Below are 144,179 nucleotides of genomic sequence, written 5' to 3' on the forward strand. Positions count from 1 at the left end.
TTGTTCTCTTCCACTTTGTATTCTAAATAGATGAGATCATATTATGAAACATATTATGAATACATTTTTCCCAAGTGAATTTCAAAGAACTATGAAAGCTGGTTTCCATCAGATCCCATACCTTTGTGGCAAAACTCTTTCACTTTTCAGGGTGAAGAGTAATGTCCGGGTCTCACACTTAGCAGATGTTTTTCTTGAACTGAGGCTGAACTGTTTGACATCTAAGGGTAAAATTGTCCCATTAGGCATGTTTTCCAGCAGAGACGCTTGGATGTACTCATTGTCCTTAGTCACTGCTCTTTCACCAAATCATGCTCTATTCTCTATTCAGTCATGACTAAAGACTAGGGATTAACCCTGAAAAAGTTGGGGAGGAGAGACAGTGATGGCTGTCCCCCATTAGTAATGACTCCTTGATGTCACATATGACACTCTGGAATTTGTAGGACCTTCAAATTATCAGAGTGCCCAAACCAGCTCACAGCAATAGTTGGATGTGAAGGCTGGGAATTTGATAAAAGGATTTAGTACTCTTATCCAGAACTCAGATCCTGAAGTCATGTTCTGCCTAGCCTATTGCATGGTTATGGCAATTGCAAGCTGTAAAATCTGATATCAGCTCTGATTCTCCGATGCTGTAAAATCTTGTTATGAGTTTCTTAGCATTCTGTAGTTTCTACCCACTTTTGAATCTGAAAATTGCTGCTAAAAGGACACTTACTATTGGACATCATTCCCAAGTAATATATTTTTTACTTTCCTGGACAAAAATACTTAATATGTTTTTGCACTTTTCTTGTTTTCACTGACAAGTGGACCAGGTGATGTTGCTTAAATGAGAAACAGTTTATGAGCTACAACGAAAGTATATTGGTTCTCTTTGTCTTGCTTGTCTTTCTCCTCCTGCCAAGAGATTATGCTTGGCCAACAAACTGCATGGTAACAACAACAAAAATTCTGCACATTAAATGTGAAAAATATGATGTGTGTTATTCCTCTGCTGGGAGGAACATGTGCCAGTGAATGTGTGGTACTCCCCCACTGACAGAATGGGTTTGAGGAAATTAGGTGTCAATTTTGGAGAACACAAACTTGCAGAAAGTGAACATGTGTTTCTTCCTAGCACTACTGAAAAAGAATGAAATGAGAACTCTCTTCCACAATTACATTAAATGATAGTATCTACGCTCCAATTAATTAATTATCTAATGATAAACAGAAATTATAAAGATCTGTGATCTTGTTATTTTCTCAGTTATGACACCATGACTGAATTGCTCTCCATAGCATTATCATTCTCCACTGCTACAACTAAGAAAGAAGAGGCCCTCACTCTTCTTTTACTAAAGATCAGACTAGTATTTAGTGATCCTCTAACTCCTCCTCAATGTTGAATACCATCCCCATTTGGCTTCAAAACACTCACAGATCTGGCAATGAATAGCTGAAAGTTTCTGGACTTGGACAGCAACAATATAGCTGTTCACTGACTGTATATCACACAAAAGTACATTCTTGAAGTGAAACTTGTAGGAATACATAGAATTAAAATCTCAGGAAGTTGCTACAGCTGTACACGCACAGTACAATTCAACTTTCCTTTTTTTTGCAGTCATGATGCTCTTCTAAGGAAACAGAAGCAAGAAAATGGCCAGACACCTCTCAGCCCCAGGATTCAGATTTTAACTTAGTCCTTTCTAGAAGGAGGACTTGGTTGCAGCATTGCTTCTATTTCTGGACCTAGTAATGTTTGAATCCTGGATTCAAATCTTACTGCTTCTAAAAGCAGACATAATGTTTTGTTTCTTTGTGACATATGTATCCACATGCACAAGTGAGCAGTAATATCAACATACCCAAGCACCTGTACCCATGTCTAATATTCACAGGAATTAAAAGTCAGCTTGTCCATCCTTTCTGTCAAGCTACCCACAGTAGTTTCATCTTTACAGTCTGGGCAGAACTATGCAGGGGTTAGCATCTAGTGCCAATAATGAGGAAAAATAGGGGTGAATGTTTAAAAAAAAGCAATCTGTGAGCCGAAATTATTTATTCCTTTGATTGCTAGGCTCCATTTTTAAGATGTAAAATGATTTCAAACATCTCTTTCTAAACAGGTGAGGATCTGTGCCATCTATTGGAGAAAGGGTGTGAAATAGCACAACATGGATAGCAACTCATTTTCCCTCTAAGGAAAAAGAGAGCTGTGCATTCTGGAAAGGCCATAGCCATAAACATATTGCTATGGAAAAAGGAAAGCAAAACACTTCTCTGCATTCTTTTTTGCTCCAATGGATTTATACTTCTTCCTTTTTATGTTTTTTTTTTTTTTTGGGGGGGGGTGCATTAAATTACTTTCAAAAGCCCAGAGTGCTTAGCTGGAAAAATAGCACTGAAAGGAATTGGCCATATACTGAAGTACAAGCTCTGTTCAGGCACCTTCAGTGACTCCTGTAGAACTGCGCTTGTAAATTGTTTCCATTGAAAACCTACGTCCATGGCATGATTACAAGAAAAAAAATGTGTACTTGATTAGGACTTGGGATTGTGTGTAGGCTGCATCCTGCCATTTTTAAGGGCAAGTACTGGAATTGGCTTGTTTGCAGGAAAGGCATCCTTGGGGAGTGGGAGTGGTGAGGGTCAGGCAGGCTTTGCTCAGCTGTGCAATCCCTGCAACCTCACAGCTCTATATCGTGTCAAGGAGCTTCCCGCATGGCCACTCGCTTTTTGTGCCACCTCCTTGGTGCAGAGGGAACAAGCTATGGGAGATATGTTTGTTCCCTGTGAAACGGGACACCAGGTTCGGATGGAAAGACACCACTGAGGTTGGCAGGCAGAAGAGCCTCACTGGGGGTAGCCGCAGCGAAGGTGTGTGGCAGTGTCTTGGCGTGCCACGAGCGACCCGTGCCCAGCACACGAGTGAGGGCACTGAGCAGGACGAGAACTTCCCTCCCTACGCGGCAAGAATAGCCCGTGCGAACCCCGAGCTCGTCGGGGCGGGGCGGGGCGGGGCGGTGCTGCGGGGCGAGGCAGCGGCGGGCGGTGCAGGTGGGGCCGCGGGGCGGGCCCGGGCGGGGGGGCTGCGGCCACAGGCGGGGTGGTGGCGGCGACTCCCCCTTCCCGGGGCGGCGGCGGCGGCAGGTGTGGCCTGTGCGCCCTGCCCGCACCTCTCCGGCAGGGGGCAGCACCGCCCCGCGGGCCTGGGGCGAGAGGGGCCTGCGGTGCCGCCGGCCCGGAGGGGCATCGCGGCGCTGGGAAGGGCTGAACGGGCGCGGCCCTTCGGGACGCTGCTGCCGCCTCGGCGCGGCGGGGCAGGTGCCGCGGCTCCCGGCGGGGAGGCGGGGGCGCCCCTCGGCCGGGCGCGCTGCGGGACTCCTTCCCGGCTGAGCGCCGTGCCGCTCGCAGGAGACGCGGCGTGTCAGGTGGCAGCCAGACCCCACGAGCGGGTGTGTGTGTGTGTGTGTGTGTGACTGTGGCATTCGCGGCTCCCGGCTGGCTCCCGCAGTCCCGGCGGGCCGAGCCTGCCCCGGGGAGGCGGTGGCGGCCGCGGCGAGCGGGGCAGGTCGCGGTCGGCAGCGCCCGGCCCGGCCCTCCCCCTATGAGGGGCTCGGCGCCCCCCCGCGCTGCCAAGGAGCTGTTGGGGGGGATTTATAGGAGTAACAACGGCTCGTGATGTCAGCCCGTGCCTAAAATAGAGAGGGATTGACTGCAAATCCACGGCTCGAGGGCTAAAACCTTCCAATCCAGCCTCAGCCAGCGCCGCGCCGATGTGAAGTCGCCCCCCAGCTCTCGCTCGCAGCCGCGCACACGCACACGCTCCCCGCGGCGAAGGGAGGGCGCCGGCGGTCGCAGCCCAGGTGCCAGCGCCTCCTCGCCCCGCCGGCCACTGCCGGGCGGCCGCGGGGCACCGACAGCCTGCTCTGGGACGGCGGGGTGGGGGACAGCCGCGGAGCTGAGCTGCCGCATCCTCGCCCTGCGGAGCCCCCGGGATTACAAGGATTCGCGTGCTCTTTCCCAGACGTGCGCGAGGGTTATACCAAAGAGCTAACCTCCTTCGCGCCCTGCTGTTCAAATTAATCTCTTGGACTCTTGAGAAGACAAGGGGTTATTCGGATCCATGGCATCGACAGAAGGGTGAGGGGGACCGTCTGTTGGGTGGGAGGAACGGGAGGATGGGGGAGATGCCCGGCATTGTTCTTTTGGTAACAGTTTCCTGTCATCTGCTTCATTGTTAATCCTTGCCCCTCGCCATTCCCTAACAGAATAATTAGGGAGCGAAAGGAAACGAGAAGCAGACGAGCCACGTATAGAAGAGGGAGAGGGGTAAAAGAATTTCAAATATGAACCACTGAAAAGGTTTTGGTTTTCCTCCCATCACTTCTTTATTTAACCCCTCGAGGGCAGATCAAGCTTAAACCACCTGCCTGAAAGAAGAGTCCAAGTGAATGTGTTAACTCAAGAGGGAGGGGGAAGCTGCTTTCTAAATATAATAGTAATAATAGTAGTAGTAGTAATAATTACTACTACTAACAATAATTTCAAAGAGAATCGAGGAGCTGTTCCCCCCAGTCACCCCTTAAAAAGGCAACAAACAAATCCAACTTCTCAACTTGAGGAGTTGTGCAATTTTGTAGTTCTGTGCCAAATGCGTTACAGTGCTAGCAAGAGAAATGCTGGGAAGGGCAAAGGGTTCTACAAGAGGCTTAAAAGAGAAGCAAACACAGTTCAGCTCTGGTAGTGTTTCTTGGAAGGAAACTGTTCTCCCTGCCCTTGATTGCAAGAATCAGTGACTTCATTACTCTCTGATGGGGCTGGGGGCTTCTTTAGTTTATTGAGTAACTAGTAGTAGGAAAGAAAAGAAAAGGTTTCTTTGATCTCTGCTTGCCCTCTTATAACACTAGCTAGTATTAGACTGCGTTTAGTGTGAGCCTCCCCTTTATCCCTGGATGTTGTCATGTTGTATCAGCATGATCTGCTCTGGATAGGACTCTTTGAGGACAGAGTGCAAAAGGGAGCTCAGTTTATATTGCCTTTGTGTCTCTCAGGTTGAAAGACTTGCTGAGCTGATTTAAATAACCCAACACATGTCTGGGCGGGTGTGCATACAAGTGTCCCGTTACCTGGTCAGAGGAAGGAACTGACTCTCTGTGCAGTGGCACCCAAGCAGTTAGCTTGGGAGGAGTGGAAGATTAGAAAGTATTAGTTTTGTTTGCTTTAGAAAAAGGAAAATGTCCCAGTCTGACAGAGGGCAAATCTGTAAGGCTCTACTGGTTTTTCACTGTACTGGGACAGAAGTAACTACCTTTTCATTTGCTATTGCATTGCGTTTGCAGGGAATGTCTGTGCTGAATTTGTACGTTTTTGTTTTGGTGTCAGCCCAGCTGTTTAATCTACCCTATATAGCATTTCCTCTGACAACAAAATCACTTAACTAGATACTGTCAACAAATGATCAGAGCCATGAGGAAGACACTCAGAGATGGAAGAACCAGCCTACATCCATAGGGTTGCAGCTCTGTCCTTTCTCTATCTTTGGACTACCCCAGCTATCGCTCTTCTCTGGGTGCTGTGGTCACCTGCTGTATGTATTTCTACATATGGTGGCTGTAGAGGTCTGTGCTTCTTTTGGACCAGTGGGGGAATCTGTTGTGCAGGAGTTTAATAAAAGAAGACATGATGAGAGGTGGCTCAAAGAGGTTTAAATGTGCATAGAAAGAGAGGTACTTTTAAAAGAATTGGCTGAAGAAGTGGGCAAAAAAAATCAGAGTGCTGGAAACAGAAAGATTTCAGCATGCTTTCCTTACGGAACAGAGCTAAATTGTAGCGTGAGAAAACAAAACGTTTGGGCCTCCCTTTCCAACCTTTTAGGAAACTTACCTATACTAAGGCAGACTGAAACTGTTATTTGAGATGATTCAACTAGTTGTTGGTGATAGCTGAAGGAGGTGTGAAAAACAAGTTAAGTGGGAAGCATTTCACTTGTCAGTCTCTTTACCAGAGAGAACCTCTTCCAAAAGTGAATTGTCATCTTTCTCCCCCCTCAAGTAAAAAGCTGAGGATAGAGATTAGTTTTCACTGTAGCCTAAAGGTCAGTACACTGAGGCATCATAAGGATGGTCAAGGAAAGTGATTATTGATGGTCCTTGTTCAAGAAAGGCTTTCCGCCAGCACTGGCACAATGTGAGAGTGGTAGCAGAGTGTGCCCATTGCCACAAGCTGAGCAGTGTATCTCAGGCACACAGAGGTACATTGGATCTACTGGAGTTGGGGACAAAGGTATTATGTCTGGTGGCTCTTGTCCTGTTCAGCTATATGTTAGTCGAGATCAGAAATACATACATGCTTTATTTTGTGGTGATAAAACTACTCCAAGCACATTCATTTTTGCAGTGAGTTATTTCTCCTCTAACAGGAGGGCTTACATAAAATCTCCAAAGTGGGGATGTCAGGGATGTGGCAGGATACTTGATGGGCAACAAGAGACCCTGATACTTACATAGGGGAAGGTAATTCTGTATTCCACTGTTATAAAGTAGTGGTCACTTAAAGCCAGGATTGCTAGGAAAGTTTCCTTGTCTGCACCTTTCCAGTAGTTATTTCTTTTCCTTTCAATGTCTTATTTGGTTAAGCTTGTCCATACTTGTTAAATATGGAAATCTGCTGCATAAATCTTTCTGTTACAAGAGGATGTTGCCCAGTGGGAAATTTCAATTGGTAGAAAGGGAAAAAGGGAACTGGAAGGGTTCATCAACATGGCAAAATCAGACCCCCATGTGTCCTCTGGGTGTGGGTTACTGTAGTTTCAGCTAGTGGGGTTTTGGCTTACTGTTGAATACACTGTTTCTATCTTGATGGTTAAGTCTTCACAAAATCCCCTGATGCAGATCTCATTACTAAGATGGATTTTTTGTGTTTGAAAATGGAAAATAGCTAGTTCAAGCAGGAAGGGTTAGTACCAAGTGTTGATACTCTTTAGGATTTCTTGGTTTTATCTTCTCTGTTTAAATGTCCTCTGCTGGCCATGACTGCAGGCAGGGTGCTGCTGAGAGATGTGGCCTTATCTGTGCTGACACTGCCTTTCATGAGTGCTTAGTGTGGTTCAGAGATCTCATGACATTAGTTCATACTCACAAATTGTGGCAACTGACAGGGTGCACTATGTGGTAGGTTGTTCTACGGATATTTACCATCACAGAGGATTTCAGCATTTCCATTGCTTTTACAGGGTCTTAATAGGACCTTAAGGTGAAATGAGTCTAACTGATCCGGTTGATGCCCAGTCTTGCCTTCAGACCTTTGAGCAAAGTTCTGCACACCTTGTTTCACCTGGTTTTATTATGGCTATCATCTCTCTCTTTGGTGTTACTATTCAAAAGGGGAAGAATGCAGTACCTTGTTACTGTTCTGTTTTGTTGGGTTTTGTTGTTTTTGTTTTTTTTTAAAAACCCACACATTTGTGTAACCTAGAGATAGGGTTTAGATGTTAAATCAGCTTTTTAACTCAGATATTAAACCTTGATCATTTATGTTACTTATTTTACTTATTTGAGTGATGTTGATTTAAATACCTTAAAAATCTAGAGACGTTTGTATTTTGTAGGTCTCTAAAGAGTTTCAGGTATGAAATTTGGATTTGGGTCTGTTCCTTCAAAAATATAGCCACTAGGAGACACTATCATTGCATCTGTAGTAGCAAATTAAACAGAGGCAGAGCAGGTGTCTGAACTGGAAGCTCAACCCTCTGTGGTCAAGTCAGCCTCAGAGCACCACCATGGCTCTGGCCAGAAAGCCCTCTCCCAGTCCACAAGCATGATTAGGAAGTCCGCATGGGCCAGTGGCCATTCCCAGTGACAGTTTGGGTGTGATCACCATATTCTGGAGAGTTTAATAATAACAATGTGGGCTCTTCCATTCCCGTTGGTCTCAGTTCTAGAGAACGGTCCCAGGGAAGCTCTGTGGAAAGCATAGAGATGTGACCTGTATAGATAGGTGGTACACAGTTAACAGGCAGGTCTGTGTGTGCGTGTGTTGCACTGTTCTGCAAAATAAATCTAGTGAAGTGGAATAGTGTGAAGCACTATTTCGTTTGAATAGTCAGAAGTCTGGGTAATTGCTTAGCATTGTGGTTGGACTAGTTAAATAGTTTTAAGTGCTTCTCAGTTTTATGTACACTTAATATAAATAGTGTTTATAGAACATGAAATGGTACAAATGCAGTGCTCCCATTATGTTCAGAATAGTAGATAAGCCGCATGGAAGCTACAGAGATCCCTTCCATTTGACTTTATCAAAATCTCACTTAAAAAGAGAAAAACCAAAATAAAAAGCCCTCATCTGTGCTCTGTTCCTCTTCTCCAAACTTGGTTGTTCCTACAGTCTTCTTCTCTAGATACTCATCTTCATCCCAAGTTGCAATGTCTCTGAAGCTACAGTTCCAGGGTCATAAGCACTGTTTATCTGTGCTACAGGATCACCAAACAATAAAAGTTTGGTCCAGATTAGGGAGCATATAATTTGATTTCTCTAAAACTAGCCACAGCATATAGTATGGTACTTACATAGATTTTATATTAGTTGTAGAAAATTAGTCAATTAAGCATAAGTTAAGACAGGAGGCACAAATAATAAATACCTTACCTGGCATCAAGCCTTACTACACAGGATTATTTTTGTAGTCATGCAGCTGCGGTGGTTTTAGATCTTGGAGTAGGAATCATAAGGCATTTGTTGCATTGTCAAGACAAAGCCTGAAAGGGGGATTGCCAGCATGTATTATGCACCCATCCTGGAGACAACAGGACACGCCTAGGTGAGTCAGAAAAACTAACTTTGCACATCATTGTAGGATTCAGGCGCCTACATAGGAGAGTGGAGTTTCAGAATCTGACACAATACATACAACAAGTACGCCCACAGATTTCTTACCATCTGAGTTCTTATTTTGTAATTTACAAAAAAAAATTCCTCCACATGGAAACTAGATGAATTTTTCTGGCACAAATATTTAGATATTTCAAAGGATGAAATCCTCTAAGTGCTCTCACTGTTATTTTTATGCAGGATTTGACCAGCACCAACATGGATGGAGATGTTTTACTCTATGCTCTTAGACATTTTGTGGGACAGATGGAGTGGATGTAGCCTGTTAATTAGACATATCAGCTGTGGCTCTGACCTCATTTCACTGTGATCAATTGCAAATCTCTCATCAATTTCAATAAAAGAGAATTAGGCTTTTCAGAACATAATTCATATTCCTTAAAACCAACCTAATGACATGATAGTTCTCATGGCCCAAACCTTCAGTGTAGCCTTGAGATATGCTTTCAAAAAGAAGTCACCCAGACATTAGCTCCATTTTTATGAATATTTGGATCCTTTTATAGACACACAAACATTAATATATTTCTTTAAAAGTCTACAGGGACTTATTTATTCTGAACATTTTGGAAAAAGCACGTTATAGTATTGGATTAGATATACCAAGCCCAAAGAAGGATTGTGCTTCCTTAAAAAATTGCTAAAAAATTACTGAAAAATTACTTAAGTTTTCAAAAACCTTGTCATACCATAGGTTTCTGAGAGATAAACACATATGTACACTCTTCTCCAAAAACATGAATGCAGATACCTATGTTCAAGTGCCCCAAGAACTCAGCATAAAATGCAGTACTGTATTTCTATACTAGCAAATTATTGCTTTTGATTTTCTCCTCTTCATTTTCCTGTTGATCTTCATTTTCCCTTGATCTACAGGCTGTTCAGCCAAGATCCCTAATAACTGCAAAATTGTGAGCAGTGTTTAAAGGTTCACAGTTCTTCAGTTAAGGAAGGCTGTCATTAAAGCTCTCTTCTCTCACCTGCATGCCATTGTGATTGGCCTATGGGTTCATTCTTGGTGTAGATGACAGTGGGAATGCTGGCACCCTGCGTGCAGGAGGGTGTGGAGCCCACACTATCACTGGCCTGTGGTTTAGGCTATCTCTGCAGAGTTTGCTTCATACAGAAGCAATCTGTGTGCTTGGGAGGGGTGTGGAGTGAAAGCACAAATGGGCCTTCATCTGCAGTACCTTCTCATATAATACTCTTTCATCTTCTGTGTGATTTACATCCCTTCCCCAGCAGAATATGTTGCAATACCTGCTATTTAGAACAATTAATTGTATTAGTTCTTGAAAACATTGGCTGGTTCTGTCAAATCCATCATCTCTGTTATTGTCCATCTGCTGATGAGACTTCTCTCTCGCCAACTCAGTACAGTAATTCACACAATTTTAGCCTCCAGCTCACTAGTTTCAAATGCTGTTTCCAGAGGCAACAAGCAGTAAAAGTAAGTGTGCTTTTATATATTAATTTAAAGACTGTCAGTGTTCTAAAAGTTTTAAGACAATTAACTACAGTAAATGTTTTGGTCCTTGCGAAAGAACACAGACTAGGTTTGAAGATCATCATAATTTCTAACTTTAATCTTCAACATATTTGGTCCTGCATAAGCAATTCCAAATTGGGAATTCTTACAAAGAAGAACAAAAGAGAACCAAGGCATAAAAGAATTAAGGAATACTCTTCTTGATTACAAGCATCTTTAGGAGAATAGTGCAGAATTAAAACAAATGCAGTATTTCAGGTTCACTGATGTGATGTGAGAAATCAAATTCATTGAAGCATTTTAAATAAAAAAGGTAGAATGAGATTTTTTAAATTAAAGACATTTAATTTTTACTTTCCAAAAACAAATGCTTAGTTTCAGCTTCAGTTTAGAAAGCTAAAATGGTGGGGCCTCCAATACAGAGGAAGAGATTTTTCTGTGTGTTAAGGAAATGTTTTGAGTAGACTAAAACAATATTTGTCTTTTTTTTTGTGTTTTGCTTTTTTTTAGATTTTTTATTTTGCTGACAAACTCAAAACATATTTTTCTAGTGTGACTGCAACTGATCAATTTCCTGACTTTTTGAAAATATAAACACCAAGTTAAAAACCAGTAATTTTTCCAGGCTGCTCTCAGCTCACTGTTTTTTTTACTATTTATTAACATGAATTAAACTCTGTGCTGTTCCTGTAGGCATGCAAATTTTTAGAGAATTATAAAATCAAATACGATTTTACTTTGGAAGGAATCTTTAAAGTTTATCCAGTCCAAGCCTATCACACAAGCCCCCTGCCATGTGCAGGGACATCTTCAACTAGACCAGGTTCCTCAGAGCTGAGTCCAACTTGACTTGGAATGTTTCCAGGAAAGTGGCATCCACCATATCCCTGGACAACCTGTTCCTGTATCTTACCACCGTCATTGTAAAAAACTTTTTCTTATATCTAATCTAAATCTATCCTCTTTCAGGTTAAATCCATTGTCTCTTGTCCTATCACAACAGGCCCTGATAAAAAGTCTGTCCCCATCTTTCTTAGAAGCCCACTTTAAGTACTAAAAGGCTGCAATAAGCTCTCCCTGGAAACTTATTTTCTGTGCTCTGAACAAACCCATCTCTCTCAGCCTTCCCTCACAAGAAAGGTGTTCCAGCTCTCATAAATTTTGTGGCCCTCCTCTGGACCTACTCTAACATGTCCTTGCTTTTCCTGTGCTTAGGTCTCCATAGCTGGACAGATGGGCATTCTCAGGAGACCAGAGTTGATGGGGAGAATCACCTCTCTCGACCTGCTGGCCACATGTCTTTTGGTGCAGCTCAGGATGACTTTCTGGGCTGCGAGTGCACAGTGTTGCCCCATGTCCAGCTTTTTATCCACCAGAATTCCCAAGTTCTTCCTGGTACAGCTGCTCTCAGGAATGTTCCTCTCCCAGTCTGTACTCATGCTTGGGATTGCCCTGACCCAGGTGCAGCACTTTGCACTTGGACTTTTTGAATCTCATGATCACCTTCAAGACATAAACCTACCACTGCCAAGTCCACCACTAGACCACATCTGTAAGTGCCACATCTGCACATCTCTTAAGTACTCCAGGGATGGTGACTCAGCCTCTTCCCTGGGCAGCCCATTCCAATGCTTGACAACTCTTTCCATGAAGAAATTTTTCCCAATATCCATTCTAAACCTCCCTGGGTGCAACCTGAGGCCATTTCCTCTTGTCCCATTGCTTGCTGCTTAGGAGAAGTGACTGACCCACACCCATCAAGAGCCTCCTTTCAGGGAGTTGTAGAGAGCAATAACGTCCCCCATGAGCCTTCTTTTCTCAAGGTTAAACAGTCCCATTTCCCTCTGCTGCTCCTCACAAGACTTAACTAGCTCCATTGCCCTTCTTTGGACACACTCCATTGCCTCACTGTCCTTTTTGCAGTGAGGGGCCCAAAAGTCAGTACAGTACTCAAGGTGTCATCTCTGTCATCCATCTTTTATTTTTAGTCCTTCATGACTTCTGTTTTGCCTTTTTTAATAATAATTCTCTTTCCTGGTGACTTGGCACTGGTGATTCATCTAGGGTTTGTGTGAAAACAGCAAGTTGAGATGAGGTTAAGCCAAGTCTGTGCTTCAGTAGAGTTCTGTTTAGTTTGGAGTAAAATGTTTCTTCTTCTCTGGCTGCATACAAAGGCATTTCTGATTCTGTCTTCAGCTGGTTCATGGTGTTGCTTCCAAAATTTCCAAGAAGTTTTGAGCCTTTTTTTCTGTCAGTCTTACAACCTGTTAGTATATTTTGTGGTGTTGATTTTCACAACTGCAATTTTGCAGTCTTTGCTTTTAATATTGGTGACCATATCTAGACATAGGGGCTGCCTGCCTGACTCTGACGAGCAGCATGCAACTGCCACTACCACAGTCAAGGCCTTGGAGGTCCATCCATGAATTGACCTTTTTCTTATTCTGTAATAGCTCATTATAGACTGCTTCCCTAATAAGAAGATAATAGAACCTCTGAAGCAGGTATTTTGGGGCAAGTTTAAATTTAATCAATCATCTCTTTGGCATCTCGAGAATAATCAGTGGTATATCCAAATGCAAAATCTGTGTGAGTGAGAAGATGGTCAGTTCAGTAATAGAACACTTAGGAAGATGAAAAATAAAACCTGCATTCAGACTGATACTTGTAAAAAGTGTAAATTTAGTCCTTTACTTTTATCCCAGGGAAGACAGGTAAATAGGTCTAACGGGAGTTACATCACCTGCTAGTTAACATTTCTGTGTGAATCATGTTAGTCTCACTTAGCTCTACTGCCAAATTTGTGCTTCACATCTGGGAGTGGCTGCACTTCTGGTTTACTTGTGGTCTCCTCAAGCCATACCATGTGCTTTCCAGATGGTGGACCTACCTCCCTTAAGGCAGGAACTCCTGGTGTTTGCCTTTCCAACTGTTCATTGTACTTACTGTACTGTCATTTGCCCAGAAGACAATTAAGTTTGGATCTTGGAGATTTGCTCTCTTGAAAGGACAATGGCAGAGATCACTGGTAAAAAAGTCACATGCACTTGTAAACTTCTGTCACACTGCACATCATTCACAAAGACTGCCTGGCAGATGCTGTGAGCAAACCTGCTTGTTCCTATTCATTTGTACAAGTGTGTCTGATGCAACACCCTCTTAGAGGGATTGACGGACACTTCTGGTACATGTTTCCAATCTGGAAGAGCAACAAGATCAGGGACCAGTTCAGATCCTGAAGGTGGTGTAACTGTATTAGCCCAGCATTGTATCCAAGCTAATGAGTGCCTCTGTCCAGCTAATTATCTTGATTGCAGGAAAGCACTAGTATGGATGTGCTAGGCTAGCACAGAGGCAGACACAGATACCCTTTTTATACCAAATTCAACCCATAGAGTCTGAAAGCCTGTTTCTCAGTAAAGGAAAAAAATATCAATGTTATTTCTGAGTATGAAAATTAGGGCCAGTGTTTGTGGGTTTTACAAACCTTCAACTGTCTAGGACCGTGCCTTCCTTCATTAAAAAATGCCAACACATATGTGTGTTCATGTAACTGGGGATATGAGAGTGGACTAGAGGCTCTTCATAGTTCTTTTCGAACTTTAACTGTTCTGAGATTCTGTGCACTACAAATACATGGTATACAGCCATTTTCATGCAGGATTTTCATATCCTAGTTCTTGGCTATGGCTGTGATGCCATGTACTGCTGGTGCACCATTCTGTAGTGTACTCATCCGTGTTACTGCTTTTCATGATATTGGATTCAGGCTATGTATACATGTGTAATAGTCCAGCCCAACAGAAATAGTTGGTCCTGATAAGTCCACACTCTGCTGGCTACTATGTAAGAGTCTTAGGTGTGCACCTAGAGTACTTTTCCTGGTGTAGCTTAATCCAAAAGTAATGTAGTGCATCTGCCCCAGTACAGCTCTGCAATGTGAAGCAGAGCACAGCAGGTGGGCATCCTCAGGAAGGTCACTCCAGAAGCTCACTTGAGACTAAATTGCTAATGTAAGTTTAGCCTCAGTTGGTACTGCTATGCCTCAGGTAAGTGCTCCCTGCTGGGCAGGTTCCTGGCAGGCTCATGTCATCTTTTGGCTATTCATGGTTGTGCCAGCAGCATGGCTCCTTCTGTGGCTACAAGCTGAGGTGCTGCCATGGCCTGTTGAGTCACTTGTCTGTGTAAGTTGCTAGTGAACAGTTCTTGGCCTACTCATGACAATGAGCACAGACTGGGGCAAAGCATGGCTGGAGTTAAACCATGGTCTTCAATTACACTGAATGTGGAGGCTTCTGTTGCAAATTCATGCCAAGCATGCAGGGGGTTCTTGGTCTCATACAGAGGCAGAAGTAACATCCCAAGTGTGTATGGTTTAGTACACTTCCTTTGAGGCAGAAAGATATCTCATTAATTAAGCATCTGGTCCTTATCTGTGTAAGACCTACATTTGCTATAGTAACTGAGAAAAGACTTATCCCTAAGAGTGCACATCTATATAAACACGTCATCCACATACACACAGGCATATGGGAATTAACACCTGGCTGCTATTTATATCACAGCAATTTAGGTCAGGAAGTGAAAAACAGATCAGAATCCTTCACCCGACATTTTAGGAGGACCGAACAGGCAGATTACAATGTCCCATAGTGGAAAGTGCCAGGAAGTGCTATTCCTATTGACATAAAAGTGCCAGAGGAACCTTCACAGCTATATAGGGCAAAAGCATACAAAACCTGTCTCACTGTAGCACCAAACACTTAGTAGAAGGCTGCCTGCTTCCAGGATTAGCTGTTGCCGTTCTTCTTGCTTTCTTTCCTGTCCCATTTGCAGGTGTATGTTCCCTGGTGGTCTGCTGAAGGAGGTTCCCAACAACCCTTTCCAAGGGGAACCTGGGGAGGATCTTCTGAAAGATATGGCAATGGGCTCAAAGTTAAGGGCAGAAGGGCCTCATAGCAGTCACTGTCTCTTCAAGTGAGTTGCTGCAGTGCCTTGAGGAGGACATTCCTGTCTCCCTTTTTCTGGAAGCAGTTTTGTGTCACACGGTGGCACCCTTGCAAACCAAATAAAGCTTGAAGTCCCACTGCAGCCTCTCTCAGGGAGGTCTACGGGGTTGTCACTCTCACTAACTGAGGCTTCAGTGTCTTTTGAATGGTGACATCTGATTCTCTCTGACTTGAAATCAGTGAATAGGTGGACAGACTGACTGGGCAGCAGGAAACAGATAAAACCCACAAGGACAGTGTGATTGTGTAAGCCCCATTATTTTTAGGTAGCCTGCCAGTAGACAGAAAAATCATAGTGCAAAGGGTAAAATCCCAGTATGTTGGTTAGTATTTATCATGATTATGTTTCCCAAGACACTTCTTTTTTTCCTCAATATTTAACAATAAGGTGTTAGTAGTAGGTAAGGATTTTGTGAAAATTAAAGCAAGAATATGTGTAGCTGGATTCACACTGAAGGAATCCTGTTTTGGCCACCTGGATTCTTGACAGCTTACTGGCTTAAACAGTGGTATTGTGTTACCAAGTGCTCTTAAACAGCTATGTTATTTTGCCTGTCTGCAAATGAGTTACAATGCTTGGTTTAGGTCCTTCATTTTTGTAGACCTCTGCCTCTTAGGAGATCAATCCACTTGAAATCTTGGTTTTGTCACTGTGATGTCCAAAAACCCAGGCTGGGGATCAGAGCCCAACTGTGCATTAACTCTTACATACATTTACAGTAAAAAGACAGGTAGTTACCTGCTTTGGTCAACTTACACTCTCTTAAAGAGCTTCAGCAAGCTGCTGCAGTGAAGGTGTGTCATTGTTTATTACCAGAACCTCTTTGTGTGCTGCATTTTTCTAGGTAAAAAAAGTCAGCATCAGTTGTTATGGGGCTTTGATGTAGGGGCTTGGTGATGGTAGGAGTAAGGTGGAGTCTGAAACCAACTCAGTTTGTAGGTGTTATTTATTAATTTACCTACAGATAATTCAAAATGTCAAAATGGTTAGTTAATATGTATTATCCAAATCAGGAGAAAAGAATGCATCTTTCTGTCTTGAGGGAGTAGTAAAAGGCTTGAATGCCTGTGTCTTTATTCCTGTCCATTTTACACTTGCTCCCAAAGTATCCTGTGTAGCCAGCATATGTAGCCCACAACAATGAAAACATGAAGATTAATAGTATTTCATTTGAGAAATTTTCCCATGTGTCTGGATCACTCAATGTAGGTTTGCCATTTGTTTTGATAAGTGATTTTCTGCTGTATGTCATGCTATTCAACCTGCATATGAAACTTTCTCAGTGCTTAGACTCCTTGACAAATTGATTGAATGACAGTGCAGTTGATACAATGAACCTGAAAAATGTTAAGTGACAGTTTAATTCCACTGGGTGGTAACAGTTCATAATATTTTCTATTCAGGCTCTGCATTGAAGGTACAAAATCATTGTGATACCTGAATGAGTGTAACAGCCATCATATCCATCCTCCTTGTGCAAGTACAGGAGGATTTAAGCAGTCAGGCATCTGAGATTGCTAGGCTGCTCCTGACAGCCATTGTCTGCTGAGTTCTGGAGATGATGGGAAGAGAGGGCTACTGGTCTCACAGTAAAGACACTGACTTTATTTCTGCAGAGAGAGCACTGAACGTTGTTGTTTGGAAGCTGGTCAGTGCTGACTAAAGGAACCTGCCAGAATGGGCCATGGGTTGGATGGGGACATCAAACTGCAGAAACAGCAGTTGGTGCCTGGAGGTCAGACTTGGCCTTAAGGCTGAAAACTGAAGAGGGGGGCACATATTAATTACCATCTTGTAGCTGTGTGTAATGCCTGGTAATTACCCTGGGTTATGCAGTGACCATACATCATCCTCCAAGTGAAGTATTTCCGTAATTTTGGACACCATAAGGACATCACAGGGGCTGCCATATACTGTTTATTTATATTACCAAGGAGGAGAGAACGTAAAGAGAAGGAGGATTTTGTCTTCCAGCCCATTACCCTCTATTTATACTTTTTCTGTCATCAAGAAAGACAATAGTTTTGTCAGCCTCTCTTCTCATCCATGATATATCAAGAGTGGCTGCATCAAGGTGTCATTTTTCCAATCTAGTTATTAGTAATGCTGTGATACCAGTATGCCTAACATGTGCTTCTTTGGGACTAAAATGATATATACAGAAAGACTAATGTCTCCCAATTTATCTTCTTGTGTAAATAAAGAAATCAGAGACAGTTTAGGAGAAGTAATGTACTCTCATCTTTATAGATGGAGAGTTAAGGTATGGTTTGCTCCCTGTCACAGAGGAATCTCAGCTACGGATAGGAAAAGCATTCTGTCACCAGTCAGATAATGCAAAATTATCTGTTCCCGTATTTTTCATCCCAGGCAATGTTGGTTACACTTTTGCTGCTTGACTAGAGCAGAGAGTGGCGAGGTGAGTGGCTCAGCTTGCTCCTTTGTATGGACCTGCAGTGACTTTCCTCCTCTTATGAAAATACTATGTTGTCTTCAGATTTGTTGAATTGTTTGGGAAAGCTTAGATTCTTTTCCTTTCTCTCTCTCTCTCTTTTTTTTTTTTTTTGGGGTGGGGGTCTGAAGCTTAAAATATACAAAAACCTGACAAATGCAATTTATTTTTAGAGGCAGACTGCCTTTCTCAGAACTGCTGTTTCTAAGCACTGTTGTGAACTGATGTGTTTATTCACAGTGGCTAATTTGTAAACCTAGGCTTTTATACATCAAAAGTACATACCCGAAGGCTGGAGAGGACATTTTCCAGTGATTGGAAATACAGTAATGCCAAATGTACATCAAAATCTGGAATGGAAAGATCTTTATTGGCAGATGACCAGCTTATTGCGTTTCTCAAATCTTCTATCACTATTTGTTTTGCTGACTATTATAAAAAAAGTACTTGGAAACAGGAAATTCAAAACCTATCTGAATCTGGTTGAGTCTTTAACAGTTTCCTGGAATATTGTGTCATATTTCAACAGGTAGTTTCTTCCTCATAGCTTGTGCTCGTAACATAACTTCAGACTTTGCTTAGCAGGACAGAGTAGCAGGAAACAGAAATGTTACTATTTCAGTTGATTAAGCAAGATTACGCCCTAGAAAAATATTTACTACATGTAAAAGAACAGAATAGTGTGTTTTCTGGAAAATGACCATAAGCAATTATTGTGAATGGTTTTCCTTGTTTAAAGAAGATACACATCTACTGAGACGTGGAAGATGAAACACATTGAACTATGCAGTCACTATTATGTCCCAAATGGTAATGTGCCACTAAATTGTCAGGGGTCTGTAGGACGTAACTGACAAACACGGCATAGTCCCATTTGATATAGTGCAGAATTTGCATTAAAGTGACAAGGCATAGCTGTCATTTGGTGTGTGTGTCCAGATATCACTGACCTCAAAACATTTCTTAATTTCTTAAAGTTTTGTTGAGAAATTCTGTTCACCATGTCCCAAGTTCAGTGTAAAAGAAGTATTTGGGCTCTGTGGAAGTGATCTTCACAGTCCCCTCCCAGTATAAATTCTAGCACATGCTTTAATGTTCAAACCTTTGAGATAATTGAGACTGGTGAGTGGGTGTACTAGACACCTCTATTGTGTATTTCCTCCTCAACATTTCTTTTTTCCAGAGCCTCTGGAGAGGGTGGTATAGGAGTTTGCTAACCTGTATCTGTATCTTTCAGTATGTTCTCAGATGAGTATCCTTCTGTCCAAGAATTACACTCTCAGTTCCTTTTCAAATACTCAAATTATGTATGTGAAACAGAAAAGACTTCAGATTTTAGCCTTAAGTCTAGTCCTCTTCTAAAATCCTTTAGCGTAGCTAACAGTCATCCCTGACAAGTTGTTCCACTGTTAGTGTTTTCAAACCATGAGCATGAACTTGATGTAGTGATTCATGTTTGATTTTTTCAAGGCCTATGATATACAGCTAGAAAAATTACAGTAAATACCCACTGTGAAAGAAAATCTGTTGAGTTAACATATCTGTTTTGTGGACTATACTGAATCTGATTTCATCTAAAAAATCCCACTCACAACTCAGCCAGGTATAACAATCAGTGACTCCCCCAGCAGGCAGAGATGCCACCTTTATCATACTGTTCAACATTGGTAGCAACAGTTAATAGTCTTTGACTTTGTCTATGGTTTCCATATCAGTGACACCACTCAAACACTTTTCAGTAGGTTTCAAATTGATGCACAAGTGTATATTCTACATGAAGATCTCAGATTTTGTAAGTTTTGTTGAAAATGCGTCCTTCCAGGGCAGTGGGATTATTCATTATGAGTCTTCCTGTGCAAAAATGAAAAAGGATAAATTAAATTTCACCATCTTGTTATTATTTGTCCATAACACCTGTTATGTTTTGTTTTTGTTTTTTTTTTAAATATTCACTCAATCCACATACAAAGTGGAAGTTTCCTGCAGCTTTAGTGCCTGTGTGGGTAGAGCTTGTATCAAAGACCCAACATGCACTGCACTCCTTGATGGTTGTTGGCAGACTCAGTAAACACTCTCTTGTGTCAGTGTGTATTGTCAGGGACTGAGAGTGCAAATATCCATGCTCACACAGACATCAGTGTTCACATGCAGGGTCCCAAAAGTTTGCCCAGACATTCTAGCATGTCTTAGACCTGAAAAGTTTTTGCTCTCAATTGTTTGAATAGATCAAGTAGTGACCCCTGACAAAAACTATAACAGGTTTTAACAGATCTGGCTACCTAGTCTCTTCTGTTTACACTATAAGCCTCTATGTAATATTTTTTCTTCAAACTATTGGCAATAGCTTGTCACCTGAACTAGAATCAGACTTGATAATTGCTAGAACTAATTCATGATACAAATGTCAGTAAGGAAAAAAGTGCATTCTAGGATTTTCACAGTGCTAAACAAAAACTTAATAAGTGAAAGGGACATATTCTGCCTGTTTGTTACATTTTAAATCTTTACTCATTGCAAGAACAAATAAAGGTTAATTACAAATGAATTTAATTGCGTCTCTCTTGGCCAGCTTTGCATCGTTTGAGTTTGCTAGTACAGATTATTTGCCCAGGCTCTGAAAATCACTTCTCATCTGTTTTAATAGTGAAAAATTTCATTTTAGGCTTGCTCTTCCTTCAGTGAGACTATTGCCAGTGTGGCTGGCACAAAGAAAGCAGTGTCAGTGGAACATGCTGGTCTTTTTGCTCAAGCCCAGACTTTCACAGAATATGTGATACGTGTCACATGTAAATTCGAATGCTTTCCTGAACTACCTGTTACGTGACAGCCTTTCTTTAAAAGTCCTTCACAGCTGCTCACAAACATGCTGGCGCTCTGTCTGGGAATGTATGGGCTTGCCTACTGTGCAGCAAGCGATTTGGCTGCTGGGCTGTGCACTAGCCACCCTGCACTAATTCCTCACACAGATATGAGTACCACAGGAAAGGGAAAGTAACTGACTATACCTTCAAAGTGTAGGAGAGCCACCATGGTACCTTTGCCTGCAGCTCAGTGGATTGCTTAGTACAGGCAAGCCTTCAGGATTGTAAAGGCTTTTCTTCCCCCCCAGAAAATCACATCTTTCAATTCACTGTGAGTTTCAGCAGGTTTGTTTTCTTTGGCTGTGTTCTGAACAAGACTGCCCAGATGAGGCCAGGAGATGGGGTTAAAGAATTGATTCTTACTCTGCTCATTTCTGACTGCCAGCTAGCAGAACATGAGATGCTCTGCAAGTTTCAGCCTGGCAGATAATAAAACCACTGTATGTTATGAGCAAAATTTTGACTCACACTTTTCATAAAAATACCATGCCAGAGCCACAGGCCTTCACATGTTGCACACTTTGCCTAGTTCCCTCTGTGGGGCAGTTCCCTTGTGCTGTGGGTGTAAAAGGAGCAGAACACTTGTGAAAACAATTAGTGGACAATTGCTTTGTCACACTTGTAGAGGAAAAAAAGCCCAAACGAGCAGAGCTTTGTAACATTTATGTGATAGAAATGGGGTTAAAAAGCTAACTCTCGTAGTTCTCCTTTCACAGAGCATTTTGTTAACAGTAAATGCTGCCTTACAGTAATATATAACCACAAGGACACAGCAAGGCTATATGAGAGTGTGTCACTGACACTAAAAAAAGATGACTTAAGAAAACCATAACAAGCCAAGTAAATGAGTCTGCAAGGAAAGTGCTCACATCTGGTAAGTGGACTTTTTAAAAAATTAAATACCATAAATAGGCTAATGAAACTCCAATTACGAATACACTGACAATATGACTTCCAAGTTGCAGTTGTGGAGTGACATTTTTTCCTGCCTTAGAAGAATACAAACCTGGAATTCCATTCTACCAACAGATGGAGAGCAAAAATTCCTCATATAGAAAAAAATAATAGATTCATAATACTCAGATCTGCTTTATAATGCAAAAAAAAAATATGTATTTTGAAATTTCTATCTGTGATTTTTTTCATTTGCTCCCCAAAGCAGAATGGAAAGGGTGTTGTTCCCATCATCAAACCCAGCTAATCACATGTTTTTGGAGAAGAGAGAAAGACCAATCTCTGCTTCTCCCTATTTGCTTATTGCTGCTTTATCAGCATTTAGGGCAACATGCTGGTAAAACCCAGCCTGGAATGTGCAGGTGGCTTGAAATACAGAAAGAGCTAGGCTTGGTCAGAGATGGATTTAAAGAGCTGAAACTTTGCTATTGCCTCTTCATACAGTGAACCTCAAGATGCAGATCTTTAAAACCCTTGCTGTGCGAAGATTGCTCTGCCTGTGCTCTGGGCTGGAGGGATGTAGGGCAGTGCCAGTCGAGGAGAGTTGTGCTGCTGCATTAGTCCAGTGCTGCCCCTACTGTACCTTGTCTGTCAAATTAGCCTGTGTCTGGTATCATGGTAACCCTTCTGGTCAGCCTGAACAGAGGGAATCTGTTTCTGCCTCTCTTATGCTGCTTGAGCCCTGGGAGTCAGGGTTGTGGTGTAGTAGCCCTTCCGCAGGCTGACCCCAGAGCACCTTGCCTGGTGGAACAGGAAGGACATGGTTGTTGCAGAGCTGAGATCTGTTCTCTGTCAAGTCTTCAGACAAGAACATGAACCCAAGGCCAACCTGCCAAACTAAAATCCTGTCTAGACAATTAGTTACCATTCTTAGTGCATTTAATGCAATGATTTTAATGTGCATAGTCATATTGAAGTGAAACATAAGAGATTATGAATTAACTTTCTCTTACCTGTTACTCTCTTCTTCCTACTACCGTATTTACAGCTCACCCCAAATACGTGCAAGCTGAGCCTCTCTTTGATCTTCATTTGCCTTTTAGATCTTAGTCATATGCAGTTTCTCTGAGTTTTGTTTCTCTCCTAGCCTTAGATTTTAATCTGAATCATAGTTACCTGATGGCTTTACTTTGTATTAGCATGGTTTCTGTGACCTCTAGGTCGGAGAGAATTCAATGCTTCCTAATGATGCTAAATGAGCAACTGAGAAGTACAGATTTGAGTTGGTACCTGTCCATGGGTAGGACAGTCTCAATGCTGCTTCAGTACAGTCTTTCAGAGAGGCCTCCAAATGTACAAACATCTGACTTGTGTATGTTTGAAAAATCTCATCTTGCCTTTTGAAGAAAGTGAATCCAGTCCCAACAGACAGTTTATCCTTTGGCTTCTCCCTGCTATGTCTAACACAAGTAATGTTTTTGTGGTTTGTGGGACTGCTCCCTAGGAACTGAAATCAGTCTTTTTGCATATAGTACAAAACTGCCATTACTGGTTGCGTGTTTTGGTCATGGCTGATCCAGGCTGGACCAGGTCCAAGGATGATTCCAACTCCCCTCCCTTAGGCATCCAGTTCCACTCAGTTGCAACACCAACACCCTCCATTATGCAAAATTAACTCTGCCTCTCTCAAAATAAAAGACCCTGTGATATTACACTGTGCTGTTTCTCTGTCCATCACAGAGGAGTGGTCCTGTTAGAAAAGCACGGCTGACTACATGTGCGTGACTTGTGCAGTAGTGAATTATGTGTTGTTAATGATTATGTCAAGCTGGTAAAAATGGCCTAAGCTACAAGACCCCCCCTTCTGAAATCATGGTCAGCACCACAAAGCAAACTGTGTATCTGTCACCATTCTTCCTGACTTGCTTTCATACTCCAGGGAACTGAAGGAGCTGTGCAAAATGTGACACAGTCTTTTCTGGCCAAAGGCCACAGGCTGAAGCTGTTCTTACTCCACATTGTGGGTGGTTGTGTGAGTGCATGTATGCTCATATGCAACTGATGCTCCTCTAGGAGAAATAGATCCTATTATAATGTGAACATGAAACCATGCAACTCTTTTTCAGGAAGTGCAGTGAGACAGAAAACAGAAACAGACGGTATTTATTGTTACTTTCTCTTAGCCAGGCGACTTTGCAGACAGTGAGATGTATTTTCTGCCTGTGCTCACTGGTCATCACTCTACTGACTTCGGTGCAGTTCTGTCAGTTTATGTCAGCAGAGATGTGACCTTCTGCTTGCCTGAAATTTATACAGACAATCCATCATTCAGGCAGTTGCAGGCTGTGTGTTTTATGAGATCACCTCAGTGTATACACATCTATCTACCTTTTGTCAAGACATACACTGCTCGCGTTCAAAGCCGCCCAAATATGTTTTTATGAATAGAGATCCCAGACATCACTATGGCAACCTAATACTGTCAGTCAGGAATAAATTATTAATGGTTTTCAGCAGTAGAAAATGCAAAATCCTATTCCTGATCACTGTGCACTGTGGTGTCATGTGTATTAATGAGAAAATAGTGCAAGATTTTTGTAGTACTGGAATTTCACAGTGTATTATATTAGCTATATTTTTCTTCATGTATTTTTCCTGGATCTTTGTCTTCTATTCTCAAGTTTTTTAAGCAGCTCTAGCAGCTTATCTAATCATTAACAGACAGAATGTTTTTTTTTTTAAAAGGGAATTTCTTCCTCTGAGCTTCAGAATTCCAATGCAAAACTCACATGTTTTAAATTTAGTATAGAAGGTGCCTCCTGGCGTTGAAAAAGTGCCTAATTTAAATTAGTATCTAGGTGGCTTTTTGACCAATACATACGTGGGGAAAGACTGTGGTGGTCTAATTTTCTGTGAAAATTGAAGCCAAATTGATGAGCTCTGAAATTCTGGTTTTGAACTATTTATTAAGAATTTTCATAATGGATTTTACTTGCTCAGATCTGCCTTCCCCCTAACATACTTCAAACATTTTCTTTTATAAAATTTCCTGGAAATTCCTTTTAGGGTTTAGCATGTCAATCATCATGAAGATAAGAAGACAATTCACTTGGAAATGAAATATGCCAGTGGCTTGATTTGAGGGCAGAATATTTTCCATCTTTAAGATTAAGGTTTGCTTCTGGTATTGGCAGAGACAGCAGCTCCTCCCTGAAGGGTCACAACTACTTTAGGCTTACAAAACTTGCTGACACAATGGTTACTTTTTCAAAAGGCTCTTAACTTCTGTTGTAGAACTTTACTGCTTTAGGACTACTTGTAGATGTGATCTAGCTTATGAATTTTTCTCATGTGTGTACTATCAGGTTTTTTTAGTTATTTAGATTTATTTTTATTCTTAGTATTTACTCACTCAGGGATTTGATTGGTGACTCACAGATAAGAACTAAATTTATGGTAGTGTTGAATATTTATTACAAAAATGGCAGAAAGTCTTTAAAATATGATTTAAGGAACACATAGGTGAATATGCTCTAGGAAAATACAGATGTTTAACAGATATGCCAAGGAGGAAATTCACTAGATGTAGTTAAGCTTAAAAATACTGGAAGTGTGATCCTAAATTTGTTTGTTGAAACAAGTAGGTAATTGAGTAAATGTCAATCACATAATACATTTTTTCCACCTAGGACTAAGAGGCTTCCCAAACGGTCTGTGCCATACATGTGAATTTCATGTTAGATCTGAAGGAGTTGTGTGTTGGTCTGTCTCTAGGCTGCTGCTTCTGGCTGGAGAAAGACCTTTCTTTCCCACATGGGAGCTGAGGTAGGGTGCTGTGCCTTGTGAACAGGGACTTGTGTCTTTGGGTTGTTTCAGAGCTTGCTGTACAGCTATGCAGCTTAATCAAAGTCTTCTCCTTCCAACCCCAACTTTTCCCCTTGTAGTGTCTGGTATACACATACATTATACATCACCGTAGGCTGATAATTATTGTTGTGATCTTTATTAGTGCAGATTTTTCCACAGCTTTTCTTGTCCTCTCTTGACACTCCAGCTAGGCTTTGATATGCAGCAATGACACCAAAGACAGGTTTTACATGCAGGATTTGAAATCCAAAGCTGATGGTCTAGGACAGATACTATAAGCTCATCAGCCAAACAGACGGAAGCTGTACCTGCTTGGCTGTCCATCCTAAGCCCTTAAAGAGTCCTTTGGAAAAAAGATAAAACCAAGAAATCAGTGGTGTAGAATGCTTCACTTTGCTGAGACACCTGGCAGGTGGCATTGATCATTTCTAGGAAAAGCAGAAGAGCAGGCAGCTTTCTTGCCAACTGTTCAAGCCAGATCATGCTTCACAGCAACTTCATAGAGGTAAATGTGTCATTTCATTTCAGAGGGAATGGGAGAGCTCAGCTGTTCAGCAAAGCTGGGAGCAGATCAGGCCAACCAGCTGACCTCAAATGAGTGGCAGCACAGCCGGCTTCTTGGAAAAACTTGTATTTCAAAGCACGGATTCCTGCTCTTGTCAGGTTTTTGTTAGAAGGAAGTTGTCTATACTAGGCTGACAAAATTAGAGGGAGAAGCACCTTTACTGTTACTGCCGTGGGAAGGAGAAGTAGTGATTTTAATGTTTAAAGTAAGTTCCCTGTGCTTATCTGAGGACATTCTGCTGGGCTCTGAGCTGAGATGTAGTGCTGCAGGTTGAGACATGTATTTGTATCATCAGGAAAGGAAGGAAATTCGTTTGGTCCTTGTGTGATATAATTAGGAATATTCAGATGGAGGGAAAAACAAGGGGAAAATGAGTTTGAATTTACTTTAAAAATCCAAATGTATGCATGCATTTATGTAGCAAAAGATTCATTAGACAGTTCTGGAGACTCTCAGGGGAAGCTGTGGGAGATAAATTCCTTAAAATTTTAATGAACAGACTGGACAAGTGATTCTAACATACCACGTGGTATTGAATTGCCCAGGAAGTGCCTAGATGACCCACTAGATATCTGATTTGGAGTTTTACTTGAAAGGAGAAAGGTCAAAATGCCCTATTGGAAATTTTAAAATATCCTGCTTTTTTTTCTGTGGTGGAATCCTGTTGTCCCCTGAGGTTTTGAGACCTTCTGTCATACTCTTTCTGGACATACTCAGCATGCACAATAGGAAGGAGAGCACTTGCTTATCTTCACCATCTGCACCACTGTTCAAAAGCTATCTTTTAGTAGAAAAAAAAATATTCCTTCCCATGTAGGGTGCAGTGTGTGGTAAGGAATGATCTATTTACTAAGGCCAAGGAGTGGTCCTGAAATGTAATCCACTGAAAACCGGACAGTGAGGAGGAAGAGCTGGCCTGTTGGGAATGTGTGGGGCTATAACATTAGGAGTGGAATTGTCCTTAGCAGATACTTTAGCTATTCAGTAAACCCAGATAAAATCATGATTTAGGAATATTCAAGACAACTCCCTCTTGCTTGTGACTAAACTAGGAAACATTATAAATCAGTTTGCAAAAGGCAAAGAAGAAAAAAAAAGGAAAGAAAAAGATAAACTAGAAGAAAAATTAAAAACAAAAGTAAATGTAAACCTTCATGAAAATCCACAGGACTTGGGGTCAGTATGTGATTTTGCCTGTTTTCAGCATTCAGCCTGTGGGGGCTGGCTGTAATAGACACACACTTGTTTGGACATAGTCATTGCATCATGACTGAGTCAAAAATAGGAAATTGCGAGAAACCCCAGAAGTTTGGATTGTAACAAGAGCAATGCTGCTTTTTGCTATTCTCCACCAAGCCCTGACACTTATGTATTTCCCTCCATCCTGCAGCCAGTTTAGCCATCCTTTGCAGACAGCGGATGGCCACCAGGCTCTCTCAAGGGTAATGTGTGTTAAGCCCTACCCCACTCATCTGATTTCCCAGTAGAATTGTTAGGGGGATGTCCAGAGGATTTAAGAGCTGAAACTCATGCCTCCAGAAAGGCAAAATGCTGCAGATAGAGTCTCATTTATAAGATTTAGTCAAATATTTGTAGACATGTTTACTTGCCTTTTCAAGGCATTTCACTGCTCAGAGTTCAATAAACTTCTGAAACTGGTACATCTAGGTGTCATTTCTCAAAATAAATGTGACTTATCCAGTGTTTTTTTGTACTTGTGTCTTCTTAGTTCCCTCTGTGAAATGGAAAGGAAATTACTTAAGTGTGGGGCAGAAGAGTTCAAGCCTAGTTTTGCAATGCCTCCTCATATACGCAGTCCCTGTGAGATTACTTGGAAGAATAAAGGCTGCATTCTTCCTGTCTGCAGAGCACATCAGGATGCTGAAGCCAAGGGTTTTTCTCTTACTGGAAAAAATCAGACTATGGTCTGTGCCTTGAGATGTGGTGAAATGGGAAGCTGCCTGCCAGAGCTCTCCTGTTTTCCACCTGACCTCCAGCACCGATTAGGAAAACACTGGTTTTCTACCTCTACCCAATTGGGAGTTGTGTGTGAAATAGTTTTTCTTGTTCCCATAAATACATGCATACATGTGCTGTGCACATGGCTGTGTATTTCTGCCTCTGGGACCTCCCTTACACTGGAGAAATCCCTCCTAATTTTTATTGCATGATGGCCGAGTGACCCTTACCTTTATGCCACCTGCAGTAATCATACCATGGTGTTTCCCAGTGCAAGGGAAGGGGACACTCAGAATTAGCAGCTACATGGCTCTGAACACAGAAGAGGTCTCTGTATGCCTCTCTGTGTGGCTGTGGAATTACCAACCACAAACTACAGGAGAAAAATTTCAAAGATTGTTTGTGACTTTGGCACTATTTTTGTTATAGAATAAAATGTAACAATAATATGTATCTAAAAATGCACCATTCTGTAATTTGAAACTTGTTTCTCCCTAAGCCCTCAGCTAACAAAATCATTCATTGTAGAGCGGCTGAAAAGATCGTGGTAAAAAACAGAAGACAATTAAGTGCATGTGGCTCCCCCACCTTTTGCAGGCTGCACTGAAGTCCCAGGGAAGTGTTACATGTCATGTGGTTCTTTCTGTACCTCCCATACCCTCTTCTAAAGGTAGATATAAAAGAGGATTAATTGGAAAAGCACTTGGTGTCTTGCTCACCAACAATGTAAGCTAAGATTTGTCAAGAGATCAGCCTAGTCTGTGATGCAGCAAAGATTAATCAGGCTTTAAAATAAAACTCTTTGGAAAAAAAAGTTCACTAAAAATAAACTGTCGTGCTTTTATCCATGAATAGGCACAAGGACTACAAATAGACACCAGTGCTTAAACCAATATGGAATCACAATCATAGAATGAAGAAATACCCATCTTGTTTTGAGATGTGTTAAATATGAATTTTAATACCCCTGCACTGGATTGGCTGGCATATCCTGGGTTTTTGAAGAAACAAGAAATTCTGCATTATTTTAAATGATTAAATGACATAATTTTATTAAAGAAGCATGCATACAGACCCATCAGTTGAAATCTTCCCATTACTGAATATCACTGAAATTTTTAGTGCTTAAAAATACCTTGTTATTAGAAAAGACAGGGTACTTTACCTCCCAAAAAACCTTGACTCCACTGTTAGGGACTTATCACATCAAACCTGGTTCACAGAGAGCACCATGACTTGTCTTCCCAAAGCAAACTGTAGAACACATTCACTATCTGAGGCAGACTGATAATTAGTAAGAGATGAAATGCAATCAAGCAGCCAAGGCCCTTTGATCACAAAATCATAGAATGGTTTGTGTTGGAAGGGACCTTAAATATCATCTAGTTCCTGCCCTTCTGTCATGGACAGGGAAGCCATTCACTAGACCAGGTTGCTCAGGACCCCATCCAAATAGGCCTTGAACACTTCCAGGGATGCTGCATGCACAACTTCTCCGGGAAACCTGTTCCAGTGCCTTGGCATCCTCACAGTAAGGAGTGTCCTATCACGATCTACCTGTGTATAAAGTCACTCTCCATCTCAGACTGCTTTTGGTTTAGAGTTTGTTGTTAAGTAAAGGACATCCCCAGCCTCTGCAGGTTACTTCTGCTGAGTAGAAGAGTTTTCATGACACCTAACCTTAGCCTCCTCACTTAACATTAAGTTCCTTCTATCTACTGCATCCACAGATAGAAAACAGTTTCTGTCCCATAAAGCAGCATAATAGAATGTTTTTTTAACACCCTCTTGGTATTACATCTTAATTTAAATACTTAATTTTTTAATGGAAAAGTTATATTTGTTATATTAAAACTTACAAGAGATGCAGTTCAGGACTTGGTTCCCACTGTGCAATGACAGAATAAGATTCTGTTTTTGTTCTAATCATAATAAATCTATCAGTCACTTGGGTTTATAATACGGTATTTTCATGATGGTTTGCTATATTCAGCATAACCTGTTTCCATTTCACCAGCAGGGAAGATTCGGGGCCTCTCTTGGGAACCTTTCAGAAAGAACACTTTGTTAAGTCTGTGGTAAAGCGTGAGGCAAATATGTTTGGATGGTTATCCACTGGCAGCTAAGTAATCTAACTGAGCAAACAGCAAAATTCTACATTGTTGGTCACTTAATTTTACGCTGCTGCAATTCTCTTAAGCCAAGTGGTATTAAAAAAAAATCAAAAAGAAGGAATAAAATTAGCAAAACCAGACTTCTTTAAGACTGGTGTTATAAACCTGAGGGTCAGGTAATTATATACTTTTTCTAAGCACAATATTTTTAAATGTCACTGCATGAGTGAAATTTAGATGTCTGTTCTATGCAAAATGCTTATATGTTGTTATCATTGTAACATAGTTCCTGTGAATTGTTTCTCATTTTTATTGGAGTGTCTGGGATGACACAGCTTGAAACAGGAAATATCAAATGGATTGTTATGAAATAAAGTTACTAAGAAGTTCATCAAGGTTTGCATTAGGTTCTCAGTATTGTGTCTAGGACTCCACTGTGGAAGAGAGAACTTAAGATTCTTAAGGAATGTGAGTCCTAATATTACTTTGTAAAATTGTTACCTAGAACTGTTGTGAGTGTCAAATCCAGGGGAGTAGGTTAAGGCAGAAGGAGGTCAAAATGGGGAAAATTGTTCTTAAGAAACATTAGAAATTCTGAACAGCATATAATGATGCCTTAACATTTTCTGTACAGGTCTTTAATATCTGTTTTCCCTCTCAAGGCAAAAGTTGGATAGTGTAAAAAGAATTTGGACACTAATTCGCAGAGATCAAATATGTGCTGTTCCAAGGCAGTTATTTGTGTCATTTGCAGACTCAGGAGACTGTCTATGGGAAGAAAGTGACAGAAGCCTTGAGGTTCTGTCATAAGTCTCGGAGTGTTCAGTGGAGTATTAGTCAGTTTGAGTCATTGAATGGATGGGGCTGTGGCACTGTTCCCCAGCATGTGTGCTGCTGGCCTCTGCCAGGGAACTGCTTCTCCTGTGCCCCTTCAGTTGGATTTCTATTTCTATTGAAGCTAAAATAACACACCAATGAAACCACTGTATTTCTGTAGTGGCCTTCAAACATGTTTCAGCATCTTAATAACACTGCTGTGAGCAGCATTCCATTCATTTACTGTGCTGGCAGGTGAACGGAGATACAGGGAAGTTTGGCAAATCACCAAAGTAACAGTGAACCCATGACAGAGTCAAGGACAAGTCTAAAGAGGTTATAACTCTTAAAAATGCTAGTGAACGAATTAATCATTAACTAGCTTATCTCCACTATTGCCAATAAAGTTGAGATAGCTTATACCATTGTAAGTTTTCCCTTAGAACTACCAAATTGTCCTAGTAGTTGCCAGTAGCATTTTTATCCTGATTTAAATTCATAGTAGAAGAAAAACACTGATAAAAGAACTGAGTGTATATCTTTATCTATTAGCAGCTGTCTTGCCTCCTGTAAAGCAGTTCGTGATGCCTACAATCAGCTTCAGTTAGGCCTTTGAAAGAGTTGCCAGGTATCATAAAATTCCTGTGTGCATTTCTTGTCCAAGATCAGCCTTTCTATCAAGTCTGCCGCACAATCTCTTTCTGGATAGTTGACGGTTTTTCACAGCATTCATCAGTTGTGACCTTTTGTTTGTTTGTTTTTTTTTTTTTCTTTTGGCTAGATTTAAAAAGGCTAAGCTGATGGGCAAAGCTGCCACTAACCTCCCAGGAAAATAAATATGATCAGCAATGCAACTCCTCTGCGTTTTTTCCTATAGCCATTGTAATTGTACCTTTAAAGCATGTCTGTCTGGAACATGGAACTTAGCTTTTTCTTGGATGGATTGTTTTCGTTTCTTTCAAACTGACACTTGTATATCATGTTAATAGTAAGCTTTTCCAGGTTCTCATGAACTTTTTATTTTTTAATGAAAAATAACTTTAAAACATGCAAAAATCTTGTTTGTTTTTCAAACCCAGACTGGTAAGTCTAGAAAGAAAGAGCATACCAGCAAAAAACTATGATGAAAAACATTTCCAAAGGCAAATGTTTTGAATAACCTGCACACTGCATGTGTAAAACTAAATATGATCTTTTCAGAGTACATGGCCTCCTCTTTCTCTGGTCAAAATAAGGGGACTATTCTTCTGAGTTCATTTCAGTTCATCCTAATATTTCGTGTTTTAAAAATAAATCTGTTCTTTCATTTGGAGTTAAGTTATACATTTGCAACATGTCAGAGGGTATTCTGCTTAAGGAAATACTTAGTTATTTGTTTGACAGTATTGTATGGAACCTTCTCCCCCCAAGACACTGCACATCTATTTCCAGTATCCTCAAAAGGAATCTGCATAGCAAATTATTTCTATGCTCTAGTGACAAAAGTTTGGGGATGGGAATATTCTTTGACGGCATTGCAGACCCTAATTTCTGAAAAAAAGAGGTTTGAAGCTCCTCTGTACAGGTATATCAATACAAAATAATTATTTTTTTATTACGCGAAAACTTTGTAACTGAGAAAAACTGAGCTAAGTCTTTAAAAGAGGTGTCAGAGGGAAAAAGTGGATTAGTATCTGTGACATTGTAGGGAATAATTTCCATAGTAGACAGAAACAGAATTGCTGTTCTTAACAATTTTGCTAGTCTGCCTTTTTGTACAGAGCTGTGTGTAATGAAACCAAAAACATGTGAAGGGGATGAAGAAATTGGAGTTTTTTACACATTCTCATTCTTTGTTGTGTGTAAGAGAGTGCTAGGGCACAGATACACAATAAATGCAATCATTACACAATATTTAAGACGAGTGCAAGAAATGAGGTGGAGGCTTCTCTGTTCTGTGTACCCTCAGCTTTCAGTGCTGTGGTTTTCATTACAAATGTTGGATATTATGGTTTCTGTCTTATGTCACTTACTGAGAAAGAACTCAATTGCTGAGTGTGACAAAATGTACTGTGGAGCACAGCCAAAACCTTGAGCAGTCCTCTCCCCATCACTGTCAGAGACAATGGCATGCTCTCCAGATGTGCTTGCATCTGTTTTGTTGTTTTTTCCTACAAGATATGAACCAAAATCTATTGCCAGCTGCATTGTTCTGCTTGAACAACTGAGGAGAGATTGTGTATAAAACCAGAAATGAGTGAATAAGATTTATATCTACTAAAGCAAAAATAGGAGAGATTGTGCATAAAACCAGCAATAAGTGAATGAAAATTATATCTACAAAATCAGCAATGGGATAATTTCTTTTTCCTGCTCAGGTAAATCTCTTTCCTGGCATGCAGCTCAATATTTTCAGAGCAAGAAGCCACATCTTCCTGTCAGGCAGCCCTGAGCTTTGAGTAATTTCTCTGAAAATCACAAAGAGAAATAGAAATCCCCCATTAAGTTTAGTATAGTTTGGTTCAGATTCAAAAGCATGGGGCCTTAAAAGAGCAGAGGAGATCTGGGTTCTGTCTCAACTGTCTAACATTTAGCAAGGCCCTCATGTTACACTTCTGAAGAAGTGTATCCAAGGGAAATGTGCTCTGCTCACACCAGTAGGAGGATGCATGGTGTGCTGCCTTCTGCATTTGGTTATCTCAGCTGGTTGGCATAGAATAATGGGAGGCTTTCATTCAAGTCCCTTTTTGCTTCCTTTGAAGAAGCTACTTCTTGGAAAGAAGACACCTTGTGTAACTATATCTTTACATTTTTTGTTAAAAGATAATATGATCATTGTCATGCAAGTGGTTCAGAAGGCAAATCAACCACTGTCTGGGTCATGCAGCACCATGGTGTGCCTGGGAAGGTAGGACCATGACACTAGCCCTGGATGGCATAATCTGAATCTATTACACTCTTGAAACTGTGAGACGAGCATGAGCAGAAGTGTATACAGTAAAGATGAAAAGCATCCTTGTAAAAAACATCTGTTTTGTCATCTCTTCATCCTTTGAATGAACCCACACGAGTCAGTAAGAGCAAAGTATGACAGTCCTAGTGCTCAGCAGCTCTGGACTAGGGCAAACTCAGACTTGAGATAGTTTGCATCAACTCAGAGGTTTAAGAGGCTCTAGTAAATTATTTTGAAACAGCAGTTGTTTTTCTCCTCATGTTTGTTTTCTCTGTTGCTAGTTTTGAAGTGTGAGTCCACGTTGTACCTATTTCTCCATCAGTAACTAATCAGGAGAAGAATCTGCAAAAAACAGCAGCAAAGCGCAGGGAGTGACCACGGTGAGGGCACGTTGTTTACTGTCTGCTAACCTTTATCCTGAGTGCCAGTCATAGATGTACCTTCTGAAACACTATTTAAACAGGAGCTAAACCAAAGCTGCTCCATCATAAAGAACATTTTATTCACTCCAGCACTTTCAATTGCACAATAGTGCATGTTTTCTGCCCCTCAAAGATTTGAGCTTTGAGTGCACCCGTGGCAAGTTTGCTTTTTGGGGAGGTTTTTTTTCCCCTTGTATATTAAAGTTAAATAAGAGAAAGTGTCTTTCTTCATGAGGTCCTGTCCTTATCTTTAGAAGTTAATAGTTCCCATTAAAATTTCCCTCTTTTCCTTATGTGTGCTCCTTTTATGTCAGACTGTGAAGTTATGAAACTGAAGTTAGGACATTCACATGCATTTACAAAGAACAAAGGTGGTATTCATTCAAGTTAAATTGTGTTGTTTACTTTCTTAGTTTTTTATTCCTTTGTTAGTAATCACTCAAGTTTGTATTTCATGTTTCATACTCTTGACTTTTGTTACAGGTTGCTTGGCATAGGTACAGCAGATTCAACTGTTAAAAACCAAGTAATTCACCACCTTTTTATGACTGGTTGCAGGTAAAATAAGAATGTTAATTCAGACTGTATAGACATTAGTGTGGAAAATCTCAAGCAAGGAGCAGGAAGAATTAAATACGTGAGCACTGTCAGACTTCCAGGCAGCGCAGGACGAAACCATACTCCCATCTTACTTCAGACCGATGCAGATGCTGAAGCCCTTACTAGCCAGATATGTGACTTTTGCTGCCTGAAACACCGCCAAATACTCTAAAACTACTCAGGTTAATGTGTCTCATTTGTCATTAGGTATAGTTTTGGGATCATGCCTCAAGAAAAAGGTTAATTTTAAAAGCCCCATTGTGCCCACTTCTAGGTGAATGGAAAGGGAAGAGGAGGCACAGGTGGGCTGCTGCTGCTGCTGCTGCTGCTGCTGCTGCTGCTGCTGCTGCTGCTGCTGCTGCTGCTGCTGCTGCTGCTGTCCTCTTGTGTAGCAGAACAGGTGTCTCACAGCCCAAGCTGAAGAGACAAAAGGGGAAAAAGTGCAGAGGAATAGACTTTGTATGACTCTGGAGCATTATAGTTGCACTGCTTCTGTAAGATCTTTCTCATCACTGCTGTGCCCTACATTCTCTTCTAGCAGAGGATTTTAGGAATAAGCTCTCCTGCCCCAATAGCGCCTCACATGGGCTGATGTGAAAAGGCTGCATATTTGCTTGTTGAAAATGGCAACAAACAAGAAACGTCTGGTTATTAATTCTCCTTCCTTCACATACCTGTTTTCTTTAAACCACTGGGTGGGAGCCATGCTGAAGTCTTGGCCAACTGGCAAATGAGATATGGGGGCAGGCGATGTTCTGGCCAAATTCCACTTTAAGCTTTATGCTACAGTTAATTCTCACAGCACCAATCACACTGTGTTGAGAAGTGCAGATGTTTCTATTGTCAAGATTCCTGTTGAGAAGTCTTTTCCCATTCTACACTGAAGGCAAGTAAGAGAAGCATTTCATGTTTAAAAAAACCAAACTCACAGTCTGTAGGTTGAGCTGCTGGACTTACAGAGGCGAAAAAAAGCAAATAGTGAATAGAAACATCGAACACTGGTTTTTTTAAGCTCTGACTGTTTGCATTCAACACAATCTTGTTTATGAATTTCAAGTTTCTGGACTTCCATGAGATAAAATACGGGAAATTTATTAATACATATTTAATTTTTGAATCCTAATTGCTGTTGGCATTTTTGACTTGTTTCTAAGTTCAGAACTCGTATCGTCCTGGCTCGACTTCGCGAGCTATCCCCACGTGGGTGTGCCCTTCGAGCCTGTGCAGTGGATTTTTTAGGTGAGGCACAGAGTGCACAGAACTGGCCCCACCCTTTAACTCCTAAGATTCATCTGCCACGGCCGAGTGAGCTTGGACGGTGACAGTGAAGTCCTTGGGACTAGAACCTACAGCCCCTGGTATTCCCAGGAGGTCTCCCATCCAAGTACTAACCGGGGCTGACCCTGCTGAGCTTCTAAGATCTGATGGGATTGGGTGTCAGGGTGACCTTTAACTGTCTTAAATTCATAACTAGTCTATGGGTTAAACCTACTAAACACAGAATGGATGCAGCATTTCAATACAAGAAAACATGTAATCCAGCATAGTGACCATGAAATAGAAGAGGTAACTGAGGTTATTCTGTTACCAATCTGGCAACTAATGCTGGGACAGGAGAAACCAAAGCTTTGGTGTTTGTTGTATCCCATTTGCTCTTTCTCCACAGTTGTTGCAAGGAGAAAGACTTGAAGGAGCCAGGTTACCATTACATAACTCAGTAGAGTGTTTTCAGTGTCCTTTTCTTTCAGTTATATATGGATTATTTATTTTGCTGCACCTTTCTGTAAGAGATATGTGTGAAAGAACTGGCTACAAAAAGACAGACTCAAGTACAAATTACAAGAGAGGTGAGGAATCTTGGACATAAGATTGCAAATTCATGTTGTCTAATTTTCTTGCAAATGAGTTTTCAACTTGCTTGTCCTCTGTCAAATACTACTTACATGCAGTATTACATGCTGCTCTTTAGCTCATGCTTCTGTGAAAAATTTCCTAGGCACCTTACTCTGCATATGCAGTTTCAAAAGCATTTCTACATTAAAGAATCTTTTCTAATATATATGACTAATATTTCTCCACAATGAAATATTTGGCTGGGGAAAAAAAAGGTGAAAGATTTGGATATGTGACATTGTTTATTGTATTACTTATGTTTTGAGTTCTTCAGTTTGTTTGTTACAGATGATGAACATTCTTAGTGGTATACTTTTGACAAATTAATGTTCATTTTTTTGTCTCTTCCTGTGTTAATCTGGTTTCACAACTTCTAAGACGGTATTTTTTCCATACCAGTTACTGTGTTTAGGTGTGCTAATGTTAATCCTGACCAACAATGGCAGGAAGTCTTAAGGCTGCTAAAACTTTTCCACTATTACTTTGTTTTTGTTTCCTTATAGATTTTGCCTTTGATGGGCAAAATTTCATATATTTTATGTGCAATCATATATATGGTTGATAATAATATATATCTGTTATAAATATATTTATATATATATAAATTTAGCAAAACCAAGCAAAGTCAGCAGCTGTAATATTTAATATTTTTTCTTTAGTATCAAGATCCACATTTCACTTGTGTAATAATTCACGTGACTTCTAGTTAGGAATCTGAGGAGTAAAAACTGTAAATTATTTCTAGTTTAACTTCTCTCTGAGGAGTGCAGAATGTATCCTGGCAGGTAGTGATGACATGTTTGTTTTGGTTTTGCTTGTTTGCATTTGGTAGATCTCCTGGGATTTTTCTTGCTTGTATTTTATTCAAAGAACACCTGAAGGGCACATATATATTGCTTTATTTGTGTTGAACAACTGATGGGGTTATTATTCAAAGAGAAAAGCATGAAAATGTCACAAAATAAAACATAGAATGTCCAGTATTGTATGATGTTTCATTTATTTGTCATAAAGATATGGCCCAGGGATGAAGGAAGTTTGAGAAAATCAGGGTAATTTTGTGAATCTGATTTTATAGCAGATATTTAAACTGCTTGGAGAATCTGTGTGAGAAATGAATCTGTAGACAGAGATCTTGGGGCATGCTTTCTTTTCCTTCTATGGAAATCAATCACTTCAAACTAAACTCAGATCAGAACTACCCTGCCTGAATTATCAAACTGTTGAAATGTGTTATGCTGGTGTCTTGCTGTAGTAGTTGTAATTTGGGTACCCAGATGGTTTCCCATTCTTCTTAATAAGCTGAGCTAAGAGTCATGTTATGTCTTGTGATGGGAGGAATGAATCACATTAATGTCCCTTACGCAGATGAAAATATCTGTGGGCCTGAGGTAGCCAGAGACTTTTATGTTAGTGTATCTGAAATAAGAATATGTTCCAAACTTTCACTAAATTTTTCTCAAGCCCTGAATTTTGACTATACCCTGAATTAGGAGTAGATCAGCATGCGGGTGAGAGGAAAAAAGCTCAAGACAATTCATTGGTGAGCTGAGGCCTTAAAAGTGGTATAAATATTTATCTGTCAGTTTATGAGAGGTAGCAGCTCAGAAAATAAATTAAAGATAAGGAGATTAAAGGGGCAGGCAAGTGAGAGACAAAAAAAGAGATGCACTGACCTTGCTTAACGTGGAAAAGCTAATTAATAAAGAGGAAAAACATGGTTCAGGATTCAGCATGAAGGTGAGCTTTCTTTTAGGGTATGCTTATTAACAATCTGGGGCATTACTCTATAGAATAATAGTCTGAAGTGCTATTATTTCTAGTGGAAGTGAGTCTAAACTGTAACATGCTAGTCTAGTGACTGTGTAGAATGATTTTCTTCTTAAACTCTCTTTTAAGCAAAAAATTGAAAAGTGTAGAGCACTAACCTTTTATATTCCGAGGTTAGAGCAAAGGGAGTTGGAATGTGATTGTTGGCACACAAATCAATGAAGTACAGGACATCTCTGTTTAATTAGACAATGTCCATCTTGTGCAGTTATAATGACAATAACATTTCTTTCATATAAAGCTGGAAACAAGAAGAGATACCAAACAAGTAGATGTTACCAAAGATACTGAAATGAGTGGCAGAGGACTGATTTATACAGTAATGGATAACAAATGTGTTGTTTTACCCTTAAAAACTGTAGTAGCATTGTGTTATATTTTCCCAACCCTCTATTTTATGCTACATGCAAATAAACCCTATTTGAATGTAAAACCAATAGTGGATTTAATGTGTTTGAACACGGTATGTCCATGCTATAAAAGTACTGTGTTAAAAAACAAACCAACTTTCCATTTAATGAGTTTAAATGCAGATTGGCTGCTACTGCAGGTGTTCATTTCATCTTACCCAACAATCTGTAACACACTTCCTGCAAGCACAGTAACAAGCCAAGTTGTTTTAACCCAAGGGGATGTGTAAGAGAGGGGACATCAATCAGAATAATGTTTTTTCTTCATACAGACAATATAGGATACTGTGTAACAGGTTCTGGCATCCTGTGGCCTTTGCCTTTTTCATTATTAGTGCTCAGCAATTCTAGTATAGTGAATAGTCAACCTCCATGCTTCTAGACACAAAAAGCTAAAAGAAGGAGAAGCGGAGAAGATTTTTATTTGGTAAAAATATACTGTCAAAAATATACTGGTCCTATATTTTCATTCAAAGATGGAATTTCATACATGAATATAATAGGTTAAGACCCTGTTTGTGGCTTTGCTCTGTTGTATGCTTTCACATGTATTGTCTATAGCATGTATATTGACCCTTATTGTTCATGTTTCATGTTTAAGTATAGATGAAGAATATATTTTTTCATCTAACACCTATGCATCCTGTTGTAAATAATCCCTTGCAAAACACATGCGAGTCATTGTTTGTGCTGCTAATAAATTAGCAAGCAAAGCAGTATTGAAATACACAGAAAATGTTAAGGGTATAAAAATCTGTTGCATCAGTCTTTGCCATGAAAGTGATCAAACTACTAAAACTGAAAGTTAGAGGCAAAAATACAGAGGACATTAATTGCCATTCTCATTAGCTGCCTGGTTTGTCAAGGCAAGGTCTATTAGGTGACTTGGACCCATGGTACCAGTAAATGTGGTGGTGTGAGGTGTTGTTTGGTGCCACTCTGCCCGAGCCTCTGCTGTCTTTTGCAAGTCTGCGCCAGCTCTCAAACCACTGTGGGCAATCAGTGGTGGTGGTGTGTCAAGAAAGTTGTATGGACTGTACCTCCACCATAAATCATGTTTTCTAGCTCCTGTCACATTGAAGGTGGACATGTCAAATAATCTGGGTCATTTCAGATCAGTCTCTTTCCCCTAAAATGGAGCCCTTGTGCCATTCAGGTTACTAGAAAGAACCACCAGCCTCCTGCACCAGTTGAAGATGAGGTTCTTTTCATTAAGTGTTTTAAGCTTCAGTTGCTGAAGAGTTTAAAGCAGAACAATGAAGAAGGAAGAAGAATAGGAATAAATACGAGGTTAAAGTAAAGCGAATGGTATTATAAAATTATTTCATTGTCACCTGACAATTAAAGCCCAGAAGTGAAAAACAATAGAGGAAGTCGTGAGTGTCCCCAAATTATTTATATTAGTCTGGGCCAAAATTTGAGCTCCATTAAGTTCTTAGGAAAATGGATTTTGCTTTAGCCAGATTTGCTTTCCAACACTATATATCAATACTTTTTTTTAGAAGAAACACATAATTTTTTACCAGCAAAAGGTATGCCCATTCATCTCCCTAAGCTTCTGTTGTGTAGCAAGAGGTGGGAGAGATCTTTCTCTTTGTAAGTGGTGCCAGGATGTCCAGGCAAAACCCTTCTGAAGTCTTTTGGAAGTAAGACTTCATACCGTGCTAGAAAAGTGAAGGGAGTATTGTTTCCAATGGACTTCATCCTTACTGCAGCTGGTAGGAGATTTCACTGCAGGCAATTGAAACAAACTATACTTTTGCCCCTTGAAAGTTCAAGTGAACCTGTCAAGAAATATAATAAATGTAGTAATTGTGGTAAGAGGAGTGATGCATTGGTTCTAGTTTAACATTTCTCAAATGTCATTCTCATACACTTCTAGAAAGTGACTTTACCTGAGTTCTGGGCAGGCTGCCTGTGTGTGCAGCACAGCACAGCTGGAGTTTCTCTGCAGGCAGGTGGTGGGGATAACAAGGAGTGGGGAATGGCCAGCTGCTACTGCAGAGGGGAGGAGTGGGGTCACATGAAGGAGACAAGACACAAAGAGATATTGGTTAGAGAGAATGCTGAGGGCTCCTCTTCAAGAAGTTAATACTTTGGTATTTTCTGTGGGGGAAATGCTGAAGGAGCTTTCTCATCATTCTTGGGAATGGCTACAGTGCTTGTGTAAATGTCCTCAAGGACACTTGTGTATTTTGAAACATTCTCTGACCAGTGACCTACGAAGGGTGCTGTGTTTGAAAGGTCACAGGAGACATTTGCTTGAGTAATGACCTTTGGCCACTCAGACAGCAATGGTGTGATATTTGGACTGCACCAACAGCTTAAAGCAGCATTAACAGCAGAAAAAACTGAGTTAAGTATTCCTAGATTTCCAAGACTGACTTGTTTAATTGTGTTACAGTAAATATAACCATGAAAACTTATGGTTTTGAGTAATTAGAAAGTAGCAAGGTTGGTGTATAAGACTTGAGTAGGGCAGAAAGAGAGGAGGGAAAAGAACTGAACAAAAATATGAGGTAAGTTCAAGTCGGTTACTCCATGATGCCTGAGGAAAGACACACAAATGCATGATCACAGGTTTTTCATTCCTAGACCCTTTCAAATATTTCAGTGGTACAAACTGTATGCTTTGATTGGTGTCACCTGTTAATTAATCTGGCAGAAAAGTACCAGAGATTAAACAGACTTGTTACTGCAGGATAGGTGGAAAGGGCAGCAGTTTTTTTAAAGAGCATTTGTAGAGAATGCTTCTTCAATTAGGTATGTTGTGCACAACAAAGTTTCAAATTTTCCCACTTGAATCTATATACTAAACACTTAGATGAAGACATGCAATTAAACTAGCACATTCTGTGTTGTTTGCAGGGATGCAATGCTAAGTCATGTACTCTGTGGATTTTTAGTATCGATTTTTTCACTAATCTGAAGGCAACATACATTTGCTTAAGGTGCTATAGACCTTTGCAGCATAACTTCAACACATTATCTGGTTGATTTATGCGTGTTTATAAATTTAGCCTAACCTGAGCATTTTCACGCTCTAGACTGTGGGCACAACCATATTTTTAGTATGTTTGTTGTGGCTGCTTCCTCACTTTCTTGTTTTTGATACATATGATACAGTAATAATTTGAACATTATTTAAGCATCCATTGTTTTCAGTATAGAACTCTACTGGAAGTTGGGTTTTGTGTTCCTGTGGTTCATTGAATAGGGACCAGTTCAGTCAACCAGATAAAAATGTACTTAACTTTAAGGACATGTGTAAGAGCTGCTGAGTTAGCACAGAGCTGTGTACCAGGAGATCTCTATTCATTAGATTAAAAGACCAGAAGATTGTGTTTGGGTGTGACGTGCTGTAAAGTGAGCCTCCAGTTGTGTGCATTTCCTGTAACATTAGCCCAGGGACAGGCCAGTCAACAACTGAGGAGTGTCATGCTCCAAAGAGTTTTACTATCACATTTCAAACTCACATAATATCCATTGCTTAGACGTTTAGTGGCAAGGGCTTTTTTATTACTTGGAAATTATTTCCTCCAAAAGTGAATGAGACTTTCCATAGCTCCAACTTTAGGTAAACATTCAAACATTGACTTTAGTAGAAATGCCAGTAAAAATTCAGTAACAACCTTAGGATTTATCTCATGGGAGTTCATTATTGGGCTTAGACTTTTCATTCCTTGAACTGAAGCACCCTGTCATACATCACCATTTTCTGGACATGATGTTCACATAACGTGCTTTGGAATTCACCATGGAAAACATAGACATAGTAAATATGGTGTGGGTCAAGATCATTCTGCAATTTATGATTGGAGATGTAACTGATTATAATTTAAGCTAGAACTCTGTAAGCCTGCTACTTGTGTAGCATGTTCTGCAAAAGTTCTCAATGCCATCTCAGGCTTAGTCACTCTTTAAGCACTCTGGATTATAAATCTCACAAGAAAGAACAGGACTAATTGTGATGTCTCCTCCTACTTCTTTTTTCTAACTTTCTATGGAAAGAGTCTAACAGTTTATGTCTGGATAATGCTGAAAATTCACAACCTACAGACTAGTGAATATCACAGCAGTACTTTGGGGAAATACTGTACTACATGCTTGTCTTGCAGTCATGTCCTGAGTATCTAGAACTGATCGCTGTCAGAGATTTCAGATTGGGTTAAACGAGCCCTCTGGTTTGACCTGCTTTACTTTTTATATTAAAAAACCATTAGAGAGAGAAGCATGGAGTAATTTGGAAAATTAACCTTTTTAGATTTCCAATAACTTTGAAAAAGACAAGTTTCCATAGCTGAATTTGTCCAGGGTTAGAAAATCCATCCTGGTTTTCAGAAGCTGTTGTGTCCTTATCCAGTGACAGTAGTTGTATCAGGTGGAAAACAAACTGCTGCAGCTCACAGTAGTGCATCCTGCTGTTGAGCCTGCCAACTTTTGGATGTAAAGATTTGTCTTCAACACTTACATATTAACCATGCTGCTCCCTGTTGAAGTGAAGCAGTTCTCTAAGAAGATACCACCAGGCTGAACTGTAGTAGTTCAGCCAAGACTACCCAAAGTGGTACTACAGTCCAGTGGACAGTACTAAATAAGCAGGAAAAAGAAAATGGCTTGTTAGGATAGACAGATGGAATGCAAAAATAGTCTTATTCCTGCTATCCATTAAATTCTCTCGACTCTTTTGCTTACAGAAAATGAGTGTAAGCACACCTGGGGGAGATAGGCAGATCCCTTGAGAGCATGGTGCATGCCCTGATGGTATCACATGTGTAATATATAAGGTAGAAAGCAACCCAATCATCCATCTTCAGCTCCATAGTCCTAAATATACCCTTCTTTGTGAAGGTTACTTTGTATTTATGAGCTCCCACCTAAATACTGTTGGTTTTCTGGGTTTAGTATCTTAACAGACATCTCTGATCTGTTGATAAGGAGGGAACAATATAAGCAGATCACCTGAGCTATCCATTTATCTGAATGTCCATTCCGTTTCATACAGCTATGAGAATAAAATTTTAGTCCATGTGAATAGGAAACTTTTCTTTCCTTTCACAAGACTGTGATCACATTGTTTTTACTGCTGGTTTTCATTTGTTTTAAAGGTACACCATGAAAAAAATGTTCCAAACACTAATTATACAGACACATGAAATGGGGAAAAAGATGCTTTACACTGGGTGAAAATTACTGCTGCTTTTTAGGATTTCCTCTGTAAGAAGTCTCTTTGATTCCAGCAGATGGCATGCACTCTTCAAAGCTTGCTGTGTATGATCATAAATACTGCTCCAAGGAGCATATTGAGCTCTACAGCTAAACTGTATCACAAGTGATTCTGTTATGCCACAGTTTATTTCTGTAATATCTTTGATATATTACAGGAAGCTAGTATGTGCTCAAAGCAAAGTTTCTTTGCTGTTTTGGGGCCAAGATGGAATAATGGAACATGAGCAGAATTTGTTGGAGCACTAGTTGTGATTAAAGCGATCTGAATATCTGTCTATAAGAAAAGCATATTGGCATAAAAAGAGAAGCAGGCAATCTAGGTGAAAAAAAGAAAACCACAGCAAAACAAGAGACAAGAATGACTAGAAGTTTCTTGAACAGGATGCATTTTAAGCTAAATATGCCATATGGTGAGAGAAAAACCTTCAAATGTCTTTTTTTTTTCCTTTTCGGCTTGTGAGACAACATTGTACTGGTGAACAAATACAGTCTGTTGATAATGTTATGCTCTGAGACCTCTGCACTTTCATAGAGGTTTCTGGCACTCAGAAATTGCAGTGGTAAATTTTCAGTTTTATAGTTGCTTAAATTTTCCTTGTAAGTCAGATTTCGGAGAACAACTGAGAAACACCATTATCAATAGTGCAGAATTATTATCTGTTAGGGTAGGTAGGGGCAAATTGGGACTGTGAGTTTGCATACACGAATACAAATTCTGACATTTCCACACAGAAGTTCAGCTCTTTCTTGCAGTCTCCTTAGTAGTTGCTCTTTGTGCAAACAGTTTCTTACTCTATCCCCAACAGTTTCTGGAAGAGAGATTTTCCCCACAGGAAGCAATGAGGAATGTTTTCAAACAGAATTAGTGCTGGATACAATGTTATGTGCTGGCTCATTGACAAACATCTCGTGGGAATGAATCCATTTTCTTAGTGAATTTTTGGTTGCTTTTTCTTAAGGTTATCTAAAGCCTTATCAAATTTGGACCTGTTTGTGCCCTTTGCAGGGTTTAAGAGGAAAATACTGAAAATGTGAAGGGTCAGCTATTTCAAACCTCAGCCAGTGGAAGTCAGAGAATAGCTCTGTTGTTTTGGATTTTTTTAATTTTGATTTTTCTAGTTTTTCTGATTGAATGTGCATAGCAAACCTAGCATTATTCAGTCACATCTAAGAAAGCAATTACAAAGTAAAGGGCTTTTAGTACTTTGAGAAGGAACTAGTTAGGATATATATTTTCTAAAGCGTACTGGAAAAGAAAGATGAAATTTTGGTATGAGAGGGAAGTTTTGCTTGCAGGTTAAAGCAGTAACATCTGTGGTCGCAGTTTTTAGTTGAAAGATGGTTTGGAACTGTATTGAAATCACCTGAAATTTTACAGCACTTCATTACAGCACAGTATTAACAAGACTCCTAATGCATTATGGGAGTACTTTCATGCTGCTATCAAACCTATAGGGAACTTTCAAAGTAGGTACCAAAAAGAACAGTCATGGTTGCATGGGCAAGGAGAGTTTTCCTCATTTTTTGTATTTTTTTCTGCTCATTTACACATATCATACTTTTTAAAATAAATGGCTAATATTCAGATTTGGTGAGAAAATAAATTAAGCAATTGAGATTGGATCTTTTTATCCCTAATGATGTCTAGATGCATGCTGCAGTCTGTCTAAAGAGATTATTGAAAGCCATATATGTGGACATACATAGGATGCGTGACTGTGAATAGAAAAGAACTCCTTCCTGCCTAGCAGATCCATCATCTTTACTTCTCTTTCTTATTGTCCAGATGTATTGCTGCAGCCCAGTTAATACATAAGTCAATCCATTAGTCAATCAGACACGAGGAAACCCTGGGAGGAAAAAATGTGTCTCTTTCATGGTGATATTTATTCATGGAAAGACCTAGATAGATATGTAAAATAGGATCATATGCTTATGAAAAATTTGTCTCATGTTTTACGTTATTTTCCTTGACTCCTGCTTTCAAATGGTCTTTAGACTACCCTCTCTCCACTGGACAATTAAGCTTCCTGAGTCAGATCTAAAAGATGGAGAAACTGTTAAAAGATGAGCTGAAATGTCCTGATAATTCTAATAGGATTTTAAAAATGCAAATAGATGTAGTGTATGTTCAAAGATTGCAAAATCAGGAAGGTCATAAAGAGTTGTTTTTCCAGATGATCTTATGGAGCAATGCTCCTAAAAAATCAGAAGAAAGAGATAGATGTAACTGGTAACTAGTTCAGAGTAGACCACTCTTTCTTCCAGGTTCAGTAAGCCTGCTGCTGATGCTATTTAAATACACAATCATAGCACCATAGAATTATTTAGGTTGGAAAAGGCCTTTAAGATCATCAAGTCCAACTATTATACCTGCACTGCCAAATCCTTCACTAAATCATGTGCTTATGTGCCACATCTTCATGTTAAATATCTCCAGGGGTGATGACTCAAACTACTTCCCTAGGCAGCCAGTTTCAATGCCTTTTGGTGAAGAAATGTTTCCTAGTATCAAGTCTAAACCTGCCCTAGTGCAACTTGACGCCATTTCCTCTTGTTCTATCACTTATTGTCAGTGAGAAGAGATCAACCCCCACCTGGCTACAACCTCCTTTCAGAGGGGAGCTGTAGAGACCGATAAGGTGCCCCCTGAGCCTCCTTTTCCCCAGGCTAAACAACCCAGCTCCCTAATAGGCCTTGTGCTCCAGACCCTTCACCAGCTTTGTTGCCTTTCTCTGGATGCTCTCCAACACCTCAAAGTCCTTCTTTTAGTGAGGGACCCAAAACTGAACACAGCATTTGAGGTGCAGCCTCACCAGTGCAGATGATGAAGTACAGGGGGGCAATCACTGCCCTGGCCCTACTGGCCACATTGTTTCTGAACCAAACCAGGGTGCCATTGTCCATCTTGGCCCCCTGGGCACACTGTTGGCTCATGTTCAGCAGCTGTTGACCTGCACCCCCAGGGCCTTTTGTGCTGGGCAGTTTTCCAGCCACTCCATTCCAAGACTGTGGTGTTGCATTGAATTGTTGTGGCTGAAGTGCAGGACCTGGCCCTTTGCCTTGCTGAACCTCATAAAATTGGCCTTGACCCATCTATCCAGCCTGTCCAGATCTCTCTACAGAGCCTCCAGCAGATCAACACTCCCACCCAACTTAGTGTCATCCACACTCTGACTGAGGGAGCACTTGATCCCCTTGTCCAGATCATCGATAAAGATATTAAACAGGACTGGCCCCATCACAGAGCCCTGGTAAACACCATCTGTGCCTGGATGCCAGATGGATGTAACTCCATTCACCACCACTGTCTGGGCCCGCCCATCCAGCCAGTTTCTTGTCCAGCCAACAGTGCACCTGCCCAGGCCATGAGTAGCCAGTTTCTCCAGGAGAGTGCTGTGGCAAATGGTGTCAAAGGCTATACTAAAGTGCACATAGACAACATCCACAGCCTTTCCTTCATCCCCTAAGCAGGTTACCTTGTCATAGAAGGAGATCAGGTTGGTCAAGTAGGACCGACCTTTCATAAACCCATGCTGGCTAGGCCTGATCCCCCAGTTGTTCTGGTATGATTGTGATTAAACTCACTCATATGATTGTGGTAAACTCAGAGAATGTACACTAAACACTAAGTCAGAGGAAACAACGTGGTTGTAAATTGTTCCAGGGAGAAAAGGTCTTTTTCACACTGCAAAAAGGCAAGTCATGCTTCAGGGTATTACTTGTAATACTAGTCCTTAGGACAAATCAGACGCCATAGCAAATTACTAAATCTCCACTCAGAATTCATTAATGTATCACAAATAAGAAGTAAAAACCTACATAATGCCGTTAAAATTGAATAGAAGGGCTTAGTGGCAGCAAGCGGCTTAAAGCCCTTGTTAATGCAGACTGAGGCTTATGTTTCTCTCGCAGACTGAAGTTTATGTTACTTGTTTGTAGTAGTTTTATGTGTTTGCTTTTGCCTTTTTTTTTTTTGCTTTTGTGCAGAGTCAGAAATCTCACCAGAATATTTTACTGAATTAAAATGCCACATTTAACAACTGAACATTACATAGCATGAGTGATGCCAAAGCTAATGCATGCTTTGCACAATAAAAATATTTTAGCTCTTTTCCCTGCATGGCCTGTCATATTGTGACTGTATAAGATGAGCTTTACCAGCTCTACTGTGGTTTTAAAAGTATATTTAATCTAAGAAAGTAAACCCCCCCACTATAGCAGATGCCATGGCACACTGGAACAGTATAGTCTCAGACTGTCTCCCAAAAGAAGCTCAACAGCTGGTGTCATGATATGTTTAATTTAAGCAGCAGACCACTTTCAACTCAAACTAGAAGTTTCTTGCTAAGCTTGTGCTTGAGCCCTGATTTCACTAGAGTTGTGGCAGACAGTTTGAACTCCTTACATCCAGCTAATGGAATCCCTCTTATCCTGGTATTTTCTATGTTTTCTTAGTCACTCGTCTTTTATGCATCAAACAGAGTAGATCCTATCGCACAAATGAGGTAGGAGTAAGCTGATCATGTTGGGTGGAGCAGATCCCTCTACTATCATTAACACAGCATGTAATCCCCAGTAATCAGTGTTACACTGTCTCTCCAGGGAAAGGGGGAAAAATACAACCCTGATCCAAGCCTTGCTTCCAACAAATACCCTGCAGGGCGTATTAAGCTCTCCTTTGGTCCAATGCAATCCCACTGATTGCTAGGAGGAGCTCTGTCAGTGAGGAATCATCAAGATTACTGTGCACCGAGCTTCATCATACCATTTTTGTCATGGCTTTTCAGCTCTGGCTACTTTTGAACCACCTGTCTGAGTACTATGGAATTGACAAGAGCAGATTTGCAGCACATTTGCTTTTTATTCTGAGATCAAAAAAGCTACATCAACTTTCTACCGCACCTCTTTCTTTTTATTCCTTAAGAAGGCCAGTCCTTCTAAGAACAACTGGATTTGTATAGCTGCTCTTTACTCATTGCTTCAGAAGAGAGCAGTATTCCATTTGACAGCAAAAACGCAGCTCAAGAGATGTTCTTAGACCCTGAGATTTAGCCTGTCTGTCCAAGCCTGTTTTCTTAAGAACAGTTCTTCCTACCTAGATGGAACTAATTGCTAGAAAACAAAGCAGACTTTTATACTGCTTGACTGTCACAACTGAAATGCCTTGAACAGATTAAATAGGATCTCTACTAATTTACCTTGTCCCCAGCATCTGTTTTCAATAGTCCTGTTATGGTCTTTGCCTACCTTTTTACTTAAGGAAAAGATTTTTTTCCCCTCTAGTCTGTAATCTAGGTTTATGCCAAGGTGGGTAAGTATTGGGAGATGTAGAGTTCTTTAACTAACTGGCTGAAAATAAAAGGGTGTTGTTATTCAAGCACTGAGTAAATTGTTAACCCTTAACTTTAGTGAGGAAAAGAGTTATATTTAGCAGCCAAGGAAAAGTGTTTTTTCCAACCTTTTAGTCCCAGAAACTTCATTGGGAATCCAGGAAAGAAAGTAGCAGTAAGAAGATACAGACAGCAGACTTTCTCAGAGGGAGCTAGGAGAAGACCCCCAAAAAAATCCTTGGGGGAAATAGGTACAGAAAATACATGGGACCTTGGTGCTTTAATAAATTATTTTCCTTCATTTTAACACATTACGTGTAGCAGCCTGCAAGAGAAACAGACTGCAGCTTAAAAAGTGCAGATAAATAGATAGCACGGTATATCTCACAAGCAAAACTAACTGTAAATATTTACATAATGAAAAATCAAATGCTTATGGACAGATTTTTTTCTTGTACTCTGTGGATTTTGTGGGGATGAGGGACAGTAGAAAAACAAATAGATAACTCTTGATTATTCAGGCAAGAGATTCTTTGCTTAAAAGGAAGTGTAGTTGAAGTTTAATTCTAATACTAATTTCTATTAATGTGCTTATGTGCATGTCAGTGTAGAGCATATTTGAAACCAATGCAAATATAGACTGTGTTCACTTTGGGTCATTTCTCTTCTCTACTAAGGTTTATAAAAATCAAATCTCCTGGGCTCAAAGGAGGTCTTCTCTTTTCTAGGGAAAAGTGTTGCCTCAAAAGGGAGCAGGGTAGGTGACACTGGACTAGGAAGAACATCATACTAAATTATTCAAAAACTGCCACATATGTCTAGCCTTTGGTAGGGGCTGTTTCATATGATCTGCTGTTTCATGTGACTACACATGTTCCAATATTTGATTCATTTTCTTTATAAGTCCGGCCAATGTTTTCAGGCACCTGCAGTTAGCAGAAATTATTATTATCTTTGAAGGGCCCAGTACTTAAGTTTTCTATTGACATGTTTTGGAGCTTAGCTCTTTGGCTGCTTGTCGCAATGACATATGAAAATAATGAGCAGAATTAATTTATGTCATTATGTTCTGGCTTCAGTGGAGTTAGACTCAAAGATGTTTTGGTTGAATAGGTTTCTGATAAGCATTCAGAATGGTTCCTTTTGTTTGAAAAGCTATAGAGGCTCAGCTCAGTGAAACAATGTTTTATTTAAATAAGGTAATAATTTGCGTGTTTGAGAGATCACAGCTGCTAAAATGCATTCTCCACTGTTTTGTGATACTTACCTATGTACAGAGGTACCATTAACATAGAGGTTATATGGGTGGTTTTCAGTTGTGAAGGAGGGGCTCTGGTTGTTGGTACACTTTTGTCTCCCCAGCACTACCCATGAGCAGGGGTGCAGTCAAGCTCCACTCAGTCATGCATTAAATTTTAACTTCAGCATGAACATCTGAAGCAGAAGGAAGCCTTATACATATTTAAGTCCCTTCCCTGCATGCTTTAGAGTGGCACTGTGGACTTCGCAGTACAAAGAAAGCTGTTCATGTGAGCTTGCACTCTCAGTGGCAGACAGCAGAGGAGCATGAAAGATCCAGGGCGATCTGGTTGATGAGAGCGCTCTCATTTTGCATTAACTTACATCTGTTCATCTTCCATTGGCTTAAATTGGCACTTCTGGCAGTTATGTCATTATGTGACTGCACGTTACAGGTTCAAAAAAGTTCTGCATTCTTCTGAAGCTAAATATCATTTACAAGATGCAAACAGAGACACAAGCCAGCACAAGGAGGATGATGGAGGCCATAAGACAAAAGTTCATTTTCATGACTGAAGTTAAATGGATTTTCATTTTCTAGTAATTGGATAGAAAATTCCTGGTGCAAAATTCTGATTTCGCCATGTTCTACACCAGAAGCTTCTCTTATCCTTCACAGAAGGTTTATATTTCACTATTGTTTCCCCTCCTCTCCTCCCACAACATACTTGAAAGCCTTGAGCAATACTTCATCTCTGGTCTGTTGATAAATATCTCATTGCTGAGAGCAGTGCTCACTCCTTTGTGGTACTGTTTTTCATGTTCTGATATCCATGCCATCACTTTTCATAATGCAGCTGCATGGTTAGTGTATTTTCCTATTGGGTCTTTTTCTTTAAAAAACCCATACTCATTGGAATTTCAGTCCCTACTGAAGGTTGACTTAAAACCTTGAAGAGCTGCAGAGTGTAAACCCCATATTTTGCACTTCAGGGAAGCACAAAATACAGTACTAAGGTCCAGGAAATTTAGGAATGTCTTTAAAGGGCATTGTGTCCTCTTTTCATTCTCTTCTCAGAGGATATTTAGATATCTACATTTTATGTGGCTGAATTTTGAAGAAGATGGTTGCTGTCATATAAAAGCTCTGTGTTGTTTGACCCCCTCAGGCAGAGCTGACTTCATTTCACTTGGAGTATAACCTTAATTATACCCTAAGTATAAAATAGTCACTGCAGCTGGGGTAGTAAATCAACCTTCACCTCCTTTCACGAGCCTTTGTTTGTATGCTGGCAAGGCTTGAAGTGGAAGGGGATCTGGCCAGCAAACACAATGTTGTCACTTGGAAGTGGATGGGAATAGAAATAAGGCTTGAATACAAGACCAGTACTGGAAGCCTTCTTCTGCATGGGAGGACTTCAGCAATGGTGTAAGGGGCACAATAGGCTTCACTGTGAACTAGCGTAAAGGCCCACAGCTGAGTAAGTAGATATTGATGAGGTGGCTTTCTCTTAGATAATATGAAACTATGTGCTTGATGTTAGGTGGACAAAGGTCCAGGAAACCAAACTAAGATGAGCCCAAAGTAAAATCATCAAGTGCTTGTGTTTACTGATCCATTCTAGTTCTGCCTAATTATTTGCTAATGGAAGATACTCTAAGGTTTTCTTTTTAATTACATCTCTTCATAATTCAGAGTTTCAGGGGAATATATAATTAATCTATAGTGAATAATAGATCAAAACAAGTTATATATTCATGTTCAGAGTGCAAGTGAATCTTGTAGTAATCCCCAGCTGCAAAGTTTGGATCCCAAGTTCTTTGGGTTTTTGGCAGACTTCCACCAGTGATTTCATGGCTTTGGGGCCCACATGCATGAAAACTGCAGACACTGTGTCATCTTTCTCTTAATTCCTCAAGTAACTGTTGTGCATATTATCTCCTGGTTAATTCTTATGTACCTCTGATACTTGCATTTGTAAGTCTTCAAAAAGTAGCCGTGCCTCAAACTTGAGCTTTCAGAATGTGCACTGGTGTTCCTTGTTCTTCCACCACGAGCAGCACATCTTGTTGTGACCACCACTGTGAAATATTTTTGAAATTGCATAATAAAAATTACAACACTTGGAGGGTTTTCCTATCTTAAAAAAAAAAAAAAGAAGATAAAGAATATTCTATAATGCATTTTGAGACAGTGCTACTTTTTAAACAATCGAATGTATTGGAAAAAAATGCAATTTCAATTGGAAAAGGAAAATCGTGGAAATATTTGTATCGAAATGACTGAATTCTTATTACAGGTCTAATCATAACTTTCTGTTGAGAAACTTTGCAAAGACAACAAGCTATGCAATATAAAACAAACAGAAAAGTTTTGAGTTGTTGGAAATAGTTTATTATTGAGAACACTGAAACTTCATATATCTTTTCAGACCTCTTTTAAGACCTGTAAACCTCTGTCTGTTGTAGTGGAAGGTTTTCTAAAACTGTGTCCTAATCTGGCATAACACTGGATCTCAAAAAATATATTTTTTTAATGATAAAAAATTTGTTCTTTATCCATTTCTCATATTTAAGTGGACAGCCTTAACTTTTAGGGGAAATTTTTGATTCATACTAGTATTTTTAGTATTTTTTTCCAAAAGCTTTCTCATATTTTGTATATAGAAAGGAAGTCTATCACTAACAAGTTCTCAGAGGTTGAGAAAGTTAGAAGCATGACTGTTGAAGTCCTGCACTTATGTGCATATCACTTACTCAAATATAAACCAGGGTTAGTAAAAAATGTTTTTTCTCTAACCACTGCCAATGCAATGAAACCAAAGGTTTTCTTGGGGAATACATAGTTTTTTGACTCATTTTCAGTGGCTGTTGTTCAAGTCTCATTGCAACCAAGCTAAAAATATTCTTTTGACCTCAGCATTCTGATTACATTACAATAAAATGTTAATGTTAAATGTTTTAGAAAGATTAAACAAAATGTTCTTGGATGCTTTATTTTGCACATAAATAATTTTTAAACTATTATCCTGAATTGGAATTAAATAAGATATTAAAATTTGCATTTTCCTGCTAATAGAAACTTCGTTGTTCAGCCATCTCTTCTACTTAAGTAAACAACCACGGTCTTTGGGGAAAGAATTTTCCAGCTCCAAACCAGTGGTTTAGCCCATGAAACATTTGGGATAATGTGTCCAGTAAATTGATTCTATTTACAGCTTTACCATTTGAGAAATAATTGCAAAAAATACTATAAAGGCTACACCTTTAGTAGGATGCACCATTGCCATTTCAGAGACTTCTGCAGAGCAGTAGGTTTGCAGTGTTTATGAAATGTTGGAGGCGATGGATTATGCGTCAGATTCCCCAGTTATATATCGTGGAAGTAATCCAGACTTTCCCCTCTCTTTTGGCATGTTGTGCTATAACTTCTACTTTATTTTCCTTTTGATTCTAGTGCCAACAATATGCCTAAGCAAGTAGAAGTCCGGATGCATGAAAGTCATTTAAATCCAGTGGAGCACAGATCCGGGAACATATGTGTGCAGTTCTGCCAGTCACTCCACAGGAATCTGCTCCTGACTCTTACTGTGTTTGGTAAGCTGCATTCCCTGGGCTGGGCACTGTATTTGTTCAGGTAGCACCACAGCCCCTGTCTGTGGTTGTCAGATGTTCCAGTTAAATGATGCCCATGGGAGTGTGATTTAAGCCCCATGGCCAGTCAGATCAATGTCATTCAGTAGAACTAAATGCACTTCACACTTTTGTTCTCAGTGATTTGAAAAAAAAAAAAAAAGACAAAAGCTATTCGAGATTGCCTTTCCTTCATCTTTTATCTCTCAGTTTACACTCCACTGCTTTTAAGGTTTGTCTTCCATCTCTGTAGCTGTAGCTCCATGATCTCATCCTGAATATTGCCTCTGGCTTTAGCAGCTTCCAAATAAGGAACAGTTTGACATTTTATTGTGGTTCACTGACTCCTTGCCTGTTTCTTTTTCACTGAAATCCCAACAGCCAAATGCAGCAAATTTGTAGACATATTCTTATTTTGTTATTCTTTGAAAGACCAGCTGCAACTGGTCTTGAGCTGCAAATGTCATGTTCATATTTTCAGCCTGCAATACTCCATACTGCTGAAGTGTTTGCTTTGAATCTTTAAAAGGTACTTGATGCTGTTCCAGAAAAACATAGAGTTTTCATTGGATCTAACAGATACTTCAAAGAACCATAGTTGCTGCAAATCATAACTCAGGCTTTGCTATCAAGTTGTATTACACTTGAGACTTGGGCTTGGGATCAGGAAAACAAAGGCATCCTGGATGTAAACATAAAATACCCATTCACAAGGACTATGTTATGAAGGTAAACATGGCCTTTTTTCATCTTAAACTGTGCTTTAACAGCCTCAATCTTGAGAGGAAGGTTTAGGTGTTATCGCTCTAGGAATCTGCATAAGGGGTGAAAGGATTGTTAGTGATTTGAGAACATTAGCACAAAGAGAAAGGTGGAAACCATCACAAGAAAAGAGTAATACATGAGTCCTAAGAATCAAATTTTCCTCAATGATATGTGCAGTGTTCCAGATCAGGAACTCTCTTCCAGCGGCGCCCCCCTCCCCCCCCCCCCCCCCCCCCCCGCCCCAATGAAACTTGAATGTATTTTCCTCATGAGACTATTATATCTTACCTAAACCTGCAGGGTTTTTCTTAGGCTTGTAGAACAGCTGCTCATGCTGACCCTGTCTTCAAGTGGTACCAGTCCTATGTTGAGAGCTAAATGTTGTATTCTGAAGAGCTAGATCCTTGCTCTGATTCCTCTGTCAGTTCTCTATGGCCTTACATAAATCTCTTCACCTCCTGGTGCCTCAATTTTGCTAGCTGTAGAATGACAACATGAATTGTATTTGACTATCCCTCTCTTCTGAGATCTCTGTATCAAAAATCAACTGCCTTGTGTAACCATTTTTCTTCTATGCTGTTCTTCTGGGTAATCAATGCACATTCAGCTATACTCAGGTTATGTACCTGCTCTTTATTATTATTCTTCCAGGTGTTATCCTGGGCGCAGTGTGTGGGGGTCTTCTTCGTCTAGCAACACCTATTGACCCTGATATCATCATGTTAATAGCCTTCCCAGGAGATATCCTTATGCGGATGCTAAAAATGCTGATCCTCCCTTTAATTATCTCCAGTTTAATCACAGGTAAGGTCTATTAGCCATAAATACTTTAAGATGCTTTCTACCATTATCACCTGGTTTGCTTTTTGTGATGTAGGAAGAATAATAGTGTGATCCTGTCAGCACTTTGAAGTTGCAGTGTGTATTTTAGAATTAATTTTTGAATAATTTTGTTGGCTTTAATATACATGTGCTCCAGTAAATTTATTTTCAAACACATATCACACATGGTACTATCAGAAACCTTTTAATATAGCCTTTGATATAATTCCTGAATTAGACCTTGCAAATCAGGTGCCATAACACTAGTGAGCGTAGCGTTCTTGAAGATGTGGTGTCAACCAGACTATGACCAGTTTGCAGCAGTCAAGGCCAAAAGATGGTATGATATCTTCTCTATTTTTCAATCCTCCTTTGCAATTAGATGGGATCTAAATGGTTCTCTTCAAATTATTAGCTGTAAACACTGCTCACATAAGAACTGCAGGGAGAAGCATCAACAATCTCCCTGGTAGTGAGAATTTCATTAGGACAAAAGTAGGACTGTAGGCAGTCATTAAACTTTGAAAATTATAAAGGTTTTTATTTTATAATTATTGAATTAGATACTGAGTGTCAATATATTTGTTTGTTTCTTAAAATAAAACACCTGCAGGATTGTCTGGTTTAGATGCTAAAGCAAGTGGCCGACTGGGCACAAGAGCCATGGTCTACTACATGTCCACCACTATTATTGCTGCTGTGCTGGGTGTGATTTTGGTTTTAGCCATCCATCCAGGGAATCCAAAACTCAAGAAACAGCTTGGTCAAGGGAAGAAGAATGATGAAGTATCTAGTCTGGATGCTTTCCTGGATTTGATCCGAAACTTGTTCCCTGAAAATCTAGTTCAAGCATGCTTTCAGCAGGTAAATCCTTCTGTTCCTTGGTAATAGTCTTTACATCTTTTACTTACTAGGGTTGTCTGTACGGTTAATGTCATTGTTTAGGTGAATCAGAGAAATGATGATGCAAAGAGGAATACAGGTCTGGTCTTGAGCAGGTAAATGAAAGAACATTATTTGTAGCTGCTTTGATTGTAGTTATTATTTAAACTCTTAGACCTTTTTTAAAGAAGAGGATTTTTATTTTGTTATTAAGTAAACTTAATTCTTTTTCCACACTTGTGATACAGTATCTATGGTCATGAATGCTGGCCTGGGGCTGATTTTTGACCTTGGTTGAATTTGATCTTCATTGTTAGTTACAGAGCTGATGGTTCTGCATCAGAATATATGTTTGGAATATATGGATGATGTTCTTTCCAGCTGGTTGCCAGCCCCAAAACACAACCTCTCTTAACCTCTATTGCTGCTTTAGACTTCAGAGTAGGGGGCGATAATAGAGCCTAGTGGCTGACCCACCTACAGGTGGCTCCAACACACCAGGTTTGGAGCATCTGGGAAAGAAGGATGCTTGCACCGTGTGTTGCTTGCCCTGTAATTAGACAATTTTGTATAAAGGCTTTTCATCAATGCTTCATCAAAACAGCTTTACTTCGAGAGGTAAAAAAAAGGAAAACTGTATGCATTCTAAGTTCTGTTTAAGCATATTTCTTGTATGTAAGCTGCTTTTCTTGTACACCTGAATTGTTTGGGAGCAATGCAGACAGTTTTTGGTTTTAGGGCTTGGTTTGGTTTTGTTTTGTTGATTTTGGATTTTTAGTTGTTTTGTGGGTTTTTTTTGGTTTTTTTTTTTTGTAATGTAACAGGATTTGTTGTCAAACTTGTTCTTAAGTGTTTCTTTGTGAAATGGCATGGTAGCTGGTGCTGTAGTTATGGCCAAAGGATAAAGTGAAAAGAAGAGGGGGAAGGGAGAACAGGCCATGGGAGAGTGGAAAAATGGAGGGTAACCTAAGCTGCCAAAAGGACTTGGATTGCTTCATTTCTTACATAGACTTCCACATAAAAACACATAATCCTTGGGGATTTAAAGAGAGAACATTCTCAATATTTCCAAATCATCATGGGAATGTCAGTCATGTGGTCAAACTGTTGGTGGCTAAACATCACATGTAATGTGAAATGTATTTTTGCAAAATTGAGTGAGGGAAAGCAAGATGCTTATGGTTTGTTTTTTTCCTTCCCCTAATTTGAACTGTGGAAGAGGGCAGAATTAAATTTTCTGATCAGTTGAAACTGATGAAATATCTAACAAAGCATCAAGAAGCACTGGAAAGAAGAATTAAGCTATCTGTGTCAGATAGTCTTCTTAAAACCTTAATATTATTTGTTCAGTGTGTGTAATACCAACATTCAGGTCACTTCACTAGTTAGGGATCACTAATTTCCCTGATTGTTTTTAAACTTGGTCATAAAAATTACTGAGTTTTTGGCTTTCCACTGTTTGACTTTATCAGATTCCAAACTAATTGTTGGTGAAAGCCTGTGGCACAACGCCATGTTTCATTTGTGAAGTAAGTTACACTCCTTTCTAGATGGAAGTTGTGCCTTCTCTTAGCTGTTAACTCCTTGGTAAGGGGTTATGCTTTACCTTGTCTCTCTCATTAAGAAGAAACTTAACTACTTTTAATGGTGTCAGAATATATTTTCTCTTCCTACATTTATACAGTCTCTCTCCATAAACATTCAGTATTTCTAGGTTGTCTTAGGAGGAAAACCTGTTTTGCATTTGTCCTGAGAAGAATGGTTCTGAAGGGTGCACAGAAATGGTATTGTACTGTGTGTGGGGGAGTTTTACGTTCCTGCCATTGTGACCAGGCAAAGAGCAGTGAAGAGATTCATGTGCTGTTTTGAAACAGTTCATTTGCAAACTGGACTCTGAACCATTGCATGGATTTTCTGTCTATATCCTCCTCTCCATCTCTAGACAGCAGGTTTTAAAAGGAGAGCTATAAGGTATTTTAAAACCACAAGGTTTTGAACTACATGCATTGAATCTGGATCATCATCCATAGTACTACAATGTCTATCTCAACAGGAAAGAAGTCCAAATGTTCTTAAGGCTAATGCACCATTTCGCTTACCTTACTCAAATGTGTTTCTAGGAACAAGGAAAGTAGGAAGAAGGTGGGAAAACATGGCAAGGCAGTCATAGTGTCCAGACCATTTTGCCTGTCCTAGAGCCACAAAGAGACAAAAAATGGTTAAGATGTGAAGTTTGAGGAAAACATCCCTCTAAAAGTAGCAAGTCACAGATCTCTCTTTTTCCACTTCATCCTTTCTTTTTTCCTAGCCATAAACTCAAGCCCATTTCCCCCCCCCTACCATTCCTTCCCAGCTTTCCCTTGACGCTGCCTTTCATGTGCCAGCAGGGGTCCAAATCCGTTCAGATGATGATGTCTTCTTTTTTTTTGAGGTGGCCAGATTTATATCTGGCAGCATTGATAATTTTTCTGTTATCTATCACTCATAATATTTTAGAGAGCTCAGGGGACTGTGTATGTTCCATTTTGAGCTCTTGCAGTCAAGAGCTCAAAAACTATAGGAGAAGTGTGGGAAATCTCCTACATTTTTTGATTCAAGTTAACCATCAGACTGCGATAACGTGAGCTGGGCAGACCATCGTGAATAACAAGCCTTACAGCAGAGTTGCTGCCATGACTGATCTTAGAGGCACTTGCCTTTTCCTGCTAGACAAATGGTATCAACATGTGACATACAATCTGTGAAGCACCCTTTGTGAACCATCTGGACACAGGGAGTAACTATGTGTAAAATGTCACACTGTAATGGTAAGGAAGGAGTATTTGCCATACTTTTCACATTAGAGTCATGAGGAAGACCCCCAGGATTTTGTAGCACTTGAAATTACTGAAAAAGAAACCTATTTTTGTAAGAGGGATTAGAGACTGTAGAATGCATGTCTAATCCTTTAAAAATACAGTTTCCTGGAATTTCAAGTTAAGACTGTTTTTATTACTATTTCCTTATTTACCATATGGATTGCATTCAATCTATTTTCATTCTATTTCCTCCCTTTTTGTTGCCTTCAGATCCAAACTGTCACCAAGAAAGTGCTGGTGCCACCACCCATTGAAGAGCCACCTAATGTCACTGACTCTACTTTTTCTATGGTGAATGAGACAGCACCACCTGAAGCCCAGCTGGTCATTAAGAAGGGACTTGAATTTAAGGATGGCATGAATGTCCTGGGTAATTTTTTGCCTGTCAAATATGTATATCATATGGATGGCACTGCTTTTTGCTGTGACTGGGTAGTCAGTCTTGTCCGATCTGCTCTTTAGTGCAAGTTTAGTCTCTCAAAATAATCATCCAATGTTATCATCTGCTGGCTGTCTATTGGTCTCTGGGATGAGCATACCACAGAAAACAATCAAGTGAATTGCTCTGGATTGACAGCTCTGCAGTTATGAATTGGAGTAAAGTGGCAAAGTATGTAGGAGGTAACGCAAAATATCTTTTCATCCTAGAAGAAGCCAACCTAGACTAATACTAATGCATATTGGTGAAACAGTATGAGGGAGAGCTTCAAGACCTAGTGCTTCACCCACCTCCTTATGAATATTAGCTAGGTTGTTTCCAGTAGTTGTCTTGGGCATGCTGAAATAATTTGGCTTGGAGTGAAGGGTGGATTGTGAACCACACCACCCAAGAAAAATCCCAGAAAAGCTTGACACATCTCTGAGTCACAACTCACTCCTCCTTTCATCTCCACTAGTGACCTTTACCAGCTGCAAATGCCATCATGCCATCCTGTCTGGACAAGCCAGCAAGTGGGGGTGGTAGGAAGACTTTGCCTATCTCCCACCCTTTCCTGAAACAACTGTTCAGACTGGGGCAGGGGCACAGGGGAAGCAAATAGTGGCCACACCACTTCTATTTTCTCCTCTGTGCCTGGAGGTACTGTTTTGTCAGCCCAGAGAGGAGTGCTCCTCTTTCAACTTCTTCCTTTCTGGATGTGGGTGAAGTCAGTCACAAATTAGCTCTCAATATGTAGCCTCATCGGCACATCTACTCTTGAGACTGCTCTGTAACAGCATGTCCACAAGGCTGAAGGTAACACCTTACAGGTGTCATCCTCAAAGTGGGACAGTATGTTCAGTACCTAATCCACTGCTTTCTCTCACCATAACCTTTTAAGGGCAAATGGCCCCTTACAGTTGATAAACAGCTCCTGCTGGCACAGTGGCTGCTGTGTCTGCAGAGCTTCTGTGGGTGTTGGTGAGTTGGTTTGGAGTGGCTGCTTTGCTTAGACATAGGGGAGATGATGCTATCAAAAAGCTGATCTTGTTTTTCTATGAATCAGCCTGCATTGTGTCCTGCCTGCCTTCACGGTTCTTCCTTCCATTCAACATCTGTGGGCAGAGGAGCCACTTGCTTTCAAAGCTGCAAGTTGGCATTTTGCACCATGCGTGAGGCAGCAGCTCATAGCACATGCTGTTACCCTCACCTGCTTTCTTCTGTCTTGGAACTCTGCTTATGCATTAAAATGAAACAATTGTTCTGACATGAGAGATGGTCTGCATTTAAAGATGGACTTGTTTTGTGCAGGCTCTGTCATGGATAAGAAAAGACCTAGAAGGCTGAATACAATTTCTACAGAAAATAAATAGGAGGTTTAGGTACAGCATTTTCTGTGGCGTTTCGACCCATGACTTAAATGTTGCAGAGTTTTTCTAGTTTGGTTTCATGTAGTTTGATTTTGACTGAAGAAGTGAAAATGTTGGGGAATTCCCATCCAGTTTGCATAAGCTGTATAAGCCAGGCAAATTCCTGCAAATATGAACCAGTCTTACTCTGGTGACTACCACAGCAGCTCATTTGGAATTAATGAGCAAAACTACCTACTATCATTTTCTCATACAGATTCTGAATTCCAGGAAGTAACTTGGTCTTTGATAAGCTTTCCATCATTTCTCTTCGCTGTGCAGCACACAAATGTATGCTTCACTTCCCTATTCAAGTGACTCAACAAAGATAGATTGGTGCTAAGGAATGACTTTATATCCAGGAAATTGGATTAAAAAAAGAAAAATAAATCTGGTTGCTAAACTCAGTGTGAAGATATGGGACAGCCTATTTCTTCCCAGTGTACTGGTAGCTCAAATTCCCTTCTCTTGAACGCTTTCATATCCTGGTAGGTTTTTCCTTAGGAATTTCCTAGCTGATTTTACACATTTATTACATACTGAACTGATACCATGACTGAAAAATTAGCCTCAAAAAATATCTGAAGATTGAAACTATCTATCAGTGTCGGTTAATAATCTGACTCTGGCCACTGGAAATGGCTGGATGGAAGAGGTTAGCACTGAAGCCACAGCTCCAAAGTAAATACTTAACAGATGCACTTGGTTGTTTTTTCACACTGATAGTGCAATACTCCAGATATTCACCCCCTAGCACTTAAATTTAGGAGCCAAATGTTACTCATATTGAATGCTATGATTTTTTATCCACTGATAAGTGAATTTAATATTTTTATTGGGAGTTCTATGGTTAAGTTTAAAGGGCAATACCTCTCTTCTCCTTCCACTTCCAACTTCTTCATTTCAGTGGAATACTCCTGGCCTGCAGAAGTTATGTTTGGGACTACTTTTGTCTTTAACTGCACTCCAGGACTCACCAGACTGCAGTTTGAATCTGTCAAGGGACTTTTGTAAAGCCTGATAAAAACACTCTTGGTTTCTAGCAACTGTTTTAACAACAGAGTTATGATATAGCACTGTTCACCGGGGCTTTTGAGGTTTCTAATAGTTGCATGGCACTGAGAAGATTATTGTATATGTGTTTTTTTGACAACAAAACCATAGCTGGGCTATGAAATTTAGTAAAGTATTGAAGAATCAAAGATGTTCTGAATTTTATCTTGGTAGCTGAGAGTGAGTAAATATGCAAAAATCCCAAGACATGTAATATCCTATTCTGAAGTCCTATGTAATGTTCTCTAGGAGAACCCTACTTGAGCAAGTAGATTTGACCAGATGACCCACTGTGGTCCCTTTCAAGCTCATCCATTCTTTCATTTTGTGAGATCTGGAATAACAGGTAGAATCAAGACATTGACTAAGTGCAAAAACTTCCTAAAAAACATAGGTTTACTTGCCTTTTTTTGTCTTGCAATTTTTCCTCATAGGTTTGATAGGATTCTTTATTGCTTTTGGCATTGCTATGGGGAAAATGGGAGAACAGGCCAAGATGATGGTGGATTTCTTCAACATCCTGAATGAGATTGTAATGAAGTTAGTAACTATGATCATGTGGTAAGTTTGAAGTTCTGACTTACAGCACAAAACTATTATTTTTAGGAAGCCCTCATAAAACCTTTATATATAGTGACCACAGTTTGTTAGTAAACTGCTATTAAATAGTTGACTTTAAAGCCTTGACAAATATGTTAGAACCACAGCAGCATTATTTGTATTTAGTGAGGATTATTTAGGACCCAATTTAGAATATTTCTGCTCTTTGTTTACTGAAATACAAGACATACATGTACCAGCAAAGGCCTTCAAATTCCACATTGCTTATGGATGTTCATTATACAGAAGGACACCTCAGCAAGCAAGAATTCTCCACATAAGAACATCCCAGCCTTCCTGTGAGGTTAGCATAATCCCAGGGTATTACCTTGGAGACTTATTACAAAAAAGCCTGGACACACACACTACTCACTGTCTTCTGTAATAAAAGTACTTTACCACAAATAAAATTCCAGCAGTTTTCACTGATGTGTAGTCCCTCTACCCAGAGTTTCTGCAGAATCTGAGTCATCACCTTGCTGTAATGGGTTCACTGGATGATATCTGTCCTGGTTTTGAAGTATATCCATTCATAATAATGGGGCCTGACTTGCCTGCAAGAAGTGACTTTACCAAATTAAGACTGAGCCATTGTTTACACTTCTGGAAGGAGATTCTCTCTCTCTCTCTCTCTTTTTTTTTTTTTTTTTTTTTTTTGTGTGTGTGTGTGTGTGTGTGTGTGTGTGTGTGTGTGTGTGTGTGTGTGTTTTTTGCCAAAGGCTTCCCCAGAGCTATTTGTATACAGTGCCAAGCCTGGCCATATCTCATAAAAACAGTTTTTCAGAACATAAAAATGCATTGTTGTGTTTGGCCTTGTACTACTGTGTTTCATATCTCCTAGGTCTTTGAGAGCAGAAATAGCCACTCCAATAGAACACATGTATCATGGCCGATTGCTACCTGTGGTTCCCTGGTGTTTCTGGAAGTGATTTCTTGAGCTACAAGGCAGCAGCATGCCTCTTCTCTGAAGCTCTAGGTGGACACAGTTTATAGAAAAGGGAGCACGATGCCTGAAGAGCAAGGCTTCAGCAGTATCAGTGCTTCAGAGGCAGCAAGAGTGATTGATGCAGATAGTAAAAACAATGTTGAAATGTTTAGAATGAAAGAAAAAACTTGAAGCAATTACTTTGCATTCCTGTTATGCTTCTGCTTTTCTGTAGATGATCTTGTGGCATAAAACTACAGTGGTGTTTATTCACAAAGCTTTTAATATTTACCATAGCCTGCTGCTCTCGACTCTATGGAGAGATGGTGACTATACTTCACTCCAGGAGCTAGAATTTACTCTTACTTCACTTAGCACCAGTTGGTAGACTCAAGACATAATACCCTGCCTACAGTATAAATTTTCTCTGGTAGTCAGTGTTGCAGTAGTAGGAAATCATTCCAGTTTCAAGAAATCCACTGTAAATATTTATTTTTTACTTATATGCTTTTTATTTCTCTCTTCATGAGAAAAAGAAATTGATGTCTGAAATTCCACTCCCTCTGGAATTTCTGAGGAAGTTGTGGCCAAAAGCAGGGGGTTTCATATGTATTTATAAAGAAAAATGCAATTCTTAAGGCAGAGCTACATTTTGTTTGCTGTATGATTTCTCTGCACAGACAGCTGTAACTCCTGTGGCACCTACAGACCCTCAGGAGTATGGTATTGCTACATAAGCATAAACAAATCAGACATCTGGCTCTGAGACCATGTAATTCTTTATAAGAATTGTATTTCATCAAGTTCACTGAAGTATGGCATTTTATGATAACTAATATAACAACTGACCTTGCATTTCAAGTCATTGAGGGTTTTCCAGGTTTTGGTCACATTGCTTGAGAGATCATGAGATATTCTAAGATAAAACAGGATGCACTTTTATTCTGAAAGTCAGTTTCTTTTCTCTTGTCTTTAATTAAGCGTCCAAATCACTAATCACATTTGAAAATATACATTATCATTTCTTTTCAAAGAGATTTTTTTTCTGTTTCTCTGCATTACATTACTTTTCTCCCAGCTTAATTTTTATAGAACACATAGAGAAGATGAATGTCACTTAAAATCATATAATATACTAACCTTTACCAGTGCATGTATAAATACTGATTTCTATCCAGGTGCTTTCAGGTATTTTTCACTATAGCTGATTATCTGGTATTCAGTTGTTTGGGTTTTTTTTGTTCCCAATCTGTGCTACCATTATCATCCTATTTAAAAGTTCAATATACACCTTCAGAGAATCACATGGTTAAGGGGACCAAACACCTACCCTAAGTAACAAAAGCACAAAATTAGTGAAGAATCCATAAACTAAAAAACATTGTCCAAAGTATTGAAAGAACTTTATGGAAACATTTGCAATCTTCAAGGTATAAGCAGTTCATTTCAACAAATAGTTTAACTGAAGTAAATAATGCAGCTCCCTGAAACCATATAAGCAATCACTTGTGAAAGTTACGTACTAAAAACAAATCTACACCACTCTTCATAGTGACCCAAGCCTGTGTAACATTACAGTATCCTTGTACAGTGTTATTCCAGAATGAAAAACTATTCAGGAAATGTATAGTCTGTTTGAGGGGATGGAAAATGAGGTAGATGAGGAATTTGCTGGAATGGCCATTATTTTTGAAAAAGATATGAAAACTGTGCATTGAATTTCCATTCAATTCCTGGTCTGCACCTCAGTTTTGAGCCTGAGAGCTCCCTATTCTTTCTCCAGTCTGTACTGTGTTGAGCACAGGTTTTATGACTACACTGCAAAGATTAGTGCTGCCTATGCTTTTTTTCTTTCTCCAGGTATTCCCCTTTGGGCATTGCTTGTCTCATCTGTGGAAAAATCATTGCAATCAAGGACTTGGAAGTAGTTGCTAGACAACTTGGCATGTACATGGTCACTGTGATTGTGGGTCTTGTCATTCATGGAGGGATCTTCCTGCCTCTGCTCTACTTTGTGATAACAAGGAAAAGCCCATTTTCATTCCTTGCTGGGATTTTCCAGGCATGGATCACAGCACTAGGCACCGCTTCCAGGTACACTTCAGAAATACCAGCGTGGTTTATTTTTTAGCTGATCGTTAACTGCTGTTTAGACATAATTCATGTGCTGTTCTGACCTTCACTGCAAAATCATTTTATGCCATTGAATAAAAACTATTATTAATCCAGCCATGTTGAAATAAATCAAAATACCACATGCCTTCAGGATTTTTCCGAGAGGTTGTAAAGCCACCTGCAGAGAGTTGGGAGACCCACTTTTTGTTTTCATTTCTGGCATTAACCAAATGACTCAAGAAAATTGTGTTAACTAGTGCTTGTTTCCTCAACTAGGAAAAAGTTATAATACTATTTGTTCTGAAAGCATGTTAAAACCAGTCTCATTGCATTTGAGGAAAAAACCAAAAAAATCCAAACGGTGCTAGGTTTCAAGAAAAAAATGAAAAAAGCTCTCAGGTTTTACTTTCATTCATCTTGGCAGAGTAATGGGACTTCATTGAAAAGCTGAACATTAAAAGGGTGAAATAAAAAAACCTTGTTCAAAACAGGCCACCAGAAAATTGAGCATTCTTGATTTCAAGAATGCCTTGGAAAAACTATAATTCATCTGCCTCTTTGGGTCAACTCAGACCACTCTGCTGAGTCATGTCTCCCCTGATGGACAAGCGGACCTTACTGATGTACATGAATATCTGAAGGACAGTGTAGAGAAGATGAAGTGAGGGTCTCTTCCATGGTGTCTTGTGACAGGAAGAGAGGCAGCGGGCACAAACTGAAACCCAGGAAATTCTGTCTGAACCCAATAAAACTCTTTTTACTGTGATTTACTGTGAAGTCATGTCAGTGCTGTCACAGGTTGCCCAGGGGAGCTGTGGAGTCTCCGTCCCTGGACATACACTAAACCTGTCTGGGCTTCTTCCTGGGAAACCTACCCTGGCTGCCCATGCCTTGAGCAAGGTTTTTGGGATGCATGACCTCCACAGATGCATCCCAACTGCAGTAAATCTGTGGTTCTGTGAAACAACTCAGAATTATAGGAGATGTAGTCTGGCCAGGAGATTTAGTAAATTACAATTTAACTAAGGCTTTTGTTCATTGAAGTATTTGAGTTTCCACTTCAGCAGTATTTTTTGATGAACATGTTGTGTTTTGAGCAAGTGAATGTAATAACCTGAAATATTCCCACAAAAGCAAAGCACTGTGGATCTGTGCACAGAGCTATTCCCCTCTTTTAGCCATGTGTTACATCTTTTCCTATCCTTCAGCTGTGTTTCATATCCTTTCTTTCCATCCTCCAGTGTCAAACAATGTGGTTTGTACCTTTTTGCCATATGAAATTCTCCCTTTTTAGAGCAAATTCACAATCAAAGGAATTTAAGATTTGTCCCTATATTCATAGGTCTGTCCATCAGAAAACAGCTGGTACTTGTATTTTTCAAGAAAATGCAAGAAATAAATTGTAAATGAGTCTGAAAAATTCATCCTTGCTCTCTCAAGTTGTCATGCTATTTCAAGTAATGTTCATGTCTTTGCCTCAGTCCCACTTCCAGCTAAATGTAGGCTTAATTTAAAACTTGGCTAAAAAAAGGCTTGAATCACAGCAGGAAGTGGAAGTAGAAAATGTAAACAATGGGAATAAAATTTCTGACTTTGCTCCCTTATGGGTATATGTTATATTGATTGTGATTCCTTCCCTACTTTTCTACTTTCTCTCCTCCAGTGCTGGAACATTACCTGTCACATTCCGGTGTCTTGAGGAAAATCTCGGCATTGATAAGCGCGTAACAAGGTTTGTTCTTCCTGTTGGAGCAACTATCAATATGGATGGAACTGCCCTTTATGAAGCTGTGGCTGCCATCTTCATAGCACAGATGAATGGAATTGACCTGGATGGAGGCCAGATAGTTACTGTGAGGTCAGTTCAAAATGCTCCTAGGCTTTTTTTCTACCAACTGTAAAATGGGAGTGCTTTGATTGGATGTCTATTCAGTAACTGTTGGATTCACTATGAAATACATGGATTTCTAATAATAATGTATATTTTATACAGAGGTCCTGGTTCTGTCATTTGCAGCTTTGGTGGCTGCTGTTGTTTTACAGTTTTGCAGTTGACAACTGTCCTGGTTTAACCCCAGCCAGCCACCAAGCCTCAAGGCAGCTCTTCACCATTCCCCACCAGTGGGATCGGGGAGAGAATCGGAAGGTTAAAGGCCACAAAACTTGTGGGTAGAGATAAAGGCAATAATAGGGAAATGGGGATAACAGGGAAAACAAAAGCCACACACACAAGCAAAGCAAAACAAGGAATCAAGGCACTGCTTCCCTTGGGCTGGCAGGTGTTCAGCTGTCTCCAGGAGAGCAGGGCCCTGTCACATGGTATCGTTACCTGGGAAGACAAACACCATGACTTCAAATGCCCTTGTTTCTTCCTTTCTCCCCTCACTTTATATACTGAGCATGATGTCATATAGTCTGGAATACCCCTTTGGTCAGTTTGGGTCACCTGTCCTGGCTGTGTCTCCTTCCAACCTCCCATGCACCCCCAACTTTCCTTGCCAGTGTGGCAGTACAGGAATCAGCAAAGGCCTTGACTCTGTGTAAGCCCTGCTCATCAATAACAAAAACATCTCTGTATTATCAACCCTGTGTTCAGCACAAAGCAGAAACATAGCCCCATACCAGCCACTGTGAAGAAAACTGACTCTACCCCAGCCAAAACTAGCACACAATTACAGTATACAGCATTCTTTGTCCAATGCAATGCTTTTATTTTGGTGTAATGGGATGCAACAAGTCATCTTTTCTAGAATCTATGTGTTTCTATGCATTGGAAAAAAAAGTGTACCTAAAAAGTCTGTCCATGTATTTATGTTTGCCTATACTTTTTCTGTGACTTTGGCAAACAGCTAAAACAGAAGACCAGCAAATAGCTCATCCTGAGGGTGAGATTGCCTGTGGCATGGTCTGGATACTCACAGACCTTTTATCTCTAACCCAGCAAATATTAACTGTAGTCTTTTCATATCAAATTGTCTTATTCAGGACTAAACTGAATATCTGTAAGGACAAAAGAAAGTACCCATTAAAAAAGGATAAGAAAGATTGAAGACTGTTTACTCTAAGGGAGTTTTAACTTGATGAAGACAGTAGGTCTAACATTTTGAATAGTTAAAATGGAAACCACAAGTGAAGGCAGTCAAGTCTGCCTTCTTGCTGTGGCTTTCACCCACACCCTTTTCTTTAATTAAACCCTTTTAACTCTAAAGAAACTCCTGCAAAGGAGTTTGTAATTCTATGTTTTTTGCCCAGCTATAGTAGTTCCACATTTTCCATTTCTTGACTTCCTGCCCCAACCCCTGAAATAGTAAAACCAAGGTTTGTAAAAGGTTTAAGACTGCTTCTAATAAAGGCAGATACTTGACCTGCAGGATGTGTATTTGTTCCTAAAACTGAAAGCAGACATTTCAGAGTTGCTGCATATTAAACTAAATTGAGACCAGGGAACTTCAAGTAAGGAATCAGCTGTTGTGCAAGGGATTTGATGGACTTGAACCTGAGTTACTCCTCTTCTCCTCTTCTGAGACCTGACCAATTGCCTCTTCCTGATCATTTCAAGGCTGACGTAGGCAGCTTTGTGACTCACATATACAAATCAGGCAGCAACTTTGGTCTACCAGTAAGAAAACCCCTGGTTCTCGTCTTCCTGCTGTATAACTTTTTCGTTACAGCAATATGGCTAGAACTGTGTCTTGAGGAGACAATACATATGAAGGAGAGGTTATTAGGTTTTGTCTGTTATATCCACTTTGTGGAACTGCGAATATTCAAATGACTCAGACATAAAATCAAGAAGACTTTAACCCACCTTTAACCAGCTGTGGTTACTTCATATTGGTCATGCAGTTCCTCTGGTTTCCTGTATTCTCTGGAAAAGGGTGAACTTGAAAATGGTAGCTAAGCCAGATTCTGTTTAGTCCTGAACAATGCTAACTTCATTCCCTTCCAGGTCTGTAAGCGCTGCTGTGGGAAGGTTGGCAGGAACATTTCCTCACAGAGCTTGGAAGCAATCCCTTACCAGTTTAGGCTGAAAGTGCCTGAAGAGCTGGCATTGCATGCAAAGCCTGACAGCAGAGCAGAGCATCCTGTCTGCATACCTGCTGGACCTCTCTGGGTGTTTAGTAGGCCAGGTTGCACTCCAACCCAGACACCTGACAGAAACACTGCAGACTGGATTGTCAGCTGGGTCAGACCTAGCCAGCCAGCATCTGCCAGCTTTAAATCAGGCTAACATCCTCACAGATTAGTTCTGTGGCTGATGGTCAAGCATTTCCCCCACAGAGTCTGTTTTCTTCTACTTCTGTTTTGGAAACACTTTCAGATCTGTTGGGTACCTCCACAGAATTGCAGCCATATTACTCATCTCTGTGTTTAAAAACACAAATGTAACATTTCCTTTCCTGGTTTCTTGTTCCTTTTTCCATGTGACTTTGTCACTTTTCATTTTTATTTACTCTTCCTTACCTTTTCCCTCTCCCTCTCCTCCTTCTCTTCCATGTTTTTCTCCCCTTGACTTGCTCTCTGACAAATTTATTTTCCATTTTACATAGGACTGCTCAATGATGTTATTTGTAAAGGTCTGTGTTGTATTTTTAAAATCCTTTGAAGCTCAGACATTCTCCCTAGTGATCTTCATCAAAATATAAGAGGCAAAAACAAACACACGTTTGGATTTATGAAACAATCAGATCAATTTTGCTTTTTCATCTAGGGTGATTTGTATCTAGTCTTCATACACCACTGGCTTGTATTTTGTGCGTTTTAGATCGCAAGATTTTTATTTTTCTGTGTTTAATAATAGCCACTTTCTCTCAGCCTTTAACTCACAATTCAGTCTTTAAGTAACATAAGTAAACAAAGATTAACCCCCTGAAAATTCAACCCATCATCACCAAATTTCATCATGTCTGGGTGATCAAAACTCAGGATTCAAAACCCTGGATGTGTTGGTAGAGTTCAGAAAACATCAGGACACAGATCTGAATGTCATAACTTTAAAAACTTGTAGACAACCCTCTTACAACTCTAAGAACAAACCCTACAGATCTGGCCTGAACTAATAAATAATTTTAGAGAAACACAAGAGTGAAAACTATGACTTGAGCTTTCTGTGATTTATCATACAGTTGTTAGTTTTACGGGAAGAACTCATTAAAAATATGACCTTCCTAATGATCATATGATTATGAAATGAAAGTGTATGTTACTCTTCCTGCTACTCCCGTTTGATTTTTGTTTTCGCAGTTTGACCGCCACCCTTGCAAGTGTTGGAGCTGCAAGTATTCCCAGCGCGGGACTTGTCACTATGCTTCTGATCCTTACTGCAGTGGGTCTTCCTACCCAGGATATCAGTTTGCTTGTTGCTGTTGACTGGCTTTTGTAAGTTGTGCTGACTCCACTACTTTGTGCAGAAAAAGTAGTGAAGTAGTGCTTGTCTGTAGTGCTTTTCAGCCATTAGTTTTAAAGAACTATAGGATTCTACTGCACAGATAAAGCAAAGGAGGAAATATGGGCTGTTCAATGAACAAGGAGACACTGAAAGCAGCTTCTCAGATGTTACAAACTGTTAGAGAGCTGCTGAATTCAGTTTCTATGAGCCAAGAGTCTTCTTGCCAGACTTGTGAGCTCATATATTTTCTTCTTCTAATAATGTGTTGCCATCACTCAAGAGCAGTTTTCTGATCTTTGCTTTCATATTTCTGTTTTTTGTAGTTCTGGTCTAAAGTAAAGGATGAATGCTGAAAATGCAAGTTCCATAAGGACTTGGTCAGCAAGTTATGGGGTGATTTGGGCATTTTTAGTATCAAATGTTTTCTGTTCATGATGGGAAAAATTGGTTTCTTTTTGCATGTAGGAAAGTAAAATACCTTTAAGAAGGGACTGCTCTAGGCAAGATACAAACTAAATAGAAATAAGAATACAAACTGAACAAAAGGTTTCATTTACTGACAGATTCCTCAAACTGGAAAGACTGGCTTTCATTTCCAAGAACTTGAGATCAAAGTCCTTCAGTGCCATTACAGATCTTCCAGTAAGAAAGAGCTAACCTACAGATAGTTTGTCAAGGCTTTTGGTCTTCAACATTTGAATACAGAAGCTGTAAATATAGACAGAGGATATGCCAAAACCATGTCCTTTCTCATGTTGTCATTTGACGGCTTGGATATCTTTCTGTCACCTGTGCAGAGCTGGCAGAGACTCAGTAGTCCTCTAAATTGTACTGGCCTTGGTAGAGACTTTCACATTGTCCTGTCCTGCTGCAGCACAGTTTGTTCTGGTTAAAAGCCATCTCTCCCCCAGTATTCTTTTAAGTAGTAAAGACACATATTTTTGTCATTCCAGCTGTGGTGCCCAGAAGGGGAGATGCAAGTATAACTGTACTATTTGTGCATTTTCTTCTACACAAGCAGCCTCAGCTGCTTCCTTCTGGTAGCTTTTAGTCCTGGATAATGGCTCGGATTTGCAAACGAAGATTTGGGAAGGGCTCTCCCCACGTGGGTGTGCCCTTCAAGCCTGCACAGTGGATTTTTTAGGTGAGGCACAGTGTGCAGAACTGGCCCCATCAGTTAACTCCTAAGGTTCATCGGCCATGGCCAAGCGAGCTTGGATAGTGACAGTGAAGTCCTTGGGACTAGAACCTACAGCCCCTGGTATTCCCAGGAGGTCTCCCATCCAAGTACTAACCGAGGCTGGCCCTGCTGAGCTTCTGAGATCTGATGGGATTGGGTGTCAGGATGGCATTTAACTGCCTGTTTAACTAGTAGAATTTTTATAAAAGTTTGATGAAAGTCCTGGATACACAACTAAAATTATGCAAGAAGAATTAACAGAGTTGAGAATCTGAAGATAAGATAGAAAATTGATTTTCTATAATTATATTTTGGCTTATTGAGAAGAATTCAAGAATTTAGTCAATCCTCTGATATGTATTTTCGATCTACTACTATATCTGTCACTAAAAGTTTTGAAGAATAGACCACAGTTTTGATTTCTGCTTCAGGGAAAAATGAAAGAGGAATTTACAGCTTGAGGAGGCAAAGGGAAAAGTTGACTTACATAATTTATACATAACTGAATAGAATGATGACATGATGCAGAATGGTGAAATGAGACAGGGTTCAGCTGGCAGAGTACAGCTGGCATAGGGAAAGATGTGATATTCTGTGGGCTTATTACATTGATGAAGTCATAGCTGAAAACAGGAAAGTGGCATAGGAATCTGCAGCTGGGAGGAGGAGACAAAAAATCTATAAAAATATATTTTAAATATATGTTTCTCCTGGCTCTCAAAGTAAGGCAAATAGATAGGTTTCTGCAGCTGGTAGGAGAATGTGCAAAAGGAGCCTGTGGTTTGTTTGGCTTTTTTAGGGAAATGTCTTTTTAAAATTCTCCTGTGGACGGAGAAGCTCTGCCCACACCAGCAAGCCTCAAAGATGTATGTTTATCAGCAGTTGTGTTGCATTTCATTCTTGGCTTCAGCAACATTGTTCCCACTGCCTAGGCCACCCCTCTTTAGGAAATAAAAACTTCTCTATGGTGGAGCTGTAGCTGTGATGAATGTACATATAGGAAAGCTAACAATTCCTAGAAAGAAATATTTGAAGATATATTTCCAAAATAAATGGCAGGCAAAAGATCTTTCAGTTTGGGTTTGGATCCTTCTGCCTTAACAATCAGCAGTGCAATGGTAGCATGACTGAGAACTGAAAAGTGAGGAGGAAAGAGATAAAAAAGAGATTAAAAGCTCTGTGTCATGCTGCTAGTGCTGCAAATTCACGACATTGTTAGTGGAAGTGTTGTGCTGATTAATTAAATATTTAGAACAGGTCTTTATATCATTTCGATTTCAGATAAAGAAAGCTTGTTATAAATTTCCTACTCTATGAGTTTTTTAATATTTCTGATGAAAGCCAATATCAGAACATCAACTAATTTTACAATACTACCATCATCTGTTACTGTGGTGTTATGAAAACAAATTTTACATGATTTGGTCATGGTGTAGTATGAAGATAACTTCTTTTCAAGTCCTTAAACTTGGCACTCTGTCCTTCAAATTGGAGCTGAAAGGTTTCTGTAATGACTTCTTCTCTAGATATTAGGCTGCTCAACCTTTCTCCCTCCCAAGCATACACATCTAGTGTAGGCTCCTTCACCAGGCAAGTTTACCAAAATTTCACAACTCTTATAGTCTCTCAGTTTAAAACCAAGCACAACACACCAGTGGCATTTAATAGGCCAGCAATTACATGCCAACAGATGGAATAAAACCAGCTTATTTTGCTCTAGTCGGAAACTGGATACTCTCCAGATGTGAGCTGACAAGCTTAGCAAAAAATCAGTGGTACCAGATTAGTGGTATTTTGCAGTAAAGAGAGAGGAATTAGGGAAAATGAGCTTGGACAGCTTATCTGGTATTTAAACCTTAATTCAGTAACTCAGGAAAAGATTGTTTCAGTTTTGATCTGTTCCTTGGCTTAGATCTAAATTCAGAATATTCAGACCTGGTTGATGTCTGGATGTTATGAACAGGGTCTGGACTGCAACTTTCTTCTATTTGTTTTGCTTACATCGTCCCAGCATGCCTGGAATTAATTGGTTGGTTTGTTTAAACAAAAGAGTAAGTACAATCATCTTTGTTCTTCTTAGGGTGTTCTTTGGCCCAAAAGAAATCCGTGGCACTTTGCTGTTGATTCCTGACAGCTGAGACTTTGTCTTTTCCGTTGTAAGGAACTTACTTGTTTCCTTTGGCTCATGCAGTATAACATGTTCTGCATCAGTGTGCAGTTGGTATCTCTGATCTCTTGGCTAGTGGTACACATTTGTGAGCTGAAGCATCTCCTCCCTTTCAGCATTTGAATTGTGCCTCAATTACATTTACGTACTCTCCACCTTGTTTTTTTGGCAGTCTATACAATCCCTCTGTCATCTGGCATCAGTGAATTCTTTCAAAATGTGAGACTATTCACACAAAAGAATTCAGCAGGTGTTCTTTCTGTGGAACTGTATTGCCAGGTTGAGTGTATTTGATGCACTTAATTAAAAATCACACTTGGAAAGTCTTATTTTCCTATTCTGCCACTCTGACCAGGTTTAAAACAGTCTTCACCAGAATGGCATGAGAACTGCATAAAGCATTTCATTTGTGTGAAACAAAACTGGAAGGATGTTTTTCCTCCTATATGTTTGTTTGTTTCTGTCTCAGAGGGATTATTGGAGAGGGTTTTTTTCTCCTGGGTATTCATTTGATGCCAGGAAAAAAAAAGGAAAAAACCAAAAAACTGCTTCATCTAAGTTATTACACCATTGAAGTCCGAATATGTAGGCATGATAATGTTGAGAGAGAAGAAACTTAAATGGAACTATAGTTTCACAGCTGAGAAAGGCAGATTTACAAATGTTTAGAGCAAAGATATTAGAATGGACTCAAAAGTTTGTATGGTCATGAATGTTTATCAGTTTAAGATTTACATATTTAGCTCTTTTATTCTCAATGTTCTACAGGCAAAGGACATATACAAATCTGGTGCTGGAAATACTGGAAAGGTTGTTTTCAAATTGATCACTGTCATACAAAATGAGGTCTTACACGCTAGCTTTTCTGTCATTTGGCAAATGTCCACACTGTTCAACCTACCCATTTTGTGTAAATGAATCTTGATCAATATTCTGAGAATTAAGCAGTGTAATCACTTCTCTGACCTGTTTGACAAAACTCGACTCAGTTACCCTAAGTTACTTCAAGTTGCAACCCTCAGGTTTTTAGGAGTTTTATGTTTAGTTCAGATATGAAGAGGCAAATTAGACTGTAAATTATTTCAACATGTGTAATACAGCCCACTTGCAGTAGAAAAGTTGGCAGGATGCCTTTCTCATTTTTCCATAACTTTGGGCAGGTTTGGGGCAGAATTCTGAAATCAGGGAAAATCCACAATTATGAGTTCACTGTTGACAAATAGAGCCACACTAAAGATAAGACAGGAGAAAGGTGGCATGTCTGTCCAATGGCATCCTGTCCAGGAAGCACCAATAAACATATTTCTTTGAAATGAAGCATGTTAGCCTCAGCTGGCATGCTCCTACAGTGAGGGGCACTCATTACTGAAATGCTGTTCCAGGCTCATTACTTTGTAGGCCATGACCTATATTTGGTTTCCTCATATGCCAAGCTCTGGCATACAATAGTGTGAGTGGGCATGCTCCCATGGTAACAGATGGCCATCTGGAAAGATGATGCCAGGAGAGGAGCTTCAATGGCCTAAGCATTATGGAGATATTTCAGGCATTTTTGTTCCCCATAGTTTGCTCACTGAGAGTAAAGGGAGAGGCCATTTGATAATTCATACCAGAAATGAGAACAGCTCATCAGATACAAACCCCTTTCTCTGGCTGCATTAAGTTCAGTTATCTGGTAAATTCAGATTAAATGAAGAGCAATGATGTGAGCCTGTCACCCTGGCATTGAAGATTAAATGAAGAGCAATGATGTGAGCCTGTCACCCTGGCATTGAAACCTCCAGCTCCAGTAGCAGGGGCTGTGGAGATCTCAGTCAAGCACAGCTCTGCAGCTTGGCCGTGATCTAGCACACATTCTTTGCCAAACTCCATGCAAATGAGCAGCTGGGACATGGGAGGTTGAACATCCTCCCTGCCTGAACAAGTCCACTGGGAAAGCAAGCTTTTTCCATTTCCCTTGAAAGCTCCCATCTCTCTGTTCAAAAGACACCTGAACTTCCTGAAACAAATGCAGTAACTGTACCAATAACAGGGCTGCCATGCCCTGCTTTTTCTTCCCCTCATGCCATTCAGCCTCTGCCTTTTGCTTCTTTTATAGGGACCGGATGAGAACGTCAGTCAATGTGGTGGGGGACTCTTTTGGTGCTGGCATTGTCTACCACCTTTCCAAGGCAGAACTTGACACCATTGATTCCCATCATAAAGGGCACGAAGACATTGAAATGACCAAGACTCAGTCAATCTATGACGACATGAAAAATCATAGGGAAAACAACTCAAACCAATGTGTTTTTGCAGCTCACAACTCAGTCATGGTAGATGAGTGCAAGGTACCTTTCACATTTATGGATATTGAGACATGTATATAGCACTGCATGCTTTATTTTATCTTATTTTTTAACCTGCATGTATTTTTCAAATTGTTCTGCAAATAACAATGTGACAACAAGGTTCATGAACCCCAGACATTTTGAATGTGTTTGAGCAGTTCAAAAGATGGTTTTTTGCACTCTTCTTAAAACTTGTCATTTGATGGGAAAAAATCATGTACACTGTTTACATATCAAAAGGCAAGATGCAGCGTATTATGGAATTTGCCAAGACGCAGAGAATATGGCATCACCTTCTATGGACATTTACTTAATTTTCTATGGCAACAGAGAACTTAATTGCCAACTCAAATGAAGGATAGCTGCAATTCATATACAGCTGTTGTCACTTGCTGACTGCCTTCATGATATGCTGTTCAGAGATCGACATGTTGAATGCACTTTAGCATCAGAATGCTCCTGCACTCATACAGCATGCTTACGCTTCGCTTCTGTTATTGTTCCTTCCTGAGTCATTAAGACACAAACATTGTATTCTCTCTCTAATCCTTGCTGTAACTAACATGGAATATTAATAGCAGTAATAGCATCTTGTTCAGAGCACAGTAAGCTTGGGAAACTCCACCAGTTGAACGAGAAAACAGTGGGGAGGTTAATGGTTAAAAGTTTGCAAAGAAACCACCATTAGGATGGGGAAGTTTAAAATCAGGAGAGAGGTTTTGAAAAGGAGGAGAAAGGGAGTGAAACAAGATGGAAATTTTAATTTCATTTTTTTTAAAATTCATTAACACTCCAGCCTGATGCTGTACTCTGTCTTTGAGACATTGAATTGGCCAATCAGCCTACCTTAGCCATTTATCCAGATAGATTCTTCTGTATGTTCCAGATGCCACAACTGAGCCAGTATCTCAGTTATTACACTAAGTCCATTAGCAGATCACCATATTTATATATCAAATATAAGTCCTATTCTACCATTTTCACTTGTATCTAGCCTGGCTGGAAATATTCTTTAGAATATTTTTTTCTAATGCTTGCTTCTTGATAATGTAGGCCAAACCAAAATTATCAGGGGGAAAAGTAATACTGAATTCAGGAAAAAAATCCAGCTTTCATGTTATCTTCAATTTCCCCCCCAGTCTTTCAAGGTTTCAGTAAAGTGATTTTTTTAAAATGAAAACTTACATTTTATTCTGAGATGGCTCTCCCCTGATCCACTCTTTTTCCAAAGGAAATTGAACAAATAAAAACTGAAATGAAAAGAATACAATCAAAAATTGTCATAAATTTACATTTTTCTAAAAAGGGAAGGACACAAGAGATTAAAATTTGAAGGAAGAAAGAAACTCCCTGGCAAGAAAGACGAAATTTGATAGAAGACTTTTTTTTCATTAAAAATAAGCAAGTGCACACACACACACTTTTTTGGATAACTTACTTTAGAATTTTTGGAAAACCATTTTGAAATTAAATAGACTATGCTAATTTCAGTGGGTTTAAGACAAATTAAGCTACCCTATATTAGTCTTGAATCATGTTCATGGAACTGAATACTGATAATTTTATCTGCTTCCTCTCTCAGATCTGCACAGATATCCAAGTGAAGTTAGAAAGTAGGAGCCTATTGATGCAATCAATACTTGCTGGGCTTTCTTTTCTCCTTCAGTTTCTATTATTTCCCTCATTTGAGGCAGTAGCTTGCCTCAAAAACATGGATTAAGAGTGCAGTATGTCATCTTAAGCACACCCTGTAATTAAAGTTTGAGACCACTGAAGTATGAGCTAGAAATATTTGTCCTTTAACTATTTTAGGTTTGCTCTGCTTACGGTCTCACTTTGCACTTTTAAACTCATTAAAAGAGCCAGGCTTTACTGGATTGAGCACAAGACTGACTTTGAGCAGCTCACTTCTCTTGTCCATGTGTCTGTCTGCCAAAAGGATGTGGTGTTGTGACCTAATTGATAAGCTATGCGTATATGCTGACATCTGCAAAGCATTTGGATCCTGTTGAAGTGGTGTCCAGCTCCTAAGTGTTAGACTAGCAAAGGCAACAGAATGTGAAATTTGGGGCTTCAAAACAAGCAGCAGTTAAATTTGAAGAGACATCTCTTCATCCTGTCAAATGCACTGGTGGGTTGAAAAGCTTACTGCAACTCTGGTCAGGATACAAAAAAGCTAATCTACTCACATGTCCTTTCTATTTACTTTCTGTAATATATTCCATGTATAACACTAGTACTTTATAATTTTGCATGGTCAATGTACATAATTAATAATTAGTTTACCTTTATATGGAGGTAGAGTGGTTATTATTGCATGAAATTTTTGTATTTTTTTTTTATTACCACATTTCACTTGACTCTTTGACTTTCATTTCTGAATAAGCTGTTCATTCCTGTATTTGCATGTTTCCCCCTTGCAATGATCTAAGAAAAAGCTTTACTTTGTTTCAAAAATCAGTGCATTTTGTCATGTTTCCATGTCCCAATGCTTTCATGCATCTAGTTTATCCAGCATGGGGAATTTCAGCTCTGTCTTTAAGTTTTCATTTGAAGCTGAGGATGTTAACTTACAAGGTAAGTTAGGAAAAAGTAAGCCATCCATTTAGAATTAAATGAAAGATTTTTTCACGTTATAAAGATCCAGAGCACTTTTGTAAAGTTAAATTGACATTTTAATTTGGCTAGAGTTAGCTTTCTTAAAACATGAGTTTGTAGTGATTTCTGGAATGCAACATACTGTCCAGTGTTTACTGTGAATTGGTAGATCACTATAGGTCTTCTACCATACTTAAAACCTAAACATTTTAGCACATATCTTTACAGGGAACAGCAAAGTTTTGCTGTATTTTGTGTGAGACAAATATCACATTACTATGAATTTTTGATCTGACTATACTCAAAATTTTTCACTACACTGTTATAGTGGTATGATGAACAATATTTTCACAACATATCTTTTCTTTCATTTCTCTAAAGGTGATATAATTGTAGGTGAGCTTGTATAGACACACATCTATGATTATTCAGACCTTGCAAATTTTTCGAGTCCTTGCATCAGTTATGCAGCTTTGCTAAGGAATTCCACTAAAAATGTTGCTTTCTACTTTAAAAAAAAATCTGTTTTTTAAATAATCCAGAGAAATCTGTAAGATATGGAAAGGAGTAAAGAATTTTAAAAAATTTTTTTCTACTGCCAATGTTTTCTAGTTAGGATAATAAATTAACATGAGTCTCACTATTTGGGAGAGTTGTGAATTTTAAATAAACACATTTTACTTATATAATAAGTCGCGGTGTATGTAATTCCTTATAATATAATGATCTTCCATATAAAACTCATTACTTTTCTTGTCAAAGTGCCTTGGCCTTTAAGTTGGTTGTTGATGATAATTACTTGCAGGTAACACTGGCAACCAATGGCAAATCTGCAGACTTCAGTGTTGTTGAAGAAGAGCCTTGGAAACGTGAAAACTAAGTGAAGAGATTCCTAGCTGCGTCTTTAATAAGCCCTGGAGCTATCTTCTGGCAGAAGATATCATGATTAAAGAAGATTTATCTTTTTTTTTCCTATTTAAAATCTACAATATCTGCTTACTTAATTTCGTAAATGAAACTTAGCAAAGATCTCATCAAGTCATTGTAGTGTCTTTGCCAAGCAATGATACATAACCATCTGTCTCCCTTGTGTTACTGTTTGGATGATGCAGCTGGAGAATGCTCCATGCAGTGCAATGTGCTCTCATCCACTTCCCCTTTCATTCAAGACACAGAGAATGTAAATGCTGCAAAATGGGAAGATCAAAGTGCCAGTATAGTTCACTACGGGGACTCAGGGTCACAAAAACAAGAGAAACATAACACCACGTAAGCCTTCAAGTGTTTTGGTGACTCTTGTGGCATACCTGATTTGTTTATCACTGTATGGCTAAAATATCTTTTGAAAACATCCATAGATATTTCTATTTGTTTTAATAATAACAAGCACTGTATTTTTGTGCCTAGTTGTACTTTAAACTGACCTTGGATCCAGGGGTAAGATTAATGTATAGGAGTCAATAAATTGTCCCAGACATTGTGTTAGATCAGTACGACTAATACTTAGCATCAAGAGAAGACCTTAAATTCGTATGTCCATGTGGTGTGTTTTTACCAGATGGTCCAGGGCAGGTGCAGCCTTTATTTTATGATGGGACTGTGCTCCTTGGTGACCACAGTGCATCATATAATACAAGGCAGTACAATTACAGGGTTGGTAGTTCCTTCACTAAATCTGCCTGATGTTCAAAATACAGAAAACCATGAACTCAGTTATGCCATTCTTAATCCAAGTAGGTAGTACCTTTCTGTTTACCCTACTCCACTGATATCAGAGAGATTCCTCATGTGGATGAGACTACTCAAGTAAGGTGGTACTACTGAGATTGATTATGGATGTTATGACTGAGTTCTTGATTGAGCTACAAACAAACTCTGAATCAATCATTCTTAGAGAATTTTTGAATGATCATCTGTAGCATTTGCTATGAAGTGAAAGCCATCCTTCAAGTATAACCTGTTTCAGTGAATGGCTAAATGCTGAGTTCATTGGTAAGCCAAATTTTGTATAAGGTTAGTAGAATTTGTCCAGGGTTAGGTCTGAATGAAGACTAAACCAGAATTTTAGGATTTGTTGAATTTACATCTCTGTCTCTTTTGCAGAGTAACAAGTCATGTAACTCCCTAATGTCAGAGAAATGTTTATTAGTGAAAGTGGCATCTGAACTAAGGAGATGGTGTTTTGTCAACATATTATATCTGACTCATCCTGTCAGAAGAAATTACAGTTACAATAATCACCCTGCAAAGTGTTTTTAAAGGTGCTTGTTAATATTCAGCCATTTTAAGATATGGTGAATGCCATTATACTATTAGCAAAGTTCTATAGCAAAGCTGAGCCATGTGGCCTTGGAAGGCTCTACTCAGAGAACAAGCTTTGTGCAATTTTGGGGTGAGCTCTAGGAAGTTCTCAGAATGATTCAGAATATGAGCATATGGTGAACTTAAAAATGGCAATAAACAGAGTTGAAACATTTATGGGAATAGACCATTTAGTGTCTGTGCTCAGACCTGTCACAGGTTTAAACAGGAATAATGTGTTTAATTGTAGAGTGATATTTGGCTCTGTAGAAGCTACTAAAATATAAATGCTTTTGTTCATATGCATTCATATAAATATCTCTGAAAACACACACACACATGGCCAGCAAAGGCTACTTGCATGGTTAATAATGATGTGCAAAATCAAGTCCATTGTCAGAATATCCCTCATTTAAGCAGGGAGTATCCCTCATTTAAGCATTGTTGTGGAGTATTTTTCTTACCATTGTATTTTTGTCATCACTTGAATGCCGTGGCTACAACCCTAAGCAAAACGGCCTATATAATTTAACAAATATTGAACCACTGTGAATTCTGTAGGCCTCTAACATTTATTAGAGGTGGAGACCTTTTCCAGAGGCTTCCTGAAGTATAGTAAGGATTTTTTTTTTATGAAGGATGGAATTGTAAGTTATTCAGAGAGGTGGCAGTCAGGTTCTCTTATCTTTAGTCATTGTTACCAGCATATCCAGAGTTAACCTATATGCAGCTACTGCTTCTCCCAATGGTTTATGTGCCAGAAATGTGCCTGGGATGGTGTGTAGGTAGTGTAAAATGTTCCCTACTCTGAAGGTGCTGGCTCACATCAAGTGAAATTTGCTGTGACTTGGGTGGTGGTTATATCCAAGAAAAACACACAGTGTTTACCCTGGTTTATATCCAGCATTCTTGAGCCATTTCATGGCACAGCTCACCCATTAATAGATGATTTTTCACCCACTTCACTACAGCAATTTTTTTAGCAGGAGCCACAGTGATTGCTTGCCTTGAAATTAACTTTAGAAAACCAGTCCATGTACTTCTGTCATTTGAAACTGTTTAGCAGTTGGAAACAAATAGGAATGTCAGCAACATGTGACTAAGCAGCTCCACGAAATTACATATTGAGAAACACTTAGAATATGCTTACAGTTATCCACTTGGGATGTATTGTCCTTTGAAGAGTGCTTCTTTGGATGGAAACTAGGGAAGGAAGGAATGCAATGCTAGAGAAACCCCACCCACAAATGGAAGAATATATTTGAATCTTTTGATAGGATTAGAATAGCAGACTGTGATTTTAAAATAGTAATTCTTTAGGTACAGTAACTCAGGGATTTTTCAAAAGAAAATTATGAGGGTATTTCTCTCTATATATGGATGTAGGAGAAGGAGAAATGCTAGGTGTTTTTTGCTCCTCTGCTTGTAGCCTGACTGAATATTTAATATAGTGTTACTCCAGTGCAGCACTGTATTAAATCATCAAAAAGCTTTCCATTTCTGTGGGAAAATATAACTCACTCTTGGCTTTCACTTCTTGATTTGCTCAATCCACATGAGGCTGGGTTGCTACTTAACTAAATAAACAGAAAATAATCTAGAGGTAATCCACTTCAGTTAATACAAGGTTCACATTTCAGCAGGCAGTTCTGGCTACTTGCCAGGCTCCTTCTAGTTTCACTAGAAGTGTTGATGCATTAATTTGAATTTGACAATTTTTTTTGTATCTGTTTGCAGTGCTGGGGTGGCAAAGTTAAAGGAGAAGCACAGTGGAGACTGATCTGTTTTCTGTGTAGTTCAAATTAACATTTCATTCTACATTCATCTCATTTTCTGCTATGTTCCCCCAACCTTTGTCTGTGCAACTGCAATATCCTTTGGCCTTTGGATTGCTGGCAGCACACTGGCACATGGAAAAGTCTAGATAGAAAAAGACTCAGTTAATTGCATACCAAATTAAATATATTCTTCAGTGCTTGCTTTATTCGTTTGCTGCTGAAGCGTGGTCAGCATTCTCTTAGTATCTGATCCTTGAAACTGAAGCACACTGAGAGGTGGAGCACTTTGACACTTGTTTCTTCATTGCTTCCCTTGGAAGAGGAAGGCTGCACCAGCCTTTTGAGAAACATGTGTGGGTCTTATACATGAAGATGCTTCAAATAGGTAGGGAATAAGCCATTTGAACCGTATTATGAGATGTGCTCTTTCCATTTGAATTGGTGAGAAAGTTGGTATGTCTTTGAAAAATTGCGGTAGTAAAACCTCTGCCTGCAATGCTTAGACTATTTGACTACATCAAAACCCCCATGAAATCTGTGAGAGTCACAAGCTTCCAGGAAAAATCAAGTCCCTTCCTGCCTCTGTTAAATTATAAGACATTTCACAATCCCACCCTAGGGAACAGTCTTTGCTATTTATAATGAAGTTGATTTCTCACATCCACAAAGATTTCTGCCAAGATGCTTCTTTTTACCCAGTTGTTTCTATGCTACAAGTCCAGTACTGAATTTAAAACTCAGCATAAAAATAAGGATCAGTATCATTACAGTTTTTTTCCATGTCTTCTCTGAGGTACAGCTGATCTCTGTTTCCTTCTCAAAGCACATGGAATTCCAGACTTTATGCCACTTTTAAAAGTGAGAGTAATGTAGATTTCTGATTTGTTTTCCATCGCTCACAAAGTCATTAGTTTTCCAGCAGTAAATACTCAGAATGGTACGCTGTTCATCTGAGAAGCTGCAGCATCAGCGTTTGAACAAATTTATTCTAGTGACTGCCTGGGTTTTCTTTGCGTCCTTGCCTTCAATTGTGTTATTGCAGCCTTGTTGTAGCGACACAGCAGCAATCGCACAAATCCTCTTAACTATAGGTAGGATTAAACCTCACCTCTGACATTCACTTCTGTAATTATCTTCAAAAAGGCTCTGAGCTTTAGTACCAGGCTCAGAAGGATCCTTTTGTGGAGATGTAAAGGTATAACTGTTTCTCATTTCATTAAGTTTCATTCATCTATTTTTATTGCTGCATTTGAATTAATTTACAGAAGGATAAATAAGGGCACTTTATAAAAATGTACTGTAATATTATTCTGTTATGAGCCTAAAGACTCTCCTTGATTTTATTACTGTGACTTTAAGGCCACAATTATGGTATTTTTCATAGTAGCAATTGTGATAGGTGTATAGTCCATTGGGACAGTTCACCTCGGCTATAATTCACTATGTAGAAGCTCCTACTCCCAGCAGAAAGCACTCTTGGAAAGATTAATCAGTTTCTTCTCTCCAATAATACTGATGACTTTGAAGGAAAGATATTTACCCAATATTCTTTGTCTAAATAATGCCATATAGAGTGTAGTTTCTAGTACTAAAAGGAAAAAAAAAAGAAATTACAATACTGAAGTGTCAAAGAAGGCAGTTGAGCTGTAAATTAATTGTTCAGGCTTTGCCATGTTATTTTTGAAAATGTTGGGTTCTTGCTCACAGTTTTTCTGAAACAGTATATTTAGTGCATATTCCTTCCAAAGTTGTCAATCTTTCTTCCCACATGGACACAAAGGTTGTATCTCTCCATGGTCCTCACACAAAGCACAGACTCTGCAGGTCTGTACACTTAAGGCAGGACTCTGGGTAAAGTCCCCAGGAACAGTGTCTCAGTACAGACTGTAAAATGGCTGCCTCCCTCTTTTTTTTTTTTTTATCATGTTTTATGTTAAATTGAACTCTGCTGCTATGAATGAGTCAAACTGCTGCTGATGTCCAGATGGTGGTAATTCTTTTACTTCTTTTATGAGTGTGCTCCCTGGCACAAGACTCTGAGGAACTGCCCCTCACGTGTGCCCACCATCCCAGAAACACCTTCCCCTGCTCAAGGGGAAACCCTATGACTCCCTACTGCTGGGTTGATACAAATCCTAACAGACTAAGTGGTTATGCAGTTGCAACTATGAGTCTTACAAAAAAGCCAGGTTCCAAATGTTGAAAAGTCCTAGAGCATATGACTGAGTCACTGAGTAGGTCTCTCCTAGTCCAGGATGGAAATAATCAGCAGGCTAATCCAAGGTTTGGGGAGACAAGAAGACTTGTGAGACCTAGCACTTCACCCAACTTTTGATCCCCTTTCATTTCTAAATACATTCTGCTGCAGAGCCAATGCTGATCGATGCTAGGGCATCCAATCCTTCTAGTCTCATTTTTCAACATTCAGGAGTCCTGCAACTGTTTTTAATGCTACTCTGTGGCATGCACCATTGCATGAAGGGAAACTGTCATACACAGCATCTCACAACCTGGATTGTCTCATATATGTATATTGCTTTGTACATAAATAATACAGTTTGCAGGGATTTTTGTATCATTCTTTTCCATTCTTTTCCATTCTTTTTTTCTACAGTTTTTTGAAGACTGTATTCAAACTGTGCTTGCATATTGCTTTTGTAGTCAGTATTGTAGATTATAGCATTTCCTTTTTGGTGTTTTGTATGGATTTGTGGGTTCTTGTGTACTACAGATTGTCGTTCCTTCTTAAAGACAATTGCATACACTTCCATCCAACACATCCTGCTTCTTTCTTACATATATCATATTTCCTATGATCTGGCATGAACTCTTGCTTGTAGAATGCATCAGAAAAAGCTGAATATGTATTTATAGTGTTAAATATTATATGCTGAACACTGATTTAGTTGAGAATAATACAGGTTTTAGGGGTTTGTACTTGTTCTCTGGAAACTACAGTGTAGACTGAATTAAATTACCTACTCTTTGTAATTTATAGACATGCAAATATTTTCTTATAATCTTTTCTATGTGATCATATAAGGTAGGGAGATAATCCTTTAAAGGTGATCTATACCTTAGAACGCAACCAATTTTCTTATGACATTTAGGATCAGTGAAATATTTTTGGATTATGTTTAGTGACAAATTATAGACAAGCACAAAATGCAAGAAGCAAATAGGAATTTCAATATGTCCTTAAATGCTGCAGTTCATTACGGAACAATGTTATAATAATCTAATCTTAGCAATCTTCTAGATTGACTATCTTGGGCAATTGTCCCTCACTGTTATCATTTTTCCTGATGTTACCTTTGCCAAATCCTGCAGTTCTTTCTTAGGCCCTGATAATGTATAATTGATTGACTCAGAATGCAGTTTATAGAAAACGGGAGATCTGGGGAGGCAAAAAATACGTTATCAGGTACCTTGTTCATCTTGCTACAATACAGTGTGTGCGAGTTCAGCCTGTGGAGTTTATGATCTCGTCACCTACTTTTGCCTTCTTGAAAAGGGACCAATAGAACCACCATGGGACCAGTGTAATTGGGTAGCATCCATACAAATACCTCCTGCTTTCTTATGTATTTTAAAGAGAATAACCACTATATTTTTTGACCCAAATGACAGATACTTCTCATTTTGGTCATGTCTTCCCATTAGGCAAATACCTGTTGTCATTAAGGCTGTGGCTCTAATAATTTCTACTTAATAAATAAGGAATTGTTTTTAGAGGAATAAAAATAAATTAGTATAAATGTTCATACAATTATATATATAGAAAAATCTTCTATGGCCTAGTTCTTTAACTGTGACTCAAAACAAAGAAAACATTGAACAGCAAGGACTGTTGTCCCAGTGTGGCTGATACTGGGTATCTCTAATTCTTCAGAAATCCATGGGGCCATGTTTTCTGCTGAGGTTTCGGAGACTACGTTTCTAGTAGATATATATGTAGGAAGTGTGTTGATATACCCTTGTATTTTAATCTTTATTGTACTTTAAATCAGCTGTAACAGGTATTATCTTAATAGGGACCACAGGTAGAGTAGTGCTGAATTACTAATAGCTGGAAAACCTTATTGATACCAGTTTTGACATTTTGTTGAAGCATGATGTCCAGTGCCTCTCTGCACTTAGTGTAGATAATGTAGCTATCAACATGTAATTTCAGTGAAATGGTGTATACAGTATGAGTAGCAGTGCTTTAATTTAATTTAATTGGTTTCTATGTGTTGAGCCATAGTAGAAAATTAGACTGTGTTTTAAAATTTTGTTCTACTTTTGGTTTTTCATTTGTATCTAGGTTTGTTTCTTTTTGGCACTTAATGGATTAGGTACCACACCTTAGTAACTCCTTTATCTGTCTGTTATGGGGTATCAAGTTCTGATAACATTCAGAATCATGTGTGCAGCCAGCTTGTTGTAAATCTGTTAATTTTAGTTTTCAGCTATCTAACCAGCATGGTGTGTGTTAGAAGCTGCATGTGTGTAGTTTTCTAGCAGTGAGTGAAAGTGACCCCAGCATAGATTTGCTGCCTTGTGAATGCACTTGTTATGACATGTTAATGAATTAATGTTCACCTAGAATGGTAAGTTTTGTTTTCTTCTTGTTTGCTTAAAATGTTTGAACTGTATATCACCAGAAGTTTAGTAAGTCACTGTTTTAAACTGACACAAAGAATAAGGGGAAATCCACCTAACTGCATTCCTGTTGGATGCCCTGGCTGCTTTGACTGTACATCATTCAGCCCTTAGTCACATCACGGCATCATAGGATCCCTCTGAGTCACTTCCAGTTTCTCCTTGACCACAGATGCCAGGAAAGCAGTGCAGTCCTAAAGCTGTGACTGGGCAAGCCTGCAGGCAGCAAGAGGCTGCCAGTTCTCTCCAGAGTGCCTGAGAAACCCAAGTAGGAACCTCTGTTTCATCCCCTTAGCAGGAACAGTTTTTGAGAAAGATGAATACACTCATAGGCAAAGGGGCACTGTTTCTTTTGCTGTTAAAAAGGGATATTAACAGTTATTGGAAAATAAATGCAAAACTAACAGCTTTTGAAGCTACTGTGGTTGTTGAATAGTCCTGTTATTTACAAAAGTATGTCTGATCATAAAACAGACATATGAACTACATAGTCCGTGGCAAAAATCTTCTTAAATCAGGGCTACAGTTCAGATCTATGAGAAAATAAGAGTGTGTAGAAGGAAGAAGCTGATTCATTCCTGATTTCATACCCTGGACCTGGATTTCAAAAATATAGTCATTCCCTCTAAGCAGAAAGAAATGAGAGTCAGGCCCAATGCACAGAAGTTATCCTGGTTGGTGAGTCCCATCACGATGCTTCAGGATGAACTGCATGCTGGAGAACTGTGGGCTGCCTATTCATCATCCCTTGCCCCTTCTTTATGGTGACCAGGCATGAGCTGGAATGTTTTGTGATCTTTCACGTAAGATGAATAAAAAGGAAGAGGGTTAAGGTTGGTCCTTTCTTTACACTCAAAAAGTTCTGGAGATTTTGAAATTACATACTGTACAGTATCTATAGCACAGTTTGTTTAAAAATTAATGAATGCAGATGATAAAATTTCTCCAAACTCTGGGCTCTGTTCTTGTATATTGTAGTTGGAATGCCTTGTAGACTGATTCTATTTTTGTAGTTTAGATCCTTTCCTCTTTACAAGGATTGTTAGTCATTTGCTTTTAATGCTTTCTTACAGTGTGAACTGATTTCTGTAACCTTCATGTATAAAACAAACTAGACATTCTTTCTATACTGGAAATAGTCATGAATATAATATTTCACTAAGTGTTGTACCTCTTATGTATATATCATCAATAAATGTTGATTCATAATTTTCATGGCTTATATCTATGACTTTTAATTTTGGCCTGGGCTCAGTATGGGAACGCTTTGTGTGGGAGTTTATATAAAGCAGTCTGATGTGAGAGGCTGTCTGTTCTGAAAACTACATTCAGGCATTCAGGGTATAAGATGAACCTGACATTGCCAAAGTGTTAGAAACCTCACCCTTCACTGTATCCTCCAAATACTCCAGGATGCCGGCTGCAAATGAGCTCATTTCCCACAAAGGCCAGGATTCACTAGCTCCAGTTCTTGGCAATGAAGACTGGAGAAGTGAAAAGAGATGTTAGAAGAGTAGGAGAATACAAATCAATGGTTGCAGTTTCTTTAGAAAACTACTTCCCTCCCCTGGCTACAAAAAAAAATAAATCTCTTATTCATAGTTCTTCCCCCCCCAAAAAAAAAAAAGCCTGTAGCGGAACTTCTGGAGTCTTTGTAAAGAAATCAGTGCTATTTAACACATATATTAAGGGATGCTCATGGAAAAAAAATGGTCCAGTGGACTGGCAGTGGACTGGAGAGAAAGGGCTAACATTTATGCATGCTCAGAACAGCAGACATTACAGAAACTTCATAACTACCATTGTGTGATAAAGACATATAACCGAAACCTCGGCTGCGAGCATTAATAACAGTATGCACAACCCTGGACTTCTTCTTAATCATCCACATGACAAATTTCCAAAGAAATCCAGACACGGCAGGAAGTGGCTTTGGCAGCACCTCAGCTGGCAATGTGCCTTCTGAGTCAGTAACGAATAAGCCGTGATGTGGTGCTAGGAGGATCTTTGGGCAAAAAGTAAACCTGAGGCCCTGGTTATCTGCTGCCATTTTGATACGATGTTGCTGCTTTCTGCCAGAGGCAAAAATGCCCTGTTCTGGCGTCATCAACAAGTGTTGTTAATAAATGCATTCTGCTCATGTAAAATTCCCCACTGAAGCTGGTTCCTGTGCACACATCACTCACATGTTTCATGTGCACTTCCATATAGGGAGACTAGTCTTCTGTTACACTAAAAAAAACCCCAAACCCACACAGGAATCAATGCAATCATATGAAGTTGTCCCTTCTGAAAAGACTCACCCCAAAGGCTGATTCTCTACATGTCCTCAGCCTTAGAGAAAAAGATTTTAGGAGTGTCTTTGTATCTGAAATGTGTCCCTCTCTAGAGGAGAGAATCTGCTAAAGGGTGCTATAAACGACAGTGAGTCATGAATCATTGACCCATATTAAGAGATGTTTCTATATCTCCTCTTAGACATGAAAGAAAAACTGAGATAATACTTCAGGGTTGTTAAGTCTCAAATAATCTCCTCCTTTGTATTAGACAGTACATGTAAACAGGACAAGGTTATGAAAGAAACAGGTGGCCCCAATGTACAGTGCTATAGGGAAAAACAACATTAGAAATGACACTGGGTTGGGCCAGAAAGAGTTACTTGCAGCAAGCTCTTATACCGCAAGAATGTACAAATGCCTGTACAGGGTTTAGTGCCATTTTGCTTCCAAAGCTGTGTAGAGTCCTGTGCAGGCACACAAAGCTAAGGCAGCTTCACAAGCTTGGCAGGTGTCTGCTGTCTCATATGTGCAGCATGCCCTGAAAGCAGGAAGGAAAACAGATTGCATGAGAGATCAGTTCTTGTGGTCGTGGTAGCGTTAGCAGAGCAGGCAGGTTCTGCGGTGATAAGCAAAATGTGCCTGCCTAGACAGATAAATTACAAAGCTGACTGCCACCCACCAAAACTCACAGGAACAGGATCTGGAGGAATGAGGCCTCACACTGTTGAGAGTGCTTCTGTAGTACAAGGATGAGTACTTAGAAAAGCAATATAGGGTCTATTTTACACAGTGTTGTACTCTTCATTCTCACTCATGACTAAACTAAAAATGTTTGCTTTTCCTGTAATCATGATAAGACTGATCTATGTCCATTTGGCTGTTTTCGTACTGGGTTGTCAGAAGGTTCTCCGTGGATCGCTCTCCCATGCTCTATGGACACCACTTGAGAAATGCTGCTGTGGAGATGTGCAAGAGAGAAAAGACAGCTGACTCCCAACTCTGTGAAGGGACAAGAGGGAATAAGCTAGAAAATACACTCACAATTAATTCCATCGTTTCACTGAGGTTACCAGTATTATCTAAATTGATACAATCATGTAAGCTTTGTTTCTGAACCTCTTTTCTCCCATTTTTGACTGGCCTGTAACAGGCAGGCTTTATACCTGTCCTCTTCAGGGAAAGGGGGAAGTCATCCTTCTTGAACAAAGGGTAAGTTTGTTTTTTAAGTCACTAGCTGAACAAGCCTCCTTACCTAGAGTTTATTTCAGGCTTTCACTTGACTAATGAAAGAAAGATTAACTAGAAAATGAACCACAAAAGAACTGCAGAAAAATACCCAATAACTATGAACCTGACTCTACTGGCAAATCTGGTGGTCTACTGCCACAAAACAAAATATGGTGAATTGATTGAGTGATTGTGAAACACTTTTACAGTAAGACAAATGCCATGTGCTTGCACACTAGGATACAGACAGACAGGCAGTATTTAGATGTATATTGGCAATGCTTGAACAAAACATAGAATAATTTGTGGATCCAAAAATATAAGGGACTCAACATACTTTGTCCGGAGGTTTGCTCTGAGGCTTGTATCATAGGTGACTGTAGTCCACAGCATGTGCAGGAAGACTTTTCTCTCCTTTGGTGTGTTGTTGTCAGCTGAGACCACTGTGTCTTGAGTATGGGGCTCAGCTGTGATGGGCTTACCTTAGATAAACTCATTCTACAGGCTCAGGCTGAAAGTTGCAGAAAACTGTTTCCCTGAGATAGCTGTGGTGAGGTGCTGTCACCAACCTCAGCAGCAGCGCTGAGCCGGATGCTTGCTTTTGAAAAAGTAGGTTGATAAAAGTGGTGAATATACACTCAGAAACTCAGACTTAAATTTCCATCATGAGGCAAAACATATCCAGTTTATTACTGTCTGTTCTGAGAAAAATGGAAGTGTGGAGTTTCAATTCATGCAAAGAAAATGTGTTCACTGAAAATGATCAGAGTATTTTTTTAAAGATTAACTCAGGAAAAAAATTCCTATTGAGCATGTGGTTCCAGCACCTCAATGATGTACACCAATGACCACAAATTAATTTAGATTTAAAGACAAAACTCTTCTGTACCAGAGACATTTGTTACTAAACCATTTATACATTTCAAGATGCGACTATCGAAATGGGCATTAAAATTGACCCCACCCTAGGATGACTGCCTGATGAAAGTCTTTTGGATGCCAGGTACAAAACTTACAATCTTCAGAGAAGTTGAAAATGCCTTATTGCATCCTCCTCTGTCCTGGGTTGCTCTGGGAGTTAGAAGGACTTCAGGACAAACTCAGCAGACCTGAAAGTTGTTGGATGTACAGAACCTCCACTGCCTGGGAGCCGTCAGCTGATTTACCACTGCCAGCCTAAATACCCTTACCTCAGCTGGACCTCAGCTTCAGCACCAGAAGAAAGCTGCTGTTAGCTGAAGTCTAAGTTAAGTGGGTGTTTCAGTGAGACTGTTTTGACAGTCTGTGTGGACTTATTTTGATCCAAATCATCATATTTTGTTGGGGATTTTTTAACTGAAAGAAAGAAAAAACTAAAGACATTTTCATCAGTGTTCAATGAACAGCTTTTTGTGGTAGAGGGTGTATGAAAGGAGGTTTCATCCCCCCACCTTGATCATCCATAACCCTTTTGCCTGCAGAGTAGGAAGTTTTAATAAAAAATCGGAGACTCCTTGAATGTGTCGCTCAGACAAAATCTTTCAAATCTTCGCTGGAACCATCCTGACAGAACTGAAAGAAGGCTGTGTTTAAAGCATATATGAAGCTTTCACTGCCTCTGCTTTACCTGCACTTTAACAATAATCAACTGTCTTGAGGTCAGAAGGGTTTCTTTGATGATGGATGTGCTTCTTCAATTCCAGCTTTTAAAAAAAACTATGCAGCAGCACATTTGACCCATGTGAAGATCTATACCAGTCTTACACTTTCAAAACAGGAAGATAAGCAAGAAGAGAAATGTTTTCGAAATCTTGCTGTTGCTAACCTTACCCCAAATGGGTGAAAAAGGGAAGACAAAAAGAACAGCCTCTGTGCTGTACAAAGACACTGTCAGTCATCTTTGCTGAATTTGTGCTTTGCCTCTCACTCCTCAGTCACAGCTGCTTGCTCACAGCATGCTGTTGGTGGGTGCCACATGCAGCATGGCACAGCAACAATGACAAATAAGGTACCAGAGGAAAATTATTCAAAATCAGTGACTTGGAGGGGGGGGGGGGGGGGGGGAAGATTCACAGGAAAAGCCTAATTCTTTTTTCCTTCCCAGAGCTGTGAAACATTCAAGTGCCAGAGGTCTGGGAGTGTTGAAGGTACTTTCCCAGTAGCAGTACAGAAATTTCACTCTCCCTTTACTTCCTTTCCCATCAATTGCATCCTCCCTTCATCTCTTGTGCCCCAGAGCTCCAACCCCCAAAACACCTTTGCACAATTCTTTCCACTCTTAAGGAATGGGAGTTTTGTCACTCATTCCCACACAGCTGGAACTGCACCCCGAGGAACAGCCCCTTTCCTGCCACCTCCATGTACTTTTCCCTTCCACAGAGAGAAACTAGTCAGTACCTGTGGTTACCGGAGGGGCTGGCATTTGACTCACCAGATCTCTCCCAGAGACTCAAGAGGAGTAAAACCCTTGAAATGTTTAAGACTAAGAACTAGTTATTGTCTAATGGCCTAATATAACTTAAAATAAACCCATTAACTGCTGACTTAAAAAATATCCTGTAATCTGTGTATGCTGAGGCAGTATGCAGTTGTCAGAGGACTTAATTTCTTTCCTTCATCTACAGAAAGAGTAATTAGGACCAGCCCTAATCAGAATTACATGTGCTAAAGAGACATTTGGTAATTGTTTCCTAATAATATTACAGGCAACATGCTTCAAACTAATTAGTACAGAGGCTATTGTTGTTATTGACAAGGGATACACAAAATATATCTATATCATATGGAAAACTGCAAAAATGTAATTATTTAGGAGATATTGTGGAAAGGGTCTAACGTTCACACAGGTAGACATGATGGCCACACCCTTTCTCTGCTTTAATCAAACATTGTTTCTAAGATCTTCAAGAAAATACAGATGACACAATCACCCTACATTGCTTCATGAAAAAAATTATATTCTCATAAAACATACAATCTCTCAAATATGCCTGCTGCTTTACAGCATTTCCATTGATCTGGGTTACATTTATTTGAAGCTTTTCATGACAAAAGAATAACACAAACTGATCACAGAGTCTGACTTCCTCAGCATTTTTAGAAGAAATCCTCATACTTCCTAGGCACCAAGGATAGACCAAGACCCAATTTGTCTGCATGCTTCCTGAAGGATAGGCTGGATGTTGCTGGGTGCTGTGCTCTCCAAAGCTGTTGGTTCAGTGAGCCAGGAATAGTCACCAAGATCTTACTGGGTTGATCTTCCATTGAACCAAGTTGTTGACTGCTTCTGGAGGGAAGCTGAGTTGATCTCCAACTCCCAGAACATCTGTGGAGCCTGCAGGAGGCTGCAGGGCAGACAAGGTCACACAGCATTCACCTTGGCCTGGCTTAGAATTTGCAAACATTAAAAATGACCAACATTACTCTGCTGGTAATTACTTCTCTTCGACTAATAGCTAGTCTTACTTTTTATCCTCAGTCTGGAATCAAGTTTATTTTGGAAGCTTATGGCACAATTCAATGTGTTTTTAGCAATACTATTTCTAGTTACAATTTAGAGATGATATTTTCTTTCATTCTGATTAATCTGTTAAATAAATATGCAAATATATCAAGTGCTCTATATAAAAATACATACACACAACAAACAACCCCTCAAACAATAAAATCAAGATTAATAAAAATATGTACTATATTACACATATGAAATGGCCATCTAGTTTTGAAACTATAATGAAACAATTACACATGAATCACAGGACATAATCTAAAATGAACGAGCATATATAAAACAATGGCATTGCCTCTGTAAAGACAACTTGAGCATCTCCCTATTTAAAAATATATAAAGAACCCAACCAGTGTTATCTGTGCATTTGTAGCTTCTGAACATAAGGTAAATTAGGAAGAAGTTTGTGAATTTCTTCATTCAACATCTGAATAGGACATGAATAATGTCACAGACTTTTTCTTTTTTTTTTTTTAAGAGAAATTTAGCCTCCAAGACAATCAAATATTTTCTTTTCATTAGGACCTATATTCAAATAGGGTTTAAAGAGAGGAATAAATCTTACTCTGGATCTCCATACTTAGTGAAATGAGTACCTAACATCAGTTTAAACACAGCCTTCAAAAGATCATTTTGATTTATAGTGACAAATAGAAAAGCTTGTTTAAAAACATTACAGGGATTAAACAAAAATCAAGGCACTGTTCATAGATGAAATATGCTGACTTGCAGAAAGTCAGACAAAATCCTACATATATTTTAAAACCTCACCTTGTCTTGGGACCTTTTGCTCAGGTGTAAATTGCCCTGAGGAGATCTGCCTGCAGATACCAGGGCACTGAGCATCTCAATGAAACACATGGGTAACTGCTGGAGGGCTGTGACTCAGAAATATAATCAACAGTCTTGTGCTTTATGTTCCAGTAAAGATCAGTGCTAGCCAAAGTTAGTGTTTAGCTGGCTGAGTACTCATCCTCCGAACTTCTTCAGATGGAGAACATAAAATAACATGCTTTAGCAGAACAGTTTCAGAGTCAGATGCTGTAGTCAGTGAACAGGAACACTTGCATAACCCTGCTCCAGGCCATCCTTATCAGCTGACACAGACCACAGGTTGCAATTACTTAAATTGTTTTTACTTGTATTTTCTTGAGGCAGCCCAATCAGAAATTATCGTTCTCCCTCCATTCAAAAATGTGTGCTTAAAAATGGCACAGACCACTGGTAGTAAATAAATTTTTTTTCTGAAAATTCATATCAATACAATGCACAGCATCATAGCTTAATACAAATACTTCACATAAGAGATACAAAAGGACAAAACAAAAGCACAAAACAATGCAACTCAGCTACTCTACTATATTACATGTCTGGGAGAGTTTCCTTTCATTGTCTTTGATCTTTTCTGTAGAATTTAAATTTCTGGTACCAATAATTAATCAATGTTTCTTTTGGTGTTTTTTTAAAAAGCAGATTGAAAAAATGTAGATGAAATTCTGAGGAAATGAGTGAGATCACAGAAAAGCAACTTCTAAAATACCAGCAAACCGTTGAAACATAATAGTTACAGGGGAAACAATTTTACTAGATTCAGAATCTCCTAAATAAAATGGAGTAAAGTGTAAAATATCTAAGAAAATAGAGACCTATTCTTCAGGAATAAAATACTGTCATCTTCCCTAATGATCTCCAATTGCTTGATTTGTGCATGTGTGATAGAGCTGGGGTCATTTTGTTTTATTCATTATCTTAACTAACAGACTCATTAAAAACATGCACAAACTTGGTCCAATGAATGAGGGAGGGAAAAGACCAATGAACGTCTCAAAAACTCAAGGATAATTGTAGGGCTTGTTAGGATAATAAAGTATAGAAGTTTATTATATATCAGCTCATGTTTTCACCTCTATTTCCACTCCTGAGAAGACTTAATGTATGCCCAGAGTACCATTTAAAAATAGATATAAATAATTTTTTTCCCTTCCGGGTTTCTCTTATTGCAGACCAAGCCATACATAATTATAAAATGTCACTTTTTGTTTATACTGGCAGATTCAGAATGCACTCTCTACTTTTCCTGGCTGGAAGGCATTTCTGAAGGGTTCTGATGTTTCAGACATTGAAGAGCATGCCTTGTGAGTTTAAATTTGAGTGTTACACTTGACATTTTTACCTCACTTTCTCTTGTGCCATGGCAAATTTAGTACCTTAAATGTCTGCAAGACGGAGTGACTGGATATTCTTAAGCTCCACACAGTGAAGACCTTCCATTTGGGGAACATGACATAAACTTGTATGCCTTCTGCCGTCCAGGACACAGTGAGAATTCTCTGTGTAGGAACTGGGAACTGAGAACATTATGCAACACTTGGGGGCATATTTCAGAAAGCACATGTCAATTTTTTAACTCAGACACTGTAAAGTGATTAAAAAGTAATAAAATTTATGTTTATGTTCAAAAGACATCAGTAGCACAGTGCATCTGTGAATTCCTATTCAAGTTCCACATGATTTTGATTTCCCCAGCCCTGATCTATTTGGCAATTTGGTACCATTACACTCCAGTCTTCATGTCAAGCTCCTGATGATTTTGTGTTTCATTAACAGTTAGGAATTCGTCACATGCTTGTGTTCTGTCATTTGACTGTTCTTTATGAACTAAGTGCACCATTTCTTGTGATTTGCTGATGTCTCCATTTAATGCACTTGTCTTCCTGTCCTCCACTGCCCCTTTGCCATTGTTAATCACTAGCTTTTTCTTCTGCCCACATCTAGAAATAAATAGAAATAAAATACTATTAATAGAGACTAACAGAAATAAGAAAAAAAAAAAAGGAAGGTCAATATTTAGGAAGTGCAGACCTATACCACGCAATGTGCAAAGTTTCTCGTTTCTTCACATTGAACATTTTATTTTTTAAAGTATCCACCATTATATGCATAAAATTTGTCAGGAGCTCATTTATTAAATTTATATCTCTTGTTACTACATATAGGAACAACATTCATTACTGAATGCTTGAAATTTTTTTCTAACATTTGAATATACCCACATTTATGAACTTTGCATATATCCCACTATAAGGACAGTTTCTAAACACCTTTGAAAATACAGGAGTTCTTGAGAGAGTAGAAAATTTGGATCAATTTCTCACCTCATTATGCAAGACAACTCCCTTTTTCTTTTGTATTAGCATGTCAAGCCTAGAAGCCAACAAGCACTGAGAAAATACAGACAACTAGTCCTGCTGCCATCTGCAGCACAGTTCCTTATGTTGTTAAGGCAGGAAACAAGTCCTGTGCCTATAAAGTTACACTCACTGCAGTGATGCCCAATAAACTTTATGTGCAGCTCTGAATGAAAACACACACACACACTCCTTTAAAAAGTCATCAGTCCCAAACTGATGCATGCTGATCATCATGGGCTGTATATTCTCTGATGTGGTAAAAAAAGCACTAGTTACACAGCATTCAGATTTGCTTCACAATGTTGAGATGATTCTATGGCTATACAGTGTTGAACATCCTACTTGCCCTCAAACAGCCTTGTGTAAACTGAATATACAAAGCACAGCTCTCCTGAGAGGGACCATGTCTCCGTGAAGTTGTACTTTTAAGTGCTTCTTCTAAAATGAAGCATATTTTGCCTGAGTTACTAATTTGGCAGTTCAATTCTATTATGCTTCTGAAATACTATTTTTTTTTCAAGCTTACTTCATTATCATAGATGAGAGTTATTTTATCTGAAGTAGCTCAGTTCAATGTGCTTATGTTACACACACCCTTGGGAATGATTTCCTGCTCTGAAGTCATAAAATGCCAAAGGATACCAGGGAGGAGCTGTGGAGCTCCACAGCCTCTTGAAAGAGCAGCTCAGAGTGCTCTGCAACCAAGAGACTAGGAAAAAATTTTCTCACTGTTTCCTGAACAAAAATCTCAACATATTGTATGGTTACTATGATAAAAAAAAAGAGTCCAAATTCAACATTCAAGTAGCATTCAATAGTCACTATGTTAAAGGGCTCAATTTTAACATTCCAGTCACAAAAAGCTGTTGAAAACAATTGAAAAGTAACCTCAGAACAGCCCCTAGAGAAATGAAAGAGATAAGAAAACTATAGCCTATCCTTTAGGCTAGGGTTTTTTAAAATTTCCTGGTGAACTTTGCACAGATCACTGCATCTTTTCATTGCTCAGCCTCTTTATCTGTAAAGTGGAGTAAATAAAGCTACTAAGAGCTCTGATAGCAACGTTAGAATATATCCTTGTGACTGTCTGCTGTGATACTGATTCCTGTTTGGAAGGAACAGATTAATCCTGTGATAGGGATTGACTAATACAGCTCTTTACACTGTACACAGACAACACTGTTAAAGGTGGAGGATTATACCCCACTCAACCTGTGGTTGCTTCTCTCTATGTTCATCTCAAAATTTTCAGTCAGTGAACATGATTTTCCTATCAATAACTAATAGATGGAGAATATTAATTTTCTGTGAACTATATACAATTAATTTCCATGTACACGACCAAAGGATTTACACAGCTACTGACCTCACATGATTCCATGTGAGTGTGGAGGCTGATGTGTGATCTGTGCAGGACATGGTCACCTGGGTCCTCACACCCCAAGTCACCGAGCTTTGCAGAGGATGCTCTTTCCTGTGTTATGTTACTCTGCTCTTTGACCAAGCTTTGGAGCCTCCCAACGAAGAAAATAGTAAGGGAGAGTGTTTTGCAAATGTAAAGATGGACCTTACCTTCGACTGTTAACAGCAATGCACACTCCAAGAACCAATGCAAGTGCCACGAGAGCTGCAACAATAATCAGCCAATCTATAGGGAGAGATGAGAGAGGGGAGAAGAACATGTTACCATATCTCATATAGCTTTGCCATTTCACAGAACTGCAAGAACACAATCTCCTCTACTTTCTTTAAACTCTCAGACGTTTTTCCTATTTTGCATGAATGTTTGTTCATTTCACAAAGTGTTTCTGCACAAATGGATTACATTTTCATCATTCAACTACACACAGGCCAGCTCAGATTAAATATCCCATTGTTATCACCTGTAAGTACTGCACTTTGGTGGGCATAGATGAAAAGAAGCTGTATCACTGATTTACTCCAAGAGCAAAAGAAAAGGCTTAGCATGACACACTTACAATCCCAGGCATAGAAGCAGGATGACTTTAAGTCCATTTTTGTAAAGGAGGTTTCATGATCTTCCCAGTAGCCTATTCACTGCTACCATTATAGCCCTACTTCCATTACCTCTACCTTTGCAGAGGTCCTCTACAAAGAGATAACTCCTTTATTTTGTTTGTTTAAAACAAGTCTCCCTTGTTTAACAAGACTCATACACTCTATTTGAAACCCATGACTTCTTCTAATTAGTTAATTATTCTTAAGCTGTGGTAAAAAAAACTGATAAACATTCTTTTTGCAGCATGGTCTTCTTATATCTCCCTTCAGTTTGCTCTGAAAATGATGAGTTCTTAATATGTGTGTCAAAGGTTACCTTTCCAAAATTTTCTGTGTGTTCTTCTTAATTTTTTTCCTGTGTGAGTGAGTGAGCAATGCCTTGAACAGGAACAGAGCTTCAGCTCTTGACTTGGTAGGTCTAAGTAGAATGGAATAATTACTTTCTCTGTTTTAAAAATTACTTTACTGCTAATATGTTCCAGAATATATTAACATTCTTTTGCAACTGTATCATGGTGCTGGCTTCTTTTTATTTTGTTTTAATCTGCAAGCTCTATTCTGCAACACTCCTCTCAGCTATTATTTTTGCTGAACATTCTCATGTATATGATACTTTGTATAGATCCTTAGTGAGTTTTGCCTGATTTCCTATCAATTTATAAATATTACTTAAATCTTTATTCCATTCTCCAAATGCATGGTTTCTCTCATCTCAATATTGCTGGAAAATTATGTGAGTTACAACATATTCCATTTTTCAGACTGCTAGTGAAATGTTGAATATTATCTGATTCAGAACAAAGCCTGTACAACTGTGCTTGACCTCATTTTCATCTCTTGCTTTAGTTCATATGAATGCAATTCTGTACTTTTATTTTTAAAACATATGACTTCAAAAACCTACCTGGTACATGGGCCGACCTTGGTTGGGAATCTACTTTTGGTGTTGTGGTCTCTCCATGGAAAGTAGTGGATTCATAAGGTCCCTTGCGTGGTCCTTCATCACCATATATACCAGAGGTAGAGCCTAAAGAACAAAAAGACTGATCCATTAGGCCAAATAAGCTTAGTTAATGTTTAACTGTGAGGTACAAAGAGTACGACTTTCACAATTAAAACCCAACATATTCTAGAAAGTTCATGCTGAAGTAACTTATAGTATTGAAGTACCTATACTGAAAACTATTACACAGACTATAAACATCCCACTTATCTGGACTATGCATAGCTTTAGTATTTTGTAAGGCAAAACTCATGGCTTTTCCTTCTTATCGCTCTCATATGTTTCATCTTTTTTGAACTAAATTGTGCTTGTGACCATCTAGAAATTTTCTGAAGAAAATGTAAAGACATGAGTAGTGATAACTTTTTGAAGAGGCTTTTGTCGTACAAGTCAAACATCTTGTCTGTTCCATGGGGAAAAGAGAACGAGAACAGAAGAGAGAATTTTACTTTATTATTTAAACCTAATATGACCAATATGGAGAAATTTTGAAACTTTTAATTCTATTCCAACCCAGGATAAAACTGAATGTTAAAACTCTAATGCCCCCAATTAAATAGAATGATAGTTCTCTGAAGGGCTGTGAATTTGATAGCTATGGAGTGGGACTCTAAAACTTCAGAATATTTTTTCCTGACAAAAAATGCTGTCTGCAAACTCATATTTGAATCCTCTTGTCCTTGTAATTTGGTTCTAAGATGGTATGAGATCTTAAATCAAAGTCTATATTTCTAGTGTCTAGCATTTTCTGTCCTAGCCATACTGCTTAAACTTTTATGCAATTACCTTTCTGGCCCACACCGTTACCATAAGGGTATCCTAAGTGATAAAATTATCTGCAGAATATAGATACAGTAAAGCTTTTTGGGACAACTACTTCATTATCACTATGAAAAAGATATTGTAGATCTCCACTTCTCTGAACTCTTTCGGACTCTTATGGAGTAAATAAAGCACTGACTCTAATCAGCTGTAAAGTTCTTTTTTCTAATGCACATTGGAACTCACGTCTATCCAGTATTTCTGATCTCATTTCCTAATAACAGCTGGCAAATACAAAACTGAGAAGCATGTTTTTCCCCCTCTGTTAAGCTTAGCCAGCAAGCAGTTCATGAATCTTCCAGATGTTTCATTATTTTTATTAACAAGAAACTTATTGACTGGTATGTTGTTGGGTGCTACCTCACAACAAAGGACAGAGCAATAATTCAGCAGCTAAGGGTCCTGATCTAGCATCAAAGAAAGCTCACCAAGAGGAACATACTAACCTGTCTACCCCACATCTCAGCAGCTTTTTTTAAGGTGCTTTATATAATCCTTGAGAAATGCCAGAGCTTTTCCTTCACAAAGCCCCTTAAAAAGGCCCTTGAACATTTATTAAAATGTGTGAGAACTGTGACATTTGCTCTTCTCCTGAGCACTGGGAAGAAGAAGGAGTATTCAGTCTTGTCCCCTGCTGCTCCAGTTCTGGGGAGGTGCTTTTGTAAGGGGCAGTGAAGGATCCTCAAAAGCTCTCTACATTTCATTTTGATAACATATTTGATTTTTTTTCTACAGACAATTATTTTTTGGGTTCCTTCAGTGGACTGATTTGTTATTCAGTGGACACTTGGACATTTAGTATGATGTCAGACCACAACTTAAACATTGCTGTAGAAAAAAAGCAAGTGAAACAAAGTAGTATAGTACATCTAACCACTCATCTGTTCAGAGAAAGCTTTTAACTGTAATCTTCCAAAACGTTCATGAACCTTTCCCATTCATATGGGGCAACATCACAAATGAACAAACCATTCAAGAAATAAGCTATTTGATGACAATAATGTCCTAGTACTTCCCTTGTATTGTGTTTTTAAAAAGCACCAAGAGAAGGCAAATTAAAAAAGGAAGAGTTTTGAGAAAATGGCCTAATGAACCTTTTACCAGGGCACTGACAATACAGATTCAATGCAAGTATTCACATTGAAAATGATCTTCAAACCAGTTCTTACATGTTTTATGTGCTCAAAAGAGAAAGGTAGCAAACATTTTTTTCATAGTGTGTAATGTCTGCACATAAAATTAAGGCAGCAGCTTGGATTAATTAAGTGATTGGGGCCAGCAAAAGTCAAGAAATCAGTTTGTTGTAGTAGGCAGCCATTATGAAAAACAGATTTATCTTTCCAAAAAAATTCTATCAAATACATACTTTGTATTTATAGTGCTGTGCCTGTGTCAAAATGCTATAACAAGGCAATTTTGATAAAGTTGAATTTGTACAAAATTCTTGAAAAAAAATAGTAGGTCAAGTTCTATTTCACAATGTATGGATTATCATTAATTAATTAATAACAGAATTATCTTTAACGTTTCTGCTATATAGTCCTGTAAAAACATAGGTACATAATCTTGCTTATGTGCAAACAATGTCCACAAAGTATTGGCCAAATTCTGCTCTGGAATGGTTCCAATAACTTCCAAGAAAATGCACAAAAATTGCATTTGGATGAGCTGCATTTGGAAAACCCCCCAAACCTTACTGTTAGGATGATTATTTGTATGGAAACTACATTTGGAAATAAGGAAAAGTCCCTTCATTTCCTGTACAATTAGCATGTGACCACTCATAAAAAATACCAAAGTCTAGTATGTATAGTATAATAACCAAACATAGTTACTGTTATTTATCAGGAGAATAAACTTTTTTTTTTTTAAAAAGGTTGTTCTCAAATGAAAAGTCAGTTACAGCCCAGCTATAATTAATCAGTGGCAAGATATCAACAGCAAATACACCTAGAAAAAAAGGTGTCTGAAAGAATTATCTTTCTTTGCATACATATTCAACAAATGTAGGAGGGTTACATATGGAGAAAAAGTGACCGATAGTTAAGGGTTTCATAGCTATCATTTGTGCCCAGCAAAAAATGAGAAAGATACAATGCTACCACAAATGCATGGGCATGAGAAGACAGTTTACACTTCTTCACTTCATTAGTTGTATTACTCCATACTGATAATGCAAAGTGATTTGCAAAGTAGTATTTACAGGGTTTTACTAAATGCTTTTAGTAGGAAGAGTTACCCTTCATGACACCGTATCAGCAGGTTATAAACAATAAAAAAACCCGAAGAAGAAATCTTACTATGACAACAATTTACACTTATGGTTAACACACATGGGTTTGGACCATGGCCATTGTCCACAATAATAACTTACTGGTGGATAAATAAAAATATTTGGAAGTCATTATTCTTACTAGTAGTAAGAGGGGTCTGCAGTCGATTAAGATGGTCTTCAATATCTGGAAAAACTTCAGGTATCCAACTAACATGGGAACTATCTGTGGTCATTGCTTTTTCACGTTCCCTTCCAGATGGAGTGCCAGGTACCAGTGGCTTCTTGGTTGTTTTCTCTTGGTTAACATCCTCCACGGACTCTGTGACTGCCATTATGGTGGCATGATCAGCTTTAAAATGGAGCACTCACAAAACCACCACCAATATTTTTTCCACATTGTATTTCCATACTATGCCACAGCAAGCCAGAGAGAATGCCCATCTTCCTCATTTGAAACACAGAAGAAGGGAAGAAGACATGAAGGCCTCTCCTTCTTCTCCCACCCTGTCATTGTCTTCTGAGAGATGCTTAGTCAACACATCTATGCTCATAACATTAAAGCAAGATGTTGGCTACGTAGGCAGATCCCAGTGACAGGTGGACAGGGGAGGCCTTCAGAAGAGGAGACCACAGCAGCAACAACCTGACCCTGTAATTCAGGAATGAGAGGCCATACTGCAGCCAGACCTGTGTCAGTCTTGCCTGGTAATCCACAGGAGAAGTAAGAAACTGATGGCAGAACATATGGGATGTAATTCTGCTCTGATTGCCCTGCCCACATCACTGAGATACCACTCCCCCACGATGGTGCTGCTGCTGAGTCACAGGAGCAAGTCATCTGATTAACCTACCAGAGCACCTCCACCACACCAATCACAGTGCCAAAGCATATCAAGCCTTATCCCACTGCTGCACAAGAAAGGAAGAAGAGGCTGGGCATTCAGAATCACCAATGTGCATGTCCTGCAGAAGAGTTAGGAGGTCACCCAAAGATGTCCTTCAGCAAAGAACAGAAACCAGCAAGTGTCGCAGCAAGGAATCCCTTATACCAGAGATCGTACCACAGATTTTTGCATTGCAAGTTGACACCAAGAGCATAGATTCCCAGGATGAGAAAGACAGGGAAAAGAGTCAACTTCAGAAGAAATAATGTCTCATTTCACACAAGAATGAGAAATGAGTATGATCCATTATTCTTACTGGTACCTATCAGAGGAGAGTCATTATCAGCTTTGACCATACTGGCTGTGGTCCTGTGGAAAACTTCATCCCTGGGGACATCTGTGGGATTTGTGATGCTTTCAGAGCCCTGTCCTGGTTCATTATCTGAAGGCAGGGGTGCTTGAGTTGGGTCTTTGTGGTGGGCACCATCAGGAGAGGCAACAGCTGTTACCACGACGCGAGTTGCCCATATTTCCTGGGTTGCATCTTCTGGTACCAGAACATTGGTGGAGGCTGGGACTGTTGTAATTATGGCTAAGTTAATGTTAAAAATATTTTTAAAACTACATCTTACAATTTCCCCCATCTTTATTTAATTTAGTAATTTCTACTTTTTTATTTATTAGCCTTTGTAGAATATGTAGTGAGAAGCAAAAAACCAAAACCCACAAGGAAATAATATCTTCTGTATATGTCACACTTTTTGGATTATCTGTTCCTTCACTAATACTCTAATAATAAAGTTTAGTATCAGTTTAAAATTACACCACCAAAAGTCAACATCACTAAGCAAAATGAGAAACTAAAAGATGCATTAACAATGAAGCTTCAAGTGTTAGTTTTGAAAATACCTAGCAAACCCTACTTATAAGGAAGAAATAGTAATATTATTTTCACAATGAAATAAACATAAGAATTCCTGTTACACATGAATTATATTAGAATGATTTAATTTAAAACATTTGAATAAATTGCTAAATCATACTTGCATTTTCATATTTGCAATTGAACTGTCAAACCACATAAAGTTTAAAAAACAATGAACTGTGAAGATTTATTGAATCTCCATGTTTAGAAAACTGAGTAGGGGATAGAGAATACAACTGTATTCTAATCCACAAACTGTATCTTTAGTTTTCATAGCTTTTTTGCAAATCCTACATGTTGCAGATTTAAAAATCCTGATGAAAATGGATTTTGAAAAAGAAAAGGCAAAGCATAAATGCTAATTTTTCTATAGAATTTTTTTTAGAAAATGCAAAAAAGACGCAAAAAGTTCCAAAGCACTATGATGTCATAAAAACACATTATATTGTATTAAATAAAAGATCAGTATTTTGAACAAGGTTAATTTCAATTGGATAATATGCAGAGCTTAGGAATTTAAATTAGAACCTTGCAGAACAACGTGAACAAGCTCCAATAAATTATTTCAAGTTTTACAGTATTAAGAGAATATGTGGAAATATTAAGACCAGGAACAGTCAGACATGAAAAACTAATCTTATGATTTATTTATACCACTGGCCATTTCCACAAAACAATTGCTTTCTCAGTATCACCATCTACTGAAAATAAACATGAACAAAGTTGGGGGGCATATGAAACAGGGCACCCATGGAAAAAATACCCTTAAAATAAATAGCAATTCTTATTGGGATATTCACATGCAATAAAATCATAAAAACATTTGCACTGCAAGTTCACAACAAGAATGCGGATCTCCAAGATGAGGAAGACAGTGAAAGGACTCAGTTTCAGAAGAAATAATGCCTCATTTCCACACAGGCACGAGAAATTAGTATGAGCCGTTATTCTTACCAGTACCTGTCAGAGAAGAGTCATTATCAGCTTTGATCATACTGGCTGTGGTCCTGTGGAGGACTTCATCCCCTGGGGTATCAGTGGGATTTGTGATGCCTTCAGAGCCCTGTCTTGTTTCATTATCTGAAGGCACAGGTGCTTGAGTTGGGTCTTTGTGGTGGGCATCATCAGGAGAGGCAACAGCTGTTACGATGGTTTAATAACAGATGATTTAAATATAGACTATTTAATTAATGTGAATTCCATCTGTATGCTGCTATGGCCTTCCCCTTCCCATCTCATTCAAGTCTCCTGTTCACCTTAAGCCATGTTACTCTTTTCTCACCACAAAAAAAGGGGAGCAAGGGAGACCTGTCCTGTACATCACCACTGCTCTGTCAAGGTTTTGATCGGACATTTTCATTTCCTCCTCTCCTCCACTTTTCTACTTAATTAAAAATATTCCCAAGGACAGTGGACACAGGGACACAGCAGTCATGAGGTTTTCCTGACCTGCATCCCAGGCTGACTCCAGAGCCGCAGCTGCTGGAACATTCTCATGTGATGTTACAGAATGTTTTACAGTACAGATATCAATACTGACAATAAAGAAGTATTGATTCTCTATTATTACTCAAGACACTGTAAATGATGATGAGTTACAGAAAATTACTATAATTCATTGTTCTTACTAGTAGTAAGAGGGGTCTGCAATCGGTTAAAATGGTCTTCAGTGTCTGAAAGAACTTCAGGTATCCAGCTGACACGGGAACCATCTGTGGTGTTTGCTTGTTCACTTTCCCTTCCAGGTGGAGTGCCAGGTACCAGTGGCTCATTGGTTGTTTTCTCTTGGTTAATATCCTCCATGGATTCTGTGATGGTGGCATGACCAGCTTTAAAATGGAGCACTCACAAAACCATCACCCAATATGGGATGTCACATTGTATTTCCATACCATGTCACAGCAAGCCAGAGAGAATGCCCACCTTCCTCATTCAAAACACAGAAGGAGGGGAGGAGACATGAAGGCCTCTCCTTCTTCTCCCACCCTGTCATTGTCTTCTGAGAGATGCTTTGTCAACACTTATGCTCACCACATTAAAGCAAGATGTTGGCTACATAGACAGATCCCAATGACAGGTGGAGAGGGGAAGCCTTCAGAAGAGGAGACCATATCATGTTTTTAGAACATTATTTGATGTTATGAATAGTATGTATTATATGAGACTGCATCATGATGTTGCATCATGACAGTTTTGTAAATTCCTTTCTTTCATCCTAATATGAACAAAAGTAACCACTATTTTGATAAAATCTAAGAAGTTAACACTGTTTCTCCTTATGAATATTCACAAATTAAATGCATTAACCTACTGATGTACAAATATACAAAAGCATGAATTCAAATTTAAGATAAAAACATTTTGGCAACACCAAATAATATAACTTATGTAATCATCTGGATGAAATTTCACAGCCATGCTTCACCAAGGAATGGAAAGCACCAAAAGTGGTATTGGCAAGGAAAGAACAAATGTTTATACAGACTAAAACTGAAAACTTCTGTCTCACCACCATCCAGACGGAGCTCAGAGAAAATTAATCACTTTGCAATTTATGTTGTTATTTTAAGAGACCAGTAATTACTCCTCTCTACAATTACGTGCAATATCTTTCTAGGACAGGGCATCAGAGGCAGAAGTGATGAAATATACATAACTGACACTATCTCTAGTACCTGTAGTGGAAGACTCTTGATCACGATTATTCCCTCTGGAAGGAGTAATTCTATCCAATGTAGCAGTCTGTGTTGCATAATCTTCTCTGTCGTCCCAACCTGGATACAGCAACGGGTCTTGCTCTGAGTCGTTCTGTTTGACCCCATGGTGGGAGACCATAGCTGTTATGATGATGGTGAAGCAATTATGAACTCAGTATACAAAGATCCATTTCTCATATTATTCTCCTCTTTGGATCTTGTCTCTGTGACAGGCCTTGCTCACATGCCTACTACATTTAATAGCAAAGAGAAGTAAAGCAGATTTGCTTCTCACCCTGGTTTATGTTTAGAAAAGCTGTCTACTGTTATCAGTAGGACCAACTCCTTCTCCAAACTGAGCATATGCTTTTCAGAATTAAGGTATCTTACTGTTTTTCAAAAATATTCCTCTGAATCTTGCTGTTGACTTTATACTGGTTGAATATCAAATCAATATCCACTGATAAAAAATTAAGAACCTTAAAGGCAGAAATATCTGCAAGGATATGATCCAACAGTAATATTTTAATAATGGAATTTGAGCGTATTAACTATCTTCAATTTTTCCCCCTCAAAATTTTACCGTTTGATCAGCTGTACCATCTCCAGGGAAACAGACAAGGAAGTATGACAAAAGGGAATAGTAAACATGCTACAGATTTCTGAACAGTGCACACAATAGATAAGACAGCATTCAACTGGAGATCATTTGCGATTGCAGTTATTTAGAAAAATATCATCCATATCAACCAATCTGTAGTTTTTATTAGACAGGTACATCAAAAGGGCACTCAAATCTTATATGGAACATAGCCCTCCTTGGCCCCTTCAACCCAATAATTAGAAATTTGCCACAGTGTGTTACAATTTTTATTGCAACTAGGCCACTACATATTACTATAGTAGTGTAGTACAATGTAGTGCAGTGTAGTATAGTACTGTGTAGTCTGGTAAGTATGGTATGGTATGGTGCTTACATATGTATCTTTCTCTGTCTCACATTGTATTTTACTGCATCGCCAGATTTTTAAAGGATGGTGATGAATAACACATCTGGGGTTGATATCTTAGAGGAATGTGGATTTAGGAACTACTGCAACAGTGAGCTACACAAAAATTTTGCTAATGCAATTACATTTAGTTGAATGAACTGAACCACATTCTACAACATCTAAATTATGTTTATGATAGGCTTGTCTTCAGAGACCTGTATTTATTGATCTGCAAGAGCAGATGATAACTGCATGACTTTCACTGTTGGCAATGCTTAGTACAAAACACCTGTCATTAACTAGTAAGCTTGGTACACTTGCAGGATCAGAAACTAATATATGCCAATTTTCAGTTACTATCTTTATCGTATAATTTGATTTTTTATGTTTCAATTGATTCAACCAATGGAGGAGAGAAGCCTCTTTCTTATTCTGTATCATGCTCCATTTTCTTCCCTTCATCACTGGTATCATCCCATCATAGTTCAAGAGTGGGGTGAGTAGATATTTTAGACAATTTTTTTAGATATAATTTCCATATTAAAAATTAATGAAAAAAAATCCCAGGTTCAATAATAACTGGCAACAGGGGAGTGAACACAGGTCCCAATGAATTATATATACAAGAGAAGTTATTATTTTCCCATTTAAACTTTCTCTGTTTCCTACAGACAAAACCCTGGCAAACTGGTTGCTAAAAGCTTGTGACTGCATGGCATACAACACAAAAGGTAAGAGACAGTTGCAGAAGGTTACAATACTAAAGGTCTTGATACATAAGCCAACCAGAATAGAAACAAGCACCCAGCGTCAGGTCTGAAGAATAATTTAAAACCAAAATTATCTTTTAATAATTAAAAAATAATGTAAAAGTAATATAATATCAGAATTGCTCAGGGTTATTCACAGAATCTGTGTTATGGCCTCAGAATGCAAAAATGTTACTTAAAAAATCCTAAAACTAAATATTTAAAAACCCTCATAATTTTCTAAAATATGACTTGTAATATTACCTGTAGGAGAAGATTCCTTTACAAAATAATTTTCACCTGCAACAGTGAACTCATGTTGTTCAACAGTGGTACTTGCAGGATTTTGTTCTCTACTGATCCCTCCAGAATGAACGCTGTGTAATAGTGGATGTTGGGTGGGTCCTGCATGCTTTTCATTTTCACTTGTAACTAGTACTGATAAGACGATGATTGAATCAGTGATGAAAATACCCAATATCAGTCATATTATTCTCATATCATGATTACATAACAAGGGTGCTTAGCTTTTGCGTTTTGGCTTTTTCTTTTTTTTTGCATTTGATGTGAAATGAAGGATGAAAAAACAAATAGTCCTTTAGAAAACCATCACCAGGACCAGAAGATTTAAGTGTGCCTGAAAGGATCCCAAAGACCAGTGGAAGAGAAAAGCTATCGGAGAAGCAGCAGAAGAGCACATAGAAACAAAAGCTTGCATCTCTATGTCATATTCATTAATACTAACTTAACTCTTCAGTCTGTGTATTCTGAGTTTTTAAAGTGAAAATGTTGATGAACTTCCTCTTTTGAGTTGATGTCTCAACTACACAATTATAAATCTGGCTCCAAGAAAATTGCAATTTCTTCTGAGACTGGAAAAATGAAATAAGCAGGTTCATATATTTGAAGTTGATAAGCAAATTTATTTTGAACTCAATAATAATTAAAGCTCACTCAATAAATTTACTGCTCACTCTTTAATTTGCTCTTGCTTACACAGCAGAAGATGTAGCCAGGAGGCAGCTGAAGTGCCACCATCATAAGAGGTTTTCTATTTATCAATCATTAAGAGGTTTGGAAAAGATACACCAGAAAACTGAAGATGAGCATTAGAACTCAGATGAAAATAGATTTGCTTTAGGTATTGAACCTTTCCAGTAGTGGTATATTGAAAGTAAAGCAAAGGTCCTCAATCAGAGCATGCAAAGAATGAGCTGGACTTGTAATATATGGTGTAAGTCACCAGCAAGAGAAACTTATGAAATTTTCCATAAAGAGAAAAACAGGAGAAATATTTATACACATTCAGGGAATGAAATATTCATAAAGAGAGCACTCAAGCAAATGTCATCCATTATTTTTAAATAAAATTTAATACATCTATATTATCTCATTTAGAAAAAGTTAATATTAACTAATGTATGAATACAACTGATGTAACAATAAGCCACAAATAAGAGAAAGTTACTGCAAAATTTTTTTCTAGGTGATTACAAGCCTTTTCTTATGACAATTTTATAAACCTTTACTGTTCAAAACAATCTCAGAACCAGAAGGACACAGCAAAAATAAGTTAAGAATGCACTCTATAAGCCTTTGCCCACAGAAGCTTTTAGGCTTGAATGCTTTGGTATCTCAGTTGGCTACTGGCACTAAAACTGCTAGCAAAATGTTCACATTTATCTGGAGGCACTATATATCCTTTGTAGGATAATTTCATGTATTTGAAACACTAACTCCCATTTTTGTTTTGTCTTCAGATTTTACAATAGAAATTTTGAAATGGAAAAAGGGAATTTTTTTCTCAACAGTGTGGGTCACTACAAGTTACTGTCTGCTCAGTTTTATTTCACTGCTAGCAGTGCAAATTTAAAATACCAGAAACATGACTTAAAGTGTAAATTAATGAACTTTAGATGCAAAAGATAGACTTGCAATGACAGATGAATGCTATAGATGCCACCTCTGAGGGCTCTAGTCCAAATAATGTAAAGGTATTACACTGAGCTGAGGCTAATCGTATGGGAATTACAAACATGAGTGTTACACTCTTCTGAATTGTCACAAATCTGAATATTATCTGAAATGCTTTATTGCTTTACACCTACTAGCAGAGCTAGGATACTGCTCCTCTTCTCCTGTAAAGGTGGAATTCCAATGATCTTGTATGTAGATTTCCAAAGGTGTTTCATGTTGTGAATCCACAGCTGTTGGGACAATGGAGGATTCATCACTGACTGTGCTCTAAGTCTACTACTACTGAACTGTTGTTCATGTGTGCCATAAAGGTGATGGAAAATGGAAATTCATACATATCCTAGCTATAGTCTCTACTCTTTTTATCAACTCCCTTCCCATCAAAACTGTTGTTCTTTTCCCCCCATTGGATAAATGCAAACTTTCACAAGAAGAATGGGTAAAACAAGCAAAGAAGAATAGTATATTGCAGAAGTAATGCAAAACCATTACAGCAGTTAAAGACATTTAAACTCACATTTGAAGAATAATGCTAGACCTAAGGAATGTGGTAGATATCTCAATACATGTAAAACATGCTTGTTAAGTACCCAAGAAGTATTCAAAAAGCACCATGTTAGAATATCCACCACTGAGCTCAAAAGTGAGGAACAGCAAAAAACTAAAAGCACCTTGACAACCAGCAGGTAGCCAATACAGGCTACTAATGCAGGCTGCCAATACAGGCTATGTAGTCAAGCAAGTTATAATACGATTAAAAAGATACAATAAAACTTCCACAAGAGTCTGTGATAAGAGACTGCATACTCTTTCACTCATGGAACATGCAGACACCACTAGGCCATAGAAAGTGTTTGGAGGGTAATACAGCTGTGAAATGAGTTACCAATGCAGGGTCTCAAAGATAAATAAATTAACACCAGAAATACCCAAAACAGAGGCAAAAGAATAAGAAGTCCCAAAGCAAGATGATATGCTGTTTTTGCATTTTCTTCTAAAAGTAAAGACCACTGCCAAAAAAAAAAAGGAAATACTGCACCATCTCCAGAAAAACAAAATGCTTATGAACATTGATTTATAAACACTGCTGAATAAATAAGAGCACAGACAACAGACACAGTAAGATGCACTTAGATAAAGTAAAATTACAGAAATAGAACAGACTGTTGTCTTTGTACAAATAAGACCATTAGAGTATAGTCATTAACAGAAACTTCTGTGTTGAGAAACCCCAATTGCTGCAGCCATTCCCTGGTCATAAAGTCAATTACTCAAGTATGCCACACAGCATTTGACTTTGATCTTCCCGCATGGTTGTGTTCCAGCTTTTGAAAAAACAATTCAAGTGTGGATGGCTTTTGAATTAAAAAGAGTTACCAGACAATCACTGTGGGATTATTCATATCAGGAAAATAAGTTTATGCATTAAAATATCTCAGTTGTGGTATTGGGTCATGCCTAGCCATCTGATGTTGCAAAACAAATGGGGTGATATTAGAGGAGTGCATGGGGAGAGTGTAGAAGGTAGCAAACAGGAGACTGGTTGACATTTCCCAAAGAAAAAGGCACTTGGCATTTGGCCTCCTCAAATTGTGCCTGAATATCTTCCACATACAGAAAGTCTGGTACTAAACAGCTGTAAATTATATATAGCATGAGCAAGAATTATTTTAACATTTAAAAGAATTAATAGAAAGAAAGATAAACTTTTTTCCTCTGTGGAAAACATGAGTGAATGAAAACATTTGAAGAGGCTTGAAACTGTGATGCTAATTTTAAGTAGTAATAGAGGAAATATTAGTTTTCTCAATATGGATCTCAGATAATTTTTCCAATCAGAAAAGAGGAATAGCTGATGAGAAGATAAATCAATTTCACACAATATATATGTGGCAAGGGAGGAGGAACATCAGGTGTGACGGGAAAAAGAGGAAAAAGAAACTATACAAAGAGAAGTGAAGTTCCTTACTCATACTCGGAGCAGTGTCATCCTTGGCCACACTGCTGCCCCAGCCTGGAAACACTGTTGGATACATCGTCTCTTCGGAAGAGTCTTCATCATCTGAACCATTGCCACTGGAGGTCACATCTGCTGTGATGATGTTAAATCTGCCATGAAGCCCTAACACACAAGGCCTTCTGCTCGCAGCAGTTAGGCTTTCCTGTCTCCCCAACATGCAACCTTACAATCTGTGATGGTTTGATCCAGACCTTTCCTAGTAACCAAAACACAATCACAGGAGAATATGCAGCACTGTGTGTCCCATGGTCTATATATCCTCCTGACCTTTTCACCCACAAGAAATTCACCACTCTGCCATGGCCCCGCTGAAGCTGCCCTAGTATGATACCATTTGCACCCTCACAACACTAACCATACTCTGTCCTCTTCAGCCCCTAATGAAAGCACCCACTCAGCATGACATTCTTTACCCTTGGTTGCCTGCGTGGGTTCTTGTATCTTCTCTCCAGGATTTGACCACCACCAGTGATCAGAGAACGGATTCCACCAAGCTCGGGTGGTAGCTTTCTCTGGGTCATCATGACGAGGCCCTGGAGCTGTCAGGACATGGCTCATTTTACCAAGATTTTGTTGTTATTTCTTGAGAAGCACTTTTCCTCCAGGAAAGTCAAGTCCACTAGCACCAGCACCCTGAGCATGCCCATGCCACAGAGATGGATGTGAGTGCAAGGCGAATGTATGAATCCACGGTATCATGACATTCCTCAAACGCATAGCCAGATGCAAGCCCTTTTGGCAGTCCCAGGAAAGGACACAGTCCCTTGAGAAGAGCCATCAAAACGCACCGTGCGTCTATTCCAGCCCTTCACATTCTAGAAGGTTAATGGGCTCCTCACAGGTTTTGACAGCAGGAGAGACTAGATAGCCTTAGAGAGACTCCAGAATGAGGAACATCCACCAAGGGGGCATAAAATCACAAACAAAAGGTGGAAGAAGGATCCATGTCAGGCAGAAAGGACACCCAGACACAAGCACGTCCAGAGAACAAACTGCTCTCCTACTGACAACCCCACAAAGCCAATGCTGTCAGAGCTGAGAACTGCAGCCATTCCACTTAAAAGACACATGCACTCCCTGATGGCCTGGTGCTGTCAGCTAAATCCACACCAGAAACACTTCTCAGAGCAGGTATCAGCATAGCATGAAGACAGAGAGGTACAGCGTTACTCCTATCACATGACCAGTGCACAATATTTTCTCAGATCATAGCGTATCAAATAGAAAGTTCCAGGGGTTTGTCACAGGCATTTTCAGATGGAAAGAGATTTCAGAAATCTACAGCCTTTTTGTTCACTGTGCCAGGCAGGCCAAATAGGTATTGGCATGCAAATAGAAATAATTGTGCCACTTGTTAGAGGTTGAAAATTACCTCCAGAGAGAAATCAGTCCTGGAGACACAAAAAGCCAAAACAAAAGTCCAAAAATCAATTGTGACCAAGACAGCAATTCAAGAAATATTGGAACATGGTGCTTTTAAGCATATGGACCCCACATGATCTAAATGGATATTTCATGTGACACAGGAGATGTGTTTGAAAAAGTGCTGATGAGGGATCATCCAGTTTTCACACAATATATAAGTGGTAAAGGAGGTGGAACATCAGATGTCTCAGGAAAAAAAAGAAACTATTGAAAGAGAAATGAAGTTCCTTACTCATACTCGGAGCAGTGTCATCCTTGGCCTCACTCCTGCTCCAACCTGGAAACACTGTTGGATACATCGTCTCTTCAGAAGAGTCTTCATCATCTGAACCATTGCCACTGGAGGTCACATCTGCTGTGATGATTTTAAATCTGCCATGAAGCCCTAACCCACAAGGCCTTCTGCTTGCAGCAGTTAGGCTTTCCTGTCTCCCCAACAGGCAACCTTACAATCACAGGAGAATAGGCAGCACCATGCTTCCCATGGTCCAAATGTTCTCTTGGCCTCTTCACTCACAAGAAATTCACCACACTGCCATGGCCCTGCTGACGCTGCCCTAGTGTGATACCCTTTGCACACTCACAGCATTAGCCATACTCTGTCCTCTTCTAACAAAGTGAGCACAGTGTACTGGCTTGAAAATATTTTCTTCCTTTCTCATATAAGTCCTTCACATTAGAAAACTCTACTCCTAAACCACTGCTAAACAGGAAAAAGAAAAACTCAAGTACATGCTTTATATAATGACTCCCATACCCATCCCATTTAAACACGCAGAATGCTTCAGGAATGTGGACAGCATGGACGACTGTTCCATTGCTACCACATGTACAGTCCGTGAGAAAGAGCCAAATACTTTGGTTTTCGCACTTCAAACACAGGGCAACGAATAGCAGTGAAATACACCACACATTCACCCCTGCTTCACTTAACAATTCTGAAGCTCATTGCCCTGGTCTCTGATTATTTAGCCTCCAATGAAAGCACCCACTCAGCATGACATTCTTTACCCTTGGTTGCCTGCGTGGGTTCTTGTATCTTCTCTCCAGGATTTGACCACCACCAGTGATCAGAGAACGGATTCCACCAAGCTCGGGTGGTAGCTTTCTCTGGGTCATCATGACGAGGCCCTGGAGCTGTCAGGACATGGCTCATTTTACCAAGATTTTGTTGTTATTTCTTGAGAAGCACTTTTCCTCCAGGAAAGTCAAGTCCACTAGCACCAGCACCCTGAGCATGCCCATGCCACAGAGATGGATGTGAGTGCAAGGCGAATGTATGAATCCACGGTATCATGACATTCCTCAAACGCATAGCCAGATGCAAGCCCTTTTGGCAGTCCCAGGAAAGGACACAGTCCCTTGAGAAGAGCCATCAAAACGCACCGTGCGTCTATTCCAGCCCTTCACATTCTAGAAGGTTAATGGGCTCCTCACAGGTTTTGACAGCAGGAGAGACTAGATAGCCTTAGAGAGACTCCAGAATGAGGAACATCCACCAAGGGGGCATAAAATCACAAACAAAAGGTGGAAGAAGGATCCATGTCAGGCAGAAAGGACACCCAGACACAAGCACGTCCAGAGAACAAACTGCTCTCCTACTGACAACCCCACAAAGCCAATGCTGTCAGAGCTGAGAACTGCAGCCATTCCACTTAAAAGACACATGCACTCCCTGATGGCCTGGTGCTGTCAGCTAAATCCACACCAGAAACACTTCTCAGAGCAGGTATCAGCATAGCATGAAGACAGAGAGGTACAGCGTTACTCCTATCACATGACCAGTGCACAATATTTTCTCAGATCATAGCGTATCAAATAGAAAGTTCCAGGGGTTTGTCACAGGCATTTTCAGATGGAAAGAGATTTCAGAAATCTACAGCCTTTTTGTCCACTGTGCCAGGCAGGCCAAATAGGTATTGGCATGCAAATAGAAATAATTTTGTCTATTACATATGGATCAACAAAATCATTCACAGTTATGTTTTGTAGCTTAGGAGGGTATCTCACTGGTCAATAACAGAACTTTATGTCTGATTCATGGCACACCTACAGATGAATCTTAATTTCTTAGTAAGAGAAAAACTTATTTCAGCCAAGAAAGAAAGTCAATGGCAAAGAGCTCACAGTGTATTATTCTGGACTATTAACTTGATGGAGAACACCACTACTAATGTTCAAATCCAGAGAAATATGAAAAGCATATCATCTAAAGAACAAGAGCTGTGGCAATTACTCCTTTCAAACTCATACAAAAGATGTCTTTGAATTAAGCCAGATACCTTTTCAAAAAACTTTAGCTTTACAAATGAGACATAATATAGATGGAGAGACATGAGTTTTGTTTCTAACAGACCACAGAATTAGACAAACATATTTTTAGACATCTATCTGAAGATGTGTGACAAATGATTTTCTTCACTTACTAATTTTCTACTTTCCTGTCTGTGGGACTTTCCCCTGGGAATTCAAATTGGATACTTCAATGAGCCTGCACTACTATGTGAGCTAAATAGCAGATATTGGGGTGTAGTTTCATCTCCTTTTTTCATTGTTCTCTCTGTAACTTTCTCCTGTGCTACAGAATATTTGATGACTTCTAACACAGATGCACAGCTTATAGTTAAGTTCTTTCTGAAAGGAGAGTTAAGTCACTGATTCATCTGTAATGCAGTAAAATTAAACTAAATGAGTCTGGCTTTAAAGTGTTGCTGTTGAGTAGTAGCTACATCTATCAGAAGAGCCCAGGTGCATTGATAATCTTTTTTTTTTTCCCCTAGAGAAAGAATCTATTTTTACTAAACCAGTAAACAATCATGCCAATGCTATCACTTCTGTGATACACATATATGAGTATTGACATATTTTATTACATCCCTATATGGTTATTTTGGTCTTTTAAAATCATAAATACCTCTAGTTTTACCTCTGTACAATAGTCATGAGAGAGAGCTGTTAGCAATAGGAAGGGACATCCATATCAATACATTTGATAATCAAGTAGTAAAACAAAAACAGAAAGCTTTCCTGCCTGGAAAAAAAAATGCACAGGGTTTTGCAGCGGGTACAGAAATATCTGTATGAGGAAACACTAAGTCACACATGCACACAAAAGCAAATACATATGAGGGAAAAATCACCATCAGAGGCAACCAAACTCCCCACTGTTAACAGATGGAATTTTCTCCACCCCTCACCCCTGTACAGGCAATATTTTGTAACAAAAGCTTTTGCTTGAAACAAGTACCAGAAAATTCTCTATTTTCTTTCAGGGTTTGGGGTAAAATCAAACTAACATTTCTTTTTCTGTCTACATATTTATAAGGTGTTACTAACCTTCACATCCTCTGAGACAAGATGCTTGGTTTTAATGACTCATGTCTTTTAGTAAAACTTCTGCTAACTGCAAAACATGTGATCATTCTTACTCTATCCTGTGATGTCTAAATATAGCGTCAAGGGCACCACCACTCCAGGTCGTATAGACCATTTGGCCAACCAACAGACAATCAAGAAAGTTCCTCACCACCATGGGTTTCCTGGGAGGGGGGGTGTGGGTGGTGTGGGGGGAGTGGGGGTGGTGAAGTGCCAATAGGAAGAAACTAGTTTTTTCTATCAGTTCAATCTTTACTATAACATGCCCCTGTAGATTTCCTGTTTGCAATTAAAATGTTCTCGCTTTAAGTTCACTTTATTTTCTGGGGCAAAGATCTTTATCACTCTAAACTTAGGAACTATTGTGAACATATGTACATTATTTCCCCTTTAACATGTGTAAGATGACTTCAAAAGTTTTTTATTTGTTAGAGCTGCTGTGCACTACATAATTGATAAGAACATCACAAGCAGTTTCTGACTTAGTAAAGGACAAAGCTGGGGAAAATTGCTACTGTTCGAGTCCTCAAAGCCTGTAAAGCTCCAATTTTTTCTCATGCATATTGCCAACAACAAGGATGAAATGAATTCTGGCAGTGCACAAACGTCTTGGCAATTGGAGCTGCCATATAAAGCACTACCTTGGTTAATGAGTCCATGTTTTTGATGTGAATTGCCTACATTCACAGTCATAAATATATTACACTAACAGAGACTTTTATCCCAAATTGACAAAAATGTCCTTCTCTACCTCAGACTGCAAGTAATAATTGGTTGTACTAATTTCTGGTGCCTCACAGATTAAACAAGTGTGATAAAATAGCAGTGCAAAACACAAAACAACAATGTTCCTGAGCTCATGTATGAGTATTGAAGCAACCACACTGTAAAAGATTTTGCTCCCATTGTCCCAGACAGTGAAATTAATTTCTGTTTTAACCAGTCTGTAAAGTAGCATCTTTCAATGTCTTTCCAATATTTGAAATGTTGTATACTTCACCACTTACCAGAATGCCCTTCTGGAAGAAAAAAAATCAGTTTTAATGGAATCTGCATTTAATGTAATTATGAAAAATAAATCTTACTAGTAGTTGCATGATACAGTCCACCATCTTCTTCATGGAAATCATCAGTCACAGTCCCCAAAGAGATGTCAGGTGACATAGATGCAGTTTCATCATCTGTGTGGTGATGGATAAATCATTACTAATTCATTAGCTGAGTTGAGAGAAGGAAGATACAGACTAGGTTCTTCTCATAATTCAACCTCACATAACCTTACTTTACTAACATAGTAAGGATATTACCTAAATAGATTACTCCAAGAAGACTACGTATGACAGTGATAAAGAACATTCTGGCAGTGATCTGTTCATGTGATACAAGACGTATTTGTACTTGTGTACCATGTGAACAGGGATTCTAGAGCAATGAGCGAAGTTATTTGTATTGCCTTCTACTGAGAAATATTCTGAAATTTAGTCCAAAAATTTAGACCCTGCATGAAAGCAGAGATGATAACAGTTGCAAGAGAATCAGTTGAAATACACAGCATACAGTTTGGGAAATGGTTCTGACCAAGAATGTTAGGATTTATCATTCATGATGCTAACTACATGGAAAAACAAACATAACATGTTATGCATATATGACCAGTGAAGAGTAATTTTATAATCCTAATGCTTCTGCTCTTTTTTTTTGTTTGTTTTTATAATTTCATATTCATTGAGGCTAGTGATGCAAACTACTGTCATCCTTCACTGGTAAGTTATTGGTGATTGTATAAAAAGCTTGTAGTCATGTGATAAACTTTACTGTACTTAGAGGATGACTTATAATTGCACCCTTATGTTCAGTAGTCTTTTAGACTACTCATACTTTCAGCCACACAAGGTATATAAAAGATGAAAAAAAAACCCATAGAAAAAACCATGTCATTTCTGTTTGGTAGGGCTCAAAGAAACTAGAATTTGACTTTACCACCCAAAAGAAGAAGTTAATAATAACATTTTAATCTGACATTTCTATCTGACTATATATTCTGTAATATGCTGTAATAAGATGATGTCCTAAAAATATGTCCTGTATTTATACAAGGATAACTCTCTTGTATTGTAGCCTCCTTTTTGTTCTTAATATTTAATGACAATTCATCCTTTCAGAAAACAGATAAGAATGTTATCCTTATCTCTACGTATGCTTCATACTCACATGCAACCAAAAAAATCCTTAAAAATTCAGAATGCCTCAATTTTCTCTCAAAGACACATATTCTCTCTCTCCTCCCCCCCCCTCCCTTCCTTCCAGAATACAAATTAAAGAGTCCTTTTCAATCCCTGATGATATCCTTTAACTACCAATATAATCCTCCACTCAGTTATATTAAAGGGGATATCATGGCAACCTACTGTCCTTACCATAATCTTTTCCAGGAATTCCTTTTTCACCTTCTCCAGAAGTATGATCTGGCAGCTGTGAGACTGGAGTAGCACCTCCATAGTATGAGGGGCTGGATCTCATGATGGAGGCGTCCATGGGAGTTGTCTCATGAGTTGATCCAGTATCTACATTTTCATCATCTGCACCTGAGGTCGAGGACTCTCCACTGATATGACGTGTGCCATCTGCATTATAACGTGAGCCATCTGCATTGTCAATGACTGTGGAAAGAGGGAATTAAGTGACTAAGATCAAGGAGGCACAGGTATATTTCAATAATGTTAAACAGTTTTAGTTCAACAACAGAAAAAAAAATAAACACTTGTGGATTAATCCCTGTTCATCCATTTTTGCCATTCTATCTAATCTGCCTAGATAATACATCGCTAAAATATGTCTAATATATATATGCTCATTTATGTATTTCTCAAATATATAGGGCCTGCCTTGCATCACTTGTTTTCATCAGTTTGGTTTTAACATAAAATCTTGGCATTTGTAAAGTGAATTAGAATTTAAGCATTGGAACAAATAATTTATTATGAGCATTTTTTCCATTCCAGCTGCTTTTCCAACAAACAGCGCAAATGAGATGTAGAACGTTGCTGCCTTAAGCAAAGTCCTATATGTCAAAGAGATATTAGCAGCTCTGAGATGCTAAAAATGTCAAATACCTATATATAAAAGATGTTTGGTAGCACTGTGAGACAACCTAAGCTCCATAAGATTTAGGGGAAAAGAAGTGACTAATTGTTTATATTTTTGTTGAACATCTCTTAACTTCTTATTCTTATGTTTGACTTGATTTTTTATTATTTGCAATTGTTTATGTAAAAAGATAATCAGATACTAAAAATTAGGCAAGTTCATGTCTTTCTAATCAGTACAGTACCTATTTCGTCTTGATTACTGAGTAGAGAAGTATCAAGTTTTTCGATTGGCTCACACCCTATGTCCCTTGTTTCTGTGAAAGAAGAAAAATAATTTGAGAAAATGGATAAAAAAGTCACATGTAAATCCATATTAATTGTACATAATCACAAAACCTCAGCTTCAGATAAGGAGAATTGAAAACAAATATCCAAACAAATGTTATTCACCGATGTGCCTATGATCCCTTTTTGCTCCTTCCCAGGTGGGGCACTTCAAGGCTGTTCTGGCAGCTGACAATGAGATTTTCCATTTCCATAACCATTCCAGAAAGTGGTTGCAGTCAATGTCAGTTAAAATAGCCTTATGACACAGTTTTAATGCAGGCAGCCCCACTGTCATGGTAGCAGTGGCAACCCTAATCCTCTCTAACTGGGGAGACTTCATCCTCTCTATGGAGGGCTCTGCATAAGCAGAGTGTGCCCTGGTCTGGTGAGCACTACTTGCTCCAGTGGGCTAAAGTGCCATGCTTGGAGCCAGCGTGTGGGCCACCTGCTCATACTGCTGGAAGGGAATAATACTTGGGAGGAGTTACAAAGCTCAGGGTGGGGGTATGAACATCATTGTAGCAGCAGAATAGTCATCTGTGAGTGTCAGAGGATGACATCTCCCATGACACTATGCCAAAGAAAAGATTTTTAATTATATGACCACCAAGAACAAAGTCAAAAAAAGTCACTGACATTCAAATCATCAATGATTTTTTCCTACAGCTTTCTGTAAGAACCTTCTGCTTCTACTGTGAATGTCACAATCTACTGAAACTCAAGACACTTGAAGTTAGTCCAGATTTTATCTTAAAATATTGCATTCAGCATCTGTCACAGACTATCTACATTTTCCTAATAATTTACTAAAACATTTTCAACTATTAAAAAGTGAGGCAAAAGTGGTCTGATTCTGACCCACAGTGCTACCTAATTGCCTAAGCAAGTACTGAAGTAACCTACAAACAGGAGAGCAGCAGACATGTCCGTGGGCCTGGGATGACCCTCATGGGCCTTGGAACTGCTGCAGGTGGCAGCCACTCCTAATATTCCTTAACACAAATAACTGCTCTTGGCTCTGGAGGCTCATGTGTACATGAACGGAAGAGCCGAGTGCCAGCTCCGACAACAGTTACGTCTTTCAGATTCACTGCTGCAGTGGTTCATTTCACTGAGCCATTATAATGAACTGTTCTGAAGCTACTGAGTTATTCCCAAGGGCAGAAAAACAGTTTAGTTCAAAACACACTAATAACAAAATGGGTCAAATTCATTATTGGCATGATATTTACACTTCTATAGGCTGAAAAAATGTATTTCCCCTCAATTGAAAACCAGATTATGTTTATTATAGAAGCTCTCGTTCCAGTACCTTAAATAGGAGATTGCATATGTTTAGTTAACCTATTTCTAAAATATATCATAAAATCACCTACATACCTGTCTCATTGTAACAATATGCATCAAACCGACCCGTTGTATTTGTTGGACGTATGTAGATGCCAGTATGATTTGCTGCACAAAGAGGATAGGGATTGATTCGTGGAATAACAACATGGCCCACTACAAAACCATACCTGTGAAGGACAGAAGTAAATAAACCAGATTACTTACTATAGCAGATGGCATGTCAAACATGAAGAAGCTATGAAGAAGCTACTGTGAAGCTACTATTTTTCAGAAGTGCATGCATACTTTTTTTGTTCCTTTTTCATTTTAGAGTTGCTTTCCAGCATGTAGCTACCTCAGTCTCCCACCATTCAATGCCATTTTGAAAGCAATTTCTAGAACTAAACACATTTTAACTAAATGAGCATCTTATTAGCTAGAGCTATTTGCTTCAGAGCAAGGCAGTGAAAGCGAGGGAAGCAAGTACACTTTTTGTTCAGTGGGAGGTTGCATCGCCTGACACTAGACTGGATTTTTTTTCTTTAGGGATTCATATTTTCATTGCTTTGACACAACATAATGCTCAGTGACATTTCAAAAATGTTGGGGGCTCAATTTAAAGTACCCGAGCAAATTTAAAGAATGATTGTAACACACATCATTTTCTGCAAAAACTGACAGCTTAGTAAAATATTCTAATACAACACTCATTCATGCACAAATTCTTACTGTATCTTTCAGTTGAACAATGGGGTTATTGTGTACAGAGCTCACATATTTAAGTGAAGCCTGTAGTTGCATAATGCACAATACATTTTTAGTATTTTGCAATCCTGCAACACCTGATTAATTCCAGCATACTTAACAGGGATATAATAGAATGGTAATAAGAACTAGGCCTTCATTTGGGTTTTGTTTCACTTCTTGAGAGGTATGATCTATCATGGAGGAGTCAATGTCATGGCTTTGCAGTATGTTATCTGTGAATACCATTCCAGTTACATATGTAATGTGCAGATACTTGCAATTCTGAAACTCTCTTGTAGGTGGAATTATAAATTACTTTACTCACTCTCCCAGCTGAACCTACAGTGCTGACACCTTACAAAGCATTATTGACCTATTTGTGTTATGTTCTATTGATTCATCTTAGTCACTCATCAGTGAATATGTATTTTGATGGTTATATGCAGAATATCTTTCCTCTCCTACTCAAGCTTGATGAGAGCTAAGGCTTACTGACAAGGACCTCTAAGCACAGGATCAGCAAATCAAAGTAAGAGGATGGGAAGGGTTCGCCAGGAGGAAGGAAACCTACCTGGATGCCTTGCACATCCAAATCTGTCTTCTGTTAAACTCTGAGTTAGGGAAAACTATAATATTAATGTAAAACTAGAGCTCTCCACTGGAAAAAAAAACATTTTCTTCTTTCAATTAGCTTTATATTTTAAGTTCAGAAAAAATTTTCCATATTGCAGAATATTCATAATTGCTAGCATTGGAAATCTCTAACCCTAGGCATTAGTTAGGATTTGATCTCTATATGTTGTGGGGTGCTGGGCAATTCAGATTGCTATGTATGTTTGTATGCTGATATCAGAAAAAAGAACATGCCTACTCTGTTATGAAGGACTTTTCCCTCATAGTAAAGAACTGTTTGTAGTCTTTATATGGTACAGTTTTAAATTACATTCCCAATTCTCACAGAAGAATCCTCTAAGTATTATCTGTCCACTGTTCCCTGACACTTTTGCCCACATATTTCACCACCCTAATACTTCTGAAAATGAACATGTCATATGCTGTCTTCAAAAGTAGTGCATGGTATATATATGGGTAAGAAAGTTTTTATGGCACTGTGAATGTATCTTTCCATGATTACACGTTATTCATATGGATTATTTATTTGAAAGGAGCTTTATGCAATTTTCACAGGCTTGTAAGTCAATGGGAAAGAACATGTGTGCATGAGACATTAAAAATGTAAAGCACCACTAGCTATTCTGGAGTAATGTAATTCACAGGAAAGAGTTTCAAGCAGTATTGATATCAATACTATTTTCATAGTACTAGAGTGGAAGTCTTAAAATTTTGGAGTAATGTCCACTGACTTTTTCTATTCCAATATGTTGGAAGATGCATTCCATTTCTTCATAGTGGCCATTTTATTTAGATTTCAACAAAGTTGAAAATCTACTGAAATTTATTTCAACTCCATAATGGTTTACCAGCAGGAATCTTTTTGGCTGTAGTGGTGGAGTTTGTGGTCCTAAGGTAAATGGATCAGGAGAATAGTAAAGTCAGGACCCAGAATTTTAGAAAAATAAACTTCCAGCACTTCAAGGAGTCAGTCAATAGGACCCCCTGGAAAAATGCCCTCAGTGACATGGATGCAGCACAGAACTGACAGGTCTTCAAGGACACTTTCCATAGAGTGCAAGAGCTCTTCATATCCAGCTGTAAGAAATCAGGAAAGCAATCAAAGTCCTGAGTCAGCACTAAATGACAGGATGGAAATGCACAAGCAGTGGAAGCAGGGACAGGTATCCAGGGAAGAAAATAGGAATGCAGCCTGGTTGTACAGGGATGGTGTGAGGAAGTCCATGGCACAGCTGGAGCTGAACTTGGCAAGGGATGTAAGGAATAATAAGAAGAGCTTCTACAGGTAAATCAGTCAGAGAATGAATGTCAAAGAAAGTGTACCCCAAGGAAGACTGGCAAACTGGTAAAAGTAGAGAAGGAGAAGGCTGAAGTGCTCAATAACATTTCTTCCTCAGTCTTCAATAGCTACCTCTCTTTCACGCCTCTTGAGTGGATGGGCCACAAGTGAAGGACTCAGGGAGCAAAGTCCCTCCCACTGCAAGAGAAGATCAGGTTTGTGATTACCTGATGAACCTGAACATGCCATAAGTCCATGGGACTTGATGGAATGCATCCCAGAGTCCTGAGGGAATTGGCTGATGTAGTTGCCAAGACATTCTCCATGGTATTTGAAAAAGGGCAGCCAGGTGAAGTCCCAGGTGACCAGAAAAAGGGAAAAATTGCACGCATTTTTAAAACAGGTAGAAAGGAGAACTTCAGGAACTACTGATCTGTAAGCCTCATCTCTGTGCCTCAGAAAACCATGCAACAGATCCTCCTAGAAGCTGGGCTAAGGCACATTTTGGACAGGTAAGTGATTTGGGGCAGCCAGCACGGCTTCAACAAGGGCAAGTCCTGCCTGAACAACATTGTGGCCTTCTATGATGAAGTGGCTACATCAGCAAACAGGGGAAAAGCTATGGGTATCATCTCTCTGGACTTCTGAAAGGCCTTTGATATTCAACCACAACAATTCTCTAAATGGTGAAATAAGAATTTGAAGAGTGTACTGTTCAGTGGATGAGGAATTGGTTAGATTGTTGCATCCAGAGGGTACTGGTCAACAGCTCAATCTTCCTATGGACATCAGTGATGAATGGTGCTCCTCAGGGGTCCATATTGGGACCAGTGCTACTTAATATCTTCATTACAAAGGGACATGACATAGACAAAGGGATGGAGTGCACACTCAGCAAGTTTGCAGATGACATTAAAATGAGTGGTGTGGTTTACGCAGCTGAGGGATGAGATGCCATCCAGAGGGACCTGGATGAGCTTAAGAGTGGACCTATGTGAAGACCATAAAATTCAACTAAGCCAATTGTAAGGTGCTGCAACTGGGTTGGGGCAACTTCTGTTATCAGTACCAGCTGAGGTATGAAATAACTGAGAGCAACCCTGCCAAGAAGGATTTGGGATTACTGCTGGATGAGAGGCTGGACATGAACTAACAGTGCCTGCTTGCAGCCCAGAGAGCCAACCATATCCTGGACAGCATCAAAAGAAGAGTGGTCAGCAGGTCAAGGGAGGGAATTGTCACCATCTACTCTGCTCTAGTGAGACCCCACCTGAAGTGTTTCATCCAGCTCTGGGATCTTAATCTCAAGAAGGACATAGGCCTGTTGGAGTGAGTCCAGAGTAGGGCTACAAAGATTATCAGAGGGATGGAGCACCTCTGTTATGGAGACAAGCTGAGAGAATTGGGACTGTCTGGCTTGGAGAGAAGGCTCCCAGGAGATCTTAGAGCAGCCTTTCACAGTGCTCAATGAGGGCTTCTAGGAAAGATGGGAACAAACTTTTCGGCATGGCCTGTTATGACAGGACAAGGGGTAATGGATTTAAGCTGAAAGAGGGTAGATTTAAACAAGACATAAGTAAGAAGCTTTTTACAATGAGTACATTGAAACACTGAACAGGTTGCCCAGAGAAACGGTAGATGCCCCATCCCTGGAAACATTCAAAGTGAGGTTGGATGAGACAGAGCAACCTGATCTAGCTGAAGATCTCAGAATCTCAGAATCACAAAATATTCTGAGTTTGAAGGGATCCACAGACATCATCAAAGTCCAACTCCCAGTTCTGGAGAGAGCAGCCTCAAGGGTCACACCGTGTGTTTGAGAGCATTGTCCAAATGCTTCTTGAACTCTTGCAGCCTTGGTGCCATAACCACTTCTTTAGGGAGCCTGTTCCAGTGCCTAACCATCCTTTGAGTGAAGAATCTTTTTCTAATATTCAACTTAAACCTCCACTGACACAACTTCCTGCAATGCCATTGTGTCCTGTCATTGTAGGGGGTGGACTTGATGACCTTTAAAGGTCCTTTCCACTTCCAGCTACTCTATGATTCTATAATTTGATTAAAAAACCTGATCAAATAAAAGAAATCCTGTTCAAATTTACAGCTTCCGAGTTCAATCTCTTTTCTGCATATGAATGTTTAGGACGACTTGCATAGTAAGTTTATTACGTACTTTATAAAGCAAGATCATGTGTTAAACTAGTCAGATATATTTACAGAGCACAGGACTGTATCAAATCAATTATAGTTTGAACAGAGGGTACCCTTAGGGAAAATATTTCATCTTGATGACATTTTTGTGAGCCAAAGAATCTGCAGATCTTCTATTAGTATACTCTAAATCTTTTGAATGAAAAATTTTCTGTAACTTCCAGCCTGTTCGCCTCTTTTTTTGTGGAACTGAAGAGTCTGCATTAACCGCATTTGTTGCCCTATACATCATTACTTAGAGAGGGTAGTATGTCACTTGACAACATGGTTTTGGGTTTTTTAATATTTACTATGGATGCCTTCTGAAACTTCTCCATTCACAGATTATAAGAATGCACTACTACTGTGGCCACTTCTTTACTGGGATGCCAAAAGTTCATCCCAACAAGTGCCACTTGCTGCTTTTTACTGCTTCTTGACAAGACAGAGTTCTGTGTACTGTATATACCATCTTCAGTCTTTGACCTTACATTAGGTCCTTACTTTTCACACACTTATCTTACTGATTACTCAGTGTTACAATATTGTCTGAACATCTTCCTGATCACATGATTAGACTGTCAATGTTTTGCTACCTTTAGATTTTATCTGTGAGAAGTTATGTTACCTTTAGATTTTATCTGTGAGAAGTTACAATTTTTTTAAAAATAATTGGTAAAAACTATATGCATCAAGGACTTATTTATTACTGGGCCCAGAAAAAACATATACGTGCACAAAACTGTTTTTTCATGACACAAAATAACTTATTTAACTGCTACGGCCATCTTAACAGCTACAGGAAGTCAAATGTAATTATTACACTTTAGCATGGATGGGTGGACTTGTCATGAGATGTCAATTTTTTCAAGAATTTCTTTACCTGCAAGTTTCAAATCCAAGATCATGAGCTTTCCTCAACTGCTCTAGTGTTGCCAAGGTACTATTGAGAGCTCTGCAGAGTTCAACTGCTTCAGGCCGTGTGAGACTGTAGCGACCGTTTTTCTCAACATGAAAAACTCCTCCATATCTGCAACTTACATTAAATTCTGTTATTGAAGAAAAAGAAAAAAAAAGGTGTTACAAATTGTTAGACCCAATGCTTCATTGAAGACTTGGAAATTATTTCTTTTCAAGTACAGTGCTTTCAATGTAAACCAGCCAGAAGTAACAGCTATCATTCATTCAGCAAAAGCTATTAAAAAGCTGGATAAAAACTATATACTTGATCTACCTGAGACAAAAACTAAGTCTGAACTAGAACATTACATTGTTAAACACCCCCTGAAAGATAATCTTTAAACTCTTCTTATTCACCCTGCTGGGTCTGATAAAGAAGTGTCAATACACATTATATAAGAATTCACATGAATTAATTTCTTGCCACCTGTTCATTCATCTTGACAATATTTCCCTTCATTTTGAAAGGCTTCTTCTTGCTGAGTTCATGCTCATGCGCAAACATCTTACTGACGACTCACAACAGAGTTTCAATACGTATTATGGTAAGGAGATTTAATGTTAAAGGATCTCTTAGATGGATTTTAACTTAGTAAAACTGTAAAGGTTTGCACATGGAAGCAACTGCCAATGGAAAACTGAGGACAAATTTAAAAAAAATTAGTTTATACCATTAAGTACAATTTGTTTTCTGGTCTTAAGCCTGACAACACTGAATAAGCAGTATTTGCAAAGCCAAAGAGGAGCACCTCACACAAATCACTACAGACATTGAATGAAAGGCATAAGAGCCAGAGGTTCTGAGGATATTGTCCTCCATTCATCTTTATGTTAGAAGGATACTGCCTACACAATGCAACAAATACAGTGGGAAAACTGTATAATCCAGGGAAAGTCTGTGACTGACAAAATGAGCAGAAAAATAAGCATTTAGTTGTCATCATTTTTTTAACAGGAACAGCTAAAAAGGAGTTAATAGTATCAATAACAGTACAAAAAGGAATAATCATATGCATGGAGAAAAATGAGGAAAAAACAGGACACTTCAAAGCAACATGAATTAACTTTGCTTCTGCTCCACCTTTTCCTCAAGAGAAAAAAAGTGGTTGCAACTCAAGACTAGAATGACAACAGCAAAGCACATTTAATAGGAGTAGTCTATTATTCCCAGTGAAGAGAGGAGCATGACTCATTTTTATGCTAATTTTAGTTTAAGTTCCATGTGCAAGAAAGGGAAAAATAGGCTAGTCTTCTCCAAATATTAATAGGGTGTGTCTACATCATCCATTTGAAAAAAAAAAAAAAAAGAGGACATATAATAACTGTTTTTCTAAAATACCTGAAATTCAATTCATGTACATTTGCACTGACACTTACCGTGTTAAATAAGCAACTTTCCTAACATCATTTTTGCTTCAAAGTCTATTTTCTTCTATAGCAAGATGTGAAAGCAAATGTTAGTAACCGAGGCATTACTCTTTCTTCAATTACTTTTGTTCATTGGTAAACTGACGTTATTCTGTGTACAGTGTATCTGCTGAATGTAAACTGCTAGGAACGTTCCTTTACATAGCTCACAGGAAACAAACAAGGAGAGTAAATACCAGATTAGACCAGATTAGTCCAGACTGCATGATGTATAAGAAGACAAACTTTACTTATAGCATAGGTAGGACTCCAATAGTAGTGACTTTTATTTGTCCAAAGAAGTTCAAAAGCTGAGCAGCCAATCTTGAATACTTTTACCACAGGCAACAGAATTAATCCTTATGGTTACTTGGATTGCCTTTCCACCAAAAGAATGTAAAATATAATCTGTTCTCCCACCATCCACATCCCCATCTCTCTCTGTATTTTGCCCAACAAAAATATTTAATTTATACTAAATCAATACACATTGCAGAGCTGTTTTAATAGTCTTGCTGAGTTTGGTTCTTAATATTTATATTATCCTATGTTATTAAAAACATCAAGAATGCATGGCTTTTAGTTTAGTAAAATTTATGCAAGACTAACATGTTTTCTCAAAATGCCTTTTTGTATGACACAGTTGTTTTCCTCTTCCAGGGAAAAAATAGTTCTGTTGAATTTTCTTTGATGACAGATGTGTCATAAGAGGTTTCAAAGGCAAGAATGAGGAATCTGTGTGGAAGAGGACACTAAGAAATACATTTTTATTTCCTGGGGGACTTTATGTCCTGCAACAGGAGTAAGTTTCAGAAGGTTCCCACATGTGATTCTGAAATTGTGACAGTGCTCCCCACAAGTGCCAGATGCAGACGTGCACAGCACTGGCCCCGGGAATAGCTGATGAACTTGACATCTGTGGCCACACTCCTGACTGAACAGCATCACATGTTCAAAAGTCATCACCACATATACACAGTCTCACAGATATAGTCAACAAACTACAAGATGCAGATCCCAATAGATATTTCCTTATGAAAGCACAATGAATAGCTGCTCTGCATAGAGGGTTCTGGCCCTTCTGCTACTCCTTGACTACTGCTATGGGATGGAGCTGCTCTCACAGCTGCCATGCAAGTGACTTCTACCTTGGCTACAGATATTTCATATTCAAAGCCTGACATTGTCTTGGAAGTTGTTCAGTCAGAATCTGTATTAAGCATGAATGATCTAGACGAGAAGGTTTCTGTTTAGTTTTTCCTTCTTGATTCTCCCTTCCCTGTAGGCCAAAACAGGCCTCAATTTGTTAATAATGAAACATACTCTGTGAAGCCCAAGACTTAATATTAAATTTGGCAATCAGATCACGAATTTCTATTGGATTACTTGAAAGGAACAGGCTCAGTGATCTTGGAGCTAGATTTGCTAGGAACATCAACATCTCTCCTGATGCTTTTAGGCTAGTTTCTGAAGAACTTCCGCTGTGAAAGCAGATAGCACATACACTTGCTTTGGGTGGCATTTGGGTACAGTTAATCCTAGAGTCACTGAATTATAAAGTGACTTTCCCTTTTGTTTAGAGTGAGTTGATTCAGCTGTCATCAATTCTCAGTCCATTCATAGTTTGAAACACTACAGTATATGCTCCATTAACACCCAGAGATTCAGTCATAGTCAGAATTCCGCTTAGTCAATTCCTTAGACTGCAACTGTTCAAAGAAATAGGCTTATTTACACAAATAGGATTAATGGAACTACTTGCAGGCTATGTGCCTACACATGCTTAGCCTGGATCTACAGTGTGCAGACTGCACACCAGGACACTTCTGGGAAGTATTCGGCTTATTGCACAAGTGCTGCCCAATTGCACTGCATGCCCACACAGGAGGGCCAAAGCTCCCAGGAAGCCTTGCTCATGCAGTGTGAGACATCACGTGGGTGTCCAGGAAACCCCAGGCAAAATGTGGCAATCCAAATCTCAAAACTGGGTTTGAGGCCATGCAATTCATTGGCACTGTGCCATAAAGTAATGCTGAGACAGCATGTTTGTTTTTACTTTGATCATATCTTCTACACCTACTATTAAAAATTTACCATTTCTGTAGTGTACACACTCTCTTCATGAAGCAATGAGTATGGTAAAATGACTGCAGCAGTACCTAAAACTTACACGGCATTTCACAGTCTAAGCAAATTGCATAAATTCAGCATCTACTCTTTGAAGACAGTAATTACTCCATTTCAAAATGACAAAATACAAATGCAGAACATACTATCTACATCTGCCTGGGAACATAGCATTTTTACTTCATAGTCTTATATTTTAATGTCCAATGGGGACCCTCAATTGAATTAATGGAAAACATTCTAATCCTATCAATAGAAAACTTACCAAAAATAAAAGATAGTGTCTAAACCAAATTAATACCTTAAATTTTTTTTCCATCCTGAGCCTCATAGACTAATTTTGAGTTAAGGAAGAAACAAATCCAAATCTAAACACATATTCTATCTTTTCCTATAAGGCAGGAAGATCCAATCTATTAATTTTATATTGATGTTATTTAACCAGCTTTAACACATTTATGTAAAAGATGGATTTTTACTCTCTTTCAAAAGTCAAGGCAATGCAAAACTTTTATGGTGTGACAAACTATTACTGATCCCTTTAACCTTTTTGAAGTTTCAAAGGAGCTGATTCAGAGTGGAACTTACAGTGAAATTGCTAAGAGCACTCCAACCTTCTCTCTTGCCCCCTCTTAGAGTGGTCTGGCTTTGGATGCTGACAAGCTATGGTCTTTGTGTGACATCCACATGATTTGCTACAGCTGTTTAATAATAGCTCTTTAAAAAGCAAAAAGTACTAAATATATCTGAACTGTCATCATCATTTGTCTCATCCAGACCATGAGACTGGGTGACACAATCCAGTCATAGAATGCCCCTAAGTCTGTGCTGAGTTTTAGGAGCATGGAGAATATTAACTTCCACACAGGCAATTTCTCCCTGTCTTTTCTGGGATTTCTGATGCCCAGTCTCAAGCAGCTGCATGCAACCCCTTCTCTGCTATTGCCATTCACATTTATAAAACATGTTCAATTAATATTTGTCAGCTAAAATCACTAGCTTCTCCCCAGACAATTTGCTAGCTAGAGCCCACTGATAGGACAGAATTGTCTTAGGCAAACTAAAGAGTATTGTCCTGTCACGGAAGTGTGAGTTACACCCTGATTATTAATAGGAGAGGCTTGTTAGAAACTGTCACAGTAAGAAGCCAGGTGCCATTTCTATTTCCACCCTGATTCTGCAACCCCTATGCATAATGAGTAACACTGACTCATGCTAACTTTTCCCATTGGAGTTGATTTTCCATAAAGATTTTTGGTGTATGGGTATTTCATGCACTACTCCCTGCTTTTGATTGTTTTCAGAAAAAAAATTAAAAAGAAAAAAGAAAAAAGTTATTCTAACAACTGCAGAGATACATCAAAGCAAATGAAGTGGAAGATTTGCAAAAACCCTGCCCACTGAAACGACAATGTGTAGAAGAATACTTGTTAATAGATTTCTCAGTAAAACCGCAGTCTGGATCACATGGCAACAAGGAAATGTTAGTGTGCTGTTTTCATGGGGATTTTCCTTTTCAGTTTGCGGTTCAAGATGACTGATAAGTCATCAGAATGTGATAAACAGGCTGACAACAGGGACAGAACTAGAGGTTTGACAGTGGATATAGTTTTCATCTGTTTGTTTTAGTAGAATATAGGATTTACATTTATTGTAAGAACTTAGTTCTAAATTTATTAAACTCATTTCAAGCTCTAGGCAGATATATATGGGTAAATTTTTCCTTGTAATCACAGAGTATTTAATCTTGTACTGACACTCCTGAACTGGAGCAACCATTAGCTTAGTACTGATATTTACATTTTGAATATTATGACCTGTTTTAAATGCATGCTAGTAAAGAAGTAGAGAGAAGTGATATATTGGAAACAGATGAAAATGTGTTAAAAAGAAAATCCTAGTACCACGATTCCCCTTCAGGCAAACCTAGACATTGGTCCTTATGAGTCCTAAAATCTGAGGAGGTCTGGACAGTCCAGATCTTGTCTCTCAGCTCAGACCTATCTCCAGTTATGTCTAGATTTTTAATTGTTTCCCAGGAAAAATACTTCATGGCTAAATAAGAATGCATATTTTACTTCTGACTTAAGGAATACAAAATTTCCTGTGACGGATTCATGAAGTATTTAGGATCCAAGATACTTTGTCAATGTATATACTAGTTACCACAATTGCTGCTACTTTAACATCTGTGAGAAATTAAATGTACAAAATGTATAATTCGCTGATTACTAAATACACTATGATACACGTAGGCCTGGAAGGCATTATTATTTGCTGAGTATTCCACGGTTTTTTTTTTAGTCTATTAATAAAAACTTCATTCAAGAAATTCTCATCCCAGGCAACTGTAACAGGATACGGAGGTTTTCACCTTTATGTCAGAAGTTGGACTAAAGCCCAAGTCAGTGATGAAAACCACTGGATAGCTGTTTGCTAGGTTATGTAAAATGATTCATTAATCCCAGCCACAGTCACTAATAGACACGTGTCGACATCATTAAAACACACCTATACTTGAATCCCTCAGGGCTTGATGAGGAAAAGAAAACTTCTGGGAAAACAGGACTCAAAACTAGGATGACTGCACACTGATCAAAATTTAGAAGTCAAGTTCTGCAAGATCCACATGAATTAAGCAAACTTAAGTCTATGCAGCTAAAAACCTTTACCATTACAACAAAAAAAGCACCAAGGATTAAGCAACATGTATAATCATGCAAGATGGCTGAGTGCTGCTTTTGTGTTCTCCCAGTTAAGATATTCTTGTTCTGCCACCATTCTCTAAAGAGTAGACAAACAAATCTGGAAATAGGCCACCTACACCATAAGTGAGGTTTTTCCAAATAGTGAGAGTGAAAGTAAGTCTTCACAGGTTCTCGGGATTTGTTTGATGGACTACTTTCTTTGGAGTATTGCCAGGCTGCGAAACCTACAATGATTTATAGGAAATACATTTCTAGATTTAGTGGGAATAAACTGTATTTTTTGCTTTCAAAGTATCCCTTGTGGATAATTAAATTAAACAAAATAAGGGGTTTGTTTTTCAGTTTGAAACAGCCTTTCATTCTGAAACTAAGCACTATTAATTTGCATAAAATAAAATAATTTAAGAAAATTAGGTTTAAATATTTACATGGTTGTAATACATGTAAATGGTTTAAGGAATCCAGACTAGTTTCCCTCTAGAATTTTTTAAAGGTCATATTTTCATTTCAGTTTGGCATAAAAAAATGTTCTAAGCCTTGAAAATTTTAATGGGAGAGAAAACCCCACACAATTATATCCCTAACAGATAGCTGATATTCAGAGGGAAAAAAGTTCTCTGTGCACCTGGCTTTTTAAAGACAGTAAAGTCCTGGAAAACACTTTAAAGGGAATTTACCTGTATGTCTGCAAGGAGTTCTTGCTATAAATAGAGACAACATGTTCCTAGTAGTTGGGTGTGGTGACAAGAAAGTGAAGATGACACTCCACAGATCCAAAGGTATACAGACCTTTCTTTGAAGTTGTGCCTAAACTATTCCTACTACACAGTTATATTTGGGTACCCCGTAATTCAGTCTGAAAAAGTAAATGAGAGTGTAGCTTCCTGTATGTTGCTAACTACATAAAACGTCATGAGATAGCCATGCTAAACTTGAGGTCTAAGTGGGCTGCAGTGGATCTCTGCACTGAAGAAGAGAGATGTGGCTGGAGGCATACACAGAGGCCAGAGAGGGATACACTGCAATAGAAGGTTCTCTCTCCTTTCACCACCAAATGTTAACATGTGTACCTTACATTTCTGCATTACTTCTGGAAGTGCACACTGAAAATGGGATGCGCGACAAAGCTCAAGCTGCTGACCTCCTTCTAAATTGTTGTGCTTAATGAGTCTGCCAACTGGTCACCACAGTAATTTTATCATTGTATCTTTTGCTGATGGGAAAAAATTTTCAGTTTCTGAATTGATAGCTTTCCTGGCTACTAATTTAAGAAAATGGGATGGGGGTGGCATTATTAATAAACCAAGCATTCATAGAGCCACTCAAAATGCAAGTAAGTACAAGAAATATGCTTCATTCCTCAGGAGTTGTTTTAGGAAGACAAAAAGGCTCCAAATGCATCTTCCAAACATACTTCATCTGCTTGGCAACTGTTGCTCTGGTAAACATCCTGAGTGAGCCTATATTGTGTCATCACTTATGATAAACTTCCTTGCTGCTGACATTAATATTAGTCTTTTTTAATAGTTTCACCCAGTAGGGAGTTGAAAGTTTTCAGACTCCATTATAACATGGTACAGCTGTGCATCACCTCAGGGGAAAAATTGCAGGCAGTGAAATCATAGTGTGCAATTAGTTATCTGATGTGCCCCCCTCAAAATAATGAAAACATAATCATCATTGTCGATACTGGGAAAGCTTCAGGTTGTACAATGTGTAGTCTAACCCTAAAGGCTGAGTAATAAGGACTGTGAAGAGAATCAGTTGGGATCCATTCCATGCAATCCAGGTGAAGAAACATATATGAAATGAAGATGGAGAATAATAACTGAAATCCGATTTTCACTGTTTGACTGATTTAGTTATTTGGGATAAAAGCAGTTGACACACAGAGTTGCTCAGCAGACAGATCCCCAGCCTGGAGCCCAAAGGGCCTCATGCCTATTCCCTATTCTGTCACTTATCCAATGAAAAACAGGAACCTCAGAAATCTTTTCCAAAGTTCTGAAAGCCAGCCAGTTAAAACAAAGATAACATTACTATGGTAGACAGTAAAAAGAGGAAGGCTGTTAACATATGCCTCACAATGTAAGACATGATCTATAGAAATCTAAGGGAAAGTTCTTACCCTGTCTTAAATCAGTGCAACCTTCTCACGATGGAAGAGGACACTGTCACATCCACTACTCCCTCTGTTTTTTCCCTAGTACAAGAAGGGCAGCGATCCCATAGCCTGTAACCAGAATGCCTAGGCCAGCAGGCAGCTTTGCCTGGAATTTTTGGTGGCAAAATATTTCCATTTTCTGGACTCCGTATGACTCTATCCATCCATATACTAGAGTTTCCAGAATCTTGAGATTTATACTGAAAATGCTGACTAGGAAGTAACTTTCCTAAGATGTACCCAGGTTATTTGTCCCCTAAGTTACGTGTGCAGATAAATTTTGTTAATAATTTTTAACATTCTGAATTTTGAATCTTTTATAACTGGTTTAGTGAAAAGGTAGATTCAATAACTAACCTTGGCAATTAACATTAGTATGTATACAATGCTGATGCTCCCACAAGCACGGTGGGAATGATGATATGCCTTGGGTTTAATTTATTTTTCCTATTTTTTAAAAGTTTATTTAAACTTAACAATTCCTGAGAAACAGTGACTATTCACTTGCCTGCAGGAAGAATGGGAAAGAGGCATTGGCAGTGTGGCCTTGACAGGCCGTGATTTCAACTACTACATTAAATCCTACATATATTAAGGCAGTGGAGACATGTAAAGCCAATGCACTACTGCTTGCATGCAATCATCCTCAAATAGTGATGCATCACTGTCTCCCAGAAAGGTTGGAATCATTGTGAAGGCAGTAATTTTGCTGAGATACTTGTTGATTCAAATAATTTTCTATCTTAATAGGATATAGATAGGTTTCACAAAAAGATTTAGAACTAAATCAGTGTTTGAATGGCAAATGATACAGTGGCAGACCTCAATTCAGGTATAGTGAGTTTTATGACATGAGTTTCATTTTGATCAAAAATCCATTCAAACAGCAAATCAGGAATAGGTCACCTTAATAAACAGAAAATACTACAGTTACTAAATTATTATTAATAAAACTCCACAATATTTTTCCCCCATGAAGGGTATTACTTACTTCACAGAATATTCTGAGTTGGAAGGGACCCAGAAGGATCATCAAGTCCAGCTCTTAAGTGAATGGCCCATAGAGGGATCTAACCCACACCCTTAGTGTTATTAGCACCATGCTCTATCCAACTAATCTCAGGGTTTGGTAATACTTATTTGAAGCAAAATTCACCCATTTGTTTGTCAAGTGCATTAGGCAAACCATCTGTCCAGGGCATAAGAGTACATACTAGGAGAAGAACTCATTGGGAATAGTCCTGATGAGAAGAACTTGAGGCTTCTCATGGATGAAAAGCTGGACATGAGCCAACGGGCGTGCTCGCAGACCAGAAAGGCAATTGTATCCTGGGCTTCATCAACACAGTTGAGACCAGGAGGTCGAGGGAGGTGGTTCTCTCCCTCTATTCTGCCCTCGTGAGACCCCACCAGGAGTAGTGTCCAGCTCTGGGGCCCCTAACATATGAAGGACATGGACCTGTTGGGGCAAGGCGAGAGGAGGGCTACAAAAATGATAAGAGTGCTTGAGCACCTCTTCTATGAAGAGAGGCTGAGAGAGCTGGAGTTTTTCAGCTTGCAGAAGAGAAGGTTAAACTTAAAGGGGGTTTATGAAAAAGAGGGAGAAACATTTTACACAGGCAGTCAGTGATAGGACAAGAAGGAACACTTTTAAAGTAAATGAGGAAAGATTTATATCAGATGTTAGGAACAAATTATTTGCTGCGAGAGTGGCGAGGCACAGGAATAGGTTGACCAGAGAAGCTCTGGATGCCCCATCCCTGTGAGTCTTCAAGACAGGTTGGATGGGGCCCTGAGCAACCTGATTTAGAGGGTGGAATTGACACATGGCAAGGGGGTTGGAATAAGATGGTCTTTAAGGACCCTTCCAACCCAAACCATTCTGTGATTCAATGATGTCTCTTAAAAACAGCAGAAGTAGCTGACAGAGTGTGAAGCCACTTTGCTAGGTGAACTGCTACCAGGCATTGTGCATAGATCTTATTTGTCTCTTTTGAACAGTCTGAAAGGATGTCTTAGACACACCTTGCTATATCAATGCCTGAAACTGCTAACTCATCTGACTCTTAAAACTACTTGCTCTGGAAGGAGGGGAGATATTGGGATACCTCCCAATACAGAAATCCATTCAAGACACCAAGCCAGTAAGTTAGAAAGCTAAAGACAAGCTTTTATCAGTCATGTTGCCATGACCATAACTGTGGATATATTTGTACACATTAGGGGTAGAAAAAAGGTGTTAATACATTGCCTTGAAACTGCTGTGAGTCAACAGTAACATGATGGTGACTGGTGTTGATAAAATGGCTTGACCTGAACACTATGAGTAATAAGCTTAGATAGATGACTGACATTGTTAAGAAATTCAGTGTAGGTCTGAAAAAAAATGTTTCTAAGGGTGTTTCAAAAATTAGGGAAATACTCTTGCTCATAAAGGGCATTTTCTTAGATGGATTGTTCAGCTGAAGTAACAATTGCAAGGCCAGACTCAGTGAGGGATTGCTAAATGGTAACAAGTTTCCTGTTTTTATGGTAACAGCTTTCATAGAATGCTCTGGTCCTTTGTGCTGTTGCTCACCTCTAACCCAACAGAATAACATTTGCACAAGGGCACTTTTCTTATGATTAATAATAATGTTTCTTTCAGCTGAAATAATTCTATATGTGAAATCATACCTGCTATCTGAAATTGAAGCAAAAGATGCACTAACATTGTTGATGAAAAACCAGACTGGGACTTTGGAGAAAAGTTCTCTAGCTGTTCTATTTACAGCTACATTGCTTTCTCTCTGTTTCCCTGCCTATGAGGTTGAGATAAAATCACTCACTCCCAGTGGGCTACAAAAATCATTAATTACTATTTGCTGCTGTCAGCATGCTTGTCAGTTCCCTTCTTCCTCACTAGTTAGGACTATTTTTACTCTGTTAAATAATATTATATCTAGACTTCAAAATTTTAAGTTCTGTAGTAACTTAAACACATTAAGCCTGATTTCAGCTGTGCTGAATGTGGTGATGAAACCCAACAGATAAGGCAGTAACTCCCTCTAGCCCATGTTATAATATTTATGTGAAATCCATAAAACACAAGAAGAAGAAACACTACACAGAACAAAATTTCATCAGAGACACCCTGTATTTCTGAAGTGATACACTGAGGAATTGTAAGATGTGAAATCTCTTTAAAAAAAAAATTCAAGTCCTTCTTCTACAGTAGTCACAAGAATTCAGCAGATTACAAGCAGAAGGAATACATCTCAGACATATGTTGATGTCAAAATGTTTTAACGCTTAAGGTGCTGTAGGATATAGTGAGGGCAGACCACTGCATTTTGTTACTAAAACTCACCGTGAGCTTTGAAGATGTGGATGTGTATCATCAAGTAGATGCTATCAAAAAACACTTTTGTGGGTTACTAGTGGATACAAGCCTTGCTGGACCCAAGACTTTCAATGCTGTGTTTATGTTATATTTATAAAATAGGATCGTGACAACATAGAAGCATTAGAAGAAAATAACATTGTCTATACTTTATGTTGGAGGGTAGCCTAGTCAGGTAGAGAGTTTGTTTAATTTTTTCCTCCATTGCTCAGCAAAGGAAATTAATTAAAGAATTTATTCATTTGAAAATGCAAAATTTTGGATAGAAATTCTACTGTTCTTTAAGGGCACTGTTGCAACCTTTTATCAGTATTGCATTGTTCTGTATGTAATATATTGTTTACTCTACACTAATTTGCAATAGGCCTGATCCTCACTGGCATGTATATAAGTAATAATAGTTGTTAAAAATACAAAAGGAGAAGAAAAAAAAAGATCTCCAGCCCCAGAAATATATACAAATTGCCTGTTATATGAAATAACTGGATTAAAATGTACTCTCATCAATCAATTAACAGAAAACAAATTCAGATTCAGTCACTGGTCTTAACAATCTCCAAGTCACAGGATATGCCTACTCCTGGAAAACTGGACAACTGGGTTTTTCTCTAATCCTCAGCAACTGATAGAGACAGAAAATACTAGCACTTATGCCTGGCATGCCTTGGAAAAAAAACCAAAATAACTGCTCATCTTACCTTTCTATGATGCTCTAAGATTGGTCCTGCTTCATTGTTTAGAAAAACAGTCCATGCTGTGCTCTGTTCAATGTGAACTTAAACAACATCACTGCTAGATAATGTGTGAGACTTGGCAGGTCAAAGAGATGTTGAGAAAATAAAACAAAACTACTGTAATCTTTTCCCACCCAACAAGCCACCAGGAAATAAAGCCATAAGAAAAAAAAATAAAAATGTAATGAATAGGACTGACTTAATAGAAATGTCAGGAGACACAAAAGTCATCACACACACTCACAGAACAGCTCTGCAACACTTTACACCACAACAGTAACCAAATGGATCCAGGGTTTTTTGATGCAAGCCACAAAAGCAGGAAAGAAACGAGGCAATCACCATGGGAATGTTTCTCACATGCTCAAAATATCTGCCTGTTACTATTTTAATACAGGAATTGCTAACTGGATAACTGCATGTCTAAAACCTTAGCTGGGCCCATTCAGTGATGAACTGGAACTACAGTGTATCTCTTCTCAGTAGGCTGTAAAATGACTTTGCTACTTTCTGGAAAGGAGTTTAAAAGTTTAGAGCTCAATATGCAATCTCAAAAAAGGTATTTTTATTTTTGAGAAGAGTTTTTTCTCCTCACAAGAAGATGAACTTACTCTTAATGAAATCACTGTATGGTGTTGCCCTAGTAGCCTGATTTTGAACACAATTACACTCTGCTACACAGCACAGTAGGCTGAAATAAATAAAAAAACTATGCATGAGTATTTTCTTGACATCTGTGTCTTCTCTGAGACGTGTCTCTTGAAAGAAGAATATGGTCTCTACATTTCCTTTTGCCTGAGAATGCCTAAGATGATGAGCACAAGTTTTACTGGCTCAAATGTGAACAACTTTCTATCACAAACACAGGGTGACAAGAGTCTATCAGATTTACTGGACTGTTTCAATCAGATGTGCCAGAGAGATGGGGATGTAATAGTGAGGTAAACAGTAAATAAGTGAAAACCAGAAAAAGTTGTTAAAAAGAAGATGTGGACATTTGAAAAATATACCTGGGTATTACCTGGTTACGCATAGTGGCAGCACAGTGATACTCAAGCTTCTCTGGACTTGTAAGGTTCTGGCCACATAGCCTTC

General features: G+C 39.0%; 2 protein-coding genes across 15 annotated transcripts in view; one reads left to right on the plus strand and one right to left on the minus strand.

Annotated features, from left to right (window-relative positions):
* The first annotated feature begins 3,667 nt into the window (after positions 1–3,667).
* On the plus strand, positions 3,668–89,884 carry SLC1A2 (solute carrier family 1 member 2). The gene is made up of 11 exons (XM_071558666.1): positions 3,668–4,134; positions 54,253–54,392; positions 55,845–55,997; positions 56,629–56,879; positions 59,966–60,125; positions 63,070–63,196; positions 66,021–66,254; positions 67,939–68,133; positions 71,520–71,654; positions 77,110–77,341; positions 80,745–89,884. The coding sequence occupies exons 1-11, from the start codon at positions 4,118–4,120 to the stop codon at positions 80,817–80,819; spliced, it is 1,719 nt and encodes a 572-aa protein (XP_071414767.1). The 5' UTR covers positions 3,668–4,117; the 3' UTR covers positions 80,820–89,884.
* A 5,119-nt stretch (positions 89,885–95,003) lies between these two features.
* CD44 (CD44 molecule (IN blood group)) overlaps positions 95,004–144,179 on the minus strand; it is a 55,739-nt gene continuing 6,563 nt past the window's right edge. The window contains exons 2-20 of one of the 14 annotated variants that reach the window (XM_071558669.1): positions 130,486–130,651; positions 124,805–124,941; positions 123,340–123,411; positions 122,426–122,668; positions 121,094–121,189; positions 117,645–117,770; positions 116,866–116,985; positions 115,622–115,747; positions 115,158–115,280; positions 113,320–113,418; positions 111,476–111,649; positions 109,450–109,611; positions 108,403–108,582; positions 107,729–107,914; positions 106,172–106,441; positions 105,105–105,290; positions 101,770–101,892; positions 100,419–100,494; positions 95,004–98,426 (exon numbers count right to left, since the gene is read on the minus strand). In XM_071558669.1, the coding sequence (XP_071414770.1) occupies positions 98,210–98,426; positions 100,419–100,494; positions 101,770–101,892; positions 105,105–105,290; positions 106,172–106,441; positions 107,729–107,914; positions 108,403–108,582; positions 109,450–109,611; positions 111,476–111,649; positions 113,320–113,418; positions 115,158–115,280; positions 115,622–115,747; positions 116,866–116,985; positions 117,645–117,770; positions 121,094–121,189; positions 122,426–122,668; positions 123,340–123,411; positions 124,805–124,941; positions 130,486–130,651 (2,882 nt within the window). In that variant the 3' untranslated portion in view covers positions 95,004–98,209. Of the gene's footprint in view, positions 98,427–100,418; positions 100,495–101,769; positions 101,893–105,104; positions 105,291–106,171; positions 106,442–107,728; positions 107,915–108,402; positions 108,583–109,449; positions 109,612–111,475; positions 111,650–113,319; positions 113,419–115,157; positions 115,281–115,621; positions 115,748–116,865; positions 116,989–117,644; positions 117,771–121,093; positions 121,190–122,425; positions 122,669–123,339; positions 123,412–124,804; positions 124,942–130,485; positions 130,652–144,179 lie in introns of all 14 variants that reach the window. The other 13 variants (XM_071558668.1, XM_071558672.1, XM_071558670.1 and 10 more) reach the window with 13 other exon arrangements.

The sequence above is a fragment of the Pithys albifrons genome, chromosome 6 (assembly GCF_047495875.1).
Source record: "Pithys albifrons albifrons isolate INPA30051 chromosome 6, PitAlb_v1, whole genome shotgun sequence".
Taxonomy (NCBI): Eukaryota; Metazoa; Chordata; class Aves; order Passeriformes; family Thamnophilidae; genus Pithys; species Pithys albifrons.

What these genes read in the sequence shown, in the direction of transcription:
- SLC1A2 (XM_071558666.1), top strand. An exon ending in TTCAAGCATGCTTTCAGCAG is followed by an intron (nt 56,880 to 59,965) that starts GTAAATCCTTCT and finishes TGTTGCCTTCAG; the next exon opens with ATCCAAACTGTCACCAAGAA. An exon ending in GTTGCTGTTGACTGGCTTTT is followed by an intron (nt 71,655 to 77,109) that starts GTAAGTTGTGCT and finishes CTTCTTTTATAG; the next exon opens with GGACCGGATGAGAACGTCAG.